Source organism: Lonchura striata, chromosome 20, assembly GCF_050655825.1.
Source record: "Lonchura striata isolate lonStrDom1 chromosome 20, ASM5065582v1, whole genome shotgun sequence".
NCBI lineage: Eukaryota > Metazoa > Chordata > Aves > Passeriformes > Estrildidae > Lonchura > Lonchura striata.
Window position 1 is genome coordinate 6,465,525 of NC_140722.1, and position 135,323 is coordinate 6,600,847.

Consider the following 135,323-nt stretch of genomic DNA (forward strand, 5'->3'; position numbering starts at 1 on the left):
AAGGCAAGGTGACCTGGTTGCAAGGAACAGCACGACAGCCTGGCCTTGCCCGGGCCACTTGGGCCACAGACATGCACAGACACCAACGTGGTGGATGGTCAAATGGCATTTATTACCTTATCTTGTGAGGTTAAATAGTCAAGGGGGACTTTGCTATGTCAAAGGAAGAAGGTAGGGTCTTCCAGGATTAGTATGGAGTGGAAAACTACTGGGTTAGGTGAGGTTTCATGTCTTGAGGATAGTGGATAACATATTACAGGATGAGGGGGAAGGGTCTTACTTTCCGTCACATCCCGAGATCTTCCGTTCGCTTGTCCCTATCTACCACATCTACACGCTCCAGCCTCAACTTTCCATCCTCCACCCTCCATCCTCCACATTCCACCCACCATTCTCCACTCTCCATCCTTCACCCTCACTGCTCCCTCCCCTAAGCCCCCTAGCACCAGGTGGAGCAGCAGAGGAGAGCTCTGCCCCGGCTGTGCAGAGACTTTGCACTGCCCTGCGCCCCACGGAGGGGCCCTGGCCCTCCTCCCCAGGCAGAAGTATTCCATCTCCTCATCCCTCTGTCCCTGTCACCACCACCAACCAACTGAAGCTCAAGCAGAGACAGGCGAGACAGGCTGTGGCTGCAGGGCTGTGCCACGAGGGCAGATCCTGCCCTGCTCAGTGAGTGCTGCTGTGTCCAAAGGTCCCAGCGAGGAGCAGCCAGAGGATCTGGGGGTGACACTCCCAGGCTATTTTATAATGAGGGATCGCAGCTCTTGACGGGCTGCAGGTCAAATTCACAGTTATTAGAACTTAGTAAATGTGGTTTTAACAACCATCTGGTTCTCCTTTTATATGCAATAACCGTCCCATTACATCGAAATAAAATCCACATTTAAGGCTCTTAATTGCACAAATGGCCTTTAGCTTTTTTCCCCCCTCTCATCTCAAAGAAAAAAAGAAAAGGAAATGTCCCATTTCCATCTGTCATAGCAGAAGAATTTGGCTGAGAGTCTCCAGCCGCCTCTTGAGGCTGGGCTGGTGCATGGGGAGTGTTTTAGCCCTGGGAGAAGGCACTGCAGCCAGCTAGGCTCCCCATGGCTCCTGAGGATCCTTCCCTGGGGCAGTGGTGGGGTCAGCCACCCTGAGCCACCCAGAGGGGCCCCAGCATCCCTGGGGATTGTGTGGCCATTTCCTGACATGGACTAGAATAGGGTGAGGTCTAAGACTCACCTGATAGCTTGAATAGAAGAGAAATATTATCTCACAAAAGGTTTTGAGTTCATTTTAGTTTGGTTTTGCTCCAGTTCTGGGCAAATCATCTTCCCCTCAGCCTGGTTTGCCACCAGGAAGGGCAATGGAATGGAAATGCCATCTCTGATGGCCAAAATGTGTCATTTGGTTACTGCAAAATGTGAGGTGACACAAAGCCAGCTCAGTGAAGTGAAAGCATTTCCTCAGACAAAACAGTAAAATCAGGCACACCTATGCAGGACATTTTCTTCCTTCCCCCAGGAATGCTGACAGGATTTTGCACTTCAGAGGAGCTACACCTCCCAAGGGAGACCAGGACAGGAGTAACCCAGAGCAAGGGAGCACCCTCTGCATGGCACATCACAAAGCTGTGAGCATCTCCTGTTGTCTCAGGCATGTTCGGCCTCAAAAATTGGGGGATTTAGGTGAGATTGGTGGTTGAGCACTGTGGAAACCAAACTGTGGGCAGCACATCTTGGCTGAGGTTTAAAAACTACCAGGGAGCCATTACAGAGCTGACATCTCATCATCACTCTGGCACAGAGGGAGAAGCAGGGGCAGAGCAGGCAGGCTGGTTTCTCAGCAGTGGCTTTCCCACATTTATCAGCTCCACGGCTCCTGGCTGTCCTCCAAGAGCCTGTCCATGTGCCACCAAGTGTCCCCAGCTCCAGGGTGAGCAGAGGCAGCAGGGTGGGTGTGCAAGTGGGAGCTGCACCGGCTCCAGGGGATCTTTCCCAGAAAGCAGAAAGAACAAGTTCCCAGTGCCCTCTGCAGGAGGAATCACCACCCTTTTCCCCAAATTTTGGGACCTTCCCGGAGGACAGTGAGCAGCGGGATGGGGTCTGTCACCCATGGCTTGCTATGTCCCCTGTGGGTCCAGGGACAGGGAGGCCCATCTGCCCATCCCCAGGGCTCACAGGGAAAAAGCCATTTAGCACCTTAATTTGTGTATTGCTTCACTGAAGGAACTCCAGGGCACTGAGAGCGTGGTCATGGCCATTCCCAAGAGCCACCTGAAATAATCACTGCTATTTACTCCCACAGGAAATCCAGCTTGGTTAAGTGAGAGGTTTGGGTTGTGCCCAGAAGAGCTGGGGCTAACATTACACTGGGTTTTTTGTCTCTTTTTATTTGGTACTTAAGGAAAAACAAGAGGAAAGAAATGAACAGATGGAAAACAAGATTCAGCACTACATGATCTGTGGGACAGGCTTGTTGTCCCAAGCACAGGCTTGTTCCCCAGTGTGCAGCACCAATTCACACACCAAGGGGAGGTATTTTTGGGTTATTTTTGGGTTATTTTCTTATTTGCACAAAGTAGGGAGCTGGGTGATGATCCACAAAAGGCTGGCTCCCCACTCTTCAAGACTTCATATTATTTATACATTTTGACAAAGCTATTAGCATTCATTGGTTGCAAATATCAGAACTTTTTGTTAATTAGTACTCAGTCCGTTACTTCCTAGTTACATCTCTCAGGTCTCATGCTAATTAGTCCACAGGCAGAGTTCTTCCCTCCATTTGAGCCTGGAGTTTGGAGTAGGCAGCCAATGAGTATCTCCCACTTCCAAAATTACCTTTCCCTCAGTTACTCTTCAGTCCCCTGACTTCACTCCTGGCAGCTCTCAGCAGACAGCCCACTCCTCTTTCCCTTAAAACAAAAGACTGGAACCACAGAATTAGACCAGGACATGGACTGGAATATTGTGAGTTGGAAGGGACCCATCAGGATCAGAGTCCAACTCCTGGCTCTACACAGACACACCAACACCCCCAGCCTTGCCTGGAAGCTCTGCCAGGCTGGGGCTGGGACCATTCCCTGCTCAGCTTGGTGATCACATATCCTCTGAACAGAGAGAGATAGATTTCCCAGATTTTCCTGGGAAGCTGTGAGAAGATCACAGAAAAGAGTGAGAAACAATTCTTATCTCCACTTCTGCACCAGTTGCAGTGCACTTGTGGAATGTGTTATGGAGATTTGTTCACCAGTGGGTGGTGTCTTAATTAGCCAAGGGTGATGGTGTTTGGATTTCAATTAACCAATCTGGTCTGTCTGTAAGGACAATCAGTGTCTCTGTACAGTATAATGTTATAGATGCATATTATATGATTGGCTTTTTGCAAATATTAAAATGAATACTATATGTGTTATGTTGCAAAGTTATGCTGTATTAATCTCTTTTAAATTGTGTGGTTAACCTAGTTTTTAAGCTAAAGCATAATATTAAAATAGAAACGTGATGTAAGATACTTTTTGTAAACTAGCTCAAGAAATGGACAAAATAACCAAGAAATTCTTCACATACTGACACCAAAAATTCCAAGAGAGGAATTACGACCTCCTTATTGGGACTGTTCAGACTTCTTCCAGACTTCTAGGGATCAAGAAATAGATTTAAAAGATAAAGGGGAGGGAAACTAAGCAGAAGACATCCTTTGTTTGAAAGGAATGTTTGCATCATGTATGAGATCTATGAACAGGCAACAGGCTATGGCTTTTAAGGGGTAATCCTTTGTGAGTGAGCCACGCTTCCTTGAGGAAAACCATGTCCGTAATTCTTAACTTTTTATTGTCCTAACTCTGATTGTCCAAATTCTTATTGCTTATTTTTTATGAATTTTTAAAAAAATAACTATTTTATTACTATTAAAATTTAAAATTTTTAAACAAGTGATTGGCATTTTTCAGTATAGTATCGTGTAGTATAGTGTAGTATAGTGTAGTATAGTGATTGATCAGCCTTCTGCAATCATGGGGAAAATGCTAATTATTACGTGGCGGGCACCCCAGCTGGCACGGCACGGCACGGCTGCACAGAGCGTGAAAATACGGGACACGGCACAGCCTGGCATGGCACGGCACAGCCTGGCACGGCTGCACACAGTGTGAGAATACCGGGCATGGCACGGCACAGCCTGGCACGGCTGCACACAGTGTGAGAATACTGGAGCATGGCACAGTCTGGCACGGCTGCACACAGTGTGAGAATACCGGGCATGGCACAGCCCAGCCCGGCACGGCTGCACACAGTGTGAGAATACCGGGCATGGCACGGCACAGCCTGGCACGGCTGCACAGAGTGTGAGAATACCAGGCACGGCATGGCACAGCCCGGCACGGCTGCACAGAGTGTGAGAATACCAGGCACGGCATGGCACAGCCCGGCACGGCTGCACAGAGTGTGAGAATACCAGGCACGGCATGGCACAGCCTGGCACGGCTGCACACAGTGTGAGAATACCAGGCACGGCATGGCACAGCCCGGCACGGCGCGCCAGGACCCGGCACAGCCGCGTCCCCGGGCACTTCCGGGCGCGGCCCCTTTAAGGCGCCCTGGCCAATCAGCGCAGCCCACATCCCCGCCAGGGGCCGCCCCCGGGGCCCGCCGGGAGGCCCGTACCACTTCTGTCATCCGGGGGAGTCATTTCTTCCCGTGGCCTGTTGACCCCGCTGCCGCCGCCGCCGCCCGCCCTCTGCCTCGCCCGCCCGGCTCGCTGCACTCTCTCTCACAGTTTCTCGGTTGTCGTAGCGGGCAGCAGCGGAGCGGAGGGACCCTCGCATGATACACCGTCGCTGTCACCCCCGTGGTGCGGTGGCGCGTTCCGGGCGGGGCGTGGGGCGGAAGCGGCCCGTGGCGCGGCGGGGCGGCAGCAGCATGGCGGCGGCGCCGGGTGAGCGCGGCCGGCGGGGCCGGGCCGGGCTCGGTCCGCGGGGACGGGGGACGCGGGGTAACGCGTTTGTCTCTCCGCAGGCCCGCGGCTGCGTCTGGAGGCGGCGCTCGGCTTCCTGCTTCTCCTCGCCGCTGCCCAGGCCCTTATCCCCAGCCATCGTCTCGCTGGCCGCGACCTGGCGCGGCTGCGGGCGGTGCTGGAGCGGCCCTTCACCGACGTGCGGGCCGCCTACCACTCCATCGTGGGGCTAGGCAGCCTCGGGGTGCGCCTGGCGGACGAAAAGGTGAGCGGGGCAGAGCCCGGCTGTCGCTGCCCGGCGGCGCTTTGCTGTCTGAGGGGCTGCTGCACAGCAGTGAATGACCAATTATTAACAGAATATGAGTTTATTGAGAGAGCTCTGCTTGGACAGGGCCGTGTGGGAAATGTAAAGCGTTTACAAAAGCGTTATATCATTACTAAGTACCGGAGTATCGCTGGTAATTGGCAGGTCTCACGTTATTTAGAGAAATTGCAATTTGTGCAGGCAGTAACGTGGGCCCTGGTTCTCTTAGACTCAGTGCCTGTGAATGGTGGCTTCAGGGCTCGCTCCCCTGCGGCCCTTGGGGATGTTGCTGTGGATATCAATTTGTGAATAAGTTCCCTGCCTGTGGTATATTTGATGCACTGTCCCGTTAAATAGAGTTCCCATTAGTTTGTTTCAGTTCAAACACTGAATTCAGGCAGTACAATTTTTATGTATAATTAATTATATACTTTTAAGGCTGGTGATAACATAATTCTCACTGAGCTGTGTCTCTAAGCATTTCTAGTTTAAATATTGCAGGTTGTGCTTGTAACAGCCTCATCACATAGGCACACCTGCTCATGTACCTGGGGATATTTACCTGTGCTTGTGAACTGTAAATAGACATTTGTTCTTTCCTCATAGATTCATCCAGAGTTCTGAACCCTTTGGTCTTGGTTTCAATTTGAGTGCTGCACATTAACTGTGAGGCTCCTGAAGATGGGGTTCATCTCGGTGCACCCCGTACTGTGGCCATATCTGTGGGCTACCCTGGCAATTGCTGCTTTCCTTTGTGTCATTGTGGCTGGACTTTTTATCAGTTCCTAGTGCTGGGAGTGATGGCACAGCCTTTGCTTCTGCAGGGAAACAGCATTCATTTATTTATCAAAGTTTGTGGTGAGACTTTTTTTCTGCGCAGTGAACCTCTTCACAGGGTGTGGCTATTTAAAAGGTAGAGGCAGTAAAAATAATAGCAAGGTATAACACTTGAACATTTGTTGTGGAATGACCCACCCTCAAATGTTTGTGTGCACTGCTAAGCTCTCCTTAAGGCTGAACAGTCCCAGCTCCCTCAGCCTTCCCTCCTGGGAGGTGCCCCAGTCCCTCATCATCTTCACAGCCCTCCAGCATGTCCTTGTCTGTCTTGGGCTGGGGGCCCAGCACTGAGCACAGCACTCCAGATGTGCCTCAGCAGGGCTGGGTGGAGGGGCAGGATCACATCCCTGACCTGGCAGTGCTCTCCCCAATGCCCCCCAGGCTGCCACTGGCCTGCTTGGCCCCCAGGACACTCTGCTGGCTCATGGGCAGCTTGTTGTGCATCCAGGCTTATCTCCTGGAGGGCTATCCCACTGGTTAAGTGTGATTTCCCCTTGGTGAATCTGTGTTGGCTGCTCCTCATCACCTGCTTTTCCTGCACAGGGTTTGAGATGAGAGCCAGGATGAGCTGCTCCTTTCCAGGGCTGGAGGGAGGCTGACTGGCCTGTGATTCCCAGTATCCTCTTCCTTGCCCTTTGTGAAGACTGAAGTGGCACTGGCTTTGCTCCAGTCCTCAGGCAGCTCCTGTTTCCCATGAGCTTCCAAAGATGATGGAGAATGGCTTAGCAATAATATTTGCCAGCTCCCAGAGCTCCGTCCCATTGAGGCCCATGGATTTGAGGGTGTCAGTATTACATTAAGTGATTAAGTGATCTCTACCCTGATCCTCCTCAGCCAAGAGAAAGTCTGGGAATATTCCTGGATAATGCAATCCTGTCCTGCTTGTAAAGGCCTGTGCTCCAAATACTCAAAGCCCTGTGATTTCTGTATGAGCAGTTAAATTCTTGGTTATTTTCTGGTTAAAATACATCTCAGTGATCCATCAGTTAATACAAATTAACAAGAGTCCCATTGCTTGCCTTTATACTGTACCTGTTTGCCCCACACTTTTCTCTCTGCACTCTTTGAAATTCTAGATTTGTATCCATTAATGATGGTGTGATACACCATCTGGAAAGGAAGCTCACCTACAGAATTTCTGTCCATCTGTTCTGTGTCCTGGAGGATTTGCCCTACTAAATACACCTGTTAGACTTTAATTTTGCTAGGCATTATAATTGTACTCAATTTAGGTTGGAATTATGGTTGCAGTAGAACTTATGTGAATATTCCTTATGTGTTTTAGGAGGAACCACCCTTGTTTCTGTGCAGCACTTGGCAGAGTAGAATCTGGGGGGTATAAAAATGCACAGTGTTCATGGAATTGTCTTAGAGTATCATTTAAATCTCCTCTCAGTGGTTTAAGTTAATTTCTGTTTCTCCACAGGCTGCATGCAAGTTCATCAAATCTCATGTGGACTCCAGCAGTGTTGAATCCCTCTTTTATGCTGCCCAGTCCATGCAGGTCCTGTCAGGCTGTGAGGTGAGTGTGGAGCCCTGAGTTCTGCAGACAGATACTACCTAGGAAATACTTGCCTTGGTGTTTTTCTTGGTTTTATTTTTCTTGGTTTTATTTTTTAGTGGATTGTTCTCTGCTGTGCCTTAGGCAAATAAATGTTTGTGCATGCTCTACACAAGGCAAAGTATAAATATGTTACACAAGCATTTGGTCCAGGGTAATTCTGAGGGGATGTTTTTTAATTAAACACTGATGGGTAAGAAAAAAGGCAGCACATTTTGTTAGAATTCTCAGGACTGTGTCAATTAGAAATTCTTTGTGTGGATGGCAGACTGGGTGTTGGAGCATTGCTGGATACAGATGCAGACCACCCTTGCTGAGCTGGGGTGGGTTATCCAAGCTCTCTTTGTCATCAGTGCCCCTGGCTACTACACAATGAGGTGATGCCACATGAAAAGCAGGAGCAGGTTACCAGGATACATCTGAATGGATTATCCTGACTAATTGATGGTTGACAGCAAAACTTAAGGGTTTAATCAATTAAACTAAAAACTAATGAATGATAAAAGGACTTTTTCCCAGAAGCTTATAGCAGTTCACCAATCTAGCGTTGCTCCAGGAGGGATTCAGTGGTGATTTGAAGGCCACGAGTTTTCAGGTGTGAATCGCTGTGCTCTTCCTTCAGGTCACCATTTCAAATGAGACCAGGGAGCTGCTGCTGGCAGCTGTCAGTGAGGATTCCTCAGTCACCCAGATCTTCCACGCTGTGGGTGCCCTGAGTGGCTTTGGCCTTCCTCTGGCATCCCAGGAAGCCCTGAGTGCTCTCACTGCTCGGCTCAGCAAGGAGGAGAGCGTGCTGGCGTAAGTCTCACACAGGAGGGATTTGTGTGTTTATCTTCCAGGCTACTGAGTCTTGAATTCAAGACTATTTTACTGCTTAATATTTAGAATGTAGATGTAGTAGAGTAGGTGCTGTGTTTTCATTTGGTGTATTTGTCCAGTTCAGGGGATGGGGGAAGGAAATATATAGGGACTTAATTTTGGGGCTATTTTTGTATGATTTTGCAAATTAACTTATATATTCAGTTTGGTTCAAGGATAATGGTCAGTAAAGGGATGGTATCCCAAAAAAAACCTCTTCTTAAAAGGATTGGTAACAGAATTTTTGCTTTATAACCAACCATGATTCTGTGTCATTTATGGTTGCAGCAGACTTAATGCTCTTTCTCAACCCTGTTTGTAGTTTGGGGTGCCTTCACTGTGAGCTGGAAAATACGTGCCAGTAAGCTGAAGGAATCTTAGCATTTATCACCAAAAAAATTTGTTTCACTGTGAAAAGGGAGAATACAATGTCCCTTGAAGGTCAGGGAAGAAAGGGAAACTTTAAAACTTGGTTTGCTGAGTAAAACAGTGGATTCCTGGAAGCCTCAGTAGCAATTCAGGGATCTGTGTTCTGCAGGGATCAGTTTGTTCTCTGCCTTTTGAGTCTATGAGTTCCTTGCAGCGCTGATGCAGCTAAAGTGACATTCTGTAATGAATGCTAAGTTCACACTAAATCACTTCAGCTTCATTCTCTTGAGTGAACTGAAGTCAGGAACAGCTGTTTTTACACTGCATTCAGAATAGAAAACATAGTTGCTTTGATTTAAATGGTGTTTGGCTTTTAAGGAAGGAATAATCACACACTTGTTTGGTTTTGTTTGTTCTTGTTTAAGAACCATCCAGGCTTTGGAGACGGCATCTTACCTGTCCCAGCAGGCAGATCTAAGTAGCATTGTTGAAGAGATTGAGGTAGGAACACACTGTGCTCTCTAATTATTCAGAAATTTGCTAGATTGCTTTAGAACTAAAGGATGTATTAATGTGAAAAACAAAACCAGCATGGCTAATCGTCTGTCTACATGATGTGGCTTGGCTTTCAAGCAGATAATTCCTTGGATTTTATCTGTTCCACAGTGGACTGAAAAATAGACAATCCTGACGTTTACATATTATTAAATTCACTAAAGGCTGGAGGATTTTCTTTCTTTCTGTTTCTGAAAAACTGTTACAAAATATAAAATTGATCCCATACAGATAATTCTTGATTAAAGACCTAACAGCAGAGTTAACTTCTGTGGATCCACTAGAATGCAATTTAAATTTTAATAACTCTTTCTGACAGGATCTTGTCGCTCGCTTGGATGACCTGGGTGGAGTTTACCTACAGTTTGAAGAAGGAATTGAGACTACTGCCCTGTTTGTTGCTGCTGCCTATAAGCTGTCAGACCATGTGGGCACAGAGCCAGCAATAAAGGAGGTCTGTACCTGTCCTTCCCTTCCTTGCACACTCCAGTTCCCAAAAAGGATCTGCTCAGTCCCTGTGGTGCAGTGCCAGAGCCTGGTGTAACTGGGTAGAATTTCTACTGTAAAAAGTATTGAGAACACTCAGTGAAAAGAGACATTGTGGAGGGAATGCTAGGAAACAGAATCTAAGAGGAAATTCCAACTTAAAGATCACAGGCTGTATTTGTTGGTTCTTTTCCCTTTTCAAGTGTACAGAAGGAAATTGCAAGTGAAGCTTAGATTTTCTTTGTTTGTTGAGTCACGGTGTTGCAAAAAATCCTTGTTTCAGAGTTTGTTCTGGTATTTGGCACTTGTAACACTTTCCAGCATGTCAAAGTGTTTTGCAAATGTTATTTATCTGTGAGGAAATGCAGGCACCCCACTTTGGGGTGCCCAAAAGAGAGACAACATTCCCATGTGCCTGCAGGAATCCAGATTAAAAAACTTGTCTAAGATGAAAGACTGCTGGAAGTTCCTGTTGATCTTGGTTAAGCCAGAAATCATTACTATCAGCTATCCATTTGTTTGTGGGTTGTTTTTTTTTTATTTTTCCCCACAAGTTAATGGAGTTAGATGCACTTTGGAGTGAGAATGGCAGCTCCCTAAAGCACAAGCCAAAGTGGCAGGGTTAAGACTGAAGCCAGTGTAAGATATCTGAGTTCAGTCCTGGCTCTTTTCTACATTGCTGCCAAACAGACTAATGCAAAGTAATTTTGATGTCATTTTTGGAGTGGTGATTCTGCCACGTGCAATTCAAACTGTCAGCATCCAAATGATGCTTTAAAAAAAGACCAATTAAGGGAAATTGTTTAGTTTTTTTCATAATTGTGTTGTCAGAAATGCTGCTCTTGGGGCTTGAGGATTTATCTCTGTTGAATGGTGAGAGTGCCTTTGGAATGCCACAAAACTGTCTTTAAAAATTAAGATGTAGTATTTGAAAAAATAACGTCCTGTTCTTTTCCCCCCACAACTTCAATGAGAGTGTCAGCTGCTGATTAGGGTCTGGAGCAGTGCCATGCCCTCCACAGACATGGAAAAACACTGCAGGATTTGCACTGTGCAGGAGTTCTGTAGCATTTGTCTGGATGCTTTCTCTAGTTGTGATACAAGCAGAAGATAATGGTAAAAGCAGAAGAGTGAAGATTTGAGATGCAGTGGATTTTGTTTAGAAATGTTCTTTGCAGGTCACTAAGTTGTATCTTTATTGCTTTATTTGGGACTGTCTTTGATTGTACTCATTAGAATTAAGCCCAAAATCCCTGGCTTGGATCAAAGTACAGATAGCCAATCCCTCTGCTTTCCAGACTATCAGGGAGTGATGGAAGAAGCTGAATAATGATGGCTAATGAATAGTCTGCAGAGAGTGGTGCAGATACCCTAACCCTACTGAGTCAGTCTGCAAAACCAGCTGGGGGGATGCTGTCCCACTCTTGCTTTGAGAGAACAAATTAGTTTTGGCACATCCCAAATCTGGCTCTGTGCTCCTGGTGGTACTGCTTTAAAGCTAATCCTCTTAGCTTGAGGACACTGCTGAGCCTAAGGGGATAAGCCTGCATGGGCCTAGACTGGCTCCTTCCAGAGCCATTGGGATGCTTTGTTCCATGGCCTTCCCAGCCAGGACACCAAGCCTGGTTCTGCTCCATTGTATGAAGACAATTGTGCAGCTCTTGCAGCCAGATTTTCTTTTTGCAGCCACATGCAGTCTGGGTAGTTGAGCTGATGACATCTTTTTACTCTGAAACACATCACTTGCAGAGGTGGATCCATATTCTGCTTTTCCAAGTTTTTGAGACAGTTCCAGCCATTGTGGTTGGAGCCTCCCAGCCAAGAATAAGAATGCTTATGAAATTCCAAAGGTAGATAATTTTGGGTTGCCTCATAATTTTAACTGTTTTTAAAGCCAGTGGAAAATTAAACAGTCTTTTATAAATTATGTTTTCATTAATAACATAATACTGAGCCAGTTTGCAATGTTGTGGGAAACTCCTGGTGCTTACATGTGGTTGGCTTTTCCTCTTTCAGGATCAGGTTATCCAGCTGATGAATGCAATTTTTAGCAAGAAGAACTTTGAGACACTCTCAGAGGCCTTCAGCGTTGCTCGTGCTGCAGGTGCCCTATCCCAGAACAGCTTCCACTTGCCCGTCATCATTGTCCCTGATGGGCCTGCAGCCGTGTCCCATCACCAGCCCCTGCTCAGGGTAAGCCTCAGCCCCAGATCTTGGCTCAGTCTGTGGTGTTGTAGCTCTAGAATGACTGAAAGTGTGAGCTGATGTCTTTCACTTTTACCTCTGTGACTGAGGCTCCAGCAGATCTGGGATTGTAGTGCTTTTGTGAAGTGATTCTTAGGAACCTTGTGTTACCAGGCACTGCCTTGATTTATTTAAAAAATATGGATATTGATCTAGTACCAATATCCAACTGTGACGGACAAAAACTCTCTAACAGTTTAAAGTTATAAAGTGTGTGTTTATTGTGTGTGGGATAGCTCCCAAATACACACCATGCCTTCCAGGTGATTACAGAGTCTTTTTATCCGTACAAGTATTGAATACCCAAAATACAAATACATATTCATCATTTTGGTACATCCCATTCCTTGCTTTGTTTGCTAATCACTCCAAAATCTATTCAGCATGCATAGCTTGTTCCTTGAAATGGGTCGGTGGTCCCTTTCATGGGGAGGGGTCCCAAAATGAGGAAGTCAATTAAGTCTTCCTCGTTCTGACCTTTCTACCTTTTCAATGCAAATCTGACAAATGAACTCTTGGTAGAGCTCCCATTCCTTGTCTTCAGTTGGTTTCAGAACAGAGGAGGCCCACAATTGTCTTACGTTCCTAAAAGCAATTTGTCAGTTTGTGTATTCTTCATTATAAACCCAGCTAACTAAACATTGTGCTGACAAGCAATCAATTATTAGTTAACTATTAACTCCTAACTTCATCAAGGCCTACTCATTTATTTTAATTAACTCTAGTAAGGCTAAAATCTTAGCTCCTCTAAAATCTCTAAATTCCTTAAAATTTATGTTTCAGCCTCAGGCATTGTGTGGAAGTCAGCTCTTCACCTTTCCTGTTGTGCTAGAAAGAACAAGGGAGGCTGGGATGCTGGGGAGGGGAGAGCTCTGGGTGTGTAACACAGAGGGGTACCAAGTTGTCTGTGCTCCTGCATTCTTTCTGAGACAATGAAGAAATGCTCACAGAAATGCTGTTTTTTCTCTCGTAGCTTCAAGTGACCAATGTTATGTCCCAGCTACTGACTCAAGTTTCTGTAAAGCTTGACCAAGCCAAGTCTGTGTCTAGCAAAGCCACTGTCCTTCAACAGCTACCATTTACTCTCTCTGGGTAAGAAAATAAGATTATTTTTAGGTGTTATTTAAGCAATGTTGGACTGAGTTTGCCATAAGTGTTTTTCCACCAAAGAAATGTTTCTGTGATAGAAAATTCAAAATGCTGTGGTTGTATTTTGTTAGTGTAGAGTGACTAATCACATTTGATGGTGATGGTGAATTTCTGTTTTCTTTTGACTGGGAGTGAGAAATTCCAATGTTGTTTTGAATTTGGTCAGCTTTGAAGAATTCTTTTCCTGCTGCACTTAGCAATATTAGTTTTGTGCTGTGTTTGTTTACCTATTTAATGTAGTATATTTGGAGTCTTCTTAACACCTTGGGGTTTTTTGTTACAGAGATTTCTTTGAGTTGAACTTCATGAATGTGAAACCTGCGAGTGGTTATTATGATTTCTCTATCAGTGTAGATGGAGATAAGCGATTTATTGCTAACCAAGTGGAGGTGGGTGTGCTCTTTGATGTATTTTCATTCTGTGCTTATTCACTGAAACAGCTTTTTATTTATACTTACGAAAGATGTTGCCAGTTGTATGGAATTTTTATCACATGCTTTTCTGTAATGCATTGGATTTTGACTCAGGATTATGGCCAATAACCAGATTATTACATGATCAAAAGGGATTTGTGTAAATTTCAAACCTGTCTTATCACTTAGATGCTGATCTGACAGCATGTGAACAGAGGGTAACAGTGGAAGTGTTTATATGGCAGCCCTAAGTCGATATGCAGAAATGATTACCAAGTGTTAGTTCTTCAGAGCATTCCAGAGTTGAGCCCATAAATCTCAAGGCTTGGCTCTCAGTTGTCCGGGGATTGCCTGCTGTGTGGAAGCTGAGCATTTGTTGCTGTCTGTTTGTATAAGCTCTAGAGTCCTAGAAGAGAGTCAGGAGGGTCTTTTGGCATTTCCAAACTGTGTATATGGTGAATATTTTGTAGTGGAGAAGCAGTGACCAAAGCAGATAAAGTCTTCTTTTCATGCACCCTTTTTTTGGTGGCAAAAGTTCTTAAACATCACCTTTCTAAAGAGCAGTTTTATATAAACATTAGGAGTTTTCCTTTCCTCAAGTTTGTAACGGTGAGAGCAATGTGACCTCTCTGACTGTTCATGTAGTCCCCCCAGTGTCAACAGCTGAGAATGCTCTTCTCCAAAGAGGTCCATTGTCAGGGTTAATTTTTGCCCTCTGTCACCTATTTAAGGAAACAATTAGCATTTCAAGTCTTCCAACCTATTTCACTTGGAGTGGAGGAAGACACAGCTGCTGACCTTTACTCTGAGTATCAAATTGGCTCTGTCAGTGGAGCAGTAATGGCTCTCAGGGGTGTCAGAAGGGGCTGGATTGTCCTGCTGAAGCTGGGGCTGGCACAGGGAGGCACCGGCAGGAATGTATTAGCGCCGGCAGCTTTGTGGGAACCGCTGCTAACAAGACACATTGTTACGGGGGAGGACTGCTGGGGAGCTGCTTTTTCCTTACTGCTATTAGCATTAATTGTCCTTAATGCACCATCGTTTTGACAGTAATGAGCTAAACCAGTGGGTTATTACTCAGGCAGAGACTACATTTCCTGGCATTAAAATATTTGAGAGATGTTTGTGTACTGTGCAGTTGGAGGGGCTGTGTGCAGCAGCTCTGAGTTGCCTTCACACAACTTTTTTAATATTTCTTAGTTCATCTTTCTTCATTCCCATCTTGGAACAAATTAAGGCTTTGTAAAGTTAGCCTGAATCATCTGCATGTTAATGGATCCATTTTTTAGGGTAGCCTCTCTCTTAAATTATACTTTTTGTTGTAGAGGAGCTGCCAAGATGATTGTGTTTGAAGTCTGACCTGAATAGTTTGGTTAATGTTTTTGCATGTTTTTCCTACAGGTTCTCTGTGAATTATTTTTCAGGCTGAGGGTGTGGGGCTGGCTCACATGAGCAAACCTGTAATAACAAATTGTAGTATAAGATGAAAAATGTCTTGGCAACAAAACTTCAATTCTCTGGGGGAGCATTTATAAGCTGTGAGAACAAATGTGCTAATTAAAAACTACAGACTGCAGTAACTGCTTATGTTTGAGAGAAGAATTGAAATCAGTCAAACCCACTCGGCTCAGTGCCGGAATGGGCTGTGGTTTGGGGCTGGGGAAAGGGCAGGAAATAATTTCTCTGCTTGGGGCTTATACTGCACTTAGCACAGAGGAGTGTGATAAATGGCAGAGCCTTATTGGCTGCCCTGCACTAAGGGGTAAGTGCTGTGACTGCAGGAAAGCTTGCTGGACAAAGTGCAGGTCTGCAGGAATGCTTTGGCATTTGCCTGCTGGTAATAAAATCAATGGAAACCTGTTGGGCTTTAGGAGCCAACAGAGGCAGAACTGTTGCTGTCCAGAGACCTCTTGTCTCAAATTGCTATCCAGAAAGTAGGACATGTGCACAGGCAGTGTGAAGTTGTATCATATGTGATGTAATCTTTAATAGCTAGCTTCTGCTAGTTCAGAAGGAAAATGAGTTGGATCTGGCTAGTTGGAATGTTTCATTCAAAACAGTTCTCAAGGACAGCTAATTCCAGCATGCCTGAGAAGTTGGTGTCTGCTGGCTGCTTGTGCAGGGATGAAAGGGATGGGTCAGTGACTGGTGCTGGAGCTTTGCCAGAAGGTAAATTGCTGTAGATCCTTCTGTGCAGGTTAGGCTCTGACTTGGGCTTAGTCATAAGAGCCTCTTTGGGGAAGAGGGACTGAAGATCTAAAGCATCTGCAGTGAACTTGGGCATAATTGGTGTATGTAGAGTGCTCTGAAGAATTTTCTATTGTGTTTTGTTGCAGCTGAAAGTAAAAGTTTCCACAGAAGTGGGGATTACTAATGTAGATCTTTCTACCGTGGATAAAGATCAGAGCATTGCACCAAAAACAACCAGGTAAAACGTCATGGGGTATGTGATCCTGGAAGGGCAACTGGCTCTAGACTAGAGCCTTGGCTTCTCTGAGCACCAGGCCTTCTCTTGCAAGATCACCTCAGTTTTGTGTGGTTTTTTCCTCCTAGGGTAGCTTACCCAGCCAAAGCCAAGGGCTCATTCACTGCTGACAGCCATCAGAACTTTGCTTTATCCTTCCAGCTTATAGATGTGAACAGTGGAGCTGAACTCATCCCTCACCAGGTTAGGACCATTTTTGTCACTGCTGTGTTACCAAGATGTTCCATCATGAAGCATCTGACATGACAGTTGCTCTTGAAAAGATGTGATAGGTTTTGAGAAGCCTTATGTTTCTGACATGTACTGTGAAGATCACTGATCTCCCTGGGTGGGAGATTCACTTCATTTGTTTTGTCTGTCTGTTAAATGAAACCTCTCCTGGCTCTGGTATTTTGTCTTATTTAACTCCACAGATTGAGTGCACATAGCCTGCCCTGTAAAAGCACGCTTCTGATTTTTTTTAATGTAGATTGCTGGCTGAAAAGTCCTTGAATGTTATGATCTTCCTTGCAGACTTTTGTTCGACTTCACAACCAAAAGACTGGCCAGGAGGTGGTGTTTGTTGCAGAACCAGACAGCAAGAATGTGTACAAATTTGAACTGGATACCTCTGAAAGAAAAACTGAATTTGACTCTGCCTCTGGGACCTATACTCTTTACCTGATCATTGGAGATGCCACTCTGGAAAATCCAATCCTTTGGAATGTGGTATGTAGGTGGAAGTGGGTGATGTGGTTTTCTTGATACTGACAGTCTAACAGGAGGGCATGGTACAGGCTTGGAAGCAAACAGCTCAAGTGTTTTGTTCTTTTTAATGAACCAGAATCCTTTTGGCCATTTGTGGGCTCTGAGGTTTGCTGTTCTTTGCAAGTTTTAAATAAACATCAAAGCAAGACAGAAATAAACATTAATTTCATCATGTGGTGGTGCAGAAATTTCGGAAGATTTATGGGTTTGATGCAATTTCACAGCAGGCTCTCAGAGTTCTTTCTCTGCTGGAAATAAGTCCAGTTCTTAATGATGGGTTAATGATATTACTGCCCCTGTTTAGGAGAGGTTGCTTCTTAAAAAATATGGTGTCTTTTTCTCAGTTTCCTTTTAAAACTATGTATATTGGAGATTGTCAAATAAGGAAGTAGCACACAGTAATGGAATAGGTTTTATGCTTTTAGATCTAAATGCATGAAGCTGCACAATTTCATTTCAGGCTGATGTTGTGGTCACATTCCCAGAAGAGGATGCACCATCCACAGTCCAGTCCAAGAACCTCTTTGTTCCCAAACCTGAAATCCAGGTACAGTCAAGGTTGTATGTGGAGATGAGGGCTTGGTGTTAATGTGTTCTCATCATCATTTATTTGTAAGTAATGAAATTAAAGGAAGACCAGAGTTACTGCTTAATGGAAAGAAATTTGCTGGAGTTCTCTGTTGTATGAGTAAAGAAACTGTGTGTTCTAGCTGTGAGGGAGCAATTGGTGTCAGTGAAAAGACTCAAACATGACAATTTGGCCAGGTAAGCCACAGAAAGGCCACAGAAAGGTCTCTGTTTCATTCCAGCCATCTGAGCTGATGTCAAGCTAACAAGTGCTTCTGTGAGTGCAAGGAAAAGTTAACTGTGCAAGAAATTAAACATGCAGAGACTGGAATGGACAGTGTGTTAATGAGTCAGCCTTTGCCTTAGAAAGAATGGCTCTCACCCAGAGGAACCTCTGAGAACAGCACGAGGGCAGCCTGGGAGCAGAGGAGCTGCTCTGTTGGAACACTCCTGCTCATGAGTTGGTTTTGTTTGTTTGCAGCACCTCTTCAGGGAACCTGAGAAGAGGCCTCCCACAGTGGTCTCCAACACTTTCACAGCACTGGTTCTCTCCCCACTGCTTTTGCTGCTCATCTTGGTGAGTGAACTGGGTCACAGAAGAACAACACTTCTTCCCATCCAGTCAGAGTCACTTAGGAGGTTGGACAGCTCAACTTCTTGCTAAAACTCTTGGTTAATCATGACTGGCACAGCAGTGCTGGAGTCACAGCTAGCAGCTGTCAGTGCAGAGCACTGGTCTGGTTTGATTTTTTGAGGTTATAGTCCAAGCAGAATAACTGCTGCCAAGTTGAAGTAGGTGGATGAGTTTCTTCAGTGTGCTTCAGCTGGGGATGGTGAATAACAGTGGGTAGATTGTTACAATAACATTAGACTTCCACAGGAAAAAGGCATTTATTCTGCCTCACATGTAGTAAATCCATCACAAAATCTGTGTTACTTAATCCTATCAGATTGAATTCCCATTTATGGACATTTGAGTTGCTGTAGTTGAAGCATCCCTGCTACTCACTGTTTCATCAGGTCAGTGCTTTGAACTTAGTGCAATAAAAATCTCACTGAGACAAGTTAAATTATTCCTTATTTGCAATATGAAACTGATTCCAACAGTAATTTCCCATTAGCCAGTCTCAATGAAAGCTGGCATTCAGGCAATTGTGTCCTCTGGTCTATGGAGTTCACAATATAAAAGTTGATGACACTTTAATGAAAAAACTCATTGTTGCTGCTCCTCTTTTCCACCCTTCATGCCTTTATCTTTTGTAGTCAAAAACTATAAATATTACTGTGAGCAAACATCTTGTATCCATAGCTGTTCTGGGGATGAGCCCAAAATGAGAGCCTTACCTTTTTTTAAAATTTTTTATTTTTAATGGAAATTAATTCAAGTGGGTAGAAATAGCAGTGCCTATTCCTCTCTCATCGGTTTAAGATATTTGAGGAACTGCATTAGGGCAGTCAGAAGTAGCAGGAGATATTTCCACTAAAGGAGCTCAACAATGCTGCCTTTAGCAAAACTACTACTGTCTCCTCTTGCAGTAGTAAACAAGGGCTTCTGTAGAGAATACACTGAAGATCTTGAACAGGCTTGAAAGATGTTAAAGCTTAAAATAAAAGCTTGTGTTTACAAGGCTGTTTAACTCCAATTTTCTTTCTTTTCCTTTTCAGTGGATCAAGATAGGTGCCAACATCTCCAACTTCAGCTTTGCTCCCAGCACCATTGTTTTTCACTTGGGACATGCTGGTAAGTGTCAGAGGCTTTTGTGTGTTTGACCTCCTCACCTGGGAGTTACAGATGAGAGCCTGTGCTTAATGGGCTCGTGGTCTATTAACTCTAATGACATAACAGCATAACACTTGTTCTCTTGTTTCCATCTGCCTTCCTGCTTTTCATGATTGTTAATATGGTGATAAACCTGTTTTGGCCATCAGCTTATAACAGCCATCATTATCCAGGCCCCTCTCTCACTCCATTTATCTGTACTTAATAGAACTTCTTATTTCCAGAGGTCACACTTTATTGCATGTTTATCCTCTGAGAGTGGGGAGGTTCTGTGGGGATTAAGACCTGCAGGACTCTCAACAGTGAAAAGCTGCATTTTTTCTATAAAGCTCTTCCCATAAAATCACTTCTGGTTCTTTGGCTGAACCAAATTTTTTCATCAATTTTATTGTGTCCTTGGTTACACAGTTATTTACTGTCTTGGTATAATTTCAAAAGCATTGCAGGTTGGGAGAACATTGAATTAATTTCCAAATGTCACTATGTTTCTCAGTCCAAGTCAGGTTACTTGGAAACTTTATAAAGCTGTAAGCCCTTACAGTTGTGTGAGGTTAGTATCCCCTATTGAAATCCAGCGTATCCTCCTCTTTTTAATAGCCCTTAATGTCTATAATATGTCCATAATTCTGCCACAGGAGAGTTGGTTGCAAGCTGTCAATGTCACATTTTCACTCCAGAATGGGAACCCAGATGTCTTTGTTCCCTGGCAATAATATGTGGCCTTTAGAGCTGCCATTCAGAGCTTGAGAGATGAGATAGGAACCAAATGCTTAGGCCTGGCAGTAGAGTTGTTCTGAGGATGACAAATGGTTGGTCTTTGAAATGCTATTTCAGCCATGTCTCTTTTTTTCCCCAGCAATGTTGGGACTCATGTATGTCTACTGGACTCAGCTCAACATGTTCCAGACTCTGAAGTACTTGGCCATTTTGGGTGGCATCACATTCCTGGCAGGCAACAGGATGCTGGCTCAGAAAGCTGTGAAGAGGTAAGGAGGGGACAGAACATCATTGGGGAGGAGGTCACAGGGTGCTGCTGTGTGTCAGTGACCACTGCTTTGGGCTCTTGGACCTTGTGGGTGGGGCTGGGCTGCTCAGCCCCACTTCCCTGCCTCTTGAGCTGAGCAGGGCAGCGAGGGGCTGTCCCCAGGGAGCAGCTCCTGCAGAGAGAATTGGCCATGTGGCATGTGCTGAATGAAGCTCAGAATAGTGTCAGATTATGGAAGCCACTGTAAATGTAGGAGAGGCACAACTATTTGGGAGCTCTGCTTGTGATAAAGGTTTTAAGAGGAGGAAGGTAAGGTGGGAGTAAATTACTGCTGTGTTCCTCTAGCTAAGGGGTGATTGTAGGGAAAAGGGAAGCAGCTGCTTATCAGTTGTGCAGCAACAGACAAGAGGCAACTAACACTAGCAAACCCAGAGAAAATTCTGCTAGGTATTAGGGATACAGCATTTCTTTCTGTACTGGGTTGGATTCGTTCTGCACACCTGTGTCTTCTGCCCCTGGCGTGGGCAGCCAGAGTTTGCTGACACAAGCTGCCAGTGCAGTGCCTTGGGTGGGGGTCACACCATTCCCTCTCCTTCACTTCTGCCAGTTTCCATCTGAGACTTAAGCTTTTGTACTAATGTAGCATTTGACTTTGAAGATGATTTACTGACTACTTTGCCATTGCACCTGTGCTTTCCTTACTTTCCCCTTTTTGACCTACTAGATACCTACCTGCGTAGATATCCCTGGGGTCTCACCTTTTTGATTACACTCTATTAAAACCAGGACAAGAGCTGTTAAAAAAAAAAAAAAATAGGAATATAATTTTCAGGAGGGTTGCATTGGTTTTTTTTCTTTAAAACATTTCTACATTTATGGCTATGTCAAGAAGAATGATTAGTATAATTAACCATTTTTGTATGTCCTCCCAGCTTTCTCAGCCTTGCTTCCTCAGGTGTCCAGCACTCTCCCTTGTGGCATTTTATTATGTTAGCATAATTTCCTATGGGAATTTTGTTGCCCCTGGGACTGTTATGTCATTTAATAATGTTTCCTTTTTCATTGAAAGAGTAATGAGACACTGTTATTAAGTGCAGATTGCCTAGGATACAGATTTGGGGGAAAATAATACAATGAAGTAAATTTCTAAGTGTCTTGGCTCAACCAGGGCTTCTGTTAGCACATAAATGCAGGCAGTTGGTTCCTGCTTCAAACCACTGCAGGGGGTGTCCGTGTGCTTTTTCATTGTAAATGACACGACGCTGCAACTACAATGGCAAATTTGAAAGTAAAACTTCTCTCTGAGGCTAAAGTTAAACCCTTTGTACATTACTTTAATGTTCAAAAAGACATCTTCTTGTGAAGGCAATGCCTGCCTGTCTCAGATGCTGAAGTGAGTGCAGTGACAATTAAGCAGATTGCACTTTGAGGCAAAGCTGTGGAGGCCAACAGCAGGCGTGGGAAGGAGAGGGAAGGGGGCTGTCTGTATAAACCATCTTGTTACAGAAGTTACCAGAAGGCCTGGTTTTGCTTTTTTCATTTCTGTCACTGGGTCTGGTTCCTGGAACAGGGCTGCTTTCTTCCTTCCTGTCTTCTCTGAACCTTTCTCCCTCTCTCCTTTTGGCAGGATCGCTGCAGAGCAGAGCAGTAGGTTGGCAAAGTATAGAACGCTGCGGTAAAAGGGGGTTTGCTAGTGACCAGCTCTTCAGGAAGTAAGGGCCTTTTGGATTTTGCCTTTCCCTGGGCATGCTGCCTGTTTCATTTCACCTCATTACTCACTCCTTTGACAAAAAAATCCGTGAGCCGAAGCTGCATCCCCCAGCATTGCTTAGTGGGCTTTAAAATCAGCCCTTAGGTGCCCTGGCTGCAGCTGGGTTGAGCATATTAGCATGACATGTTCTCTGAGGCTAAATTGCATCTGTGTGATTTCCTGAATTATCTGAAGTCTGGTGATATGTGCACATGTAAATATGCTGTTGTGTGGGCATCAAACAGCTCTCAGGTGATGAAACAAAACAATAATATTGCTCCTATAAATAAATTATTAGCAATGTCAGCTGGAGGAGACCATGATGAACACTGGGTGACACTGGGGCTGTTCCCACCCTGCTCCTGGTACTCCCTGTCCCCACCTGCAGTATTCTGACTATGCAGCTGCCAGGCACTGCCTGCTGATTTACATCTTCATTTGGGGTGGTGAGGGCTCTGTGCAGCAGAGCCAGGCCAGCACCACCTCTCTCAGCTGAGAACACGACCCAGTCCCAGGTCACCCTCCCATTAGACTGATGGGATGGCTCAGGCAGCAGCAGCTCCCAGCCCCCTCCATTCCATAGTCATGTGCTGGGTCTCCATTGCCATTTGCCAGGAGAAAGGCCTTTGTTTCCTTTCATTCCAAGAGGTAAGGTCCCAAGTATCCTCTGTGCACTGTGGTGTAGGAGGCAGGACTGCCCAGTTCTGAGCATGGGGGCTTCATTCTTTTTCAGTGCACTGGTTTGTTGTGGGGAAAGGAAGAGTTTGTGGGATGGGTCCTGTGGTGACACAAATCACTGTACAGTGTGCTGCACAGGTACATCCGAGCATCTGCTTCCCCTTACATCCCCAGTCAGTGCTCCAGGCATGTGGGGAGTTAAATGGAGCTCAGTTTTTGTGGTGCAAATCAAAACCAGCCCTGGGAGGTTCTGCCACACAAATGGTGTGCACTATGGTGAGAGCTCCTGTCTGCAGATCAGGGAGCATTCAGGATGGTTGCATGGAAATTCCCTGTGGAAAATTTGATATCATGTCCCTCAGAAGAACACCCTTTTGCTGTCTTTTCTCTTCCTGGAGTTTTTGAGGTAATTGAGCACAGAACAAGTTACAGCAAGTTACTGGGAAGCAACTGGAGGTGGCTGTCACTTGTCCGTTTGACTGCTGTGTTTGCTGTTCAGGCTCCTGGCTTCTCTTTAACATCACTTTGGGCCAGTGGTTTGCAGCTTTTTAGTGGCCTGTTACCAAGTGCCTCATGAGTGTTCTCCACAGGCTGCATGCTCCTGTTCCTCGGGTTGGTATTTTAACTCCTTCATTCCTTATGGGCTGTAAGGAATAACAGAGGATTATGGAATCACAAACTGCTTTGAGTTGGGAGGGATCTTAAGGTCCACTGGTTCCAACCTCCCTGCCATAGGCAGGGACACTGTCCCCCAGACCAGGTTCCTTAGGGCCACATCCACCCTGGCCTTTAACGAATTCCAGAGATGGAGCAACAACAGCTTCTCTGGGCAACCTGTGCCAGTGCCTTACCACATTCTGAATTTAAAATTTCTACCTAACATCTAATCTAAACCTGCCCTCTTTCAGTTTAAAAGCACTGCCCCATCTGCCTGTATAAAACATCCCTCTCCCTCCTTTTCATGAGCCCCCTTCAAGTCCTGTGTGGCCACAATGAGCCCTCCTTGGACCTTCTCCAGGCTGAGCATCCCCAGCTCCCTCAGCTTTGCCTCAGAGCAGAGGGGCTGCAGCTCTCAGAGCGTGTCTGTGGCCCTAAGATCTTGCAAATAACTTAATATCCACAAACCCTAAGTTAGATTTTGCTGCCATATGCAGTCACGAGTATTTTTCCCCATTGCTGAGTTTTCTGATGCCCCAGCTATGTCAGTTAAGGGTGTCATGCCATGTGTGCCTGTGTGGCATCATGGAAGGCAAAAGGACCTCAAAAGGTTGGGTTTGCTATGCTAACCCTGCTTGATCTTCCTGGAGAAATGAAGATCTTTGTGTTAATATGGACCAAGGATTGCCAGCAGATGGATCAACCCTGTGCAAAGGAGAAGTTAAGGTACTTGCAGGCTTTGCCTTCAGCCTGGGTTGTTTTTTGGTTTGTTTTGTTTTTTTGGTTTTTTTTTTTGTACAGTTCTGTAATTTAGTAGACATTCATCCCTTTTGCACCAAAAATTAATCTTCATTTTCTCTGACCATTTCCATGCTCCTTGAATTCCATCCCCCATTCCAGAGCAGTACTGGTGTATCACTCAAATAAGCTGCTTTGGGGAAGTTTGTCCAATGAGCTGCTTTTGAGAGAGAATGAGGGGTCTGGGGACACTTGTACTGTACAAGCAAGTGCTTTGTTGCCTGGAAGAGTTAATTTTATTTTATTTTTCTTTTCAGGACACACTAGTACCAGAAAAATGGAAGAAATGTGGAAAAACAAAGAAAATGCCTTCAGAACAGAAGCAAATAAATAACTGAAAGGCCAGAAGAAGGAAGAGAGAAGATAATTCTTTTTTATATATTAAGTCAAAAGGGTGCCAGTTAAACTTTTTTTTAAAAGTCTTTATTTTCATCATTATGTTCATGCTACTGGAGTGCTTTTCATATGAATCTGGAAAATCTTTTCTTCCCTGGATCCTCTGCCCTTCTCCCAGGACACTTGAATTTCTTTTTGAGACAAAGGAAGAAGAAAATACAAATCTGCTTTTCCCCAGGTGCCCTTTCCTCATCCTAAAGATTTGTGAATAAAGAGGAGGAAAGGATGGTCCTGAGTGTTGCGTTTTGGCTGTCTCAGAGACTGTGATTGGAAGCTGGGTTCACATGAGAATGAAAAGAGCTTTTTCTGGTGGGTAATTTTGTGTGTGAGTCATTGCTGAGTGTGGAGCTTCCTGTTCTTTCATGTCCTTTCCCTGGGGGCTGTGGTTATTGGGGGTGACTTCCCTCCTGCCTGTCCCCTGGGTGAGGCTGTGGCTGCCTTTCTCCATAAAGGCTTGTCTCTCTCTCTCTCTCCAGGCTGTGCCCAGCTGCTCTGGGCCCTTGGGGTCAGGCCTTGTGGGGAGCCAGCCGTGGTGCTGGTGTGCCTGGCTGTGTCTGACCTGGCAGCTTGGGGGCTTCACTTTCTTTCCAGCCTCTGGCAGCAACCTTCTCACTCCAAATACGAGTGTGATGAGGTCGTTGCTTCTGGTCTTCTATGAAACCAAAAGCCAGGTGTCTGCTGCTTGCCATATGGCCATGTTTGAGTTACTCAAACTCTCATTTCCCACCTAATTACTCCCTTCAGGACCACCAAGCAGTGCTGAGGCAGCAGCTTTGGGTGTTATTGAAGGACTCACAGATAGTAATAACCAAAGGCCTTAAATCTCCTCCTGATGAGCAACTTTCACATGAAAAACTTGAACAGTTGCTCCCTCCCCTGCTCCTGTGCATCCTGTGTCAAGGGTAGTTTCTTTAAAGGCCTTTATCAAATGTCTTCTGGAAATCCAGGAAAATTACATCAGCAAGCAAGCATGTGGATAAAGGGTGTGGAACTGAATCCTCCAAAGCATTTCACATGTGTGAGACATGACCCCACTTTATTAAATCCACCTTGTCTCTTCCCCCTGCTGTTGCTCACACTTAGCTCACTGTTCCTGCTCTTTGTAGCTGTTCCTACCTGCTGCTTCAGTGTAAACATTAGGGTGGGCCCACAGAGGTTTAATGAACTTCTTTGACCTTCTCTGCACTGCTTCAAACACCAGATCTCGGGCTGCATTGAAGTCCTCTGGGGCTAAAGGAGTTTTAGGTAAGAAATAACTAAGCTACTATTCATAGTCATTTATCCTGAAATGGTTTTTTAGCATCATATTTTGTTACTGCTCACTTAGAAGCTTTGTTTTGTTACTAATTCTTTCTGCTGATGCTTTGTGGTAGGACAGAACTTTCCCTGTGCCTATGGAGCTGCAGTGTTACCCAAGGAGAACAAGGATGCAAAAGGAAAATCTTGGAGTGTCCCTGTGGTGTATTTTCTCTAAGCTCTGTGTGTTGATATTGATTTTGCTACTTATGCATTAGGAAAGATTGTGTTTAGTATTTTGGTCTTTTAGTCCTCAGATATCTTTATCTGCTTTATTTGTTTTTATATTTAATCTCGCAGAGTTTGAGCATATATTTCTTCATTTTGAAGCAAAATGAACCTCAAAATAAGCCTCTTTTATTCCAAATAGCTACACTCACCCATCCATTTAATCACACAGATTTAATCACCCAAACACTTTTTAAATGTTTTTGAAAGGGCTTTGATTTTTTTTTTTTTTTTTTGCAGTATCCAATCCAGTGATTTGTGCCTTTTATGCCACTTAAGAGTTTAAATTCACTTTGCTACTATGTCTACTTTAGGAATCGTCTTCATTTTTTGTAATTCCTTTCCTTGGAGGGAGTAAGTCCTAATGGCTTTGAGTGTGTTGTTACAGAACAGGTTTACAAACCCATTTTGAACCAGGCTACTCAGGTGTATACTCAGTACTCAGGCTACTTCTTTTGTGTATTTCTGCACTGTGGAGCAGAAAGATGTCTCTGACAGCTGCCTGCCCATGGAAGGGTAGCAGTTTTCCATTATCAGTTATCCATGCTCCTGCTGATTTCACAGCTTCTCTGATCTCCCTCAACATCCTCTCAGAGTTCCCCATCCTGCTGGCTGCTTTGTAATACTTCCCCAGTGCTGGAATTGTAAAATCTGAACAGGGAGGGCTGTAACAGGGATTTGGTGCAAGGATGAAATTATTTCCATGCACACTGGAGCCTCCTGCCCTAAAACATGTCACCTGGCGATGGTAACTGCTCCAGACTAACAAGGGATTGTTGGAGTGCAAGGAGGGAAGACTTCATAGGCTTTAACACACATTTATAGATCATTGTGGTTCCAGCCTGGTGTTATTATTGGTACTGGAGCTGGTGCCTTTGGTAGCCCAGTTTTGAGGCATCCTTGGTGCACTTGACAACTGCCTCTGAGGAGCACCTTCCATTCTGGGCCCAGAATCAAGACATTAAGGTCTCAACAAAAGAGCCATCTTGACCTGCTGTTGGACAGGTTTATTTAGAATGACTCTTATTTCCTGCTGCTGATGGAAGAGCAGACCCCATCCTGGTGCTGTTTACATTTCTGAAGACATAATTATTACACAAACAACAGGGGGACTGGGGTGAGAGGGAGGAAGGAGCTGTATGAGGTCACTGGGATAATAACTTACTCCTTTTAAAACACTCACAGGAACTGCAGCCACGGTGGAGTCCAGAGCCAGGGGCTGGCACTCAACAGGAGCTTGAGTTGAAACAGTGCCAGCCCAGTGTGATGCACAGGGATCTCCTTTAGCTCTGGCAGGGCTGTAACTTCAGCTTGAACTCCTCAAGGCTGAGCAGGCAGTGGAGCTGAGCATTTTAGAGTTCCTTCTGCTGCCAGGGCTCTGTGTCAGAAGCCAGGCAGCAGCAGCCCTGGGCAGTGTTTCCAGTGAATGGGAGACCTGTGGATTCATGTCTCACCTCACCCTGATCCTTGCTGTGTGTGGTTGTGCCATCAGCATCAATTTAGAGAACGCTCTAATCAATTTACTAAGTTGCCTAAAGGTGCCTTTTGGTGGCCTCATATTTATTAATCAGGTCCTCAAACAGAAAGATGACTTGGCAGAAATTTTGCCACACTTTGTGATTTGAAACCTTAATTAGTAGACCGAATATCCCCAGGATTACAAGTGTATCACTTGTTTTTAGTCTCTGTGTAAAGCAGCCTGAGGTTAAACCACAGAAGTGGGTTTTTTCTGGTTTAGTACGGAGCAATATTTCAAGAGGGGAGTTAAATTGTAAAGGCTGGAGTAAATTAAGTAGTGCTTCAGCACTGCATTCCTTTGATCAGATCTGAGGAGTGTATGCATCAGTTTCCAGCTGCTCACATCTGGGATTGTCTTCAGTGCTGTGAAGGGCTCACTGTACAGTTTGGTCCATGAGCTCTGAATTATTCTAGACAGAAAGAGGAGGAAAAGAGAATTACCAGAAAACTTCATAGGCACACACAGAAATTTTTTCATCCTTTGGAGGCTTTTCCTGACTGACCTTATCTGTGGAAAGATAACCAAGTCAAGCATGGCAAGAGAGATGCTGAAATATTATACTCTCCCAGCTGAATTCACAGGTGTGATTTATGTAGAGTTCTGATTTTCCCTCTCTTTCCCAGCCCCTCTTTTGCTCAGTGTGCACACTGATCTCTCCACACCCCTTTGTATTGTGCTGGCAGGGTTGGACAGGCTTAATTTCTGTGGGACAGCTGATCAAGTGGAGGTATTCCCAAGGAGGGAGAGTTTGCTGGCTCTCGTTCCCCCAGGAATGGCAAGATTTGGAGCATAATTCAAGTCCCAGCTGACCATTTTCACGATTGAGGGATACAGAAAACAGTAAAACTCTCTGCTGCCCAATACAGTGAAAATCTGACATGCCCCAGGACCTAGAGACAGGTCCTGCTGCTGGAGAAAGACTGGTTTGCCTTTAGCCTGGCCTAGACCCTCAGGCACTCTATCTCAGATAGCTTTGCAAAGCTGCTTTGGGTTGCTGCAAGCCTGTTCCCAGACACCCACATGCAGCTTCACAGCACTTGCATTCCCCCTGTTCAAACTAGCAGGGTTTTAGGTATCTGACAATATTGATTGGGAGTTTTTTCCCCTCCCTAAAATTGCAGCAAGCACCTTTTCCATGGGCAGCAGTGGGAGCATTACTGAAGGAGAGCCTTCAAGCCTTGAGCAGTGCAGCAGCAGTGAGTTATGCACAGGACTGGGCAGGGAATGGTACTCACCAGAATGTGGGGAGATGGAAAAGGGAGAAGTATTTACATGAGCTTAGCCAGGGTGCTGGGAAAGCCTTCCAGCCCACTGCTGTCGATGTCCTGGGGCCTGTCAAGGAAGAGGGCAGGGATGGCATCATTGGGATCAATGAGAAAGTCTCTTTTCTGCTATATTTTACTGGATTACAGGGCTGAGAAGACAGCAGAGTGGTGTGCTGCTGTGTAGTGCAGGCTGGCTCAGGACAGCACCCTGCTTGTGAGGTCAGCCTTATTCTTTCCCTGAGTGTTCCTGAAATGACAATTCTGTAGGTTCACACCTGGAAGGCAGGCAGCAATAAGGACCTGGGTGTGCTCCTGCAGTGAGCAGAGAATGAATTGATTCCCACCCACCTTTGGTTCTGCAGGATGGCTCCCAGGAAGTCCCTCAGGACCATCTGCTGCTGGTACTGGCTGTCCATCAGGATGCTGTCGGACTGGCGCCTGGTCAGGAACTCCTGCACCCCTTCCCCTGGGCTGCTCTTGCTGCTTCTGTTTGGTGAAGATGAGAAACCTCTTTGATTCTGAGATGCTTTTTTGTCCCTCACTCCAAGATTGGCTCAGGCTGAGCAGCACAGAAAGAGAACCTGCTGGGACTGAGCCTAAGGCCATTCTGCTTAATTTCAGCAAGGAATTGGTCACTGTATTTGCTGCTTTGTTAGAAGATGGACTGGGCTGGCTTGCATCTGACCAGTTGGTCTTGTTTAGGGGCAGTCAGTGATCTAAGTAGCCAAGGGTAATGGAGAGGCTGTTTTCTGTGTTCAAACCAGGCCAGGGATAACAGTTCCCTACCAGTGAAGGATCATTGCAAATATTACCAGCAAATATTATTGCTTGTTGGTATTGCAGCAGAACTCTCAGCTGATCTGATGCTTACAGCCTTGGAGGAAAGCATTAATTAGGCTGCTTAATGCTAACTGTGATTAGGGGTATCCAAGGCTGTAGGGATGCAGGATGTCCTTCTGCCCAGCAGGAGAGATTGCTTCTGTTGCAGTGAAAGGCAGGTACTTCTGCCTGGTATGGAAAACACTGCCCAGGGCAACAGGCAAAACCAGCCCTAGGGCAGCAGGATGCTGGGGCTTACCCGAGCCTCTTGCCAATGATGGTCTGGAGGAATTTTCGGGCAGAAATCTGCCCCAGGAATTTCCTGTAGTTGTCAGTGAATATGGCATCAGCGTGGCGCTGCATCCTGGGGGAAAGGAAGCAGAGTTTGTTTGCTCTCTGAGCTGTCAGTGAGAAAAAACTGAACAGCCCAGGTGCCACAGGGCTGATTCCAGGGCAGGTAACCACAGCAAGCACCTCATAGTGTTGGACTGAATTAGTGCTGGAGGGTAAAAGGATTTGAGGGAGCTCAGTCCGGACATGGAGGCAGCAGGCAAAATAAAATACCTAGGGCAGGGCAGGGCAGGGCAGGGGTATTCCTGTGCTCTGCAGCAGCACCATCAGCACCTGGGAGGGCTGTGTCTGGGACAGGTGACAGGAGCCTCCAGCAGGTCTCTAGCCTGTGGTTAGAGCCAGGCTCCAGAAAATCCACAGGTAAGGGAAGCACAAACCACTGGGCTGGTGCCACTGTTGTGCTTCAGACAGAAATAAGATCCTCTGACTCCAAGCAGAGATGGAAAGGAGAGGCTCTAGCATCCCTGCAGATCCCCAGAGCTCAGTGGAAAATTCTGTTCCCTGCAGGAGCCCTGGGCCTGCCCCATCAGTGTGTCCTTGCTGGTGGGGACAGCAGGACATGGCTCTGGACATGGGTGATGGTTTGGGACTAACTGAGCTGCTCCTGGGCTGGGGGGAGACTGCAACCAGCACATCCTGCAGCGCAGGGCTGGCAGGTGAGGTACAAACCTTTTCTCAGTGGGGTCTGATAAAAAACCCTCTTCCTCCTGCTCCTCTGCCAAGGGGTTTTGGCTCTGCAAGGAGCTGCTGTGCTGCAGCTGGAAGCTCATGGCCTTGCCAGCAACTGGCCCTGGACTGTACCTGCAAGAGAAATCCCAGGCACACTGTGAGGTGTGCTCAGATGCCAGCTGGGGCTCAGTCTTCTCAATCATTATTCCCTACTCTCCTGCTTTTTCTTTCTCCATTTTTCATCCCATCTTAGCAGTAACACAAGTACTGTCTGTCACTCGGCTAGAAACTGCCCTGAAGCTCTTCCAGCAGTGAGAGGATGATTTATAGAGCCACCTCAAACAAACATCCCCCTCACTGAGCTCCCAGCATCCTTGAGCAGAATCCACTGTTTCTGGTGTCTTTGTGCCATGGCTTTGGCACAAGGCTAAAGAATTTTCTATGGGACATTGCAAATCCACATTAGAAAAGCCAATGCTCGATTTTGGGCTTTTCTTGAGTTGTAGAGGTACAAAGCAGTATTGCAGCTTCTAAGACCCAACATGGAAATACTTGAAATCTTAATAGGTATCTGTAGATTTCATGTATGAGAATATCTGCAGCCACATCAGTGTTCAGGCTGGAGGTGCTGCCTGCTCTGGGGAATGCCAGATTTCCCTTTATAGAACCCATTCTATAGCATTCAATTCTAAACCCAACTGTTTGGGCTGAACATCAGGTGCCTGCCTTTGGAAATCACCCCTAGGCCAGCAATGTACCCAAAAACTAAGACAGAGCAGAGAAATAGGTCGAGAAACACATTTAGAGCTCATCTGGCTTTCAGAAGTGCTGGCAACTTTAGCTTGACACCTGCTTATTTTGCACAAGGTCAGAGATGAGGCAGAGTGAGAGTGCATAAAGCACTCAGCACTTACCTGAGAGCTGGGTAGAGAGGGGAGGAGATGGAGCATGAGACTAAATGCAGGAACAGGAGCAGGGTGGCCTTATCCAGCATCTTCCACCCCTTGGAGTCACCTAAAATGCAGAGCAGCCTGAGTCAGGGCACTGAGGGGAGGCCAAGTTCCACCTTTGTGTTCTCAGTCCCTCTGCTCATTCCTCAGCACAAAGGGGCTGGAAATGTCCCTCTGTGGCTGTGGTGCTTCCCAAGGCAGAGATGTCTTGGTGTGGCCCAGTGTCCCCCGTGGAGGGCAGTGGCTGTGTCTGCTCTGGAGGGTTTGATGCTGTGGGAGACCCTCACTGACCTGTCCTGCTGCTGTGGCTGGAGGAGAACTCTCTCTCGGGCTGCTGTGAGCCCCAGGAGCCCTGCACAGGCTGTAAAAGCTCCTGGATGAGGACAGCACTTGGCAGGGATGTGAAAGGAACCTCGCTGCCTGCCCAGAAGCATCTGCAGCCAGCCCTGGGACCTGTTCTGGCCTCCCAGGTGGGCTCCCATGGCTGGACCTGCAGGGCACAGGTGTGTGCCTGGGCTGCCTCACTGGATGGCCAGTGAGGGAGAAACGGGGAAATCCAAATAAAACTCCTGGGCAGAGGGGTAATACTGCACAGAGGCAACCCTGGCAAAGTCATTTATCAAAGGCAGGTGCTGAGCTTGGTTTGCCAAACAAAACACATCCCGTTCCTTCCGTGGGGAGGGGCTGGACTGAAGTGGGTCCCTCGGGAGGGCTGAACTGCTGCTGTGGGGAGCAGCTCCCCACAAGGTGAGCTGGGCTGAGCAGCTCCAGCAGAGTTTGCTGAGAGCTGGGGATGACTCAGGCCAGGGTGGCCCCAGGTCAGCCACCCTCGGGAGCTGCAGAGCCGAGCTGAATACCTCGCTTTTGTCCCTGCAAGCGAGCATCAGTGGGAAGGTATTTCAGTGAATGCTGCTCTTCCTGAGCTTCCATTGAAAGCGACTGATCTTTTGCTCAAAGAAGATTCTTTAAGAATGTGGCTAGGAACCTTTAAAATACCAAGTTTGCGTGTTCTCGATCTTATTATACACAAGAAAAAGCAGAAAGATGTTTGATCTCCCTAAGAGGAGGGAAAAAACACCCTTCCAAATGTATAACGATACATCCTTGTAAAAGGAGCCGTTTCCAGATGGAAAGGGTTTGCTTGGACTTCTGATTGCTCAAGTGAACTTTCAAGCAGTGGGTTTTGCAGATGGGGGGGCAGGGAGGCTCTCTGATGGAAAACATCATCAGTGAGCTCTCTTTTCTGCTTGGACAGAGAGGGGGAGGCTGATGAAGGACCTGAGGTCTTGCAGGGGGGTCTGATGTTGACACCAGGGAAGTTAATAACAGAATTAGCAGCAGTGCAACAAGTGCACGGACAGACATGGAAAAGGCGTCACTCTAAGAAATGAGATTTCTTATCACAAAGTCGTTCTCACCCAGTCTCTCTTTCCAGTTATTTGTGCTCCCAGATGGGACCAGCAGCTCCCCCAGCATTTCCCCTGGGAATAGCCCAGTGGCCCCTGCAAAGCTCCTTGTGCTCATGGGTGGCATCCCCTACCTCCTGCACAATCACTTTGGCCCTCCAAAGAGCCAAGGAATGCTTAAGGGGACTGTGATAGATGTACAGGACTTCTGCTTTTAGAACAACTCCCCTGCTTCCCTTTCCTTTTTGACTTTTTCATTTGAACTTGGTAAAACATGCTGCTCTGTGCCTCTTCCCTAAATATCTTCAAGAAAATCCCAAGTCAGATTTTTCTAGATAGAGGAAATTATCTAAGGCATTTATCAGCGGGTAACAGCAGACTGTGGCGCCAGCATCTATAGAAAGTGCCAACCAGGAGATTTAATCAGCATTAGAGAAGCTTCTATGTGAACTGAGAAGTGCCAATGTAAATGAAAACCTAGCCCAGCATTGTCTGCTTCCTCTTCCTAGGACACAGCCCTAATTATCACTTTCTTTCTGTCTCTGGCTTCTCTTATTTAAATGTTGAGGGTTTTCTCTATAATTGCTTTTTGAACATTTGAGATCCTTTTTTTATTTCTCCACTATTAGTTTATATGAATTTTTTTTTTTTTTTTTTTTTTTTGTTTCTGGCTTTGTCCTTCTTCCCCTATCCTGCTTTGTCTTCTCCCTTAGCTACAGACTGCTCCCAGATTTTTGGGTATGTCTATGTCCCTTTTTCCCTCAAGAATAAATCAGAAATGAAAGTTCTACATCCCTTCCCAGATGTGTCTGCTATTTCAGAAGAGAAGCTGGGAAATTGAAGTGTCACCCTGTGTGCAGGCAGCTTGGCAGCTCTGCAAAACATTGTCACCTTCGAAATTCTCCTGAGGTGAGGGACACCTTCCCTTTCCATTCTGGCAGCATGTGAAAAAATGATTAATAAATAAATTCCCCTTAAGATGAAGAGCTTTTAGCACCATTCCAGCAGATGAAGTGTAATAGCTTTGTTCCATCCTGTGCAGTGGGAACAGCAGCATTGTGACAGTGATGTTGGAGAGCTGGGCAACTGCCTCTGGCCAATTCTGAAACTTCAACCTGAGCAGTCTTCAAAATACCTCTGTGTAGATGAAATGAGGCTTTTCCCATGCCTGCTGTTTTATAAAGCCAAAACTTTCATACCCTGAAATGCCACATTAGAAAAGCAGAAATCCTTTTAAGTGCCTCCCTGTGCCTCGTCGTGGCTGGCTTTGCATTACCTGTACCACAGAGTTGTGGCTCTCCTCACACTTTGGTTTGGCTCAAACACAGTTTCATTGCTGGGTGGGTAAAACACCGTTCATGTGCCAGGGAAAAAGAAACTCACATCGACATAGCAAAAGAGAAGAACTGTGCTACAGCTGGTAATCATCTAACGTGTTTTCTAAAGCTCATTTATAGCATTGGTTTGCATTCATGATGTAGCTCAATTGTTGTTTCATTCGCTAAGTTGGTACAAAAACATATTGGCACAAATCTTGATACGATACAAAGGCACCTGGCAAAGCTCATTCCTGGTGCCAGCTTTGATTGCATTTCATTGCCCCCAACTTCCAGATAGGCATTATTTTGTTAAATGCACAGAGAGGCTCTCACTTACCGTTCCTGGAGAAAACAAGCTCCTCCTAGAGCAGCTCCCACCCAGGTGCTCCTTCCCCTGTTGCAGATCCAAGTTCTGCTCTGGAGCTGCCCCGTGAGCACCCGGTGGGTGCCGGGCAGGGCTGGCAGGGCTGGCAGGGCACTCCGGAGCTCCCGGACTCCTCTGCCTGCCAGGGAGCTGCACCTCCGCTTTTATAGCTCGGCTCCCTCAGGGGTCCCGTGGGCTTCCACGCGTCAGAGAATCAATTATCCTCCTGGATTTCAAAGGCTGCGTTCGCATCCTCTTTCTGTGTGCGCGGAGGGGGCTGTGCTCGTAGCCCGGGGTCATTTGCACGATTTCTCTTTATCCCTCTAAGAATGAAGAGCAAATAACAGCAATAATCTGGCAAAGTGAACGACAAATTCACTTTGCTATGTAAACTTCGCTATCCCCTGCAATTGCATTTTTTCCTTCTTGTCCGCAATGAGAGTGAGATAACCATTAGTACTTTCTCACACCGCCTGAACAGGAGGGTTGATCTTTTTTTGCTATTTTATTTTCTTTTGATTATCAGCCTTTTCCTCCTTCTCCTTTATTACTCATACCTGCATCAGGGGGACAGTTCATGCTTCAGTCCCTCACAAACATCACAGCTTCACACCAAGCCCACAGAGCAGCTGGAGAGCCCTGCTGCATCCATGTGCTCTGGAAAAAGGCAGGGGTGTTCCCTGGGGTGCTGCATCACCGGCAGCTCTGCTCATTCCTGGAACAAGGTTCATGAAAGCCCCGTTAAAACTAATGGAGCTTTCATGCCAAGAAGACCAGGACAGTTCAAAGGAGTTCAAAACAAAGTGCCAGCGGGAGCTCCACCTGCCAGATTTTTCATATTGACTTTACAATGCCCAGAATTGATGGGGATGCAGACTGTCCTGTCTGAGGGCTTGCATGACTCCATGATGGGAAGAAGTTTCAGCAGATGATGTGACTCATGTCTGTCTGCTGCCAAATACCTCCACCTGGCATCACAGTGGCACCCCAGCTGCCGAGAGGGATTGCAGGGAGGATGTGCACCTGGGGTTCCTGTGTGTGCAGGGGGTCAGAACCATCCCATGATGGTCTAACCCTGTTCTTGCCTCTCATTGCTCTTGCAAGCCAGACAGGTGAATCATCTGTGTCATCCACTGGAGATGGGGATTTCTGGGTAGCACAGAGCAAGTTTGTTCTGTGTGCACCTTGTCCTGGTGCACACAGCTGCATGCAGTCTCTGCAATCTGGAAAGGGATTTTTGTTAGCTTTTTTGAATCTTTGTGTTCTCTCGTGTGTGAGGCCAGTTGCACTAATTTTTCAGCATGATTTATTTTTCTTCCACTCTCTTGGTGCTGCACTGGCTGAACAGATGAATCAGATCATGCTGTTAAACCAGTCAAGAGCCAGTGCTATTTCAAGGCATTATCTTAAGCCTGGTCTTGAGCTGATTTTCCATCCAGCTGACCCCTTGCCTTACGCAGAGCTGTATATGATACCAGGTAATATTTCTCTGATCAGGGAGAATCAGTCTATAATTGACTTGTTTATAGCTGCCTGCTGCCCAGCCTGGGTTAGGAGAGCTCTGATCTGTGTTCATATCTCAAGTGAGCTGCTTTCACAGAAGGCTCTGTAAAGCTCCATCATCCCAGGGCTTTCCTTGTGCTGCCTAGGTTGGGTTCTTGCCATGCAAGACCCAAAACAATTGAAGGAGGCAGCAGAAATTTTCTAAAAACCCTCGAGGCTCTGTTGGGTGCATCCAGTTTAGGAGTTCTGCAACAGCATAAATAGAGCAGCATTTCTGTCCCTGGGATTTCCTGCTCCATCTTCAGTGAAAACCTTCCTGTCTTCCCAGGACCCAGACAGGTAATTTTTGGAGCTTCTCCACCAGGCTCTGCAGGCTCTCCCTCTGACTCATGCTGCTGCTTATGCACCAGAAATGTCTGTGATCCCCACTGCTGCCTGGAGGAAGATGCTATGGACTGTGACAGGATCCAGAGCTGTTTGGAGCCACTTCTGCATCCATCCCTGTTGGTGTTGCAGTGTGTGCTGGAGCTGGCAGGGCAGGCTCTGTTCTCATGGTCTTTTTTTCAGCAGGGCTGTCACCCGTGTAGAGCTGGTGCCCCCTGCACATGCCAAAGGGGCTCTGGCTGCAGCTTTGTGCTCCCCACAGCCCCAAAGCTGCCCCCAGGACTATCAAAGTGGCATTCAAAGTCTAAACAAGCTGCCTGTGTGACAGCATTCCTCACAGGAATTTCACTTCAGGGTTAGTATCAATAACAATTTGGCACAACAGATTACAAACTTTTGCAAAATGAACAGCTTTTTCTCTTTAGAGAACCTCTTAGTTTGTCCCTAGAACCCTCCCAGTTTCTCCCCATCTCTCCTCCCTACCACAGCAAGTGCAGTGCCAGCATCCACGGGCTCCCAAACCAGAGGTTTGTAACACTCACAGTCTCCCACAGATCTCCACGTTAGCAGTGAGCATCAAAGCAGCAACCCTCGGAGAGGGAATAATGTACTCTGACTCCATGTTGCAGAAGGCTGAATAAATTGCTTTTATTAAGCTAAATCATATTACATAAATCCTGTACTATCCTAGAACTATAGCATACTAAAAAGATACTCAAGAAAAACCTCTGTCTCCAGAGAGTCACGACACAGCTTTGACCCAACTGGGCAATCAATCCACACAACCATCACCAGTGTCCAATTAACAAATCACTCTTAATCTCCATAACACATTCCACATGTGCCAAACAACAGGAGCAGCCAATAGAGATAAGAATTGTTTTCTTCTTTCTCTGAGCTTTATCACTGCGTCTCACAGATTCTCAGGAAAAATCCTGGGAGAGAGAATCATGGCTCTCTCTGTGCAGAGAATGTGAATATCACAAATGAGCAGTGGGTAACTCTCAGTTTTCCCTCTAAACCCAAGCCTACACCAGTGCAAGCTTGATGGTATCTACAGCCAGGTATGAGCCGCCACTTCAGCATCTGGAACTGCTGGATTTTGGGGTTGCATCCAAGCAGACCCACCCTCCCCACAGCCCCTGGGTGAAGCACGTGCCAGCTACTCTTATTTCAGTGCCAATCCTTCACTGACAAAGGACACAGAGCTCGGATCCTGAAGCAATTTCCCAGTATTGATTTCCTCTCAGCTTTACCTCCCCTGGTCTCCATGCCATGCTTTAAAAAAATCACCCCTGTCCATTCCAGCTGCACAACCTTCAGATAGGCTGGGCAGTGTGGGAAATGGGGTCCAGCCTTGCAGGGCTGAAGCTAATGGCAGTCAGAGCTCACCAAATGGCAAAAAACCATCCTGGCTTCTCAGCTGTCAAAAGCTTTTCTGCACTTCTCCAAAATGTCACACAGGGTGGCTTCTCCACCCTCTACCACTTCCAAGAGAGCCCTGGGGACAGAGCTGTTCCCTCTGGTTTGCTTTTACTTGAGTGAGAGGTGGGGTGGGGACTAACTTGTGGCAAATGCCCTAAAGGTGAATTAAACAGAACTGCCTAAGACTAAAAGTTATGGTTTTTGCCTAGGTTTGCCACCATAGAGGTAGGATGGAACCCATTTTGATTCAAGTGTTTTATCCCAAGTGGCAGAAGTCAGGCGCATTTTAATACATTCATATTCATTGAATTGCAGTGTTCATTACTGCTGTGTTCACAGTAACTTTCATTTCTAAGTTCTTTGTAAAAATCCAGTCATTTCTGTGAAAAGCAAGCAAACTTAAATGAGATGAGAAAGACAAGATTTAGCCTGTGATACCGGTTCCTTCTGAGGAAGAAACAAAAAAAAATCCAAAACTCCAACCCAGTGGGTGTGGTGAGACTTGGCATTAGAAAATTATACAAGACTTGGTTTCTTCTTCTTGGAAGGATAAAGTGTTGGGACTTGGATCTTCAGATCCTCCAGACTCAGCTCTTTGAACATCAATAATTTCTTGAGGAGCATTTTTCCTGGAGGAATTCAAATTTGGTAGGAAGCCGAATACAAACATTTATCAAAATAATCTCAAGGAAGGAGACACTCTGGAGGAGAGCACTGCTTGCACTCTGAGAATGACTCTGAAGCAGGGGATCAGATTAAAAACAGACAAAATAAATCAGAAATTCAGGATGTGTAAGAAGTGCTGTCAGAAGGACTGTCTCGTGGTGTTAAAAGCCTGCTTGAAAAGCCTGCTTAATCTTCAGGCATGAGCTCTCCCTGAGCCTGCACAGCAGCAAATGGCAGCAGCTGGGAGATGTGCAGCTGCCAGGGGGCCCGAAGGGCTCTGCAGGTGGGGATCCATTTATTGAGCCTGTACCTGCCTGGCTCTGCTTATTTCCTAGCAGAGCTTTGGAGAATTTCAGCATCGCCCAAGTGAGCTGCCAGGAGTTTCAGCCAGGCAGCAGCACATTACACTCAGCTGTAAGCTTGAGAGTTACTGATTCCCGAATTTCTGGCTCTCTAAATACCATCCCCTTCCTCCTCCAGCCGTGGCAGACAGAGCTGAGATGCCAGCAGTGGATGCCAGTAATTAAGGAGCTCATCTTTGGTCTTACCACCCTCATTTCAGTTTGGAAAGGAGCCTTGGCTAGAAGGTTACAGCCAGGATCAGTGAACAGGGAGAGGCAGCTTCAATCTTTTGGAAAGCCTAATAAAAAACTGAATAAAACTAACAAAAAACTGAATAAGAGTGAGATGTTACTGGCATCAAGAAGGCAAAATGGAGAGGGAATGAGGAAGGCTCTGTTTCCAGTAAGGGATGAGAAATGAGAGCAGTAATGAGTAATTATTTCCCTGGCTGAATACGAATGCGCAACCTGAGGATGACAAGACATTGGAGCACAAGGATCACACGTACTGTGAGTTGTAATAAAGAGGCCTCACTGCAAAGACAAGTAGGAAATACCACAAGGAACAAATGTAGAAAGGACTAAAAAAAGCCAAAGATTGTTTGGATTTGGAGAAAGACTTCTTGCCCGAGCATTGTCTCTACTTAGAGCAGAGTGCTGACAAAATTGTCATGTCCCCTTGTTTAATAAATTTTAGCTTTGAAATCCACTTGCATCTGGTAGGTATTGGGAAAATTTTCCCCTTTTTTTTTTAATAAATAGCTTCCTTTTTTTGTCATTTCCCAGTCAGTGGGTCAGTGTGATGCTGGTGGAAGGTGGGGAGCCACAGTGGGCTGAGGGCAGCATCTGCTTGTGGCTCCCAGGCTGGGGCACTCCTGCCCTGGAGGGTTTGGTGGCCTTGGGGTGAAATAGAGCGGGAGAGGAGGGACAGAAACTAAACTAAAAACTGCACACTTCACCTGCCTCATTCTGCTTGGAGTGAGTAGTGCCCTTTCTGTTGGGGAGAGAAGAAAATTAATCAAATATACAGTAACAAGGGTCTTTTCCCCTTTGCCTGCAAACTCCATCTGCGAGGACTGTTAATCCATTCTGATAAGGTCCCTCCTGACGTTTTCAATAATTATTTCTTCCTTCTCAGTGTTGGTTTTTTTTTTTTTTTTTTCATTCCAAACATTTAGAGTTGGGGAGGAAAGAAGGTGAAAGAGCAGAATTTACTGCTTTCCTGAGGTCTGGCATTATCCCTTAGTCACTCACTGGGGGCTGGAAAAGTTCCATTTAGGAGTCATTTTCTCTTAGGATTATTATGCCAGAAGAGTTTATGTGTATAAATGTCTCTGGCTTCTGCCACTCATTTAGCAGTGTTCTCCAGTTGTCTGTAATGTCTTCTGCACTAATAAACATGAAGGATTATCTAATCCAATTGCTAAAAATCTTTGAAATTGTTATCATTAATATCCACTTAATTCAAATGCTTGGCAACAGCCTAGAAAATCCTTTTATTCCAAATGCCATACCTTACTTCCTCAGTAGATAAGTGACTGATTAGGTTTTCCCCAAAGTATTTAGGCTCTCTGGTAATAAAGCTCTGCAGGAAAGCCAACCTGGCACTTCTGATAGTTTAGGGTTAGGAAAAGGGCAAAACAAATCAGATTCTTTAAATACCAAAAACGAGCAAAACAGAGCCCAAGGCATTTCCCCCTTTGTAGGTCATCTTATCAAGACATCTCCAGTTCAGAGCTGGAAACTGGACAGGACATTAAAAATGAAGTCTTGTCAAGGGCAAAGTCAGAAGCACATCTTGATTGATGCTGCCAGAGTATGTCAAGGGAGCAGATGAAAACCTTGTGGATAAAGAGAAACCCACCAGGACTGAAAGGCCACATAATTGATGGTGGGATTAAAACCCTCACAGGGATTTAGGGGGTGAGTACATTAAGCCTGAGATGTCAAGGTCTGGGTTGCTTCTGCCATGGGCTCCTGTCCAGGATGAGAGGACCCAGCCTCAAGCTGCACCATAGGAGGTTTAGGTTGGGCATTAGAAGGGATTTCTTCACAGAAAGGGCGATTAGACCTTGAAATGGGCTGCCCAGGGAGGTGGTGGAGACACCGTCCCTGGAGGCATTTGAGGAAGGACTGACATGGTGCTCTGCTTTGGCTGACAGGTGGTGCTGGGTCAGAGGTTGGACTCGGTGACTTCAGGGATCCTTTCCAACCTTGCTGACCCCGGGATTCTGTGACCCACCAGGGCTGGGCACCCAGAGGCTCCCACAGCTGAGCTGGGGCCCGTGGACCATGAGGCTGATCGGCCTCAGGGGGGTTTGGAGGAACACGGGGTGAAGCCCCCAGGCCCCACTGCCCCTGGTGCCCCAGGCCACAGAATGCCCTTAGGCTGCCCTGAGCAACGCAGTGCCCAGGGCTGGGGGTGGCTGCAAAGGGTGGCTGCCAGGGGCTGTTGCTAGGGGCTGTTGATGGGGCTGTTGATGGGGCTGTTGATGGGGCTGTTGATGGGGCTGTTGCCAGGGGCTGATGCTAGGGGCTGTTGATGGGGCTGCTGCTAGGGGCTGTTGATGGGGCTGTTGATGGGGCTGTTGATGGGGCTGTTGCCAGGGGCTGATGCTAGGGGCTGTTGATGGGGCTGTTGTTAGGGGCTGTTGATGGGGCTGTTGCCAGGGGCTGATGCTAGGAGCTGTTGCTAGGTGATGTTACTAGGGTCAATTCCAGAGGCATTTGCAGGGGACAGTTGTTAGAGACTATTCCTATCTGCTGTTGCCAGGGGCACATGCTGGGATGGTTGTTGGGATGGTTGCTAGGGACAGTTGCTGGAGCAGTTGCTAGGGATGCTAGGGGCTGTTACTAGGGATGGTTGCTGGGGCTGTTGCCAAGGACGATTGCTAGGGATGGTTGCTGGGATGATTATCAAGGACGTTTGCTAGGATGGTCGCTGGGAAGGTTGCCTAGTTGGTTGCCACGGTTGGTTGCCAGGGCAGTTGCTAGGATGTTTGCCACGGTCATTTGCTGGGATGGTTGCCAGGGGCAGATACTGGGATGGTTGCTGGGATGGTTGCCAGGGGCAGATACTGGGATGGTTGCTGGGATGGTTGCCAGGGGCAGATACTGGGATGGTTGCTGGGATGGTTGCCGGGGCAGTTGCTGGGATGGTTGCCCAGTCGGTTGCTAGGGATGGTTGCTGGGGCGGTTGCTAGGGATGGTTGTTGGGATGGCTGCTAGGGATTGTTGCTGGGATGGTTGCCGGGGCAGTTGCTAGGATGGTTGCCATGGTCTCTTGTTGGGATGGCTGGTGGGATGGTTGCCAGGAGCAGATGCCGGGATGGTTGCCCAGCCGGTTCCTAGGGATGGTTGCTGGGATGATTGCCGGGGCAGTGCTGGATGGTTGCCGGGGCAGATGCTGGATGGTTGCCCAGCCGGTTGCTAGGGATGGTTGCTGGGATGGTTGCTGGGGCTGTTGCCAAGGATGGTTTCTGGGATGATTGCCGGGATGGTTGCCGGGGCAGTGCTGGCCGGTTGCCCAGCCGGTTGCCCGCTGGGCTGTCCCGGCCGGCTGCCGGCAGCGGGCGGCGGCCGGCCCGGCCCGGAAGCGCTCCCGGCGGGCGGGACCCGTTCCGGGGCGGCGCGGGCGGGAGCGGAGCGGAGCGGGCGGTGAGCGGGGCCGGGCCGGGCTCTGCGGGCCAGGGGCAGCGGGGCCTGCAGCATCACCCGGGAGGCGACTGCAGAGCCGGGGGGCTCGCTGGTCCTGCCGAGGCCGGGCGGCACCGCGGGGGCGGGCCCGGGAGGGATGGGGGGAGGAGGGATGCAGGGATGCAGGGATGGAGGGATGCAGGGATGGAGGGATGCAGGGATGCAGGGATGGAGGATGCCGTGTCCCCGCCCTGGGCTGCACGGTGCTCCTGCCGCAGCCCGGGCACGGCTGCCAGCCCCCGGGCCCTTGTCCCTCCGCTGGGCTCCTCGGCCGTGCATTCAGCGCTGTGGATAGGAACAGCCGGCACAAATTGCCCACGCTCCCTCCCGACACCTGCTGAGCCAGTTAAAAATTCCGACTTGAGTTTTTTTTTTGCCTCGTCCTTTGACGGAATTCTTTCATTGTACTTTATTTCCACCCCAAGGAGAAGCTAATATATATTACTTGAGCTGTTCCCGTGGCTTTGTCCTCTGCCAGTTATTTATGCAGTGCCAGGTGTTGAGGATATCAGCTGGGAAGCACAGTGCAGCAAGAGGAGCAAGGAGAAAGGCTGGAGTGTCTCCTGGCTGGTGCACGGCCCTGACCCTGGAAATATGTTGGTTATTTACCACAGGGGTGGTCCTGAGCCATGGGGAGCAGCCACATCCTCTTTGGGGCTGTCACTGGGCAGAGCAGGAGCTGCAGCCCCGAGGAGCCCCTGGCTGGTTCTGGGGAGAGGAAGGCTCTTCCCACTCCTCCAGCTCATTCACTGGGTATCAGAGATCATCAATAAACTGCAGGGGGCAAGGGCAGCTTCCTCTCAGCATCTCACGTAGGAATATTGATCATTAAATGCAAGTTAAGAAGAACTGCTCTAAGTGTGGCCATGGTGAGGTGGTCTGAGGAGAATGGCAGTTGACAGCCTGTGGAAAAGAAGAGATGTTATCTGAGGAATAAGTGGTGAAACTGAATTTCTTGGGAACAGGGAGGAAGGCTCCACCATCCAGGGAGCTGTTGGTTTAGGTGCAAGGCAGAGGCTTTGGGCATTGTGTGAACCACTGGAGATTTTTAAAACTGAGGAATTTTGCACCGAGCTGGGCTCCAGTGATGGCAGGAAAATCAATGGTGTGAGCGTGGGCTGCCTGAGCAAGCAAGGACACTGCTGCAATTAGTTGGAGCACAATGCCAGGTTTCTTCTGACCATGTTTCATGGGAATACTGCTTCAGATGGTGGTGGCAGCTGCTGCCAGCCTGCAAGAAAATTCTTGGTGTTAGTCATGACACCTGGATTTGTTAGAGAACTACTGATGCCCTCAGGGGAGGTGAGCTAGAAAAGGGGAAAGGAGGGGGAGAGTTGTAGAAGATGAGGACATAGACTATTTTTTGTTTTCATTGTATCTGTTTCCTTTTCCTGTTTATCTCTGTGTTGTGTTTCAGGTGTGTGAATCAGGATTATCAGCAGGAGTTTGTCCTGAGAAAACTCCAGGTGAGGAATGAAGGAACTTCCCTTCCTGCTGTGTTTGAGGACGGGGCAGGCAGCAATAATGTTTCCCAGAGATATCCAGATGAGATAAATGCAACTCAGAGGTGATTCTGTTTCTTGCTTAGGAAATGCTGCCTTAATGGGTTGGGAGAGGTGATTTAAAAGGCAAAAGCAATTGGGATGAGGCACATGCGTGCAGGCTTTGTTCAGAGCACTGAGCAGCCTTTGGGACTGGCTGAGCCTGGCTGGGTCAGTGTGTGTCCTGGCTTCATGTACAAGTCCCACACAGCCCTTGCTGACTGAGCTTGAATCAGAATTTGAAACAATTTCTTTCACTGAAGTACAGACCTGGACAGGACCTCGAGAGGTCACCTGTTCTTATCTCCTGGTTCAAAGGCAGAATTCTATATACCCACATCCATCCCAGGCCAGTGCTGATCTGATCTGCTCTTTTGAATCACCAGTAGCAGGGATTCCACAGTCTCTTTTCCAGTGGCTGGCAGTCTGTGCAGTTGGAAGTGTTTTTCTGTCTTAAAATTCAAAATAACATTCTGTATTTCAGCTGAATGAAAACCAAATAATTATTTTTTGTAATTCATATACCTCTCCCTTTAGTGTGTCATGAAGTGATAGTTGCCTCTTCTGCAATGGCATTGAGTTGATTCTCAAATTTATCAACTATAACTTCTCTGGAATTGCATGCCACGTTCACCATCCTTCTGGACTGGGCCACATCTGCAGATTGTAACAATCTCCTCCCAGCCTGAGAAATGCAGAGATAGCTCCTGCTTTGGGGATCATTCCTAGGAGGCAAACTCAGCCTACAAACTCAGTCACACCCGAGGTTTAGTGGTACAGAGAATTCTAACTATCAGTGAGCAGTGCTGATCCAGGGAATCAGCACTGGGATCATCCAGGTCAGGAAAACCGAGTGGGGCACTAATCACAGCTGAGTGTGATGGCATCTCAGACTAATTGGATTTCCCTCTGGGGACTTCTTGAGGCATACTCTAGCAATTCTGGCAGAAGAGCTCTCCCTTGTTGTAAAAAGCCATTTCTCATTCATAGAGCAAATTGACAACTCCATTAGCAAAAGATAAAGGGAGGAAGGAAGGATGGTCTCATGGCTGAGAAGCTTGGGACCCAGGACATCAATATTTAACTCTGCCACAAACTACCTGTGAGACTGTTCTTTAAGTTATATGGGGTTTAGTGTAACCAGCTACTAAAGCCACACTTAAATTTATACACATAACTCGTTCCTCTGCCTTCAGCAGTCTGCTTCTGTGTGGTTTAAGTAGTTGGGTTTGTACAGCATCTAAAACAACAAGGCTGTGACCACATGGACAATATAAGTAAAAATAAGTAGTAATCACCTTGCATGTGTGATCAAGTTCAGGAAGAAACATATTCTTGCTTATTAAGCTTTTCCCTTATTGTTTCATGAACATGGTTCATATTTTGTTCATCTGCTCTTCACCCACAAATGGCCTAATACCAGCAGTTGAGGGCTGTTTTTGTAGGTAGGTGACAAAAGACAAACACACAAATTAAACACAACTTTCCTTTTCCTTTTTAGTATTGTTCAAGTAGATCAAGAGTATCTTCAAAACTCCATGAAGGAGTCTATCATTTGTGGATAACAAAGTGAATGCCAGAAAGGATGATGCAAAAAATTGCTCTGTATTTTCCCCCTTGCAGTAACCAGTTTTCTTGAGAGCAGTAGAGGAGAAGGGTGCACTGACAATGGCTGCAGAGTTGGATTTCTCCCCACCTGAGATCCCTGAGCCCACGTTCATGGAGAATGTGCTACGCTATGGACTCTTCTTTGGAGCCATTTTCCAGCTGATCTGTGTGCTTGCCATCATCCTGCCCGTGTCCAAGTCCCACAAGACAGTAAGTAGTGCTCTTTGATATTGATACAAATGGCCAGAGTCAGAGAAACAGGAGGGGAGGGAATGTTGAGTAGCTAATGGAGGCACAACTGCCCCTGGGATTGGTGACAGTTTCACTGTTCGTTCTCCTTCCTTCCCTCTGGCTTTCCTACCTCCAGCTTCTGTCTTGTGATTTATCAGCAGATAGGAAAGTCAGGAACAAACATCTGAGCCAGGATCTCTCTTAATATCAGTGAAAAAAGCAACCTGAAGCACTGACAAGGTGCTAAATGCATGTGCAGTTCCTGGCTGCAAGAGAAGGCTTTGTGCCAGCTCATATTGTCATCCTGCTGCTGATTTGCTTCATTAATTGCCAGGCAGGACATACCCTTTGCAGGACCTGCCTTCAGGAGATTACTCTGGGCTTGAGTTTGTGTGTAATTTTTGGAACCAAGATGCAGGTGGAATTTCTAGTATATCCTAAAGGTGAGGAAAGCAGTTTTCAGGACTGCTTTCCCATTCAGTGCCCAAGGGTCCTTTGATGGAGTTGGCACAGCAGTTGAAAGGGAAAGGCTGAGGTGAGGTGTTTCTCTAGACTGAGGGATGTCCTGCATCTGCCTGGCTTTTTTCATTAAAGAGAAAAATGGCTTTGGTGCTGGGGACAGGTATTTCAGTGCTGCAAGGTGATCAGCCTACAAGTTTGGTGCTTTGATACAGATGTTGATGGTATATTATCAGTAACAACTCAGCATGGAGAGTTCTGTTTTCAGACTATTTATTTCTATGTTTGCTCCCTCCTGTGCTGAAGAAGCCTGGAAATTTTCAACCTCTTGGAGGGAAGGGAATGCCTCAGGATGAGGCACAGAGTGAAGGATAGAGTTCATGACTCAGTTTTTCCACCTTTAACTGCTGGTATGATGTGATGCTGTCCTGCCATGGGTCATGCTCCCTCCTGCTTGTCCTGTCACATGAGCTGCAGCTCTCAGCAGGGAGATAAACAGGCAGTTGCTGGACACCATGCAGTGCCATTGCAGGTCTTAGAATCTTAGAATCATTCAGGCTGGAAAAGACTTCCAAGATCATTGAATCCAACCTTTGCACTGTTACTCTGCCATCACCAGTGCCTGTCTGTCAGAGTCCATCATTTCCCCAGCAAATTTTTGAGAAATATCAGGTAACCTCATTCTTGAAAGCTGAAAAGAGTGAGAGCCTTGGTCTGGAGTGGGAAACTGGAGACCAGCCCCCAGTTAAAATCATATGACTCAAGGACCTTTTACTATTCACTTTTGTAGTATGCCTTGACGTTTGCATACTCTAGTTTTTATTTTCTCCATATATAAACTGTCCTCTTGATGTGCTGTCCATATGACTTGTTTACAAGACCATAAACACCACAGGCTACCCCTCCAGATCCTTAGACTGATGCTTGAATCTGAGTAGGGTATTGGGTAACTTTGCTGTCCGGAGCCTCAAACTTTGAAGTCTGCCTTGGTTTGGACATTAGAAGGCAGCAGTGTTCACGTTATGGCAGCAGCATTCTGCATCCCTGAGTAATAACCAGCTCCCTGTGCACTGAGCACAGCCTGTGGAAAGCCAGCCAAGTCTCCTTCCTTGGAAAGCCACACAGATGTGAGATGTAACAGCCCAGTAACTTGAGAGACTTTGAAGCAAGCTCTTTGATTAAAAGGACACTGTCAGATGCTGCCTCCCCCTCCATTATCTGGAGTTCTGGCTTGGAAGCTTGGAACTCGCACGTCTCGCTCAGCCATTTTTTGTGTATCCTTTTCCAGTTGGCACACTCAGGCTGAGAGAACCCAAGATGCTAAAGCAATATTTATACTCAAATGCATTTAATGAAAGGAGGCAATCTGCATGTGTGTGCTTTCTCAGAGGAGACTGGCGCTGTTCCCTTGTGTTTTCACAAGATAACTAGATTTTATTTCCCATGGCTGCAATATTATCTCTCATCTTCTCTGCAGGAAACAAGCATCACATCTCAGTATTTTGTTAGTCCAGATGAAGAAAGCTTTGCCTGCAATTCCCTCCTCGGATTTTAGAACCTCTGAACTTTATATTCTTACTGCTACTTTGGGGAATATTTTTTTGTCTTGCACATGATAGTGATTAATGTTTGGCAGAAGTGCCTGCTGACTATTCCCATGCATCCTGATGATTATATGTTATCTTTTCCTAATTCAAATAGTTTTCATTTAGTGTTGATTTTCTTCTTGCCTTCAAAGTTTTCCTTCTCCAAAGCCTGTTTCAGATATTTAAGCTTTTCATGGCATCTCTGGTAACAAGCTGTTTCTGTGCAGAAACTCACACTCATCAAAAAGCACATGCAGAAGGAACAGAGATGATGCTGCTGAAGTCTCATTAAATGTGGCCTCAGTTTGACATCAATGTGTTCCAACAGAGATACCCAGCACTTGTTTCCTCTGGTTTATACTTGAATCCCCAAAGCAACCTGTTAGCAAATGGTAAAAAAATAGTTACTGACTGTTTCTTAATTGATTCTTGTAGGACTCGGACAGTTTTGAGCCTAAGAATTCAGAGACGGTGAAGAAGCCAAAGGCAGCTGCTCCACAGATAAGCAAGAAACCTAAGAAGGAAACCAAAAAGAAACGATAGAGATGTGACTGCTGAGCCCCCAAAGACCAAATAACCACCTATAATCCTGCTTCCTCAGAGACAACATCAAAGCAACTAACTCTGTTAATGGTTTTCTGGCATTGCTATCTTTTACTTTTCAGGGGCAAGAGAAAAGAAACTTAGAAGAGTGGAAAGGTTGGGGTTTTGGCCATAGATTTCTTACAAGCAAAGAGAACTTCATATATCCAAGACTTCATTTAACTTGATTAATGTGTCAGTCACCATTAAAGTGACTTCTTCCAGTTCTGTGGGTGGAGAGGGCTGTTGGCCTGGCTCCTCTGTGCTGGCTGGGATTTCTAATGAAGTCCCTGTGGAAAGTGGAGCATGAGTTTGCTACTTTGGATACCGGTTTGTGTTGTGTTTTTTGAAGGCAGAGGGATCAAATGGATCAAGAATGCCACACTACACAGCTTTGTATTCATCTCTGTTGTCATCTAGTCTGAAATACATAGCTGCATTTTATGGCTTAATCATAATGCCTTTGTCATATTCTTTAATTCTTTAGGTAATAACTCACCAGATTCCAGACTAGTGGAGATGAAAGCTTTCATTTCCCCAGCGTCACTGCCTCTTGTTCCCCACCCATGCACTCTTCCTCTCTGTTCCCACCTTTGAAAGCAGGTACATTTGAGGGAACTGAGGCTGTGGTGGGGATTGCAGTGACTACAAGAATTAGGAAATAATTTGACTCTGGAAGGTGCAGAATTTAATGCCTGTGCTATGGGAGTTGTTCTTGGAAGCTTGGGAAGACCAGGCACTGCGTGCTGGAGAAGAGCTGCTGAGGTGGGAGTCTGGGGATGGTGTCCTGCCTCACTGTGCCATGGATAAATCCTGCTGCCAGCTGCCTGAGCTCTGACCAAGGGCCCTCTTTCAGCACAGCTGGGGATCATTGCACTTGCAAATCCCTCCCAGCCTTCCTGCCACAGTCTGCTCCATCTCCTCTGGCCGAGTTCTTCCTGAGGGTGAATATGTTCTCAGCCTGAGGAGATGTGGTATTTTAAGATGCAAGGGGTGACAGGCCAGCTGTGTACCCTGACTGTATGGCAGGAGACACTCTGTGTTCCTTTAGGCCCAGGGACAATCCAGGATTGGATTTAAATATGGCTAGACAGGACTGGAGGAGATAGGTGGTGACGTAGCCACGGAGTCTCTGTCGAGCAGCTCGAGCTTCCTGCTGCCAGCTCACATCTTGGTTTGTTTGATCAGGAGTGAGTCAAGGGGAGGAGAACCTGCTCTCTGAGGCGCACCCAGGGTTCAGAGCAGCTTTGAAGGAGGGGTTCTCCCTGGCAGGGCTGCAAGTCTGTGATCCTCTTTGCATACACAGACTCCAACCTCGAGTCACAAATGCCTGGTGAGCCCAGGTGTGTGTTCTTTACAGCAGGTGAACAGCACATTTACAGAAACCATCAGTGCTGGGAGCAGCCACGTCCTCTGCTCACTCTTGCTGTTGTGAGGGTGACAGATGGATCCCAATACCAGTGTGACTCTGACTTCCCTGCTCCAGGCTCTCTGATGCCCTTAGCCAGAATGCTGGCATCAAGTTGCACTTCTTAAAATCCAGTTTGGAGTTCTGCTTTAAATTCTGCTTTTAATTTTTTTTTGAGCTACATGAAGGCAGTACCAGGAGGACAGAACAAAGCATAGGAGACACAAGCACTCTAAAGTTGCTTAAGTTCTCAGTACAAAGAAATATTACAAAAAGTTCCCATGCAAATAACAAAGAACAGTGTTGTGCCATGAGTTTCCATGATGGATCTGTGCTCTGTCTCTGATCTGCAGGGCAAAGAAAAGCCCTCAGTAGGTACTGCAGATCACTCTTTCCACTTTAATACATGAGAATGGATTTATGCAAATTCTAGCTTTCTGCAGGCTACCTAAAGCAAGGGGTTAATGCTTTACACATTATCCAAAATGCAGAGTCAGTTCTGCAGCTCAGAACCAGTTAGCAGTGGGCACTGTGTGGCTGGTACCTGAAATAGCAGCTACTACATCAATGTCCACATCCAGCTATTTGCAGGGTGTCTCACTCATAGCTCAGTAGAAATCATGGATGTTTGGGTTTGGTTTTGTTGAGGGGAAGAGGGATGAAGATAAATTCTCCAGTTCGTTCTTAACAACTTTATACCTATTTGAATGCTCTTGTTTGCTGAACTTAGAGTACGTAGAGATTACCAATAACCGATGTATTTTAGTTTGTCCTGAAATGTGTAATAAATGCCATCAGAATCTTTGTTATAAAAGATACCTGTGTTTAAAGTTGTGCTGCTTGTTCCCTCACATTCACTGTGAAAGCTGCCAGAACTCCCAGACTATAGGAATATAAGAACATAAATAACCTATTCATTGAAATTATCCATTAAGGGAAATCCTTTCAGATCCTTTAATCTGTGAGAAATTGGTTAGTTAATACTGTCAGGCATGTGTGCATCTGTATCTGTGTTTGACTTGGGAGTAGCAAACTATCTCCTAACTAAATCAATTTGCCCCCCATGAGGGTAACCCCAATAAAGGCATCATTTGTTAACAGTGCAGGCAGGGGATTAGATGGGAATTCAGGCTGGTGAAAGGGATTTACTTTTCAGGAGCCCAGGTTTGCATGGCTGGAGCATGGGGCTCTCTGGTGGCTCTTCTTGGCTGCAGTGAGACCAGTGTGGTAGTCAAGCTCTGGCAAGTGTGTGTTGGTTCTTGGTAGCCAAGCTGTGGCAAGTGTCTGCTGGTTCTCTCACCAGAAAACCAAAACAGAGAAGGACTAGTGTGGTGACTCCTTTCGTTCCCAAGCACTTTTCTCCAGGCTGTTTTGTAATTAACATCCCAAAGGGAGCTGAGGACCTCATTAAGTCAATTTTATTGAAGGGGAGGTTTTCAAAGGTTGTCTCCAGGTATCTGCCAGTAGACAGCACCTGTGCAGCCACACCTTGCTCTGCCAGCCAAAGCCAGGAGCTGGCTGAGGGCTGGATTTCCTCTGCTGGTGTGTGTCACCGAGTTCCTGTCCCTCAGCAGGACATGCCTCAGCTCTGAAGAAGCATGGCTGGGACTTGGGAGTTCTCTCCCCTGTTTCTGATCACAGTCAAGCAGCTCTGCCTCTCTGGCCGTGCTCATCTCCAGAGCTGTGGCCACGGCTGTCCCCTGGAGCTGTCCCATGCTCACAATGCATCCTTGTGCTCCCCCAGTGCCAGCAGCACAATCCCTTGAGACAGGCGGATAAGTAGCTCGTGACTGGAGTTCCAGTTCACATAGTTCAATTAAATCCCTGTTAATCTTGTTCAGACCTAATTTACTTTCATTCTCATACACAGGCCTCTCTCAGCAGAGGGATTCTGCTGAGGTTCCCTGCTGACAGGACTGCAGAGCCCCAGGCCCATCAGACACTGATGTTTGCAGAGTAGCCCCTTGTCGAGTCAATAAACTCAGATTATTTCCCAGCCTGTCATGAAGAATGAAAATACTCCTTCAGTGCCTGGGTTTAGGGAGGGTAAGGCTGTCTGGCAATGGTGGAGATGATAAGGAAGCTGTGGGAAGGGAGGACCTGCTCAGTATTTGCCACGGCACTGCTCAACCATTCCCCTGTGTGTGTTAATTTTTGGACAGCTGGGAGCTGGGGTGCTGGACTTCTCTCCTGAGAGCATCTCTTCCACACTGATACTTCTTTCAGGCAGAAGTTGTGTTGTTCACAGCCTGTGGCCTGCAGGGATTGAGATGACTATATTGATTTAGTTGTTTGTTTATTAATCTCATGAGGCATCAGAGACTGACTGCAGTGAGAAGATGAGATGAGGCATGGAGAGTGCTGGAGTACAGAGCATTGCTGTGTGTTTGATGATTAGCTCGATTGCTGGCCTTGGCACTGGGAAGGGATCTGACCCTCCTGTTCCTCATGCAGCCATGAGGGATGATTTGTTTGGGAAGCATTCCCTTTCTCCCTGGCCACACATGTGGGCAGTAATCAGTGTTTGCATTGCTCCTCCAGCTGACAGTCGCTGCAGGTCCAAGGTCCAGCTCTTCTCTGGCAGCTTGTGGCTCTTGAGTGGTGGTTTGTGAGGGTGTTTTCTGCTTTTTGCTACCCAGGCCACTGTGCAGTAGCTGCTCCAAGTGTCTCTTGCTTGGAGCTGGCAATTGCAGGGCAATGAAATTGGCTTCCTGCCTCTCCCTTGAAATTCAGCTGATTTTCCTATTTTGTGATTCTTCTTCCCAATTTGTGGCTTTTCTGTCACCATGGATCACTGCTCTTGTTGCAGCCTTTAGACTCATGTCCACTGCAGTAGTTCAGTCCTTGCAGACACATTTTACCTGCCAGTGACAGTGGGCATGACCTGCTGTTATCAAGGACTGATACAAAGAAGGAACAGGTGCAAGAGCACCCAGGATGAAGAAAGGTGGCCCTTTGTAAATTTTGGTAATGACTTTTTCAGCAAGCAGATGTAACAGCCAGGGAGAGAATTTTCCCTGCCTTAGGAGCCCCAGGTATGCGTGGACAGCTGTGCCAAGCACATCATCCCTGAAAGCCATGAGGAGCCAAACCCATCACACACCACACTTCTGAGCTCGTGATGAGTGGGTGCTGTGGTGCTGCCTGTGCCCCACACCACCCCTCAGATCCTGCTCCTCACCAGCACATGCAACATTTGTCTTGTGCAATCCCAAACCTCTTGCAGTGCCCACTTCCCTCCTCGCAGCTTCCCTGGTTTCATTTGCTGCCTGGAGGCCCCAGCGTGGCTTTGATGCTCCTTGCACTCTGCTTGCCTTCCCTGGCAGAACACAGTCCAGGTGAGGACTCGGCGATGCAGAGCAGGGCCTTGGAGCACAGAGGCTGATGGGCTCCCCCATGGTTTCAGTCCAGCCTTTCTGGCTGGTGGGTACAAGGTAAACCTGCTTTGGGTCACATCTGCTCTGCTTTTTTAAAACATCTGGTTAATGTCTCTTGTTGTGTGAAAGGAGCTCAACTCCCCAATGGGGGAGCTGTGGCTGCAAGGGTTGAAGGGCTCTCACTTCTCCCTATCTCCAGCTCCAGGCAAGGAGCTGTGTCTTCAGCATCATGCTCTGCTGGAAGTCCTGTTTGCACAGCATTCCTTCTGTGTGAAACCTGCACTCGGGACAGCTCCATGCTTCTTGCCAGAGGCTGTCCCAGCCCCTGAGCTGCCAGCCCTGTGTCAAGTTCAGCCAGTCCCAGTGCATGGACTGGGGCCATGGAAGGCATCAGCAATGGTCTGAGACATTTCCTATCTTGCCCAAGCTACAACCCAGGTGTCCCTGGCTCCAAGGCTTGTTCCTGCTGCTTCCCATTGGCTGCTGCTTGTGCAAAAGCCATCCCAAGCTTATAAATTCACCTTGCCATGAGCCAAAGTCCAGAGTACAACAGACACCATCGAGCTCTGCAGGCAAAGCCTCTCTTGCAGCTCCAGGAATCAGCTCCAGACGTTTCCTGCTGTTATTTGTGCCTCAGCTCTGGCTGCACGGGCAGGATCCATGCTGGGGCTGTGCTGCTGGTGGGGAGCTTGTGGGGTGGCATCCCTCTGGCTCCCTGAGGGCAGCTCTTGCCCAACACTGCAGCTGCAGGGCTGTGTGCAGGAGAGGGTCCTCATGGCTGTGGTTCCACAGAGCAGCTGCTTGTGATGCTGTGGTGGCTCCTTTGGTGAAGCAGATATCCCCCAGTGTCAGGCCTGGGCAGGAGGAGCATATTTTGAGAAAAGCTGCAAGCAGTTCTCATCCCTACCTCCCCCCTCACTTAACTTGTTTTAAACTGAGCTGGGATCCAAACATCACATGGTTTTGAGTTTTTCAGATTCAGACTGTGGCCTCCTTTGCCCATCCCTCGCTCCAAGGACCAAGACTGGATGATTAAGGGGAAACACCCTGGTGTCTGCTCCTGCTCTGCCTGCTCAGGCTGCAGGCAGGCCAGCAAGCAGCCGGGTGCTGGCAGGGAGGGAACATCCCAGCCCTGGGGCAGGGTCTCCTGGAGGTGGCTACCAGAGCTCTGCACCAACCAGCTGTCCCCTATTGCTCTGCTACCAAATCAAGCCAGAAGCAGGGCAATAAATCTCGTCTGCATGAGCTTCCCTGAGTTTTTCTGAATTGCCCTTGTCTATGGATACTAGACTGGCCAAAAAGCAGAATTTCCATGCTGGGAGATGCCAACATCTTGTGTGTGGCTTTCATGCTGAGCTGAGGCAAGAAGCAAAACGAGTCAGATTTTTGCCCAAACGAGCTTTTCCAAGATACTTAATTCAGATTGTACCAAAACATATTTTATCAGTCATAAACCTGACAGGAAATGTTGTGCCTTTATTGACCATGCAGATAATTTCAGCCCACAGCTGTTGAACTCAGTGCCTCCTTATTAAATATTTGCATGTCACCGAGTCAGTGGTTTCCCCTGCAGCCCTTTCCCCCAGGGAATTTTGCAATGACACTTCCTGACAGGAGCTAAGGGCCCCTTTTGCATAGCAGATTGTCACCACGATGGGGGACACAACAGGTCCTGAGTCCTCCTGGTAATTTCTTCTCAGATAAACCTTTTTCCTATAACCTGCAAGATGCTGCTCGGCTCCTGCAGCTCTGATGCTCAGTGTGGGAGAGAATGGCCAAAATGAGCATTTCTAGCATGAAATATTGCCAAATGGCTCGTGCTGCAGGGTTATTCTGGTCAATCCCCCTTGCTAAATCAGCTCCTGAGCTTGAAACTGCAGCTTCCCTAACAGGGCTGATGGTGCTGATCATTTCCCATCTCACACTCACTATTTGCAGGGCTGTAAAGCTCAATGATCATAAAATCTCAGGGCAAGAGCCACGGCTGCCTCTCTCTCAGGCCAGCATCTCAAATACAACCATTACATTACTAATAGTAATAATTCCTGCAACTGTATTTGCAATTTGCAGTGAACAAAGTGCAGCCTCAGGAACAGAATCCAATAGACAAAACTTATTCACGCGTGCCAAGGGGATGCTTAAAAATAAAGCTGGCTGGAGATGAATAGATGTTTTGTTGTAAATCTGCAGTTACGTTAGGGAGCTCAGGGCTCAGATCAAATACTGGACACAACGAGCACCCTCTTACCTCACAGGAGGATTTTAGGAGCCCTGTGGAGCAGTTTGATCTGCACACCTGGAAGGGAAGGAGCCACGTACTTACTTACTTACTCATGAGCATGACAGCATCTGCCCACAGTAACTCTCATTCTTCTTGTTGCTGATGAAACTCGTGTAAAGGTCAGCAAGAAAACACAGAAATACCTGAGCATGTCTTAATTTCTTTTTCAAGTATCATTTCAAGACGTCCTGTAATAATCGAGCCACTGGAAATACTTGGTGCTACTTTTTGTTCAGATTGAAAGTACCTGGTTTTCAGTTTCTATAACCCGCTTCCTCTCTCTGGGGTGGGTTTTATCAGCGCTATTTAAAAGTGAAGAATCATATCAAGAAAATAAGTTTCGGACAAGAGACTGAAATCCCTGATTGGGTGAAAAAAGCATCAATTTTCATTAGACTGCTTAAAGATAAGTATTTGGAGAGAGGCAGGAGGCAAAGAGAAGTGGGTGGCCAGGGGATATCAGGCTCCAGACCTCATGTCCGAGCCAGGAGTGTCCTGAGGTGAGCTGTGTTGCTTAAATGGTCTTAAATCACACTATCACCAGCAATTCGTGTTTAATGTCAGCCTTGTGAGGGCACATTCCAGCATTTGAGACCAAAAGATAAGAGTCTGGGTTTAGACAGTGTCTGTTTGTAATTTTAGATTTGCACATTGGCATCATCTTAGAGGAAGAAGAAGAGGTTGTGTCGTGGACTTGGTCTGGCTGTTGAAAGGCACAGCGCTGTGGGTGTTTGCCTTCCAGCCATGGGCCGGCACCGCCAGAGATGGGAACTCCGATTGGGAGGACAGCCTGGAGAAAAGAAGTTGATTGCAAAAGAGAAAAACAAAATACAAATATTTATAAGTCACAATTGCATCTTAGATTTGGGTCTGGATCCAGCAGAGGCTGAGTCATCCTCACCGGCTCGCCCGGGGCTGGAGCACCCGCGGGGTGCTCTCCCCTCCGGCAGAGCTCCGGGCTGGAGTGGGTGCTCCTGCCGTGGGGAGGGACAGGGGAGTGTCCCCGTGTCCCTGTGCGGCGCAGCAGGGTGAAGGTGACCCCTTCTTTCCCCCACGTTACAAGCAGAGCAGTTCCCTGACTGCCCCACAGCACGGGGTGAATCCATCGCAGAGCGGATGAGGAATCCTCCCCTCCACAGCTGAACAGCAGAGGGGCTGGGCTGAGAATTAACACCCCCGAGCCCCGGAACCAAGCGGGCTGCGGTGGGATGCTCCGGCACGGAGCAGGCAGGGCTGCCACCCCCCCGGAGCACACACGCCACGGGTGTCCGGGGAGCCCGGGCGGCCTCGCCCAGCCCTGGGACGGAGCCGAGAGGGAAAGCGGCTCCTGCCCGGCTGGAGGGACCTTATCGGCGCCAGCTCCTCCCAGGGAAGGGCCCCTCGCAATGCGCTGGCCACGGGTGATGGATCGGCGCGTGCATGACTCCTTGTTCCTGGTGACTCATGGATTCGCTGGCCTTCGCCAGTGTCATGGGAAATATTTTTTTAATAACTCAAAAGGCGGAGGGGGAGTGGGAAACAGAAATTTAAAAAAAAAAAAACATCACCACCATAGTTCTTTAAAAGTTTTTAACTTCCCAATTTGTTTCTGAAATGTCGGATCTTCCTCAGAGGAAGGAGGGTTTTCAGAAAACCCCCGCGGAGTGGCTGCAGGGTTGGTCGGAGGGGTGGGCAAGGATGGCAGAGGTGGTGCTGGCTGTGGAAATACAAGGGTCGCTGCAGCCGGCCAGCAGCCGAGCGTGCCGCATAAAAGACCTAAATGTATGTGGGTTTAAGGAGTGGACTGCTTCACCCCCTTTCTTCCTGGAGGGTAACGTGACAGGGAACACTTCAATGGATCGCCGGTGGCTGAGGTGGGAGGGCTGCCAGCGCCGCTGAGCTGGTCGGGCAGCCCCGACGGGCTGGGTGCAGGCATCGGGGCACCCGGCTGAGCCCTGAGCCCGTGTGTGCACCCCGGTGCCAGGGCAAAGCTGGACATTTCCCACCTCCTGCTGCTGAGGAGCAAGGGGAACGACGGGTGGAACTGTTCCCGCGTGCCCACCTGCCTGAGTGGAACTCGGGGACACACACACCTGAGGGGGTGATGCTGCCAGCTGGGGAGTGCCCTCCCCAGGAACACCCGCAGCTCCGTTCTGCCTTGTTTTGGATCCGGCACCGGCTTCAGGGGCGACCGGGGCTGGGAGATGTTAACCCCTAAACCCATGGACGCCCCAGCGGAGCACAGACACCGCTGCGTGCCCGTGCTGCCTCCAAAGGGCCCCACAAAGTTCCCCGGGTTCCCAGGGAGGCCCAGGACGTGGTTTATCTTTGCCCGCTTTTCCATCTGAAGTTTTGCCTCCTTCCGACTTCAGAGAAGGGGGAACGTGGGTTGCAGCCCTCTGGGAAGCCGAGGTGTCCCTCCTGGGGATGGGGAGGAACACAACCTGACAAAACAGCATTTCCCCTGCAATTCGCCGTGTGTTAGAGCTGTTGAATAAAGCGAACCGCAACCCAGCCAGGAGGTTTCAGCCTCCTGAAAATCACTTTTGTGTTACCAGCTCCTGCTTCCAGGTAACACGCCGAGCCAGCCCGCCGGGACGAGCAGCGCTGGGCTCGGGTGGGAGCACCCCCAGCCCCTCACCCGCGGGGGGACGCGCCCTGAGGACCGCGGCCGCCGCTCCCACGCGTGTCCCCGGCGCAGCCAGGCGGTTCCCCCGCCGCGGGCCGGGACGCGCCGGCAGCGCCGGCGGCGGGGGCGGCCCCTGGCCCGTGCGCGCCCCGCGGAGCCCGGCTGCCCGGAGCCTTCTCCCTGGAAAAAAAAAAAGCCACGGAGGGAGGGGAGGGGCTGCTGCTGCCTTTCCCCCCATCCTCCGTTTCCGGTTTGCTGCCATATTACTCTTTTATTTTTTTTAATTTTTTTTTATTTTCCCCTCCCCGTGGTGCTCCCCCCCGCCCCGCAGACGGGGTGAGCGGGGGCGGGCGAGGCACCAGCGCGCCGGGGCCGCGGCGCTGCGCGATGCTGCTGCCGGCGGCGCAGCGCTGAGCCCGGCCCGGCGCGGGGCGGCGCGGGCACCGAGCGCGGCGGCGGCGGCGGCGGCGGCGGCGGGGGGCGGCGGCCGCGCCCCCGGCGCGGAGACAAAGCCGGGGCCGAGCGCTGGAGGCGAGCGGCGGGGCGGCCCCGTCCGCGGCCAGGCGGAGGTGAGCGGCGGCGGGGCTGCCCCGCTCGGGGGCAGGCGGCGGGGTCCGGCGGGGGCTGCCCGGGTCCGGCCGTGGATCCGGCGGGGGATGCCCAGGGTCTGCCCGTGGATGTCCGCAGTGGGGAGCGGCGGGGCGGCGGGGCGATGCCCGCAATGGGATGCCCGCAGAGCAGTCCGGCGGGTCGGCGGGGAATTGCCCGCGGTGGCGCGGTTGTGGGTCCGATCGGGGATGCTGGCACTTCGGCAAGGAGGCGGTGGGTCCAGCCGAGCCTGCCCAGGCTGCCGTGGGGCAGCTGTGGGTCCGGCAGCGTGGGATACGCTGCCTGCGGATCCCCGCAAGGATGCTGGCGGTCTGGCGCCGGGTGTCAGTGGGGCGGCTGTGGGTCCAGCGGGATGCACATGATGTGGTGGGTCAGCCGTGGGTCCGGCTGGGGGTGGCACTGCCTGGCGGGGCAGAGCTGGGGGCGCGGGGGTCCGGCGGGGCGGCCCCGCCTGCCTGCAACTCCCCTTTGTTGTGCTCGGGGGCTGTGGGGGACCCCCGGGAGCGCAGGGCGGGGACAGCCGGGCTGTATGTAGGCCAGGACATGAAATATTCATCGCCCCCCTGCTTTGATGTCTCGTGATCCGCTTCCCTTGTTGTGTTTGTTCACCGGTGATTCTGGGGCCAGTGTCCAGCCCTGGTGGACCTGGCAAGTCGTGCCCCTCCTGTGCCCCTCGCTGTGCCCCTCGCTGTGCCCCTCCTGTGCCCGCCTGGCTCAGTTGCTGGGGGGCTGCAGAGCTCTGGTTTCTCCGATTTAAGACTTCATCCAGTCGGGAAGTTCCTCGTTGCAGCCTGGGCAATCCGGCCCCCATGCGTGGCTGCAAGTGGTGGCAGTGGTGTGTTCCCACTGTCACAGCCCCCAGTGCCATGGAAGAGCACCGTGGGCTTTGCCCTGAGCCACACTGGGGTCAGGATGAGGTTTTATCCTGCTCACTGCCCAGAGAGGCTGTGCTGCATCCTGGGGCCACTTGGGATGGACACAGGAGGCAACCTGCAGGGATGGAACTGCTGCACAGGGCTATGTGCACGGGGACAGGTGTGGTAGGGGGCTGGCATCTTGTGGCACTGATCCTGGCATGGTCCTCTCTGGTGTCGGGCATCATGTCAGGGAGCAGTGCAGTCTCGTGTGAGACCTGCTGGACTGAGTGGGGATCTGCTCCACCTCCCTGTGCCCTGCACAGTGCACTCTCCTCTGGCATTTCCTCACCCCAGTGGCTGCTGTGGTGTGCCAGGGCTCAGCCCTGGACTTGGTGCCAGGAGGTGACTGTGGTCCTGGTCCCAGTCCCAGAGATGTTGAGCAGCAGTAAAGGTTGTAGGTGGCAGGGAGCAGGTTGTGCTTCCCTGTGTGTGCCATGGCCCATCCTCTGGCTCCCCAGAAGTGATGCAATGGAAGGGACATGATGTGACATGCAGCCAGGTGTCCCACAAGACAGGGGCATTAGGAGCTGGGGGCAGTGGAGGGTGCAGAGCACAGGGTTCCCTGAGGTGAGCTCCTGCCTGTGCAGCACAGAACATATCCAGCAGTGCTCTATGAAACTGCATGAAGGCAGTAACAAAAGACTTGATTTTTCTTTCTCCTGCCCATCTGGTGCTCCCAGAGGAGGAGGTGCTGGGGGTCTTTGTTGCTCTCCTCTCAGCCAAGGAGATACCCACTGCCAGCATGACCAGTGCAAGAACCGAGTCGTGACGAACCTTCCCAAGATCCAGCCATTAGTGATGGGAATCCTTTTGTCCCTGCTAGACTTGGAGATGCCCCTCAGAATCCAGTGGCTCAATGTGAGCCCAGGTCCCCCGTGCAGCAAGTGTTGGTCAGACAGTCACAGGGCTGCCCAGGAAGGTGTGAGGAAGGGGATATGGAGGATGACATCAGCAATATTGCACTTTAAAGAAATATCCTTTCTGTTATTTTTACTGTTGGGCTGCTCTAGACACCTTTGCCATAGAGCTTACCTGTGCTAAGCCATCAGCTTCAGCTGGCTCCAGATCCACCCAGAGCAAAACCGTGGCACTCGGTGTCTGAGCCGAGGCTTGTGTGCTGTGTCTCTGTAATCATTAGCCAGTTAATGCTGATATATCACGAAGGAACACCTTTGCTTAGGAGACGAGGGTCAATTCTCACTTCCAAGCTTTGACCTGGGAGCAGCAGGGCAGGGGCTCCTCTAAACACCTCCTGGCTTCACCAAAACAGCCCAAGACAGGATTATTTATGGGCTACACAGCAGCAGCAGCAAAGGGAAGTCCAATGTTCCCTGTCTCGATCGTTAGTGGCCTTGCAGTGCTCCCTGTGTGATGGAGATGCCCTAATGATAGCTCTGCCCTTTAATGACTTTGTGCCAGAGTGATGGAAAATCAGGGAGGTTCCGAGGGGAGGCAGAAAGGGCCATCCCAGCCCCTGGCTGGGGAGCAGGGGATGAGACGAGGAGAACGCTGCGGTGACCAACCAGTGTGGTGGCTCTGCTGCAAAGACAAGAGGGTCCTCTTCTGTCTTGGTGGCATGGAGGGGACATCAGCTATCCTGAGACAAGGTTGGCCTTTAGCAGCACGGGCAGGTCCTGCAAAGCAGCATCATTTCACTGGACTCACTGAGGCAAGCAGGGGATGGACCATGGGACTCTCACGTCTTCAAAATCCCATCTGTCTCTCCCTGTTACTGGTGTGGGATCCTGCCCGGCCTTTGAAGTCATCACAGAGCTAAACTCTTATCTAATGAGACCTGAAGGACTTGGTCTCCAGCCTCTCATTTAAACAACCAGCAAACGCCTGTAAGATCTTGAAAGAGAAGAGGTAGGAGCAAGCAAACAGCTTGCACCTCCTCCCAGCATGTCTAAGCAGGGCATCCCTGGGACAAAGCACTGGACTCCTGGCACGGCTGTGAGAAATTGGAAAGCCTATCTGAAGTGCTATTGTTTCCTGTGCTGTCTATTTTGCAGCTCGGTTTCCAACTTGTTTCTTTATCTCTTGGAACACTTTCCCATCTGAGCTCACTTCCGCAGTGCTCCACGTCTCGCCCCGAAGCCCGCCCGGAGATGTGTCCAGCAGGCATCGCATCGGAAACGGCCTTGTCAGGCAGCAGCACACCCCTGCACCTCCCTGCACAGGGCAGCCCCCAAATCCCATGCCTGGAGAGCAGCTCGGACCTCTGGATGGAAATAACCACCCGGGCATAGCTGTTCCTGGGACAGGAGCGCAGTGGGTTGTCACTGTTTCCAGTCCAAGCTCCTCTTCCCGACTGCCTGTAGCTGTGGGTGGTGCAGTCCAGCTCCCCAGGGCTCGTGTCTTGCTGAAGTTTCCACCCATCAGCAAAAAACACGCCGTGTGTCACGGGGCTGTTTTAAAGCCTTTGGTTCCTCTTCGCTTAAATGGGCAGCAAATTGGGAGATAGTCCAGTACATCACAGAATCGTGGGATGGTTTGGGTTGTAAGGGATCTTAAAGCTCATCTAGTTCCAGTTCTCCCGATCATCTAGTTCCAGACTTGCCCAGAGTGTGCTTAGGAGGTCCCCAGCTCAGGTTGGCACAGTGACCTTGGCACTGGCTGTGTTGGGAACCGGTGCTGTGCACATGGCTCTGCACACGCGCTTTGCAAAGAAAACCCTGAAACAGATTTCAGGAACAAATGTGGTTTGAACCCGGGCCAGGAAGCAGGACCTGCAAATCTGTGTGTTGCGCTGACTTCCCTGCAGGCGATGGATCTGCTGGCTGCTCTCACTGGGAGCAGGGAGGCGTTTGCTAGGGCTGGGGGCTGGCCAGGCTGCCGGGGGCATCGGCTGCTGGGCAGGGCAGGACGGGTCGTTGGTTTTAACTCAGCCCTTAAACAGATCTGCCCAACTCTACGTGGTCTCAGTGGAGATGCAGCATCTGAAATATCCATAGGCTGGCACGTGGGATCAGTGGGCTTGTCTGGAGAAATGTGGAGAGTAGAGCTGCCTGGGTGTTTAAAGTAAAAAAATAAGAAATGGGGTCCATGCATAGCAAGTCTGCTCTCACCTCACAGCTGTGGGGCCCATGCAGGAGGGCACTGGGATGGCTTTGGGGTCTGCAGCCCAGGGGGACATGTGTGCAGGGACATGTGTGACTTGGGCTGTGCTGTGGTTCTTTCACTGTGCTGCAAGACTCAGAGGCTGGCCCTGAGTTTCCCAGCCCATGCTTGACCTGTTGTGGTCTCACTCTTGTGACTGTGAGGTTTCAGCTGGCCCTGAGCCCCCTGTGCTGAGGATGGATGGATGGATGGATGGATGGATGGATGGATGGATGGATGGAAACCTGACTGCATGCTGTGCAATAGCTTCCACCCAGTGCAGCTGCTCCTATCCTTCCTGACTGGACTTGGCAACCTTGGTCACCAAAAACCTGGGCAATGTGGATAAAAGCCATTGCTGCATTGCTCCCTCCACCATGGGAGAGGTTAACAAGCCCAGCCTGTCCTGAGCAATGTGTTCTCCTCCCATGCCAAGCACCACTTTGGGGGCAGCATGAGAGGGTCAGGTCAGTGCTAAATTGATCCTAAAAATATCTCACCTTGGGACACCCTTTTGCAGTAATTTGGGGTTGGAGGCGCAGCGCTGTGTCTGGGTTTCACTTCTCCACTTTGCTTTCCCACTGCATTCCTCAGTTTCCCCCAGGAGCACCTGAGGAGAAGCTGTCATTGGGATTGGTGAGGTTTTACACAGCGTGTGCCTCAGTTTCCCCTTCTTCCAGCCCTAGCTGCACTGCCCTACTCCATGCACACACGATGGGTAAAGCCTCCCCTTAGGCAGGGCAAATAGAGTCTGATCTCCATGAAGCACAAGCACCTTCCTCATCCTCAGCTGCAGCCAGTGCCAGCAGCAGCGGGGTCAGGCAGTGCTCTCCCTGGGCTTCTGAAGTTCCTGGGTTGAAGCATGTGCTTGCTGACTTATGCAGAAAACACTACACAAAAAGGCTCTTGGAGACACTCCCTGCTCAGACGGGCCCTTTCCTTCCCCTGCCCATGGGGCAAGTGCTGGTGGGGCCCTGCTGTGCTGGGAAAGGGATTGGGAATCCTTGGAACAGTGGGAGGGAGCTTCCAGTGAGCAGCCTGCTGCGTCAGGCAGGGAGGGTGACACGGGAGCAGGAAGGGTGCAGATGGAGCTGCAAAAGTCACTGTGACCAGGAGGAGTTCCATGCTCCAAGGCCATGAGCAGTTGAGCTGGGAAGGGTGTGGGCTGGGAAGGCTCAGGCTGCTGGGACCAGTGCAAGGTGGGCTGGGCAAGGAGGGCAGCTGACTGCACACCTGGCTGCCTGCACAGGTGTGGGTGTGCATGGGGGTGTGCACGGGTGTGTGCACACTCACCTGAGCCCTCTGGGTGATCTGGGGATGGGCACAGCTCTCATGCTCCCATGTGTGGTCCAGGAGGGCTGTGCTGGAGGCACCGTGAGCCACAGGTGATGGGAAGCAGAGGAGACGCCCTGCATCCCTTTGTCCCTGCATCCCTTTGTCCCTGCATCCCTTCATCCTGTCCCTGCAGGGCTGGAGAGATGCCTTGGGAGGGTGCAAGGTCCACATGTCACTGGCCACACCCTCCTTGCCCATAGTCCATCTTTGCTCCCCACCACAGCTGCAGTGAGCAGTGCCAGAGGTGTGCAGAGCCCAGCTCTGCTCCAGGAGCGACAGGGATAAAAGACACCAGCTCAGCATTTTTCTTTGTTTTTCATCTGCTCAGGTTGTTGATAGTGAGCACCATCAGGGGCTGCACCTCCCAGCCGGATCCTCTCTGGTGTGAGCATCCCACTCACCCGGGGAGCAGCTGGCAATCCAACACAGTGTTTTGGGCTTGGAAAAGCTTCCTGGGGCTGGCTGATCTCTGTCTGCCCCTCAGGACCCTCCCTGGCTGCTTCCTCTGACACATCCTGAGCGATGCTTTGTTTTGGTGGTGCAGATGGGAGTGGCTGTGGGGACCAGCATCTCTCAGGGCTCTGTTGCCAGTGATGTCCTCAGTGTTCCAAGGCCAGAGCCACAGTCCCTGCTGTGCTCACTCGTGTGGGACCTGCTCCCAGTCCCATCCATGCCCACGGAGGTGAAAGAAGGAGCTGAGTGTGCATTGCTGGAGGCTGACCCTGACCATCCAGCCACACATAGTGTGTGTATATGAGGGCTGGTGGCCCCATGGTTCCCCAGAGTGGGAGGCTTGTGCTGGGCATAAGCCCCAAAGTCCCAGAGCAACACAGGAAAATGATCAGCATAAATTTGCTCTGTGGGATTCTGCTTATTTATTTGAAAATATTCGGGGGTCTGCAAAGTGGGAAGTGCTTGAAATCCGTGACAGAAGAGCCTTGGCCTCTGCTTGGCTTGTCCTTCATCCCCTCCCATTGCAGTGAACCCCAGCATGTGTCCTGCCAAGTCCCTGTGGCTCCAGCTGGGAGAGGGGCAATTCTCAGCTCCATGGTTTGTGTCAAGGGTGCCCATACCCACATACCCTCCCTGCGTTTTCCCTTTTTTCCCCCATCAGTGTTTCAGTTCCTGTTCTGTGGGAGGTTTCCTGCCATGGGGGTCCTACAGGACCCCTCAGCAGGGCTGATGGGGCTGTGGCTCTGGTCCTGGAGGGCCAATGGAGCCCTTGGAGCTCCTTGCCTGGCTGGACTGGATGGGCTGGTTTCTCTGAAAGTGGAAATGTTTTAGCAGTGACGCCAGCGTGGCCAGGGGTGGTTGTAACTTGCTCAGATGTGGAGCTTTTCTGCCTCCTGCGTTCCTTGCCCCCTTCCTCCCCCTGCCCTGGAGATTTGCCGCCTGCCTGCACTGCTGTCTCGTCCGGGTCAGGATGGGTGTGTCAGCCCTGCAGCCATGGCAGCCGCAGGTGGCACCACTGTTTTGTCCGGATCTGAGACACCTGTGAGTCACAGCAGCCTCCTGCTGCCACCTGCCCCTTCCCCAGGAACCAGGCAGGGCATGGAGTGGGCTGGGTGCTGCCACAGCTGTCCCCCCAGAGCACCCAGGCTTGATGTTCACTTCCAGAAAGCAGAAGGAAACCACATTTCCTGGAGCCTGAGGCTGCCTGTGCTGGGAGAGGTGCTGCAGAAATGGGGAAGAGAAATCAGCCCTTCTCCTCCAAGGGCCAGCTTGGGTCACCAGGTCTCCATCACCCCCTCCAGTGGGGCCAGTCCCTTGTCCTGGTTCTTCGCCTGGAGGAGGATGGGAAGAGCAGGGCTGTGATGGGCCACTGGAAACTAGAGAATTAAGTGGCTGGCAGTGGGAGCTCAGAGGTGCCAGCATGGCCAGGGGCCAATGTTAAAAGAGTACATTTTGAGGAGTGCAGAGCCACAGGGCTGTTCTGGGGAAGCATTGTCCCATGGCTCCAGGCAGTCCTGGTGGCCAAGAGCTCCAGCTCCTAGTGCCATTCCAGTTCGACATCAGAGTTTCCCTGCCCAGCATTGTCTCTTCCCAGCCCCACGGGCACTCCTGCCCTTGGAAGCATTTTCTTTCAGTTTTCTTCTCCTGGACTTGGCAGGAGGAGAGCGGTGTCCTCATCACCTGCCTGGGAGAAGCCAGCTCAGGTTAATGCAGGCCAAGGGCTTTGTGTGCCTTGGAAAGCATTTGCTGGAGCTGGTTGGGCAATTCCTGGCTTTGGCTGGTGTCCTGATGGGAATGCTGGAAGTGCAGGCTTACATCAGGCTGGGAGGTACTGGGAGGCATCCCTGCTCTGACCTGGAGCACTGTCAGGCTGCACAACACCCAGCCAGCTTTGAGCATCTCCTGCTGGGGATCCCACCACCCCTCTGGTCCCTGTTCCTGTGCTGGACCACTTCAGGGTGAGAAAGCTTTGTTTTCTCTTCCGTGATTGTTGGATGCCCTTACAGTGCAGAAAGGATGCACCCACATGCTGACAAGATCCAAAACGTGGTCCTGTCAGTCCCCAGGCCTGCTGCAATGCAGTGACAGGGATGTGACAAGGTGTGGCAATGGCCACCTCCCCTTTTCACATCTCTGAGTGCAGAAAAGGCTTAAAACTGAGTGCTCAGCTCAGCACCAGCAAGCACAATGTGCAGCACTTTCCACTTCCTGCATCCAGCTGCTTGCACTGTTTCAGGGAGATAAGGCTTGTGGCTTTCTCCTGCCAGCCTTATGCAGGATGGTGCTTGGGGGTGCCCAGTGTCAGGATGCCCCTGTCCTTGCCTGGTTTTGGGGTGCTGTGGGGGTAGGGGGGGCACAGCCTGCAGCTCTCTGTGGTCACTGATGTTGGCAGAGCCACTGCCCATCGCCCCAGCAAGCCAAAATCTGCCTGTGGAGGGGCTGACCCTGTGATGGGTGGGAGAGCTCAAGCTCCCTACATGCTCCCAGTGTGCATGCTTGGAGTTTCCCAGTTTCTTGGCCACATGAACATCCAGAATGCACTTTTGTGCTTCTCAGGGAATGTTTTGGTGTTTTAAACTCCCTGTTTTGACATGTCTTTTCGGAGGCGTTTTGCATCACTCCTAACTGTGACTCTCCCCCATGCTTAGGGGGAGTGAATTTGGATGCTTGATCTAATTATCCTTTCCCCTTTCATGATGCACTGGCCTCTGCTGTCTTGGGCTGTGGAGCTTTAATTAAGATGGTCTTAATTTTAAAGGGAGTTGAGAGGGTCAGAGAGGAGGAGTTGGGACTTATATCTGTGGGGAGTGTGTAGCTGGGCCCCCACACAGCAGCTGCACTTCCCTACTCCAGCCATTCTTTCATCTGGAAGAGCTCTCCATCAGCTGGGGGGAGCCAGGGGAAGGCTGGACTGCTTGGCTCAGATGCCTTCAACACACTGAGTGAAGCAGAGATCAGGACTGGGGACACCGCCTGTGGCTCCTCCTGGTTGGAGCTGAGAGATGAAGTGAGCATCCCTGCATTGTTCCTCCTGTTTCAGGAATCAGTGCAGGTGAGAAATGAGTGTCCTTGTGGAGGAGAAGGGCTGCAGGTACAAGCCAGACGTGTCCTCACTGCGTCATCCGGGCAGGGACAGGGTCTGCAGCATCACACCCCACCTGTGGGGCTGGGGCAGCAGCTCCCCCTTTTCACAGCTCCTGGGACTCACCGCAGTGAGGCTGGTCCCAGCCTGGCAGAGACGAGCCTGTGTTCCCTGTCCTGCACTGAGCAAAGCCTGGTGGCATGGGCAGGGGACAGGAATTGTCACTGGCTGGACACAGTGGCTGTGCATGGGTGGCAGAGGCATGGTGGGCTGAGCCGGGGCAGCGAGGCTGTCCCCACAGCACCGGGGCTGTGCTGCTCTCGCTGGTCCCCAGCTGTGATGCTTGCCGTGGGAAAGGGCAAAACCGGGAGCATCCTCTGGGACAGAGGGGGAAGCTGTTCTGCGAGCATATCCGGGGCTGTGTGTCCTACTAAAATGTGGGGAGGGAGCAGAGGGCAGAGCAGGGAAGGGGACAGGGTGCCACCTTAAGATGATTAAAAGACCACCTCGCTGTGGCTGTGGCAGCAATGACCAGGCTGGGATTTCACCCACAGCACTGACCCCCACGCTGGCAGGGGCAGCCCCAGCAGGGGACAGGGGGATGACAAAGTGCCCTTTGACTGCTCCAGCCCGAGACCTCTGGTTTAATGGCCCCCCTTGCGGGCAGCTTCCATTGATCCCGCACGGATCTGCCCCGGCTGGCCCTGGCCAGGGGAGGGGCTGGTGCTGTGCCAAGGGGATGGAGAGGCTGGCTGTGTTTGGGACCGCTGCTCTGTGCCTCTCCCCGTCCCCGGCTGCCATGGGCTCGGTGCCGCCGGGCTGCTTTGTCTCGCCCGCTTCATTTTTCAGTCTGCTGCGAGACAGTCGCCGTGATTAATCTCAGCGGGGCTGTGCGAGCGGAGGGCACGGCTCAGCTCGTCTCCCTCCATCGCTGGGTGGGTGCTGGTGCTCCCAGCCCCTCGCTGCCTCTCCCAGCACCCCCATCCTGCTGCCGGCAGTGCTGCTCAGCACCCCCGGCTCTGGAGCAGCTCCAAGGACAGTGCCTTTACTGCCAGAGGTGTTTCCCTCCCCAAAGCTCGGTGTCTGGTGTTGGGCCCCGGCTTGTCGCGGCATTTCCCAAGGTTTCTGCCTCTGCCGTGTTTTGTCTGCTCCCAGTCAGTGTCTTTTGTTGGTGTCTTTGCAAAGCGATAAAATCGCTTCCCCTCCGCTGCCAGCCCGCCCGTACCACGCCATTGTATCCTTGAGCGATCCGGGCAAAGAGCAGCGGAGCGGGGCTCGCCGGGCAGCTGCCGCTTCCCTTTCCAGGGCATCTCTCCTCGGGGAGGTAGGGCAGAGGATGGAGCCTTTTCCTGCCACCCATCTTGCCAGTTAATTTTTGGGGGGAGGCAGCTTGGAGCATGGGTGTTGGAGGCACGGGCAGTCCAGGTGGCATTTCCAGCGCCGGCAGGGGAGGACGGGGATGCCGCTGCCTGGCGTTCCGTGATCTGATCCGAGCTGAGGTGTGCAGCCGAGTGTGCTTCATTTTTAATTGCTTTTGGAGAGGGTAGGACTGGGTTGGCCTCTCCTTGCTGCGGCCTCTGCCCCGGGCCAAGTTGCATGGCTGAGTTCAGCCCTGGCACCCTCCCTTGTGTCTAGGGAGGAATGGAGGCTGGGAAGACCCCAAAAGCAGAGCCAGCAGCTCACGGAGATGGGTGGGGATGGCAGTGCTGGCCATTGTCTGAGCCTGGCTATGGCCATGCCAGCGATGTGCTGCTGAGGATGGCAGCCCCACTGCCAAGCGCGCAGCAGGAATGTGCCAGGTTGTGCCAGATGTGCCAGGGAGTGCCAGGCTGCTGCCACAGCAGCCACCTGCAGCCACCAAACAGTCAAATCAGTGTGAGGTTGCTGGTGCATCCATCCACCCAGGGACCTGCCCTTCCCCAGCAGCGGACCTGGCACCCCGCTGCTCAGGCACATGGCTGACCCCAGGCTGAGGCATATTTGGATTTTCCTCATGACATTTTTGGCTCTTTTTGGTCTAATCATTGTTGTGGGCCATGTCACAGCATGCCTGGGTGGCAGGGACACAGGCACCACGTGTGTACCCAACACAGCTTTATTTGTATGTGCTGCAGCCTGGAGTTGGGGCTGCAGCTTCCCCCCTGCATCCTGCTGTGCAATCATTACCAGCCAGTATTTGTCAAGTACAAATTACAAACCATTCAACATCTTAAAGGGCTGTCAGTCATCTCCCACTCATTATCCTAATCAAATGCACTAAAAATAGTGACAAAACTTATTAGTAGGGGGAAGGGGAGGCCATGAAAACAAACCTGTGGTGGGGGCACGGCCCCTGCATGCTGACACTGGTATATTCCCCTTATATGAGGTGTGAAACCCAGGATGTTGCCCTTGGATGAGGTGTGAAACCTGGGCTCCAGCTGGGACAGGAGCATGGTGGGATACTGCTTGGGGCCTTGAAGTAGGGTCTGAATCCCATCTGTTCAGGAGCAAAAGCCCCTCGGGGGTGGCTGAAGCCTCTCCCCAGCGCTGGGTGAGCAGGGCAGGTTGGAGGGATAATTTACATTCTGTAGAAGAAGAGGGAGCAGTTCCTGTAGGAGCTGGGGCTGGGAAAGGGTGGCAAAGCCAGGTGAGGGGCTGGCCTGGCTTTGTGAGCCCATGTCCTGCTCTGCTTTCCACCTGAAGCTCTGCCTCAAGCTGCTGCTGCTGCTCACTAGGGTCCCCCCATCACTCACACTTGTGACAGAAAACCGTCCTTTTTGAAAAAATGTAGCTAAAATATGCTTTTCTGGGTGAGTCAGGGCTTGAGCAGCACAGGCTGCTCCCGTGCCTCGTGCTCGGTTTGTGCCGTAGCTTTGTCTCTGCTCCTGGAGCAGGTGACTCCTCCCGGGGGACGAGGTCTCTGCTTGGTGGCCGACCATGCCTGCCGCAGGTCGTGGCTGTGCGGAGATGGAGCAACAGGGCTGGAAATGCTGGTGTGTCTGGAGGAGCTGGCTTTGCTTTTCCCCTGAAAAATCCCTTGCTGGGCTGGGGGTGCCGTGCTCCCCTTCCACTCTGGGACGTGGCTTGGGGCGGCTGCAGCCGCCTGCTCTCCCATCGCCAGTGGGGTGGTGAAGTGGGGCAGGGAATCGTCCCCTCTTCACACAGCCGGGATCAGGGCGAGCGGCTGCGAGCTGCCGGGGGGATGGCGAGGAGGAGGAGGATGAAGGCAGCCCTGGGCACTGAGCCGTGCCGTGGGGGGAGGGTGTCGGAGCTGACGCTCCCTCTCCTCTCAGGCTGCAGCGGGAGCTGAGCCGAGTCCGCCGGCAGCCCCTCCGCACCCCGCGGCGAGGCTGTAGCCGAAGGCAGCGGTAAGAATGGCCATGGGCAGCGGGGAGTGGCTGCTCTGCCTTCCGGGGGGCTGCCAGCCGCGGCCGGGCTGGCCCCGAGCATCCCGGCGCGGCTGCGGCTGCGGGAGGCGCAGCCCTGCGAGGCATCGCACCTCGGCCCGGGGCTGCTTCGAGCCGTGCCCTGGCACTGCCCCCGGAGCGGAAGGCAGGAGTTCCTGCAGGCTGCGACGTGCCCGGGGTGCTAATCCCCGCCGCAGGAAAGCTGCCTGCCCGCCCAGCACAGGGAGCCCCAGCCCTCTGCACAAGCCTTGCGAGGGCGAGAGGGGCAGCCCTGCTGCAAGGCAAGGCACGCCGAGCCTCCCATGCCGGCATTGTCAGCTGTGAAAAGCACGGCAGCAGGGCAGAATCCCACCGGGCATCAGCCAGGCTGCCCTGGCTGGATGCTGGTGGTGCTGAGCATCTCCGCAGCCTGCTGCATGTGGAAATGCTGTATTTATTAGACATAAATTTATTAGACATATACACGGCATAGCTCCTGGCAGTGGGTATTTTTTGCAGTCTGGCTGCTGTCCCACAGCTCCCAGTGATGTTGCTGGGGTGTGCTGGGAGCCACCACACTTCCTCCTCTGTCCTCTGACTCCAGGGGGAAGGGTTCATTGGCGACTGTGCCAGAGGCAGGGGGGTCTCTCCCTGGTGCCTCCCGAGGACCTGAGTGCACAGCACATTCCTGCTGTCATTAATCACTCCTTTGCCAGGCTCTTGCACAACCCTGCTTTCTCCCAGGGGAGTCTGCACCCTTTCCTTTCCAGCTGCCAAGGGGATGTGGGAGCTGCAAGGGTTTTCTCAGGCCCCTCTCCTCCCTGGGGACAGGTGGAGAGCCACAGGGCTAAAGCCACATGGTCGTGTTGGCTGAGTTACCTGGGACTCTGATGGGGATGGTGTGAGGCTGCCAGTGCCCCTGGGCACAGTTTGAGGCTGCCAGCCTGCATTTTGCACTGGCCAGATTTCAGGCAGTTCGTGTAGGCATTCAGATGCAGCAGGAGAGCTGGGAGTGGGGCTCTGTAGCCCCTTCCCCAGAGAGCTGTGGGCTCCTGCCTCCTCCTCCTCCTCCTTTGTCTTTGGCTCCTACAGCCAAGCCCTGACAGCTGGATTGGGCCCTGTCAGAGCATCGTGTCCTGGTGACCAGCACATCCAGTAAAGCCCTTGCTGGGGAGGGTCAGCACCCCAGGGCAGGGTGGGAGCTCTCCCTGCCCAAACTGCTGCACGAGGAGGGATGAACTCACAGTTCATGGTGTTCCTGGCCAGGACATGCCTGGAAGTTGCACATCCTGTGCCCACAGGCTCTCAGGTGTGAAGGTGAGGACCCCCCTGTTTTAGGGAATTGCCTGGGGGATCCCCTGTCCCCTCTCTGTGCTCTGCTTCTGGCTAATCTCTGGCATATTGACTATTTTATACTTTGATTTCCTCAGCACACTGATAAATAATTTTCTGACCCAAGCCCAGAAAATGTGCTTGGGGGACACTTGTGTCCCCAGAGTGCTGCTAAATCCACCACCCTGGCTGGGGTGTTTTCCTGCCTGGGGAAGTACTGCTTCCAGGGGAAACTCTGAGCAGCTCTACTCTTGCTCATGGTCCCATGGGGAGTCACAAGCCACACGGTCACAGCCCTGCCATGCTCCCACTTTTCTCCCTGCACTGCCACTGGAGTGCTGCAGCCCCGGGCAGAGGTGAGCAAGGGGCTGGCTGGGGACAGGGAGGTGGGGGCTCCTTGTCATCACTCCTCAGGTCTAGCTCTCCCCTGCTGCAACAAACTTTTAAAGTGCATTTATTTATGGGACAGACTCCTTCCCCTTGGCTGCAGGAATCTGCCTCTGGATTGCCAGAAGTGGCCATTTGCAAGTCCAAAGCTTTTATTTGACCCTTATTTGGTTTGAGACCCCCCAAAGCCTGGCACGGATATGGGTGGACTAAGTAATGTGGCAGATAGAGGCATGGTACCTCCTCATCACCTGCATTCCACAGGAGGAAGGACAGCTCTGCTGCCCACTGGAGTGGCTGCTGGAGTCATACCCAGCACAAAAAAAAAAAAAATCAGTTTATTACATTTCCTAAACCGTGGCAGGATCTGAGCCTGCCGGCATGGGTCACACAAGGACACTGCTGGTGCTCTGTGCAGTGTGGGAGCTGGAAAGCAGTAGATGGAAATTGTGTCTTTTGGGAAATAAGCCCTGATCGTCAGTCAAAGCCCTTGCTGTGGGAGGGGAGCTGGGGGGGGACAGGGAGCAGTTTGTGCCTGGCACCCCTAAGCTTCCCCAGAGCAAGAGCCAAGGGCTTTGCCCCAGTGACACTGGGGCTGTGCAGGCTGCTGGGGCTGCCCATGGCTCTGGGGGGCTCGGCCCGAGCTTCTCTCCAAAGCTGGGCTAGAAAAACCCTCAGCTGGATGGGGCTGAGCCCTCCCAAAGCCTCACGGATGCTGCATCCAGGTCTGCACCCTGTGGGCAGCAGCTGCCTGCTCTGCTGCTTCCCTGCTTGTTTTCTTATCAGAGATACTCTCCTCCCTGTTGTCTCCACCTCCCTTTTCCCTCCTGCCATGCGTGATCTTGCCTAAATATTTCCTTCCATAGCTTCAGGACACTGCTGAGTATCCTGCCATCTTTGGAGATTGCAAATAATTCCCTGCCTTCATTTATGTCATTACCTTGAAGGTATTTATAGAGCGTGGTCTTGAGTGGAAAGGAAGGCTATATATAAACTATTTGACTATATATAAAGGCGAGATCCCTTGGTCCTCAGCTGCAAACTGCCTGAAACTGCTCCTGATTTAAACTTTCATCCTGTTGGCTGCATGTTTTGGACTTCAAAGGTCCATCTTCAGTACTTAAATCCCCATCCTGGTAGAAACGCATGTGTAAGAGGAAACACGTGGGGACTGAGCTGTGGCAGGTGCCTGGCCCCAGAGCTGCCACAGTCTCAGCATGTCCAGGTTCCATGCTCAGCATCTTTGCTCTGCACTCCCACGGCTCAGAGTGCTTCCCTCTGCTCCCAAAGCGTGTCCTGGCAGTTTCACTGGCTGCTGTGGCTGCACAGGAGGTGTCTCCATGTTAATGAGGGGCAATGATATCCCAGGGCAAGGGCAGGATGGCCAGACTGCCCAGCAGCTGCTGCTTGAACAGATTCCAGGGGTTGTTTCGTTTCCTGGTGGGCAGGCATCTGTCACTCGAGCCCTGGGAAACAACGTCTTATTATAAACAATAATAATTACAATAATAATAATAATAATAATAATAATAATAATAATAATAATAAAAGAAGCCCTCTGTGTGTCCTCCAGCCCGGGACCATGGGGAGCAGCAAGAGCAAGCCCAAAGACCCCAGCCAGCGCCGGCGCAGCCTGGAGCCCGCTGAGAACGCCCACCATGGGGGTTACCCAGCCTCGCAGACTCCCAGCAAGGCAGCTGCCCCCGACGCCCACCGCACCCCCAGCCGCTCCTTCGGGCCCATGGCTGCTGAGTCCAAGCTCTTCGGGGGCTTCAACACCTCGGACACGGTCACCTCGCCGCAGCGTGCCGGGGCGCTGGCCGGTCCGTGGGGCTGCGGCTCGGCGGGGTGGGGAGGGTCTCGGGTGCTCTGGTGGGTTTGTGTCCGGCTGCTTGGCGTCTCGGGTTTTTGAGGGACTCTGGGCTTGGGGGAGAAGTAGATCTGTGTTACCAGGATGGTGGGAGGGCAGTGTCCCTGTGGCTGTGCCCCTCCTGAGCGCTCTTTGTCGCAGGGGGAGTCACCACCTTCGTAGCCCTCTACGACTACGAGTCCCGCACCGAAACGGACTTGTCCTTCAAGAAAGGAGAGCGCCTGCAGATCGTCAACAACACGTGAGTGTCCCTGCTGTCACCTCTGTCCCTCCTGTGGGGCCCCCAGCCCAGCCTGGCAGGAGCAGCTGTCCCAGGGATGGGTGCTCAGAGGGATGTGCCAAAATGCACACAGACACAGTGACTTGTCCAAGGACACTGACACTGAAAGCAGTCGTTTGCCTGCTTCCTCATCCTCCTGACCCTGCTGCTGGTCAGAGCCACATCCCCACCAGTCCCATCTCCATCCGTGCTCAGCTCCCTCTTGTTAGCCTGGACACATCCCTCAGCTTCATGGGTGCTTTTCCCTGTGCTTGTATGCTGTCTGTGGTCTCAGCTTCTCTCTTGACTCTTCTTTCTCTCCCTCCATGCTCTCGTTCAGGAGAAAAGTGGATGTCAGGTCTGTATTGCACATTCTTATTGTTATTATAAATAACTTCCATGATGAAAGCCTATCTGCTGCCCACTTGAGGGCAGGTTGGATGGAGCAGGGCTGGGAGGAGATGGTCTCCAGATGGTTTTGTGGTTGGTTGCATTTGTCCTCTTTAAATGACCAGAACAGAGCAGGGAGTCCCTTTTCATGCTGGGGAAATGTTCCATCCAGAGCTGTGTCTGCACCTGGGGGCTCTGAACCCATCCCCTTTCCTTGTCCATGTGTGGCTCCCCTCTGCACTCTTCTTTCCAGTTGGCTCTTCCCTCCCCCCTGCCCTTTGCATTTTTCTTTTGCATTTTTTAATTTTACTTTTATATTTCATGAGTAGCTCTGGCGATTCAAGTATTTCCGCAGGGCTGTGACCCCCTGGTTGGCTCCCCATCCTGGTCACCATAGCACATCCATCCCGTGCAGGGCAGCATGGCCAGCTGGAAGATGCTCCTAAAAATGGTCCTGTATTAACCCCATGTGTGGTCTGTCCTGACAGGGGCACACACAGTCCAGAGCCCTGCTGGCAGAGCCAATGTCCCCAGTGTCCCCAGCTATGGAGCTCCCACAGGGTCCTGGGGGTCTGCAGCTCCTACTCCCCTTTCACTGCTGCCTTCCAACCTGGGCACCCAAAACAGCAAAATCAAAGGCTGGAAAGACAAGGGAACATCCCAAGAGTGAGATTTTTCCTGCAGTGCAGGGCAGTGTGGCACAAACATGTTTTCAATCTGATCCTTGTTCTCATTGTTCCAGTGCTGTTTATTAATGGTGGTTTGTTTCATTTATGAAGTCTGGCATGTGCAGCGTTTCAACGTTGCAGGAAAAGCCTGATTTGGGAGTTGTGGTGCTTCTTACTTTCAGTCTCAGCAATGTGTGAGCTCCATGCTTGAGTTCTGCTGTCTGGATGTTGCAAAGTGAGCTCTGCCTGTGGGGGTCCAGATCAGGTCCATATTATGAGGGGGTTTTTCTTTTCACCTTTTATCAATTCTGGGGTTTCCACACACTTTTTCCCCCCTCTACCACTATTTGCCAAAGGCTCAGTCAGAGGGAAGGCTCTGTCTGTGATGGGCTCTGCAGCATCCTGGGGAGCAAAAGGGCTTTTTATGGTGATGCAGTCCTTTGGTGGAGGGTGCAGGATGTAGCTGCTAACCTTCCCAGTGCCTGTGTGGGTGAAATGTCCACAGGGAGAGAGGTGGTGGAGGAAGTTGGGCAGTCTGTGCAGTGCTCAGGGGTGAATCACTCTTCTCCATGACCTCCCGGAGATGCTCACACAGTCTGGGAACAGCTCGGGCTGCTGCACTTCGGGGACAGCAACAGAGAGATTGTGATGTCTCCTTCCTCTGGACTCCCTGGCAGGACTGTCAGTGCCCTGGAGCTGCAGGGAGGGGACTTGGGTTCAGTCCAGGAAGGGCTGGCAGGTGCTGGGCACAGCAGGAGCCCATGGCCAGGGTGGCTTTGCAGGGTGGCAGCAGGTTTTGGCTGGGGTTGCTCAGGATGAGATGAAAAACCTCTACAATGCTCATGTCCCTGCTCTGGGTCATCCTCCCAATCCACCCAGTGCAGAAGAACTCTTGTGCTACCATTTCCAGTGGGAAGAAGTCTCCTCCCAGCCAGCAGGCAGCCAGCTGGGATGTGGTGGGATATTTTGGGTAAGATTATGCAGGGAATTGTTGAAATGCTTTGTTTTGCTGCTGCTGATTATTATTATTTTTTTCTCCACTGAGACATTTTTGGAATAGTTTGTTTTGCTGAATTCCCAGCTTGTAGACTTGCAGCCCAAGCTGGAATAAAGCCACAAGTCAAAAGCTGGGCATTTTTCAAGCAGATGTTTACTATGGTCCTGTGGGAAAGAAGCCCAACCAGCCTCCTGTCCCCTTCAGAGCCACCTCAGTAAAGGTGACCGGGGTAATAGCCCTGGCTGAGGAGCACAACCTGCCTGCCACGAGATGTGCTGGGGCTGGAAGAAACTAAAATGTCATCCAGGGCTGCTGTGAGGCTGTTCCAGGGGCAGAGCTCAGCTCTATTAATAGGAAAAGATGCCTGGAAGGTCCCCTCCATCTCCACCAAGTGACACCATCACAGGGAGCTGGGGGCCATGTCTGGGTTATCCCAGTGCTTTGAAGCATCACTGGTTTAACTGGGAAAAGCACGAGTCACAAGCAGCTGGTGAGTCTGAAGCAAGGATGGAGGTTTACACATCTGCAGGGTCAGGGATGGGTCTGGATGTGGTCTGGAGATCCTTGTAGTGGTGACTGAGGTTATTGGTGTTTTTCTGTAGCTTGTTTGTGGAGGTTGTCCTGCCAAGTTCTTGTATCCTTACGGGGCTGTTCCCACGAATCTGCCCTTTTCCCGTAGCCTCGTCTCCCTTGTGGTCAGGATGAATTCAGTGGCTGTCTTTGATGGGCAAGAAGATGCAGGTGGTGGGAGGAAAAGCCCTGCTGTCCACAGGAAGGGGAAGCCACCTCCTGCCGTCCTCTTGTTCTTCTCTATTTGTTGTCCTTTGCAGCCCCATCCGGAGCAGGAGCGTTGGGAAGGAGGGCAGTTCCTGGGGACTGCCTGGGGCCCCTGTGCCCGGGCCAGGAGGGCTGGATGCTGGCTCAGCCACAGGTTTTTAGGGACAAGGAGCCTCCCTGGTGGCTGTGCAGGCACAGCCCTCGCTGGGGCAGCAGGAGGCTCAGGGGCAGGCTGGAGCCTTGCAGGGGCTGGGAATGGGACACCCGGGCTGGACAGGTCCTGCTGCATCCAGGCTGGACACCCCGGATGGGCAGGGCTCAGCCCCTGCCCAAACCTCAGCCCCGTCCTGCTCTTTCCTGCAGCCTGTGTTTAACTAACTCCCTTGGGTTTTCGTGGTTCCTTTTTCAATTGCTGCCATCGTTCTGTCGCGTTTCCTGTCCCTCCCCTTGCCTGCTGCTCCCTGCTGCCAGGACCCCCAATGCCCCCCAGCCTCCAGCCAGATACCCTTCCCATTCAGGTGGCTCTAAAGGTATTTTGGCTCGCTGTCTGCCCTGCCTGATTCAGGTTTAAAGCATTCCATATGTGGATGGATGGCTCCAGGAGTGGAAGCTCACCCAAACAGAGCCACAGGCGGGGCTGGCAGCAGGAGCTCTCCTGGCTGGGCTCTGGCTGTGGGGCTGGGGGCTGTGGGGCTGCACCTTTTCCCAGTGGGGCTCTGTGCTGGCTCATCCTCCCCTGGTGCCTGTGGGTGGGTGAGGGGCTGGCCGGGGGGCTCCTGGCTTCACACTGAGTGTGTTTTGGTTCTCTTGCAGGGAAGGTGACTGGTGGCTGGCTCATTCCCTCACTACAGGACAGACGGGCTACATCCCCAGTAACTATGTCGCGCCCTCAGACTCCATCCAGGCTGAAGAGTAATTGCCATCTTTTAGACAGTTTATAGACAAGCGATAGCAAACACACCCTGAGCACTCCCCCTCCACCCCTGCCCCAGTCCTGGGAGAAGCCTCCAAGCCCTCTGGGATTTTCTTTTTCGTTAGCTTTCCCCTGTGAATGTGCAAACCAGCCTTTCTTTAAGGCGTAAGTGCAGTGCTGCAGCGTGCTTGCGTGGTGGAGGGGTGAGTGGTGGCATAGCAGGGCTGTGGATGCTTTTGCTCTGGTTTTTATGGAGAGCCTGGAGAAGAGAAGGCTCCAGGGAGATCTCATTGCAGCCTTCCAGAACTTAAAGGGAATTCTAAAAAAGAGAGAGATGTTTTATACAGGCAGAGAGGCCTGGGAAAGGACAAGGGGGAATGTTTTTCAACTAAAAGAGAGATTTAGATTAGATGTTAGGAAAAAATTCTTTACCCAATGGATGATGAGACCCTGGCACAGGTTGCCCACTGTGGTTGCCCCATCCCTGGTAGTGTTCAAGGCCAATTTGGAGGGGCTTTGAGTAACCTGGTCTAGTTGAAGGTGTGGCAGGAAGGTTCCAACCCCTCTGGAGGCAATGCCCAGCCCAGGCTGTATGGGGACGTGGCACACACCGAGGTGCCCGAGCCCAGACACAGCCCCTGGTCTCCCAAACCTGCAGTGGGTGGGCCAGGCCTGAGCCCCCTGCTTGGGCAGGCAGTGGGGGAGTAGTGCCAGGGGCTGAGCCACTGCCTTTGTCCTGCAGGTGGTATTTTGGGAAGATCACTCGCCGGGAGTCCGAGCGGCTGCTGCTCAACCCCGAAAACCCCCGAGGGACCTTCCTGGTCCGGGAGAGCGAGACCACGAAAGGTGAGCAGGGCTGGTGGGGGTGCTGGCTGGGAGGAGACCCTCCCTGGGGGTGTGGGGGTACCCTGAGTCCCCTCAGTGTCTCCTGCTGGTCTCCAGGCAGCCGGTGCTGACGTGGCCATCACATCAGCAGTGACGTGCTGTGCCAAAGGCACTGTTACACCACTGAGCTTGTGGGCTGCAGGGATGTGGCCACTTCTCTCCCACCACTGCCCACCCAGTGAGCACCCTTCTCAGAGGTGCTTCAGCTCATGGCAGGGTGGAAGCCAGGTGTCTCACCAACTCTGGCAAGACCACCAGGCAGGATGGTCTCTTTTCCCATTTGGTTTTTTTTTGTTGTTGTTGTTGGTGGTGGTTTATCTGGGTGGGTTTTTGTACACCCCCAGCTAGATGTTTTTTTTGGTTTTCCCCTGGTCCCTGTCTAGTGACAAAATCTTGAACACATGCTTCCTGGGCAGCCAGGCCGAGGGAATGAGGAACTTTAGTCCTTTCAAGTCTGATACTTCTTAAAGTGAGAGTTGTGATCTTTGAGGTTTGACTGCCTGAGGATGTTTCTTACCTGCTTTCGTTTGGCTCCAAGTGTACCCTTGGGAAAAGCTCCTTGATGTTCCTTTCTGGTTTTATGCCTTGAACTTATCACTATTTGTTTTATTCCGATGGAAGCAGCTTCTTCAAGCAGCAGCATAAGTCTTGCCCTCTGCTGTCTGTGGCCCTGGCCACACCACATTGTTCTCATGTGGGCAGAGCAGAGCCAGGCTCCTGCAGCGATGCCTGTGGTCAGACTTGTGCAGGAGGAAACTGGGCCCACCTGCCCCTGAGCTCCTCTCTGAGACACTGAGGAGTTGTTGGCCAGCAGCTCCCGCCAGCCTGGCTCCTCTCCCCATGTTAGCACATCCATAGGATGGCTGCTGGCAGAGCTGCTGTGCAAGCAGAGGGCAGCTGGAGGCTGTGATGGTGTGGCATGGCTGTAGCTGGGGGATGTGTGCCATTCCTCCCCGCCACCTGGCGCCAGCTGGTGCAGCCAGGAGCTGCTGCTGCCCATCCTGTGCTTTTGGGTGAAGGCAGCACCTCCATGCCCAATCCTGCCTCCATGCCCACCCTCAGTGGGACCCCATGGGGAGCACCCATCCAAGGCCCATCTGCAGCCCCTCTGTCCTGTGCTCAGGTGCCTACTGCCTGTCCGTGTCCGACTTCGACAACGCCAAGGGGCTCAACGTGAAGCACTACAAGATCCGCAAGCTGGACAGTGGCGGCTTCTACATCACCTCCCGCACCCAGTTCAACAGCCTGCAGCAGCTGGTGGCCTACTACTCCAGTGGGTAGCCATGTGGGTCCCCTTGGGGTCTGGGTGGCACCCTGGGTGCTGTCCCTGCCCTCGCTGCAGGGCGGCTGCTGCACTGGGGGACACCAAAGCAGCTGTGGGGACTGTGGTGAAAAGCTGGGGCTCAGGGCAGAGGTGAGGGTTTGGGTATGGGTCCCCAGGGTGTTTACAGGAAGGATCTGGGGTAAAGACATCACATGCCTAAGTACCCATGTGTCACCCTGCTGTTGTCCCTTGCCGTGCCAGAACATGCTGACGGCCTGTGCCACCGTCTCACCAACATCTGCCCCACATCCAAGCCCCAGACCCAAGGCCTTGCCAAGGATGCCTGGGAAATCCCCCGGGAATCGCTGCGGCTGGAGGTCAAGCTGGGACAGGGCTGCTTCGGAGAGGTGTGGATGGGTAAGGACCATTCCCACCCTGCTGTCCCCTCTGTGTCACCACCTGCATCCTGTCCCCCACCACTGGCAGAAGTCTGGAGCCAGTGGTGGGGTGGGGGAGCAGGGGAGGGACACAGCCCCCTGCCCCATACGTGTGTCCTGAGCAGCGTGTCCTGTGCCACAGGGACCTGGAATGGCACCACCCGGGTGGCCATCAAGACACTGAAGCCTGGCACCATGTCCCCAGAGGCCTTCCTGCAGGAAGCCCAGGTCATGAAGAAGCTCCGACACGAGAAGCTGGTGCAGCTCTACGCTGTGGTGTCAGAGGAGCCCATTTACATTGTCACTGAGTACATGAGCAAGGGTGAGCACGGGAGGGACACTGAGGTGGCAGCTGACGGGCCCTGCTCCTCCATATTGCTCTCACCATGGTCTTCCTCACAGGGAGCCTCCTGGACTTCCTGAAGGGTGAGATGGGCAAGTACCTGCGGCTGCCCCAGCTCGTGGATATGGCTGCTCAGGTGGGTTTGCACACCCCTGGCCTCCCTCATTCCTTGTGGGGGCACTGGCTGCCTGAGCCCCTCGCTGGGCTGTGGTGGCTGTCACTGCTCAGGCAGTGGGGTGCTCTGCAGCCTCGCTTGGGTGGGTGCCACTGCTGGGGCTCAGCCCAGAGCGGGGTTGCTCTCTGGGACCATCATTTTGCCCGTTCCTGTTGCTGCCAACTCTCCCTGGCCAGCAAACCCAAGTCTGCATGGCATTTCTTGAGCAGCTGGTGTTTCCCACACCTCAGCTGGCTCCCACTGCAGGCCTGTTCCCTTTAGTAGCGCCAGGCTCTCCCTGGGGACCCTCGTGTCATCCTGTCAGCCACAGTGCCCCACGTGCTGGTCCCCACAGATCGCATCCGGCATGGCCTATGTGGAGAGGATGAACTATGTCCACCGGGACCTACGGGCAGCCAACATCCTGGTGGGGGAGAACCTGGTGTGCAAAGTGGCTGATTTTGGCTTGGCACGGCTCATCGAGGACAACGAGTACACGGCTCGGCAAGGTGCGTGCCCAGGGCTGCTGGCACCGGAGCAGTGGCCGCTGGTCCCTCGGTGTGCTGTCCCTGGAGCCAGCACGTGGCTCTGGCTGCACGGGAGCCCTGGAGGCACCCCCTCACCCTGACTCTCCACCCAGGTGCAAAGTTCCCCATCAAGTGGACGGCCCCCGAAGCAGCTCTGTACGGCAGGTTTACCATCAAGTCAGACGTCTGGTCCTTCGGCATCCTCTTGACTGAGCTGACCACCAAGGGCAGAGTGCCATACCCAGGTGAGGGCTGGCACTTGCTGGCAGAGGCCCTGTCCCCATGGTGGTGCCCAACTCCAGCTGTCCATGCCCAGTGCTTGCCCCTGAGCTGCCTCTTCCCAGGTTGGATCCTGCCCTACTGGGGTGAGCAGATACTGGCCAGGATGCAGCAACTCAGTTGCCCTGTCCCTCTCTAGTCCCTGAGCAAGGTGACAGGGACAAGTGCTGCTAGGCCAGGGGTCCCTCTCTCCCTGGGCCACTGGGATCGCCCCTAAGGCGGGTCCTGGCACAACACCTTGGTGTCCCCTCTGGGACAGGCACGGTGCAGGACTGGCTCTGATCAATGCCATGTCATGCAGGGATGGTGAACCGGGAGGTGCTGGACCAGGTGGAGCGGGGATACCGCATGCCCTGCCCGCCCGAGTGCCCCGAGTCCCTGCACGACCTCATGTGCCAGTGCTGGCGGAAGGACCCGGAGGAGAGACCCACCTTCGAGTACCTGCAGGCTTTCCTGGAGGACTACTTCACCTCGACAGAGCCCCAGTACCAGCCTGGAGAGAACCTATAGACGGGGGCTCCTCCTGGCACCAGGGACACTGCTGTCCTCACCACGGGGTGCCCAGGGTTGGCCTCCCCACCGAGGGGCTGTGTTTGTGGAGCAGCCCTGCAGCAGGACAGGGCACTATCTCCAGGTGCAGCCAGGGGAGCCCCTGGGTTGGCCCATCGCTCATTAAGACTTCTGGCCCGTGTTTAACGAAGCAGCGCTGGCGAGAGGAGCCTGTGGGCACCACCAGAGCCAGCTCAGGAGGGCAAGCAGAGCATCTCCTGCCAAGAGACTTGGGTTTTGGGAGACTTTTCCCCCCACAGCTCTGGGGTGAGCCAGGAGGATTTGAGGGACAACATTGCCCCACCTCAGACACACGGTCCCAGTCTCCTGCAACCCCTTTCTAAATCAGCACAAATTTCCCTTCCCCTTCACCCTCCCCACCATCTTCCTCTTGGCTCCAGCTCTCACGAGGGTGCTGGTAGAGATGTTTTGCCACAGGGATGTCACAATTCCAGGCTGGCTTGAACGAGGTGATGTTCCAGGGTGGTGGTGGTGGCATGGGATGACAGCAGAACTCTGGTGGTCCCTCTGGCTTCACCATGACCTTAACGGCTGGTGGGTTCTGGGACTCTGAAATGTGACAGCTCCAGGCTCTGGTGACCAACACTGTCCCATCGGAGCACCCAAGCACACAATCAAATCTTCCAGCTATGTCTGTTCCTCCAAGGGACACATCTTGCCTCTCTGGGGAGCAGGACTGGGGATACCAGCAGAGCCCTCACCCTGCTGTGCTTTGTCCCACCATATGCTCCAGGTCTTCCAGCCAGACCCTTGGGAAGTACCTCCCAGCTACCCTCCCCAGCTCTGCCACCAGCTTTCCCAGCAGAGTCCCCTGGGCTGGCCCTGCCACCAAATCCAGGTCCACTGTGGTGCTTGGGTGCATGGCCCATGTAGTGTTCTGGGGGTGGGAATGTTTTGGAGGAAGTACTCGACTTTCACAGATGGTTTTGTCCACCTGGTATGTTTTTAGATGCCTTCCCTCTACCTGTTGTGTCTCAGCTTCCAGGCAGCAGTCCCCATGGAGCATCCCCAGCCACATCCCCCCTCTGGAAGTGCTGTGCCACATTTGCATCCTCATCTCCCCTCTGCTCTCTCCCAAAGGCCTCAGCCATGTCTCAGCTGTGGGTGGCTATTCCTGCCCAGCTTTATCCCACACACATCCCGTGGGGCTGATCCCAACGCTCATCCCCTGCCCTCTCCCACCCAGCACCTGCTTGTACATAACCCTTGAGTGGTCTCTGCACCATCCCACACCTTGACTCCATTGCATGTGTCAGTTTTCCCTCTCCTGTGGCTGCTGGAAACTCTTCACCATGGTGGTTCACAAAGCTTCACTCCTTCACCTCCTGGGTCTCAGAGACCCTTGCTCTGTGGGATCTGATACTCCCAGAGACCCGGGGGCTCTTTGGATGCTCTCCTGGAGCAGAGAGGGTTGGGGGCTTTGGGGATGCTGTGGGGCAGGGGGTGCTGGAGGGAAGGACTTGGAGTTGGGAGCCAGTGGTTGTGTCCTCCTCTCGGTCCTCAGGCTTTCTGTGCCTCCCTATCACCTTTAGGATGGTGTTTGCCTCTGGCACAGCCTCCTTGCAGGCAGCAGACCCAACCCACCCCTCACCAGCCCCTGCCATGGTGCCAGTGTCCTACAAATGCTGGGTGGGAGCCAGGCATGGGCAGGAGGTGGCCAAAACCCCTGCCCCAGATCTCCACCAGAGCAGGATCCAGGCAAGCCACTGCCTCTCACTCACTCACTCACTCACTCCCACAGTGCCCTGGTGTGGTTTGACCCAGCCACTTATTTATAAACCAAGTACATGGTTGGTTGTTTGGTGGCTCCTTTTTTAATAGTAAAACTTTTAAAATCAGTTTGAACAGGCTCTTCAGCAGTATGGAGAGAACATACTAGCTTGAAGAGCAGCAGCTGGTTTAATGGAATTTTTAAAAAATTATTTTGGGAGTTGGAGCCTTTTCTCCCCCCCTTCCTTTCCTAGCAGGTTTGCTGTGTTGGCATTTCTGCATTTGGGCAGGGACTCCCCAAACCTCAGTGTTCTGGGTCTTCCCATGTTTGCAGCCTTTTGGGATGGGCAGCTGCCACAGATACCCTGTCCCATGGTAGCTATTCCAAGGGATGGCTTGTGCCATAGCTCTGCCTGAATTATACAAATCCCTATCCCTGGAAGAAACCTTTTACAGCTGTAACATGTGGAAGCCAGATTTGGTCTGGGAGCTGGGAAGAGAGAAGGCAAGCACACGTGATAAGGTCTGGCCTTTGGTTGTCTGGCACATGCAGGGCCTTGGGTGCAGCAGGACAGGAAGGCGAGTGCAGCCTCTGGCTCTTTCCAGAAGGCAGCAGCTGCAAGGAGCACCCCGGGATGGATGAACTCCCTAAGGCTTTCAGCAAGACCTGGTGAAGGAGATGTGCTGGGGACACTTTAGGGCAGAGGGCAATAAGGCAATCCCAGAGAAGCCCTGCTCCAGGGGGCTGAGTGTCCACATGTCCGTGTGTCCATCTGTGTTTCTGTGCAGCGCTTGTGGTGGGACCTGGCGTCACTGGACTGGCCACCACAGCCAGCATGGCCTGGAGGCCTGGGAATGCAGAGCTTCCCCTCCATCATTGTCTGCCAATTTACTTTTTAAGCCAATAAACTCCAGAGGGGATCCCCACCTAAGGATGCTCTTTGGCTTCCTGGGGTCCATAAAGCCCTACAAGTCATTCTCCTCTGCTGTTACCATTTTTTACACAGTCTTTTGTAAGATCTCCAACTGACTATGCAGAGAACGTGTGGATCTGTGTCTCTCTCCCCAGCTTCCCTCACTTCCTCTCACCTTTTTCGGGGTCTAAGTAAAATATTTAGCTTTTTTTTTTTTTTTAAGATAATAATACAACTTTGGAAAAACCTGAAAAGGTCCAGCTTTTTGGGTGGTGGGGGGGTGGAGATGCTTTGAAACTCTAACGTTGATGTAAATACTTTGCTATTTGATAATTAAATACAAACAGACCTCACAAAACAGAAGTGTAGCTTGTGTGTGAGAGGACTTGTTAGCTCCTTCCCTGCTAGAGGAGCTGATGCTGCCTGGAGCATGTGCAGTACCCATGTGAAGCTCCTGGTGCTTCAGACACTTTTTTTGGAAGATAATTCTGGGATCTGGTGGGGCTTCTGTGTCGCTAGAGCCATTCCCCAGACAGGCTTATGTTTTAGCACAGGATCAGGGCCATGTCTGGCATCTCTGGCAGTCCTGGAGGAAAAGCAAGTGACACAATCTTTGCAGTCAGGCCTGAGGGGTGTTCTGTGTGCCCCCAGCCTGGCACACTGCCATTGTGTGGCCCAAAGCAAGCACAGGGCAGGGCAGGGGTGGTGCTTGTGCTGCCAGAACCCAGGGCATGGGGCACAGTGTCCCTGAGTGAAGCCACCCAGGCTGGGCTGGGGGGGACAGGACAGGGGCAGCCTCCCTGCAGCAGAATCTGCTTTATCAGCAACTCTAAGAAACAAGCCTGCTGTGTTAAGGTAATTAGTGGGTGCTGAATGGGATCCCTCACTTGGTGATTAAGTAATTGACATACAGCACAGTGCAGGGCATAGAGGGTTGTCTAAATTCAGAATGGATGCTGCTGCTGCTCCTTCCCACTACCATCATCACCACAGCCTGGCGTGGCTTTAGTGCCCCAAACCCCCCAGTCTGGCTGCTCTCTCTTCCTCAGATTGGTGACTCAGTCTTATCACCTTAAAAGTTTAATGCTTTAATTTTTGTTTGGCTTTAAAACAATTAAGCAAATGAGGGATCATCTCATGTGTGCAGGTCCTTTGGTCTCCGTGCAATGCGGCCGTGGCGCCTCCAGCCCTCAGATCTGCTTTGGTGTTGCTGTTTGAGAATGGGATGGCCATGGGGGGTGAAATGGATGAGGAGATGGGTGCTGGGGGAGGCCAGGGTGCTGCTGTCCAGCCTGACCCTCGGGAGGTGCAAGGGAACTGAGGTGGTTTGTGTGCAGGGGATGAGGGGACTGGATTCAGGACTTCCAAGCCCTGCCTATGGCACTGTTTGCTTCCTCCTCTCTCCGTCTTGTCCTCAGCCTCAGAGGCAGCTGAAGCATCCTAAGAGGCTATTGGGATGGGGCTGTGGCTGCCCCTGAGCAGCTCTAGTGAGGAGGCAGGGATCCTGTGCTGTGCAGTTTGTGTTGGCAATGGCCTCTAAAATGGTGAGGAAGAGTTGTTGTTTGACTTGAGCATCCCCTTCACTTACCCAAAGCTCAGTGGTAGCTGAGCTCCCCAGGAACGTGGACTCCTGGCTCCCACAGGATAAATGCTTTTGAGTACACAGGGTCAGCCCTGAACTGCAAATCCCGAGTTGTGCTGGGGGTCTGGAGTTTCTCCCACAGCCTAAATGCAGCAGATCTCCTGGGGCAGGAGCAGGGTGCTGTATGTTAAAGGGCTGGCTCACAGCAGGACTGTCCCTCTGTGTCAGGCTCTCAGGTATTTCTGGCACTGCCATCAGAGCTCCCACAGTGCCTGTTACTCACTGGTAACAAGGGGTGGACAGGAGGCTGCCAGCATGTGTTCCCTCAGAGGACACAGCCTGTTGTCACTTGGATCTCATCCCCTCCAGCAGCAGGTCTGGGTGGCACCTGAGCCATCTGTCCTCCCTTGCCCTACTACCAGAGGATTTGCCTTTGCTGGAAGAGTAGCAAAACCCTGTTGCCAAGGGGTAATCTTCAGGCTCTGGGGGGAGGGCTGAAGTCCTTACCTGACTGTGGCTTACCTCCCACGGCTGGGAAACCATCTGGTGTCAGAGAAAAGCTGCAGGGCAGGGCTACCTGTGACCCCCAATGACGTTTGTGATCTGCCTGGCTCAGGAGATTGGCTGGACCAGCCTGGGGGACAGGATGAGGAGACAAGGCTGGGGCTATTGTCAGTGGGACTGTTCCTCCAGACTTGGCTGCCTCCCTGAGCCCACTGGTGGGTGTTTCCAGCCCAAATGACTCCTCCATGGGATCAATCTCTTTCCTCCGTCTGCTGCTGTTTGTAAGGCCACATTGTGGGCTTGTCTCAGGGTGAGCAGGAAGAGAATCCAGGCAGGAGGCACTAATCACCCAGCAAGATCCCTGGATGAGAGGCAGATGCTGGAAGAGCAGGCTGATTCCTACCTGCACCCTGAGCAGTGCTGGGGAGCTCAACTGCCAAGTATCAGGTCCTAAGATGATGGACTATCATGGATATCAGCCAGATCTAAAGCTTCAAAAAAATAGCAAGCCTTGTGGTATTCCAGCTGCTCATCCTGGGGATGCTCCCTCTCCCCAGGAAGGGTTGAGAAGGAGTATGAAAAACCGCTGGACCCTAAAGCTGTACTGAGGAGTCCAAGGACTGCCTGAGCCAAGCTGCATCTCTGTTTCTAAGGATTGGAACCTGGGCTTATTTTTTTTTTTTTTCCTTTATTGACCCTGCTGTGTCACTGTTCTGTTATGTGACCTAGAAAAGAAAATTATCTCCCCCTCATACAGAAAGACAAAGGAACAGCTTAAGGCTCCAGCTCCTTGTATCCAGGGAGCATCAGGCAGATGGACACTGCAATTCAGCAAGGTGATGACACTCACTCAGTGCCAAAGTGTCAAGCAACACTGTCCAGGCTCAGTGGGGCTGGGCACAGCAGTGGCTGTGCTCTAAATCCCACTGCTCTGAGCCACTGGTGCAGCTGCCCACCTGTGTGTTCCCCACACAGAGACTCCATGGTGCCCCCAGGATACCCAGGGACAGAGCCACCCCACTGCTTTCCTGGCAGGGAAGGGCAGAACATCTCTGTGAGCATTTCTCCACATGGCTGGCAACCGTGGCTGAGCACTCTGGCCATGTCTGTCCAGGCTCAGCCCCATCTGTGGTGCACAGGCAGGGAAGCTGTGATGCTGCTTTGCAGAAGCCATCGGGTTTGACCTGTTCTGCAGTCACAGGCTGGTTTTTCACAGTCTCTTTATGGAGAAGGATGAACCAGGCATTAGCATGGGATGTGAGACTTGGTTGGGTTCCTCCTTCTGCCCGAGGCTTTTTGTCTGACCATGACAAAGTTGCTTTACTTTTCTATCTTTACAATGAAGATGGTATCTCAGGGCCCTAAGGAGGGTAAGAGTGTCCTGGAGAGTGCTGTGTGCACATCAAAGAGTGCTCCGTCTCTGCAGCAGGGGTTGGAGGCTTCTTACACATTGAAAGCTGTCCTGCAGCCTCCCTCTTTTGAAGTGCTTTTTCTGAGCTGGGTTTCATACAAGGCAAGAGCCCGCAGCTGTACCTTGTCTTGAACCCTACATACAAAGCCCACATACAAAGGGCTTGTTCTCATCCAAAGCATAGTCTGGCTTTGTGGCTAGCACTTTATTTAAATTGCTGTAAAGTGCAACTTGGCTAGTGAGCAACAGAAGTGTTGTCTTGACAGAACAGAGTGCATTAACTTAAGTACATTAAAACTTAGAAGTTGCTCAGAGCACAGCTGTGCCATGGGTGCCCTCCCCTCTCCTTTCCATTTGTTATTTATGCCTGAGTGGATGTGACAGCTACTGGGACTTCCCTCAGCCTGACAGGTGACAGAGCTGTCACATCTATTTTTGATGTGGCACATGTTTTTTTTTTTAATCATGTAAACAATAATATGCCCTGAACTCTTTCCAGCTTGGACCTGGTCTTCAGAGCAAGGGATAAAGCCAATTTCAGCTCCAGCAATATAGCTCCCACAATCTTTTAACACTCTCAGGTGCTTCTGGGCACTGTTGGATCCCACAGTCTGTCTCTTCCCGTTCTACACAGGGGCATGGCCAAGGCTGGGCAAGGGCTCACACCAGCGTGTGTGCCCTCCTGGATGGCTGGTGGCAGCTGGGCTGCCCTGAGCAGAGGGACAGGCTGGGGTGATGTGGTGTCATGGGATGGGCTTACACCACGTGGGCACCCAGCAGACACTTTTACTGTGGGCGTTGGGGATTAGCAGCTTCCAGGACACAGCTCAGGGGTTTAATTTCTTAAGCAGCAAGAAAAAGGGGAATCTGTCACATAAGTGCAGACACACACGACACAGGAGGCGCTTCTGGTTGTGATGAGGCTGTTTAGGAATTGCCAGTCTGGCTCCCAGTCAACTCTTGGTGAGCCTAAACAGTCAGGAAGAGTCAGTACTGGGAGCTACAGGGCAGACAGGCTCTGCCTCTTGCTGGAGACTGCTGGGGGTTGCTGTGCTGGGAACAGAACAATGCAGGGACACGTGATTGCTGGGCTAAGGCATCCACAATGAGCAGCCAATGCATCATGCTGGGCAGGAGGCCATAGACCAAAGTTTATAAAGCTTTATTAAACGTTTTGAACAGCTGTGCAATGAACAAACAATACTCTGGAAGTTTCACAACCTCATAGCTTGAACTGCCTCAGGACAGCAACAGCCACTTCTGCTGCTCTCCACCAGAAGACTGAAGGAAAGACAAACAGATGGCAAAGGGGAGGGAAATCTTCAAAGTTTAGAGGTAAGTGTTTTGTGTCAACCTCTAAGGTTTCTCACAAACCAACCTCTGCCCCAGGGCTGTAGGCCTGATCCACCAGCACCGTGGATTCTTGACATCCTTCTGCCAGGAAGCTGGAGACACCAGGCATCAGCCTCTGCCCTTTTCTAGTCAGTAGAACCAGCACTTCTGTCACCTCTGGCCCGAAACCATTATCTCTGAAAATGGCTGAAGCATTTACTGCTTCAAGCCATACCTCCACCTCATGGATCCTCTCCTGCCCTGCCCACACCCAGCCTTTCAGGCTAGCATGAGTTTTGTAGGGTAAAGTTCACAGTGACTTCCAAAATCTTGTGTCTTGCAGCATGCTGGTTCCTTCTCCCAACAGTCAATACCTTGGTAAACCTGGGACATGTAGTAGGAGGGGAAGAGAGTCTCTACTGCCTGTCAGGCTTTATAAAAGCAGCAGCATAACTGAGGCTTTCAGGCTGGGATCTTGGAGCAAAGAGTTCAGAAAGCACTTCGGCAGTGCACACATCTCTTTGGCAGGCTGAGCAGGAGGAGATGACTCAACTGCCTCTGGCTCCAGCAGCTTTTGGCCAAGTCCATTTGTGAGCTGTTGCACTCGCCCTTGACAGCAAGGTGGGAAGGCTGGCTCCCCACAGAGAGAGACTGAGAGAATCTTGTAGCTGTTCAAGCAGGATCAGTGGGCCAAGAGCCCTGAGTTAGACCACCATGGCTTAATGCAGACAAGTGACACAACTCCAGCACTTCCAGCTGGGCAGGGGCCAGCAGCTCAGGCTTCCAGCAGTTCTCAGTTTAGAGGGCTGGTGTCTGTTCCCGGTGATACGGGAAAGAAAAAAAAAAAAGATTTCTGCTTCTAAAAAAGCAGGTGGTGCTGCCAGAGTTCACACAGTAAACAAGTTGAATTTCACAGGCAGAGTGGGAAGAATTTACCACTCCAGTCCACGCACAGTTACAAGAAATAGGTTGTCCTTACACCAGTCCCACACCCAACACCCCCCTCCTTCCCAGCCCCACCCCTTTTTTAAAAAGCAAGAGCCCTCAGAAGACTGGAAGATTATGATTTTCTAGGTGCCCACTATGTTGGGATCATGAGCTGATTCTGGCAGCTGGGATCCTGTGCAGTGATACAAGAAGCAGTTCCCCCAGCAGCTGTAGCAGATGAGGAATAGAGCTGCCAGGAAGACCAAGGCACAAATTGTGCAAGGTTTCCGTTCCAGGAGAAAACTGAGCAGGTAGAATCCCATGAACATTGAGTGACTGAACCACAATGCTGGGTTGAGGGGCTTGGGTATGAGCAGGACAGGTAGCAACCACTGAAGGCAGTACATCGTGGCTGGCTGGGGCCTCGTTGGCAGTAGCAGTCAGATGTGCTCCAGAACAGGCTCCAGCAACTCCTCCGGAGGGCAGGCTGCTCTGTAGGGAGGAGGAAATGTCAGACTCTCAGAGAAATGCAGGGGAAAAATCAACTGACATTTTTCTAAAGCTCCATTCATTCCCAAGCATCATATGCTGGTGGTTGAACTCCCAGTACTAAATTCTAGTGTGTCTTGGAGCTGGTGGAAAGCTTCCTGCTTTCCTCAGCTGGGGACAAGATCAGCTAAAGCTGGTACAGAAGTGTATCCTGTCCTCTGTTCCTCAGGCTTTTATCCAGGCTAACAAGTGAGACCCTTTTAGCACAGTGCAGGAACAGAAAGAGAGAGGTGGAAATGGGAAACAAGCTGCCACAGCCTTCCCTGCACACATTGATCCATGACAGTCCAACGGCTTGAGAGATGATATAAAGAAATACAATTGAAGGGTAATCATTATTTGGTGCTACAGAGAAGTGCTAAGGAAGCATTAATATAAGGAATTGTTCTGCACACAAACAATAAAGTCTTCCAGCAGGACAGCACCAGAGCAGCTACACATCAAGCTACCCAGGAAAGCCCTAGCAGCATCCAGGCTGCAAAACAAAGGGATGGACAGTCCCAGCTTAAAGATTTATAATCCTTGCCAAACAGCTAAAGTCAGATAAAATAAAGTATGTGAATAGATCAAACCGGGGGGACAGGCTCAAAATGGCAATTTCCGTAAGTGCTGTAAACACAGGATTTCCTCACTTGGATTATTATAAAACCCTCTGGAAACTGAGCTTTAAGGGCTTTCCTAGGCAGAGATGGCAGCTCACTACAAGTCCAGAAAAGCTGCTCCTACCTTAGCAATGACATTAAGTGTGTGCTTTTGTTTTTTCCTTTAAAGCACTACAAACCCCTTCAAGAATTTCAAATGGCTTTAAAAGCAATAAATGCCTCACCCCCAAGAAGAGTCTGGTGGGGACAGCCCCTTGCAGAAAGCCTTGTATCTGCAATTACTCAATGGAGCAGTGCTCCCTCAGAAGGATGAAGGGCTCAGCCGAGCTTGTTAGGATTACAGCTGGGGGGTGGGAAGGTTAGTAGGATGAAGGAGTGAGAATGTAAACAAACAGCACATTCCACTGGCTCCTGTTGGCAGGAGAAGGGATTTCCTGGCAAAGGGAGGGAGAATGAGGGATTGCAGAGAAAAGCCAAGAGAAAACCACACGAGGTTCTCTTCCAAAACAGCACTGAGGTCAGACTTGTCTCACAGGTAGTAATGGGCTCTGCTGTCAGCAGCAGGAAATGCTGCCATCCTGAGCAGCATGATCTATTTTACTTTAATGTTAGCAGGACAAAGCAGGCAAACATCCCCACCAGCACAAATATTATGTGGGGAAAGTACATTGTGCTGGTGCTCCTGCAAGGGAGTGTTTTCCAGCAGAGAGAGCAGCTGGAGTTCAATTAGTAAAACTAAGCTACAGCTCCATAGCCAAAGAGTAAGGAAAAAGTTATTTTATGCTGCAATACAGATAAAGCCAAGTCACAGAAATAAAGCTCCCAACGTTAGTCCTGTTTTAGGCAGGTCACTCACATCTTTAAGGGCAAGTCTAGTCCCAAGCCTTTCTCCCCCCCATCTGTAAACTGGAATTAGCTATTACTCATTTCATAGCAAAACATGCTGTCTCCTTGCCTTTGTGAATTGCTCAGATGTCTCTGGAGTAAACAATACCACAGAAGTACTAGAGAACGTTTTTTCCAACAGGAAGAATGGAGAGAAAAAGACCTAACAACAAATATTTGAACAGGAAGGTAATTAAACCCCATCACCCAACTTTTCAGTTCAGATTGCATTGAATGCAGCAAAGTTTCACTAAATCAATGATCTGCAGCTCCCTTAATCCCCCTGAAATGTTCCCTTCTTGAAGTTTCCTGCAATTTTTTTTCTCACAAGTGCTCCAAACACCGAGCATTGAAAATCATTCCCTAAACAACATGTTATGTTTTTGCTAGATCCAGCCCTAAGTTGCATCAGCTTGACTTCTGTGGCAATTTGTGTCACCTGTTCTTGAGACTTTAAAGTGCCTACTTTGCTTCGGATTTCTGTCTCTAGGGTAAAGAAATGGGTAAAGAATGTGTCTGTTAAGTAGCACAAGGCTGAAACAAAGAACTAGAATTTTTCAGAACTAATGTCACAAATCTCTCAACTCTAATAGAGTCATGTGTCACTATTAAGCCTTTAACCCCAAACTTTACAACTGACCACAGTTAGAAAATAATTATAATTTGTGTTTTAGCTATACTTTGTATTTCATAGTCTGGCCTTCTCGCTCCTACAATGCTCTTGAGAATAACAGTCTAAATACTGAGTTGATTTTAAGTGTCTAAGCTTTACTTGTGCAGTTCCTACAAACACAAAGCCATCTCACAACAAGTTACTAATTTTTAAATATTACTATTTCCTGCAAGAACCAGTTGCTTGTAGCAATCAATACAACCACTGCAGAATAAAGAACCATTTAATAGTAGTTATTTTTACTACGAAGTTTCAATGCCAATGCACTTCAACCTGCAAACCTCTTGGATTTCTGCCAAATGCAGCCATTCAAACAGCTGCTCTTTGTTTCTGTAAGTCAGTTTGCTTTTGTTCTCACATCTCCCTTCACTACCAACCAGTTAAAGGCTGAGGACCCTTTGCTATATCCCACAGCTGATCGTAGACCAAGTACTTACTCCTGGAGGCTGCTACAGCTCTGTCTCCCTCAAGAGACTTTCCACCAGTAAGATACGTGCTCCTCGCTGGAGACTCTCTGTACAGCTGGCACTGAGACCGAGTTCTCTTTACACTCTATTGATCCAAGAGAAACAGCACCTCCTGCTATCAGCTCTTTACTGAGCAGGGAACATTCTCCTTCATGCCCAGGACAGGCAGATCCTTCTGAAAGTCACAACAATATTTGGTTTTGCCTGGTTTCTCAAGCAAGGTGAAATCTACAAATTAAAGATTCCTACCTTGTTGTCTTTGTCCCCTCCTCACAATCCAAGCCAAACATTACCATATTACCACAGAGCAAATAACAACCTGTCACCCAACATGACTGGTTTCACAACTGCATCCTGTTTTCCCTCAACCAGTTGCTCTTGTTCTCCCCTGCCTGACTCTTGCCTCAGCCAGCCCAGTGTCCCGCTATCCCCAAACCTGCTCCTCATGTCACCTGATTTGGTGGCCACTCATGTTTACCTGACAGCTCCTTCCCACCTCCTCCTTTCACCCCTCCACAGCTCTTGGAGCCACTTGAACTCATTTCAGACTGCTCAGCAGCAGAGCTGGTGATGCTCCCTCTGTGGCCCAGTCTGATCTCCACGTGCTGCCAGAGCCTCCTCCTGCCAGATCCTGCAGGCAGAGGAGCAGCCAGGGGAGGTTCCCTGCACACCTCCTTAATGAGCAAGCACTAATACTTTTCCACATGCTTATTAGTTGGCTTCCATTGCATTCCCAGCCCTCCCTGCTGTCATCTTCTCTCCCAAAAACTTTCAGGTCCTACTGGTGTATGTTTGTGCGGAGGATTTTGGAATTCCAGTGCAAAGGCAGCAGCAGACCTTTCCCAAGCAGAAACAAAACTTCAATTATGACAGGTGTAGCATGAGTAGCACAGTGCACTGCTTTGCAATGGATCAGTCATGTTTTGGAATAAATCCATCTGAGGAGCTAGCAAGCTGTTCCTTCATATTCCACAAACTAAGCAATTAACACACTGAGATGTGTTCCTACACCATAGGTTTGACACCTCAGTATGTCAATACCAAGTCTGTATCTTTCTCAAGAACGTTTGAATTCTTTAACAGTACATTTACCCTGGAAGGGGAGAATAATCAGCCAGATTTTCCTAAGCACTTCAAGGGTAAGCTTGTTCAGACCTTACAAAGGCAGCCTTTAAGCCAGTGCTGTCCACAAAGAACTCCCCCAGCAGATGCTACAGAAAGACTTTCCCAGGCTGAGAGCTGAAAGGTCTGCAATAAAACACTGAGTAACCTTTTTATTGGGGTGTGCTGGAATCATCCTCCCCCCTTCCCAAAAGCTGAAGTCTCTGCTTGTGATGAAAAGCCACACTGGTTAGATAAAAGTCTCTCAAGTTATCCAGTGCACATAAACTGAAGAGGAAGCCTCAGGGATGTGTTTTTTACCTACAGTGTTCACCTGTCTGCTTAAAATTGTTTTAATCAAAAACCCTGCCACAAATATTAACTGATGGATGTGAGCAGTGCTTCACACTGCCAGTGCGTGTTCAAAACCAACTCAAATATCACATAGTACCCAAAACAGCTGCTGAAAAATACACATCTAAAGCACTGGGACAAAAAGAGAGGTGAAGAACTATCAAGTGACAAGTTTGAAGAGTTCAGCTAAGAAAAGTAACAGCAGACCAGTTTCCCAGATGCCAACCCTCTGTCGTAAACCCAAGAACCATAACTGCTCAAATTTTAAGACCTATTTGCAGCAGGGATTAACTTCTCTAGGGTTTTTTTTAGCCTTGCCACTATTATTTCAATTTTTTAAAAAGCTTTATCTGCTGGTATGACTCAGCTGGAAAGAGTGAGTCTATACTTTTTGGCAAAGGCCTTACCCTAGTCTTGGATCATGCCTTGGACACTTGATGCAGACTCAGAAATAGTGCAATGTAATCACAACAGTTCCCAAAAAGGCAACAAATCCTTTCCTAACCAAGACTTTGGGTTAGTGCTCTGATTTCTCAAGACAGACACAAGCCAAAGCAACTCACTTGGTGAAAAGTGGAGGCTCTCTGTTGAGCCACTCTTTTCACCACTTCCAGAGACATGTCCACTCCATTTGGACTGCAATGCCCTCACAGCACCAGAGCGAATCCTTCTCCACCCATGAGCAGGAAGGCAGAGGAGAGATCCAAACCAAAACTAATTGTTTTTCTCAGAGAGTTTGGAATGGGCCTTGAAATCATCAGGAATCAGAGGAGCAGAAGCTTAAGTCAGCCAGCTCTGTGATGGGAAGAGATGTCAGCAGTCACAGATGTCATCTGAAGTACTGCTACTTTCATTTGTACAAATTCATTGATTTTCAGAGGTCCTCATTCCCACCTTCTACTTTTAACTGCCAAAGATCACAACTTCCAAGCCCATTCCAAGATCCCTAAGAAAAGTAGTTTTAATTTGGACCTCTTCTCCACCTTTTGTGCCTTCAGCAGGCTTCAGACGTCCAAATACAGCCTGATAAGGGTGAGTTTTCTGCATCTCAGATCAGGAAAGGCAAAAATGCTGTTTGAGCAGCTGTGAGGAGTCATGACCTACAGTTTGGAAAGACAAAGGTGACTGCACCACGACAGTATGACAATACTTGCAAGGTCCATTGAAACGTTTCAGTACCAGGGAAGTGTGGGAGAGTTCAGCATGAGCATGTTGTGGACTGCGTTTAAGAGCTTGTTTTTTCTCTTCTCTTGCACTTGCGTGTTTGGGATATCATGAGCAATGTCTGTATGACAGAACAGCTTGTAAACTCAGTTTGTAGCTGGCTCAAAGCACGTATGGGTGCTCGGGGAGGGTGCCTGGATAGTTTATGAATACAGCTGCAGAGCGCTGTATTCATAAACCATCACAGAATACCCCGGGCTGGAGGGGACCCACAAGGCCCACCCCAGCCCGGCTGTGGGGACAAAAGCTTGCCAGAGCATTGTGCTGCCCTGGGGAGGACCTGGCGAAGGTTTCCTTGCAGAAGGCGCTAAGGAGAGCTACGGGAGCAGCAGGCAGGGAGGGCAGGGCACGCACAGCGCTGTTATTTCCATGCTGGCCCGAGCTCAGGGTCGGTTGGAGCCTTTTCCACCGCGGCGCACGCAGGGCCAGGAGCGCGGGGTTCCTCGGAGCAGCGAACCCTTCCCCCGTTTCCCCCGGTTCCCCCGGTTCCCCCTCGGGCCCCGCAGCGTTCCCCGCTCCGCCGGCCGGGCCGCTCCCGGCCCGTACTCACCGCCGCCTCACGCCGCCATCCCGGGGCCGCCCGGCGGAAGGAGGGAGAGGCGTGGGGGAGCCGGGGAGGCCGCGCTGTCCCGCTGTCCCGCTGTCCCGCTGTCCCGGAGCGCTGCCGGCCGCGCTGCTGCGGCTCCGCCGGCGGGCGCGGGCAGCGGCCGCTCCTCGGGCGGGTCCGGCAGCGCCGCGCGGCCGCGGGAGCGCCGCGCCTGCTGCGCCTGCGCCGACCGAGCCGCGCCTGCGCGCGGGGCCGGGCTCGGCCGCGGCTCGTGAGGGGTTCTCGTGTGGGTGGGGTCGTGTAACGGGGCACGCTCGGTGTGCTCAGCCTGGAGCAGAGGAGGATAAGGGGGAGGCCTCACCTCCGAGCGCTTGGCTCTCATGACCAGTGACAGCTCCTGAAGAAATGGTATAAAGCTGAGACAGGGCAGGTTTAGGCTGGATATAAGAAAAGGATTTTCACCCAGAGGGTGGTCGGGCACTGGAACAGGCTCCCCAGGGCAGTGGTCACAGCGCTGAGCCTGTCTGAGCGGTTTGGACACCGCTCTGAGGCACAGGTGGGACTCCTGGGGTGTCCTGTGCAGGGCCAGGAGCTGGACTTGAGGATCCTCGTGGGTCCCTTCCAGCCCAGCATATTCTGTGGTTATTATTAAATGCTGTTTGCACGCCCCATTGCACGCCGTGCTGTGCTGCCTCAGAGGCACGGAGCACTGCAGGCCATCGCTCACCCCTGCTCCGCTGGGTCCCCTCGAGCACGGCGCTCTGGATCGTGTCCAGGGGCACGGGAATATCTCAGTGGCAGCCTGTTCCACTCACCCATGCAGTAAAGTTCTTCATGTGCAGGTGGAACTGTTACCTCATCCCACTGTTCAGCACCACGGGGGAGAGCCTGGCTCCATCCTCGGAACACCCTCCCTGCCTGCTCACAGGCATTGATAAGCTCTCCTCTCAGGCGTCTCTCCTCCAGCCTAAACAACTCCAGCTCCCTCAGCTCCTCCTTGTAAGAGAGAAGTCATCTTCACAGTTCGCCCCTGGACTCACCTTGGGGAGCTCCATGTCTCTCCTGCACTGAGCAACCCAAGGGAGGCCAAGGGAAGGAAGAAAAGTAGTCCAGGAAAAACAAAAACCCCAAAGACCAAGATATGGCATTTTCACAACCATTTAAAACCCACCCAGCCACAGTTGCAGGACCACCCGCATTTCCCACAGTTTTCCACATGGCAGGCCTGTGCATTTTTGATAATTACAATAAGACTTGCTCTCCCAATGACCCAACAAGCGTGTATCCAGCCCAGGATAGTTTCCCTCTTCTCTGCCATTATTCTGGGCTGACCTCTTTATGGGGTGTTTAAAATTCCTGGTTTATGGCACTGCATAGGAGTGGCCCTAAAGCCTTTGGCTGGTGCCAGCTCTGATGGCTCATAGTAAAAATAACTACTAGATGCCAGCTGATGATCGCCATGGCACTCAGGGGACTTTCAGGATCCTACCCAACACCAGCAGCAAGCAAGCTTCACCAGGGAACTGGGCTGCTCTGAGCTGCTCCAGCACATGCTGCTGATTGCAGTCTGCAGGATTGATGATGGATCGAGCCTGACACAACTTGAGGTCTCCAAATCCTTTTGCAAACTGCAATGTGAACCCTCATGCCTAAGACTGCTGTGGGAACTGCCTGCTTGCTTGGGTTTTGGTTGTAGTTCCAGCTTTCTATAAAGAAATTCCATTTTGCACTTGAAGCCTGGCTGGCAGGGCTGGGAGCTCCCAGCCCCATAGCACCTTTTTCAGCGGGCAGGAAGAGAGAAGGATCATCCAAAATTTGTATTTCAGCAGGCTCTGCAGGCTGCATGGAGCCATCCAGTGAAGTGGATCTGTAAGGAGCTGCAGAGTAAAAAGCATCTCTGGCATGGAAGGGAAAGGTAATCCCAGGCTAGTGGGAACAGGTTGTTCTGTGCAGGACAGGAGGCCACGGGGTTTTTAGGGCCTTTCTGTTCAAGCAGAAGCTTTTAAAGGACCTCTGGCTGTGCTCTGCTTTGGTTCTGGGGAGTATTTCTTCCAGTGATTTCCCTGTCCTTTGTTTAGCTAGCTGTAAGCAGTGTCTGTTGCAATCACAAAAGCCACAGCTGAGATGGAAAGGGCGTACCCCTGAAAGCAGCACTGTCAGAGGCCACGCAGCACCACCACTGACCTCCCGCTGCTGTGTGTGAACCACAAGGTGGTAATTTGTATTTTGAGAAAATAACTGAGGAGCACAGTGGTGCCAGTGCGTTCCTGCATTCCCAGCCCAGGGCTGGCTGCAGCTCAGCACTTGGGGTCTGCTGAGCCAAGGCTCCCCAAAGCTCCAGGGACACTGTGGGTGCAGAGGAGAATCTTGTGCTGTGGCAGAGGGGTGAGCAGGTGGAGAGTTTCAAAATCCTCCAAATAGAAGCTGTGAGCAAGAGAAGCTTTTGCCTTTGAAATAAATAAACCCTTGCTGTTGGTGAGGGAGCAGGCATTGACCGTGCCCAACAATTAATTTGCAAACTGGCTTCAATGTGGCCAAGTGTGACAGGACACATATGTGAAACATGGCAACTGTGAAAGGTGAGATGGTAGAGCAGATGAATCCCTCTCTTTTCTGCAGATCAAACCCCCTTACCTGGTCCTGCCTGCATCAAATCCCAGCTGATCCAGGCAGTATGCTACAGATGTGGCAGCTCAGTCTTAGAGGGTCAACTCTGCCCATGAGCTGAGAAAGCAAAACCAATCAGGAGCAGCACAAATGTACAAAACACTCCAGTTTACTTCCAGCACCATTCCCAGCATGTCAGTTAAACCTCTCCCAAACAGAAGTCTTTTACTTTTCCCAGTCCCACAGCAGTGCAGTTCAGTAGTCAATGGGCTTAGAGCCATTTCCCATCTTAGCAATGGAAGTGATCTCTCAGCCTATTGGATCCCAAAGAGAGTTCCCAGCAGCAAAACAGAACAAGCTGCTTCCAGCAAGACAAGAGGCAGCAGTGCTCTGCTGTGTGTCTCCCCACAGAGCCCAGCAGGCAGTGCTGGCTGCCCTGGCTCCTCTCAGAGTGGGGGTACCCCCCTGAATTTTCGGATGAGATTGGCCAGCCGCTTGGCCAGCCTGCCCCGGCTGGGCTCCTCTACGTGGAACGTTCTGGTCAGCAGGTTGTAGAAGGAGCCGTAGCACACGGCCACCACAGTGCAGGTGAGGCAGATGACATTGTAGGGCATGCTGAAGTCTGGTGTTGGCAGGTTTACCAGCAGCGGCTCCGTGTACAGGCGCACAAAATAGCTGGAGCCATCGGAGGAAGGAAACCTGGAGAGTGGAAGAAGGAAAGGCGGGGTCAGCCTGCACAGGACCAGTGCTTTCTGCTCACCAGAGAGGATGAGAGCAGCCCCAGCCCACAGATTGTGGCACAGCCCCACTTCCCAGCACCAGCACACTCACAGCGAGGCGAAGAGAGGGCTCTGCTCCACATCCATGTCCTTCATTGCAGTGACACTGGGCACCAGGGCACTGAGCACAGATGAACTAAAAGCACAAAGAACACCCCAGTGTCAGTCCTGACAGCAAAGACATCTCCAGAGACCTGGGCAGTAAGTCTTACGCAAAGCCCAGAAAGAGATGAGGAGCTGAGGAATGTCATTACCCGACATAAAAGCCATGATTGGGGTCAGGTGGGTACTCTGTCCACTTCAGTAAGGCCCTCTCAAACTGGATTGTGATCTTGGTGACGGAGTTGGCTGGCAGCTGGATCAGCATTTCCAAGAGGTGAGGCCGTCTCCGGTCCTGGGCTGGCTGGTAGTGGATGTAACCTAACCCCAAAGAGATTTCAGCAATGGTACCAGGGGAACCATGTCCAATCTCACATTGCCTGGACATCTCCCATGAGGTGGGTGCTCCTGCTTCCACTGCCCTGAGAGAGGTTTTCTGGGCAAGTGAAGATGTACCCATAGTAAAAAGCACGTGTTAAAGCTAAATTTAGTTGGTCTTCAAAGCTACTGACCCATGACAGTCAGGTATTCATAAGGAAAGGTATAAATGCAAAATAAAACCCAATCATCAGTTAGCTTCCTGTGCTACAAAAATTAATTCATGTTCGTTTAAACCTTATTGGATTATGAAATACCATCCATGTGCCTCTTATAAATAAAACAGACTTAATGGTCTCATCTGCTGTGAGCACTGAACTTGGGGCTAGGAAAACATCTTAAAATGTTTCGTTTGACAATCCAGTTTCCCAGTGATCACTGGGGCCTGAGGGAGGGACTAAACCATCTTTGGAATGAGCTGCTCATGCCAAGGGAATTGGGTGGCATGTCCTGCTTGGAGAATTCACTTACTCGGCTTGTTTTCCTTCCCTTTGGTGATGATAGTCAGGGTGTGCACGTAGAGCCGCAGGTACCAGGGCACAGTCTCCAGCAGGATGACGGGGAAGGCTCGGTAGGGGTGGGTGTTATAGATGAGGGTGCAGATCTCCCCGGTCTGCAGCCCATACCCCCCCACGTAACGCTGAGCATGGAGTGTGGGAATGGGCATTTCCGCTGTGGAAGAGGAAGGACAGGAGTGGGGTGATTTTCAGCCCTGGAGCCCTGGCCAGTGGTGCAGATGAAGTTCTGCTCACTCACAGCTGTCTTGAGGCCGCTTCCACTTCAGCTGCACATTGAGGCTGCGAGATGTGTTGAAGAGCGAGGGGCTCAGCAGGTCATAGACAGCATAGGTTTTCTTTTCTCCTTGGACAATAGCTTCATGTACTGATGTTGGAGGTGGGGACACTTCCAGTAGCTCCTTTTCCTTAGGAAAGCAAACGGACTGTGACCTTGAAGAAACTAGCAGCACTGGGCAGAGTCCCTCCAGGTAGCCCTGAGCTTTGCCACCCATCAGCCAGATCCGTGCTCTTGCTAATACCACCAGGCTCATCCCCTCAGCCCTGCTCAGAACAAGGAAATCACCTCCCTTCATTAGCCCCTGAGAGGCCAGCCCATGCAGAGGTTGGAGGAGAGGATGTTTCAGAGCCACATGAAGTGGCTGACCTGAGGGAGCAGAGCATCCTTTCTGGCCCATGAGCTTACCTTGTTCTTAGGGGAAATGTCAACGTAGACTTTGCTCTGTGATGCCAGAGGACACGTGTCAGTCAGTGTGCGAGAGAACATCTTAAAGAGGGACCAGTCTGTGGAAAGCAAGGTCAGGTAGCAGGTCAAGTGCTGCAGGCTGGGACCACTCGAGCACAGCCACCATGTCTTACCTTTCTTTCCTTGGCCACTGGAAAAGAAGTCAAAGACCACAGTGAGGGTCTGTCTGAGCTCCCAGGATACAGCCAGACAGGAGGCATCCTGGACAAGAGACAAGCAGCTCTGATCACACCTTCTGGAGGGGGAGGACATCAGGATGGAGCTGGAACTCCACCAGGACTGCAAGATTTCCCTTGGGGTTACCAGAGAAGCAGGATGATAGCTGTGTTAGACACAGTGAACCCATCACAGGGTAGCTGGGCAAACCAGTGTGACACCTTGCAATGTGACAAGTGGGGTTTGAATTTTCTCTTGGGGTGTTCAGGGAGGGAGCTGAGCCCAGCACTTACCCTGCAGATGGGGCGGATGTGCACTGCCTGGGAGTGGTAGCTGCTGTGGAACAAGCGCTCAGCCTTCAGCAGCACAGCGAGCCCAGCCTGCAGGGAGCAAAGGAGGAACTCAGCTCCTGCCCTGTCCTCTGCTCCCACCGAGAGAAAGGCCCTGAGGGACCTTCCCAGTGCATACTCCCAGATTGCTGCTGGGAGCCCAGGTCCATCCAGAGTGGCCCATTTAGGCAGCAGGACTTATCTTTACCTTTGAGCCACATGGCAGCAGCTTCTTCCAAGGGGTGAGGTTCTCTGTGCAGACGACTTCCCGGGGCAGGACAGCGTAACGCAGGAGATGGTGATCCGTCCCTGGGCAGGGAGAGGGAGCTCAGCAGGCTGGGATTGCTACAGGCATCAGCACAGCAGCAGATCTGTTCCACCCCCAGTGTGTACCCCACATCCCACCACCCTCTCAGTATGCCTGAAATGCCATGAGCTCCACCAGAAGTAAATCCCACTCTGTTTGGAGTGATTGGAAAGAATGGGTAAGGATATATCCTAGCAGATCTTTTTTAATGAGTGCCTTAAATCCTGTAGTCCTCACTGTTTCATAAAACACTTTTCATAGAGACAGATAAGGGCCTGGGAGCACCTGCCATGTACTCCTTGTGGGTTCTTCTGTTTAAATCCAAGCCTTGTTTGTAGGGAGAGGAAATCCTTCCAGGGAGAGGTTAACAGATGCTGTTGTACACACCCAGACCCAGAGTTGTTGCAGGACCTGCACCTGGAATGCTGGCAGTGGCACAGGGCAGAACTGAAGTGAGAGGGCAAAGCCAGGCTCACCATTGGCTAAACCCAGGGGTTTGAAGGATGCTGTTGGAATCACTGTGTTGGTCGAGTCAATGAAGTTGAGAGAAGCACAGAATATTCCCGAAAGGATGTTACTCAGTTCTTTCCAGGCTTTGTCAACACTGTGTGAGAACAGACACCAGAGATTACTCAGCAGCTCAAATCCTTGAAACAACAAATGTTAAGTCAGTAACATTCAGAAAATACAGCAGGGTGACCACACTGGATTACCGAAGCTGCATGGAGCAGAGAGACTGCTGGGCTGGCACTCCCCAGCCCTCTTGGTATTTTATTCTGACACATGAAATTTAAGGGACACACAGCAGGGACTCACAGGTGTCACACAGCCAAGGGACATGATGGTGGGCACAGCTGGCATGTGAGGAAAGAGGCCAGGGGAACAGGGAGCATGCAGGAGGTGATGTGTGTGAATGGGGAAGGGGCTGTGAGACCCAAAGCAATGCCTTGGTGCAGCTCCAAAGGCTGACTGGACCAGCCGACAAGGAATGGGACACTTGCAGGGAGGAGAGAGCGCTGTGAGTCCCCTCAGGGCTGCTACAGCTTGAACAGGGGTGGTGTGCTAAGGGAGACGGTGACAAGTATTGGGTGAGAGTCCAAGGAAGTGAGTCATGGATGAGAGGTCAAGATACAGCCCCACTGTATTAGTGCAGCAAAGGGTCCTGCAATCCCCTCTGAACCCTCATCCCCCATGCTGTTTTCTCACGATGACACGCACACCCACTGCTTGGTTAGATCAGTGTTATTTCTCTCTGTGCCACCATTAAGTGCTTGTCATCACAGAGCCCACAGGGGAATTACTTGGGCCTCTAGTGAACAAGGATTTGCCCTCAGCACCACATCCTATCCTGTGAACGGATGGGGTATGTTCTGTGGGCTTTTTAGAGCTACTTCTGGGCTCTTTTTTCCAGCAGACATTTTCAAGCCAGGAGGCTCACTCACACACCGTGGCTGCCTCAGGAGAGGCGAGCAACAGCTCCAGTGGCCACAAAGGGGACCCAGAGGGACAGATCCACGGCTGGGGTACCTACTCGGTGACCGTGGGCTGGAACCAGACCCAGAGCTCAGCGCCAGCGGGTGCCTGGAGGGGCGGCTGCCCCCAGTAGCGGGTGCGCCAGAAGCCCTGGGTGAGCGCGAGGTGGAGCTCCCGCACGCCCAGCGCTGCCACCAGCCGCCCCAGCGCCTTCGGGAAGAGCCTGTAGTGAGAGACTGCGGGCAGCGTTAGCCCCTGCCGGCCTCATCCCCCGATCGCCTCCCCGGACATCACACCCGGCACTGCTCCTGCCTGCGCCATCGCGCACAGCCCGCGCAGCGCACCCGCACCCGTCACCTCACCGCCTCTGACGTCATCGCACCCGTGACGTCACCGCTCGAGTCAAGCCATCACGTCGCGTGGTCCCTCCGCGATAGCCCCGCCCCTGCGCACCGCCCCAGCCAATAGCGGCGCGGTCCGCCCCCGGGCCGACCAATAGCGGCGCGGTCCGCCCAGGCCGGGCCCGCCCTACCTGCGCCCCGCTGCAGGTCCGCGTCCCAGCGCGTGCGGAACTGGAAGGTGGCGGCCACATCGCCGGTGGGCAGCGGGCTCAGCAGCAGCTCCTCCCGCAGCGCGTCCCGCCGCTCCCGCCCCGCGTCCGCCCGCCCGGGCCCTGCCGCCGCCGCCAGCAGCAGCAGCAGCACCGCCGCCGCCATCCCGCCCCGCCCCGCGCCGCTTCCGCTTCCGCCCGCGCCGGCAATGGCGCCGCTTCCGGGGGCGCCGTGGAGGCGCTGTGCGCGCCCGGGCCGCGGGGCTGACCCGAGCTGGCCCGGGAGCTGCTGAACGGAGCGAGCCGGGAGCCCCGCGGGGAGAGGAGCCGGCCCGGCTGTGCCTGCGCCGGCCCCAGCCCGGGAGCGAGCGGCAGCGCTGTCACAGACCCGCAGGACAGCCTGCGTCGGGAGGGACCCGCAGGGACGATCGCGGCCAGCCCTGGTGGCGTGAGAGGCGCTTGGACGCTCTCCGAGGGCTCCCTCTGCCACTCTGAAATTGGTGCTGCAGGGGAGGCAGCTTGGGTGGTGCCCTGCGGGCCTGGCTGTGCCCAGGACGCTGCGAGGACTGCGCCTATCCCCAGGTGGCTTCACTGCTCCGCTCTGCCTCGGCTCCTCTCCGGAGGGCAGCGCCTGTGTCCGGTGCAGAGCCACCCGGGAGCTCCCACACCGCCAGCCCGGGGCCGCCCCGGCGGGAGGGAGCGGCAGCCGCAGCAAGGCAGCGCCGGCGGTGACGGTCCGATGGAGCCCACAGCATCTCCTGTTCTCCCGGTGATGGTTTGCTCCAGTAGGAAATAAGCATAGAAATTATAGCAGCGTGTGGTTGCCCCTTACCAGCTGCTATACCTTGTTAATTACCCACTTAACTTCCTCAGATCTAAGGTCCTCATGCAACGTTAACTTACAACTGACAATGTGATTCAGTATTTGTGAAGAATAAGGAGTTACTTTATATATCTTTTTACTCCTCTTGCTAATTAGTGACATCACGTAAAACCAGCAAGTCAGCGTGCCCAGAAAAAAAAAAAAAAGGTCATATTTACATAATATTGTTGGTTTTGTTGATTTTTTTTATACTGGGCAGCTCCTTGCAACAGGATACTAGTAGGTAATAAAGGTTTAGATGCATTTTGGAAGTGATGAGCCAAATTAAAGGTAAAAACATCCATCCAGAGCTGTTAAGTACCCTGTACCTAGGTAGGGAGGTCACTGTCCTACAAGCTGAAAAGTCATGAAGCTTGGCCCTTTTTTCTTGATCAATTTCCCAGCTTAAGGCAGCACATGCAACACATTTATGCTGCACTCAGATATGGAGCACTCCAGCTGGTCCCACACAGTGTTGGTTGACACAGGAGCAGTGCAGTAATGTCTCAACACCCCCTGAGAAGCAGCCAGGATAAGGAGCATTCCCTGGCTTCTGTTCCTTATCTCCCAGACTCCTTTCCCCGTGGTGGCCACGGCTGTGCTGATGCAGGGGTAGGGACAGCACTTTCCTGGCCTCTGGCCACTGATGGTGGCAAGGGGCCTCTGGCCAGCTGTGTGCCCAGTTCCTCTTGGCCTGGCCTGCAGGGGCTGTAAAGTGGCCTCATGGTGAGGAGTGCAGCACTGGGGGAGCAGCTGCTGCTGTTCTCTGCTCGTTTGTGAGGGAAGTCCCCACTGTGCTCATGGGGAGCACCCCAGCCCTGCTCAGGCCAGCTGTGTCTGTGCTGGCTCTCTCTGCAGAGCCCGAGTCGCTCCCCATCGTGCCCTGCTGTACCAACAGCCCTTCTCTGCCATGGTCTGTGCTGTCTGTTCCTGCCCTGGGCACGGGAGCCATCCCTGGGCTGTGCAACAGGAGGCACAGTGAGCACACTGGCTTTGCACTGCTCTCCATCCTGCAATCCCCTCTGAACCCTCATCCCCCGTGCTGCTTCCCCCAGTGACACACACACCCACTGCTTGGTTAGATCAGTGTTATTTCTCTCTGTGCCATCGTCGAGTGCTTGTCTGGACAGAACTTTTGTCAGTAGGGCAGGGGGAACTGGGTTCTAAGGGATGGCTTTCTGGAGGTGGTGGGGCTGTGGGATGCTTAGCATGTTGAGGGGTGGGGGGGGTTGGAGCAGGGAGTGTTAGCAGCAAAGCCTGAAGAGTTAATTTTGGGAGCTTACAACACCCCTTTCCTTCTCCTTCAGCTGCCAGGAGAACACGTGGAGGGAGAGGAGGGGAAAACCATCTCTCCCCTCTGGCAGGGCAGCAGTCCAGGATGGGGTTTGCTGGGCACCAGCAGCTTTCCTTCTGGGCTGGTGAGTCCGTACAGAGGAGGCTGGGAGCAGGGCAGAGCTGCCTGCTAGCTTCTCACCACCTGCTCTTTGGGACTGTCCTCCTGCAGGTCCTCCTCATCCGACTGCACCACGGGGGTCTCGGCCCCCTCCTCGCTGGTGTCCAGGCTGTTCAAATCCGTGGAGGCAGAGGACGTGGAGGAAATGCGAGACTTGCTCTCAGCTGCGTTGGGCACTTGCAGGGTGATCTCCTCTGGACACTGGCTGGCATCTGCCCCTGGAGCAGAGAGCAATATGAGAACGAAAAAGGCTCTTGGAGGTTTATTGCTGCCTAAGCTTCCTGGATAGCCCCTCCAAGACTCACTCTTCAGTGGGCTGTGCACTCCTGACTGCTCCCCATGTGGCTGCTGCAGTCATTCCCACCTCACACCCCCAGCTTGGCTCAGGGCAGTTGCTGCACATTCCTTCCCTGTTTTTGGCAGTGGATTCTCTTCCATCTTGCCTGAAACATGGCTCAGAGCCATGCTGTGTGAGGCTGTTGGCTGCAGCAGGCGAGGAGACATTTGGTTTGACCTCACTACAGTGTGTGAGTGGGGAGGAATGTGCTGGCACCCCTTGCTTTCCCTGCAGACCCCAGCCCAGCTCCCTGGGGTCTGGCTAGGAGGTGGAGAGGTTCTGCAGCCTTCCTGCTCAGCACAATGAGCTCTGCAGCGTGGAGGGGACCTTGGGAGTTGTGACAAGGCCCTGGGTGCTCCAGAGAAGCTTCAGAACAAGGGAATTGGACTCACAGTCTTTGGAAAGTGCCTGGGCTCTTCTGTCTTCTGCAGCACAAGGAATTTACAGGGGTCTGTATGTCTGGGCTGTGGAGGTGGTTACTGATGTGGAACAGCCCAGTATGAGGGTTGTTCACACACCCAGCACCAATGTCTGCCTTTGGGTGGATCTGCCCACAGGGTGGCTGGGGCTGAGGAATGACTCAGTGTGGGCACTGCGGGCAGGAAGGGCTTCCAACCTGGCCCACAAAGGGCTTGGGACTGCACATACCTGGCAGAGACCCAGCAATGCTGCTCTCCTCTGTCCCACAGCCCAGAAACACATCCACAGTGTCTTGGTCTGACAAGTCCAGCACATCCATCTGCTCCAGCATGTCCACGTTCACCTCCATGGAGGAAATGCTGCCTAAAGGGGCTGCAGAGACAGAGACCAGTGAAAAGGTGAGTGATAGTTCCAGGAAAAGGGCACCATCAGCTCTGTGCAGGCAGGACCCTGAGGTGGGAGGCCAGCCTTGCCACAAGGAACTGAATTCTACTTGCTGATAAGAGGTCCCAGAAAAATCATGTTTCCTTGAAAAATCCCTCTGGAAGCCCCTGCTGTGTCACTGCAGTCCTTGTCCCTGCTCCAAAATGCAGCCAGACTCTACAGGGCACCAGCCTGGGTACCCATGTGCCTTCGGTGAAGGGGTGTGAGTAATCCATGGCACAGCCACACACAGCCACTGTGGTCCCGTCTTGGCTCAGGACATGCATGTCCTGTTTAGATGGGGGTGTCCCTCCGATCTCCAACCCTGTGTCACTGTCCTCTGGAACACCCCCTTTACACTGGGGGTGTCCCTCCAATCTCCAACCCTGTGTCACTGTCCCCTGAAACACCCGCTTTACACTGGGGATGTCCCACCAATCTCCAACCCTGTGTCACTGTCCCCTGAAACACCCGCTTTACACTGGGGATGTCCCACCAATCTCCAACCCTGTGTCACTGTCCCCTGGAACACCCCCAGCCCCATGCTGGTGCCCACAGCACGTACGTCTCCGGTGCTCGATCTGCAGGTGAGACATTGGGAAGAAGAAATCCACATCATGCTGGAAAACCTCCTCAAAGAACTTCTGCCGGTCCCGCAGCTTCAGCTGCTGCTGCTGCATTTGCTCTGCATCCAGGTTGCGCTGGGCCTGCTCCATGTCAGCTGGGGAGAAAAGGTGAGGAGAGTTGAAGCAGGCAGGGCTGTCTGAGCCCTTCTGCCTGCCCCAGCTCACACTGCATGGCTGTACTGCATGGTTGGTGGTTCCCTTCTGCTCTGCTTTACCAGCACACATTGGTTTAGTCACTGTGGATAGATGTTGCACACCAGAAGAGCAGCGTCACCAGCACTTGCTGTGCTGGAGCCTCAGATCCCTCCCCTGAGGTGCAGGGCAGCCAGGAATGGAGAGCTCATCCACTGCGCTCACAACTGCTGAAGGGAATTATCAAGGGGGAAGGGGAGCTGGTGTGAGATCAGCCGTGGTTTGCACACTTCCAAGTTTCAGTTTCCCTGCTACCAAACAGAGGGTGTTTGTGAATGCTAACGAGCAGGGGAACTCCCAGGGTCAAGAGCTGGCCTTAGTGCTCCAGGCTTTCTGGGCTGAAGGATGTATAAGGAATGAAAGGAACTGGCAACCCTGTCACCCCTACGCATGCACAGCCTGCCTGTGCACACCCCCGCCACCACCGTCACTATAAATGCAGCCGCACCCACGCTCCAGGCTCCTGCTCACATCCCCACTCACAGCCAGCTTGGCTTCTGCCTGCACAAACATTTTCATTCCTGTAATTCCTCAAGCAGTTCACTGCCGGTGCTTGTGTCCCCAGCTCACGGGAGGGAGTGATGGGAGCCCTTGGGCTGTTGTTGAAGGAGCTTGTTGCTGCATCCCCGGTCTTGGTTAACTTCCTTTTGCGCTGGGTACCCAAAATAGCAAGGACTTAAGTGGCACAGAGAGGCTGTGGCTGGTGGCCCCAGCTGTTCCCAGGCTGGTGCTTGACCTCAGCCATTCCACATTTCCTTTCTGCTGCACTTGGCCCAACCAGCACAAGGAAAATGTGATTATTGGAGCAGGCAGTGTAATAACCAAGGAAACCAAACAAACATCCTGTGCTCTGCCTGAGCACGACCCAAACCCTCTGCTCCTCCAGGCTGGGGAGGAGGGAACAGAGGGAGCAGCATCCCCACCCTGTCTGGCAGGAATAGGGGCAAGGACAGCAGGGGAGCTGGCTGCCAGCAGCATGGAGCAGCACAGGAACCATGTAGGACAAAGGTGCTGAGCCTGGTGAGATGTCATGGAGATCAGTGTCACATCTTCCTGAGAGCTCTTCCAGGGCTTCTCTGCATCCTGTTTCTGGGACATCCTTCAGTGAAACCCCATCATCTGCAGGTGCCTGCCCCGGCAGGCTGGGCTGTGCTGGAAGCACCATGTGGGGATGCACCGTGACTCAGGGCGACTCACCATGCACTCTCCAGAAGAGGCTCTGGTCCTCTTCTGGCTGCTCAGCGTCTTCCTGCAATGCCTGGGGCAGCAATCCAGGCTGCCTGAAGGGCTCTTTGCCTTGGTGTGTCTGACCAAAGCACCGGTGCCTGCTCTGGTGCCGAGGCTCAGTGCAGGGCCCAGGATGGTGGTGCCAGTGAACCTTTCCTCCTGGGAAAGCCAACTCACCAGGCTGCTGGGCTACAGCAAAAACCTCTGGCCTCCCTGTGCTATCTGCAGAATGAAGCCAGGGACAAGGAGGGGGTGATCAAGGTACCGATTATGGAGCTGTCTTCCTTCAGCAGCTGGCTGTCCCAGGCAGAGCTGTGCTCCCCAGCCCAGCTGTGCTGAATCCATGGCAAAGTGCCGCAGTTCACCTCACCGAGGAGAGCCCATCGGGCTCCAGCTGTAGGGAGGCTGGGCTCAGGGCAGAGGCTGTGCTGGCTCTGGGATTCAGGGTGACAGACCAGCTCTCCACGGGATGTCCTGCCAAAGGGATCTCGGTGTGGAGGTAAGGAGCAGTGTCCATATCCCTCTACAGTGCAAATACAAAGTGAACCAGAACGCTCTTGGTTTCTGTTCTGAGTGCCATGAATATGGCTGATCTGGGTGTTAATTCTCTCCCCAGCATGTGACCGATACTTGGAGTAAGTAAGTGTGCTTGGGGAGAGTGATGACGGCTGCTGGTGGCAGCATTCCTGTGGGCGCCAGGGTTTCTCTTGAGGGAGAAATTAGCAGGACCTGTTTATGAACTTGTTTTCGAGCGCTGGGCACGAGCACTGAGATCCCATTATGTAAGGAACGCCGGCAGCGGGAGTCAGCAGCTGGGGCTGCGCTTGGCCCTGCCTGACCCGTGACCGCGGTGAGAGTCGGGGATGGAGCCTTCCCCCTCGCACGGCTCTTCCGGGCCCAGGGCGAGCCAACAGCCCTGCCAGTGTGGCTGCCCTCGGCAGCCTCGCCGGGGACATAAAGGAGCGCGGCGTTCCCTGCCGCGGCCCTTCCCGTGTGACGGCCGGTCACACTGCGTGGCTGTCAGCCGCGGGATTGTCTCATCCCGCTGGCATGTTCCCACCGCGGGACACGTTAGCACACACAATGCGGCCCCTGTGCACCGTGGGGGATCTGTCGGTACCTGCTGGTGGCCTGGCTTTTATTACTATTGTCATGGTTATTACTACAGCCCGCTCAGCCGAGGGTCGGAGGCTGATCAGCATTCCGAGCCAGGCTCTGCCCCGCTGGCTGAACCGCCCAGCGCGGCTGCGGCGGCTCCGAGCGCCCCGCTGCCTTCCGATCCTTCCGGCTCTCACGGCTTCTTCGCCAGCGCTGCTTGGACAGGAGCTGGGGCCAAACACTGCTGCAGAGTTTGGGCGGGCAGGACAGGGCAGGATTCCCCGCAGGAAGGGCAGGCAGGGATTTCCTTCTCACCTGCTGCTAGGCAGATGGCCGCAGGGTGGCTGTGGGCAAGGACGATGGCCTCAGTGGTCCCTCTGCCCTGCCAGGGCACACCAAGGAGCCACTACTCCTCGCGTTGTGTGGGCTTGTGGCCACGCTGTGGTGGGGAAAGGCGTGGGAGGCTTGGGAGGCAAAGCTCTGTCAGCTCTCCCATCCACACCTTCGCCAAAGCAGGCTCGGGAGAGGAGCAGCTCCTGGAATGCACTTTGGATGGGGCAGGGGCCGGACGGGGCTGGAGGATGCTGGGAGCACCAGCTCAGGGTGTACCTTTGCACTCATGGCCGTTGGGATCCTGGCACACCCACTCTGTGCCGGTAAATAGGAGGGGTGTGTTTGGGTTGGGAGAAGGATTGTTAGTGAAAGCACAACGCCAAGAAAGAATGCGAATGGCCTTTTCTTGAGGCCACAGCTCTGCAATATCTTGCAGAGATTTCGAGGGATTTGAAGAAGGTCCTGAAAAATAACATGGGCTGTAGAAAGGAGCCGCAGGTGCTGGCAAGGTGAGCAGAGTTTAAGTGGGAGGTTGCTCCAAGCAAGGGTCAGTTCTCTGATTAATGAAAGGGCTGAAGTAAGCTGGCTTTTGCCCTTCTCCCTGAGCCTTCCTGGAGCCCAAACCCCTGATTCTGTTCCTCCAGAGAAGTCCAGTATGCCCCACTGCCCCCAGCTTGCCAGAATGCACCTTCCCCACCCCCCAAGTTTGTAAGGAGATAGGTGGGGGACAGTGCAGCTCCTCAACTGCCTCGGCATCTTCTGTGAGGCTGTGCACAGTGGCAAGCCCTTCCCTGTCACCCTGCCTCAGCACAACCCCTGCAGAACAAAGATAACTCCCAAGGGCTTTCAGCTCCCTCAGCCTTGGGAGAGGTGGCTGGAGAGGAGAGCTGGGAAAGCCCAGACAATCACGCAGGGTCAGGCCATGCAGAGATGGGATGCTCAGACGCCGGCTGCCTGAGTGTTAATGCCCTGCACAGTTCTCCATCGGCACGTCTGACCTCGTGTTGCAGCAGCACAGCAAAAAATAACCGTAGTCCTGATGAGAGGAAATGCACCGGCCGAGTGCGAGGGAGGCAGTGGTTTTGGCAGGGCTGCTTGCTGGGAAAAGCAGGAGGGGGTGGGGGGAATGGGGGAATGGAGAGAGGACACGACACCTCGTAACCCCTGTGTGTGCCGTGGTTTCATCGCCCGCACTCCTCCGAGCGATCTCCAAATCCCCTGCGTCTCAGCACTAAAAATATCCTTCCCTGCCGCCCGGAGCTCTTCCCCGGCAGAGGCTGTGTCATAAGACCCTGCTATTTGCGGGGCCCTGCTTCCTTTCACGCGAGGAGAAGCATGAGAAGGGAGCAGCGCGGTGCCCGAGGCACGGCAGGCGCGACCCGGGCACGGTGCCTGGCAGGCTGCCCCTCTGCAAGCCCCGCTCCCCCGGCTGCCGCTCGCTCCGCCGCTCGCCACGGAGTTTGCTCTGCCCAGCATCCTCAGCCCTGCGGGTACGGGGGGATCCGCTCTTTCCGGGAGCCGCAGGGCTCTGAGGGCTGCCGGTGCCGCTCCAAAGCAAGCCCGTGACCCAACAGGTTTCCGAGCTCTGCCACTTCCCAAGCAGGTGTCCCTCAAATCCCCCCGCTCCCCGAGCATCCCCGTCCCGGGCACGGAGCTCCCCGCGCAGCCCCTGCCCTAAAGCAGCGGGGCCGGCAGCAGGGGGGACGGCCGGGACCGGAGGCTCGCGGGGCGGCGAGCGGGGCACAGCCGCTTTGCCAGGGGCATCAGGTGGGCGCTGCGGGGAGGATGGACGGGATGTGGCATCCGAGCCCTGCCCGCCCGCCCGGCGCGGTGCCCCTCTCCCATCCCGCCGAGCCCACCGCGCGGTCGGCGCTTACCGGGCAGCCGCCGGCTGCGGCTCTGCGCGCCGGGCCCCGACATGCGGCTGCTGCGAGCGGGCCGGGCCGGGCCGGGCCGGGGGACGGGGATGAGTGCGGCCCCCCCGCCGCCGCCGCTCTCCCAGCCGCGCTGCGGGGCGGCGCTCGGCGCGGGGCGGGGCGGGACCGGCGCGCCCATCACCGCGGCACCGCGGCCGCGCCTCCCGCCTGCCGCCCGCCGGGGTCCCGCACCGCCGCTCCGGGGCCGCCGGGAGTCCTGCGGCGGGGATGGGGTCTGCCGTGCGCAGGCAGAGTCAGAAGGTCCCCGGGAAGGGTCGCCAGCCCCCTTGGAGAGCAGGGTCCCCGTGCGCCCTACCCGGTCCTCTCCGGTGCTCACGGAGTGCCCCCGTGCAGGGTCCCTGGCCCCGAAGAAGGGTCCCTGCAGAGGGTCCCTCCCCAGCACAGCCGCCCCAGCAGAGATCAGCGCAGTGGTGGGCTGCAGGTGCCCTGCTCCGGCAGGAGCTGTGCCCCGCGTGGCAGGAGGTGGGCAGGGGGAGGCGGGAGAGGCAGGGGCTCTGCCTGGCCAGCGAGAACAGTTACCATTCATGCTTGCTTTTTCTTTGCTTATCTTCTCAAAATGCCCAGTTCACGCATTCCCACGGGAGAGAGGACAGCATGATGTACTGATAGGCCCTCCCCATCTCACTCCTGGCCTCGTGAGACCCTTATCCCCGGCAGACCCCACTCTGGGGTGCTTTCTCCCACGTTCAGCCTTGCACATCAGGGCTGCTCCTTGGCAGGGCCAAGGACTTGGCCGCCGCCTCCTTCCTGTGTCTCAGCAGGGTGAGTCAGTGCCTCGCCGTGCCCAGAGCCAGCTCTGCCCGGAGCCTGGTCAGTGCCAAGCCGGAATGGGGGACATCCACTGTGCCCTTTGCTGTGACTGGAAGGGAGTTTCCAGTGTCTGTGGTGTGTCCCGCCTGTCCCGTTCTCAGTGTGTTCCCCTCTCTGACTACATAACAAAAGATAACTGGGTATTGTTTGTGTCCCAGCTCTATTTTGGCTACTGTTGCTCTGCTGTCCCCCCTATGTCTCCTGGGACCTCTTGTTGCTGAAAACCGTCTTTGTGCTGGGTACCCGGAGCCTGCACCCTGGTGGTTTTGAATTTTTTTCCACGTAAATGTTTCTCCCTATCCATATGCACTCCTAGTCTTTCCTGCCTGATGTTTGCACGTGGTGTGGGATGCCAGCACTGCAGTTTGGGGGGACCAAGCTGGTGTAGCACGAATGGGGGGGTTATGGTCTCTGAGCATCTGCATGACCAAATCTCTGCTGGGTACCTGCCGGCACTGGCTTGTTCACAGCTCCGTGTGGCCTCGGGGCAGCATCAGCCTGTCGGCACCGTCCCTGCTGCCCCCCTGCCCTGCCCTGCCCTGGCCGGCCCTGCCAGCAGAGGGGCGAGGAGGCAGGGCCGGGGAATTAGCTCAGGTCTCTGCTATGTGACACGTCTGTGTCTCTTGGCACCAGGCGCTGCTGCGAGGCGTGGAGGCTGTTTGTGTGCACACGAGTTTCCGGAGCACCCCGAGGTCCCCAGAGCTCACTGCATCCCGAATCCCGCTGCGGGGACGGCGCATGTGGGTGCTGCCCGTGCAGAGTGACACGTTCCCAGATCCCTCGCTGTCGTGGCCCCTTCATCCTGCCTTGCCGGGAGGGCGTTGGAAAAGCACTGATATCATCGGCACAGAGCCTGACTCATCCTGGCTCTTCAGCACAAGCCGTGCCGCTCAGCGGGGCACACATTTTATTCCAATTAAACCATTGCAGGCAAGCCAGCTCTACATAATGATTTTTTTTTTTTTTTTTTTTTACTCGTAGCAAAGCGTGCCTGCCCCGGGCCAAAAGGTGAGAGGGGACAGAAGTGATGCTGGAGTCAGTGGAGAATCTCCACCTCTGGTACGGAGCCCTAAGAATAAGTCTTGCCAGAAACCTGCAGGGTCTGTCTCGGCTGCCACAGCATCCCTGCCTCCCCTGTGCCTCCAGTGCAGGCTCACAGCGCTGTCTTGTGTCAAGAGCCCTCCCCTTATCCAGGTCACAAGCCCAGGTTGGAATGTCACCTCTTCACGACACGCAGTCCAGCTCCTGCCAAAAGACCCCAGGGGAGGGCAGCATCAAAGTGCCCCTGTCACTGTGAGAAAATGTAAGGTGACTTGTTCCTCCTGCCCTTCCTGCTCAGGTTTTTCCCCTTTATTAGAGGTTTGGGAGGTGAGTCAGGGAGCTGCGGGGTGAGGATGGAGCTGCGGAGGAATCGGCAGCTAAGGAAAAGGCAAACCAGTTCCAGGCGCAGGTGAATCACTTGCTGGTGAAAATACATCTTATTCTCTGGGAGGCATGCGTGGATGGGCTGGGAGTGAGCTGCAGCTTGACTCCATCAGAAAATTGTGGAGTCAAGGAAAAAAAAAAAACAAGGCAAGGCAAGGCTGCTTTTCCAGTAAATGAGGCGATACATTGCAAGGGAGCAGCCTGCAGCCGGCAAAGCTCCAGCAGCCCGTGGTCCTGTGGCTCCCTTAAAAGGGGCGATTTTAGCCTGGGACAGCGGGGAGACAGAAAAACCATAAACACCCTCAGAGGAATGTGGCTGCCGAGAAACGAGAATCTCCGCAGGCGAGGCGAGGTGGGGGGAGCCTGGATGGGGTTTGCACCACCTCTCCATGCTTGGAGTCAGCCGGTTCCTTGGCCATGCCCTGTCCCGAGGGAAAACCCCCTGTCCCAGTGCTGACAGTCCCTGTGTGGTGCTGGGAGAGGCTTCTGCCAAGCCCCAGGGGTGTTATGTCCCCATGTCCTCAGGCCCCATGCCATACAGACATTCCTGATTGCCAGCTGCTGGCACGAGAGTAGGTAGGGCTGGGAGGTGCTGTGCAGGCAGCAGGACACCAGCTTCGGCCACAGAAGGAGCAGGCACGGCTGATAGAGGGTGCCTGTCCCAGAGGAATTTCCTCTTCATCATATCCCACTTGTTTATGGGCAGCTGAGTTATTCTCCACAGACTTTGCTCTTAGTTCCGTGGAGCAACCCTGTGTGTCCTGGGGCATTGTGCAGGTTCTTGGGAAGAGCCCTTGGGGCTGGCTTGACCCTGCAGGTAGCTGTGGGCATGTGGTGATACCTCTGGGCCAGGCTCTCCCCTGCCTGTCCAGACTGGTAGCAAATGTGCCTGACTGAGATGACCATGCTGCTTGCTTTTCTTCCAGGACTGATGAAGCTGCAGCATGTGGCACTTGTCTGTAAATAAATGCTGTAGTTTGTTGTTTTTGTTGATCTTTCATAAAGAAATAGTATTTGGTTTTCACACCCCAGCTCTTTTTGCATTAGATTTGGGTACATGCAGTGTTTACAGAGTTGTGGTTTCCAATTGCTCCGGGTTCCTGGGGCTGGAGGTGTCTGGCTGTGGTGGCACAGCTGCCCCGGGGGTGAGGGTACCTGTGCACAGAGCAGTCCCACTTATGAGGGTCCTGGTACTAGTCATGTTCATGAGCTGGTGCAAAGCAGTGTCTCCAAGAACAAAGCTATCCCCAGCAAAGAGAGGGGGCTGACATGACCAGCCTCCACAGCAATGCCACCAAAGCAGGCAGGAAACTTTCTGTTCCACTTCTTGCTGGAGCCAAAGGGATTCCTGGAGCAAGAGCTGGGATCAAGCCACAGACATGCAAAATCCCAAATAATGCCACAAAGGCCATGCAGCCTTGGGAATTACTGAGCCAGGGTCTGGGCAGAAGGTTTTGGAGCTGTAGGCTCTGATGTTTAGTCTTTTGACCTTTCAAACGCTCTGGGTTTTGCTTCCCACCCTTCATTGTGTTCTCCTGTGCTGTTCAAGAGACTCAAGCCAAGCAAAGAGTTCCTTGCCCTGTCCGGAATCCTGCTGCTGGCAGCGGGCACTGTCCCATGTCCCCGACTCTTGCCTCACCTTGAGTGGGCAGCAGCGGCTGTGGTGGGCAGGGGGTGGGGGCCTTTAGGGTGAGGGTGCTGCTAGCGGGGCGCCGTGGGCGCTGGTTCCTGGAGGTGGATGCAGAGTGTGGGCAGCGGTGGATGCTGGCAGAGCCCCGGCGAGATGCGATGCGGGGAGGTGCGGGGCTGCGGGATCGCGGGGCCGCGGGGCGAGGGGCCGGGGGTGTCCCTGGACGCTCGATGGCCTCGGCCCAGCCCCCTCCTTAATTAGCCGCGGCCGAAGCCGCTCATTAGCGGCGACTGGGGACGGGTGCCCTCCCCGCGGAGGCGGGAGGGAGGGGAGCGCCGCCGGCCCCGGAGGTGCGGGCACCGGCACCGGCACCGGCAGCGGAGCGGGGCTGGAGCCCGAGCCCGGCGGAGGGATGGGACAGCGGCGGGGCCCGGCCGTGCTGCTCCTCGCTCTGGGTGAGGGGATGCCCGGGCGGGGGGACCGGGCGGTGTCCGGGGTGTCCGCGGGGAGGGGGCGATGCGATGATGTGTCCCCTTCTTCCCTCCCTCTCTGCCTTCGTCCGGGCGGGGTCCGCGCGGCTCCCCCCGGCGGCTCCCGCTGCCGGGGCCGCTGTCCGCCCCCGCCGCCGCTGTCCCCCGCCCCGGGCCGGGGGTGCCGGTGTGGGGGTGGCAGCCCGGGCTGACTGGGCTCGGCTCGCCCCGTGTCCACCCCGACAACGCCGGGCAGAGCCGGGGGCAGCGGGGGCTCGAGGCTGTCCTGCGTGGAAGGGGCCGCTCGCCCAGCCGGGGCACCCGGGGAGGGGTCCCCAGAGGTGCCGGTGCTCACTCCGCTCCCCCGGTGCTGGCAGGGCACCTGGCCGGGCTGCTGGCAGCGGGACCCGCTTGCGCCGACGCTTACCGCGGCCTCTCGGACTGCGTCCTCAAGCTGGGGGACAGCATGGCCACGTACGAGGAGGAGGAGGGCATCGAGCTGCAGGGGCTGCACCGAGTCTGCAGGTGAGTACGGTGCGTGGCCAGCCTGGCTTTTGGCAGTCCTGCCCTCCTGAGTCCCGGCGTGCCTGCACACACACATGTGCTCCACATCTCACTCCGGTTTCAGACTGACACAGCGAGCTTCTTTTCTCTGTCTGTCCACCCATCCATCTCCTACTTGTCTCCCATCGGAGTTTGTATCCCTGGTCTTTGGCAGCAGCTCTAGCCCCCAGCACTGATCCCATCAGCCCCGGCATGGCTGCAGCCAGGAGGAGCGGGGCTGGAGGGACCCTAATCGCTCTGCATTCCAGGAAAATCTCCCCTGGACCCCGCTGCTCTGCCCCAGCGCCCAGGAGCAGCCTGCACTGGGCACCACATGCGGCCCAAAACAAGCCTTCTCCCTCCCTGTCTAGACCCTTCATCCTTCAGGCTTGGATTTGTCCCAGTCCTGGTTTGCCCAAGTTTGTAAAAGTGTCCTGAAATGATGATACTGGGAGGATGTTAACTTTAAAAGAACTGAAGAAAAACTGGGCAATGAGGGGTTGTGTTGGGCAGATTTGGGGAAAGGTCTGCTTAAAATGCAGACGAGGTGAAGCAGCAAGGTGGACGTAAAATGTTTGCAGAGATAAATGGAGGCAGCTTTGCATCTCCAGAGTAAGTTGTGGGGAGTAAGTTTTAAGTTCCTTGTAACAGGAGTAACAAGGAAATGCAGATAGAAATGAAAGGAAAACTCCCGTGCCTGGGGGAGGTGGAAACGAGGCAGAGCAAAGTGGAGGGCTGAGTGCCCGGGGGTGATGCTTTCTGAACTGCTGGAAACCACCCTGCAGGCTGTGACCTGCTCTGTATTCCCCCTTCTCCAGGAGACAGCCTGGATCAATATAACCAGCCTCTATGAGGCCTGCCTATGGGTGGGTTGAAATGGGAATTGCTCTGGTCTGGAGAATTGATCCTTTTTGGTTTGTTTGGTTTTTTTTTTAAAGGAGGCTTCTGGGTATTAGAAAACACCCTAGCAGTCAGCTCAGCCCATGGTGCTGCTGGCTGCTGGAGAAGAGATTCCTTTGCTGAAGCTCATGTGAAACATGTGAGCTGAGTTTTCCCTGCAGGTCAGAGGCACAGACCATCACCAAAGAGGTCCTGGGATCTTCCCTGACAGGAATCTGATGATGTCCCAGCTTCCTGCCAGGAAGTATTTCTGAATTATTTGCCTTTGATGCTCAGCTTTATCCACTGCTGCTTGCATTTCTGGAGCTGGTCCCCTCTCCAGGAGGGTGGGAGGGATGGACAGGGAAGCAGAAGTTGCTGTGGGGGGCTGATGGTGTCCCAGCTCAGTGTGCAGAGCTACCCCAGAGCCGGCCAGCAAGGTGCTTGCCAGCAGCCTGCCTGCCTGAGCAGATGGGGGCTGTGAAGGGTGAAACACTGGGAATTGCCCTCCCAGCTGAAAGCAGATCCAGGCTGGAGCTGCCATTCTCCTTCACCTTCCCGAGCTTGTCTTGCCTGAAGACATGGGTCAGGTTTAACTCTTACCTGTCAGAGCTGCTTGCTGCTGCTGCAGATGGGGAGCGAGCGCCGGAGGTTGCCAGGGTTGGCACCAGCTTTTCTCATTATCTGGGGACGTTTATTCTGCCACAGTGACTCAGTTTAATGAACTCCCTCACAGCTGGCGTTCTGACGTAAGCCCCGGGTCTAAGCAAGCAGAGTGCTCAGGTTTGCCTGTCTGCACAACGTGTCATCTCCAGCACAGTGCACTCAGCACCGTGCTGTCCTTTTCAGGTGCACAGTGTCCCCTCTCAGCCAGCTGGACTGTATCCCCTTCCTGACGGGTAACATGTGTGCCTGTGTGTTGGCAGACACAGTGAAGGTGTCAGAGCAATTGCTCCTGTCCTCTAGACTCCTGTCTTCCAGCTTGCAGGGAGCTGGGCATGGTGCCCAGCCCCAGCCCATGTGGGACAGAACAGCAGAGCAGCTCCTGCTTTATTCCTGCAGGACCACAGGTTAGCTTTGTCTGTTTTGTCTTTTCCCTCTGGTAGTCTCCAAAAGCCTCTTTCCACTGAACAGCTTCTACTTGTGAAAGTAATACCCAGCAGATAAATGGAGATTATTCTAATGAGAACACAGTGAATAACTCCTCCTGCCCCTGCCCGTACCTCAGGAAAAGCTGAGACAGCCTGTGGGAGCTCTTGTCCTTCTCCGTGCTTTGTGCTCCCATTTGCCCTTGACTCTGCTTGGAGAAAGTGATGAATGAGATGTGCTGGGCCTTTGTTTGCAGCCTGTGTGAGATACTCAGGGAAACATTTGTTGATGGAAAATAATGGATTTTATTGACTTCCAGAGAAAAGCGGGGAGGGGAGAAAAAAGGAATAAATAATTTCAGTGTTTTGAGATTTGGAGTTTTAGCCAAGACGCTCTGGCAGATGATGGAGGGGATGAATAGTCTGGGAAACTTGCACAAAACACAAGGGTTGCTGCTGCTCAGAGGGCAGGCTCAGGGCAGCAAGGCTCTGCCTGGCATCCTGCACTCTGGGAGTGCAAAGAGGCTGACAGTGTGGTGTCTCCCTGGCTGCAGGTACTGGGATGAATTCCACACTTGTACCCTGACAGTGCTCTGGGAATGCCAGAAGGAAGCAGCAGCTGTCTGGGAGATGCTGAGAAGGGAGTCCCAAAAAAACAAATTTCAAGGCAGCTTGTTCCACCTCTGCAGCCCCAGCATGGCCCAAAGCTCTGCCTGGACCCGCGTTCCCAACATTTCCATCCTCAGCATGCCCCTCATCGTCACTTGGCTGAACTTATAAACTGCAGCTCTGTGAGTATCCCAACAAAAGTGGTGGCAATGTGTGGTGTGGCACCTTTCAGATCTATTTTCCAAACCTTTGAGGAATACACTGCGTGGAGCTCAGAAACTCCTGGCTCCATCCTGCGCCTGTGAGACATGGAAAAGCTTGGCAGCATCTCCAGGGTGTTGAAATTTCTCTGTAATTTGGAATAACTCCTCTCCCACTTCTGCCTCAAGGCACGGGCACAGATCTGGCTGTCAGGAGATTTGGGAACTTGTAAATACACGGCACAGGACTTGGGGAGAAATGATAAATTCTGGAAAAAGGATGAATGCTGGATACTTCTGCACTCTTCTGTGGCAACTGAAAGGAAATCTGTTTATTTTGCCGACTCTTTCCACCAGATAAACTCTCCAGGGTTTTGATTTGGGCACTCAAAAAATGGGTATTTTCCCCACTGCTCCATGAGGTACAGGGGATGGTGTCTGTCCTGTACTGGCCTTCCTTCTTTGAGGACAAGGTAAAACCCCTGCTGAACAATAATCACAGTTGCATGACTTCTCTTGCACACATCTGAATTCCTGAGTAACTTCTGTGTTATGTGTAAATCCCTTTTCTGTGGACAGAGGTGAAAAATACTTGGGGGGAGTATCAAGCTAGGAGGACAAAAGGGATTTATAGCAACTCTTCTGCTTTAAAGCTTTCCCCAAGGTACCTGTAAGCAGCTGTGGGTAGAAGTGTGTAATTCCAGAGTATTAAAGTTTGTTGTAGAGCCAACAGCGTGGCAGAAGTTATTTTCCTGGCTCTTGCTCGGCATCACAGTCTCCTCTTGTCTCCTTTGTGGCTCAGAGTGCTGTCAGTTTTGCAGCTTCAGCACAAGCATGGAAGTATGTGGAACAAAGGGGTGTTTGCAAGTGATTTCTGAGCATGTTGGAGAAACACAACATTATTGGTTAGCCCAAGGCAGTCTGTGCTTTAAGGATGCTGATGGATCTCTGTGTCCTGCCTGGATGCACGGGGCCATGGGGTGTGTGCTCAGTATGAGCAGGGAAACAGGGCTAATCCACAGATCCTACCAGATGCATTCCAGGCAGTGGGCAAGCTTCTAGAGCAAAGGATCTTTTTCCTAACAGTGGTGTTGGGTCATGCTGCTTTCCTCTGGCATTCACGTGTTCTTCCTCTTACCTTCACTATCCCTCACCCCTCTGCTCCTGCAGCAGCAGCAGGAGATAATGAAGAAATTGGGGCAAATTCCAAGAAATAAGCCAGGGCAGAGCAGCTGGTGTTCAGATAGCACCTCAGTGCACGAGTTGTTGCTTATGTATTCAGTACTCAGCATCTGGGGCACAAAGCCTTAGGGCGAGCAGTGGAGAAAGGGTAAATCAGAGCATGGTAAAACCTGGAGTGAACCACTCGGATGCTTCATTTCTTTCTTTGTACTCCATGCCAACAGCACTGTTTGCTGTTTGATCCTGTTCCCCCTTCCCCTGTTAACTTTAGTGACTGGGGGAAGCTGAAGCAGGGGAGAATCATGTACAACCACGACTGGAATATTTTGGCTCCAAATCCTGTACCTGTTCTTTGTTTAGAACAACAGTTTAATGCCGTTAAGAAAGGACAAGTAAGCACAGCCCCCTAAAATCCCACAAGCCTTGCCTTCTCTTTGACTTTGGCAATTCCTCTCTTAAAATTTTCTACATTGAAACAGCTTTGGGAAAAGGAAAGGTAAAAGAATCAGATTGGCAAGAAATCTTTTTGCAAAACCATGGACGCAAATGGCTGACTGCCACTGCCACTGTCTCTGAGAAGAACAGGTCTTGGGACATATCTTCCCTGGAAGCAAATCCCTCAGCTATTGCACACAAAAGATTCATTGATAAACAAAGACCATCTGCCACTGTTCTGGTATGGAGCAGCAGAATTTTTTTTTTGTAAGCCAAAGGTGCTTCTAAATCTGACTGAAAGCATGTGAGAGAAAACTAGGTCTCACAGTATGAGAGTGATGAGTTTCCTCAATCAGTATTTCATTTTTAGCAGAACTTCCTCTATGACTAGGACAATTAAAGTAGAAGTCCTTAAAAAAAAAAAAAAAGCAATACACAGATTCATTTTTCCTAGGCAGTCAGCAGCCTTTCAGAAAGATTTCTCATCCTGCAGCATACTTCATGCTGATGCAGTGCAGCTCCTGGGATGTCCTGCAGGCTCAGTGTTAAAGCCCCATTTGTCAAGGGTTCTTCTCATGGCCTTGCTGTGAGTTTCTCCAGATACTGTCTGGAGAAGCTGTCTCCAGATTTCCAGATTTACAGCATATCTCATGTTCTCAAAAAGAAATAGGTTAAAGATTCTTTAGTCCAAAGTCTTCACCTCTGTTCTTGCAGGGGAACAAAGGTGGCAGCTCTGTTAATAGAGACCCACAGCAACTCTGGAAACAGCTGGAAGAACGTGGCTTTGTCTCCTTGCTCTCAATTTCACTGTAATTAATCTTCAGTTCCCATTTGACTCAAGAACAGCCCTGAACACAGGAGTGCACACAAGGCTTTGGTGTGGTATTAAGCCTTGAAGTGAACCTGCAAGCTTTCCCTGTCCCTGCAGGACTGGGATGTTCTTTCTCAAGAATAGCACCAAGAAGCAGCAGAGGACAAAATGACCCCGAAGGAGTCTTAAAACATGACTAACAGCACGCCAGTACTTGTCACCCCGAGGCAGCACTGCCCTCTGCTCCACGCCCTGAACCCAAGCACAGCACTCTCCCTGCTCCTTTCTGAGGGAGATACTGGCACCTACTGGAGACCAGATTACATCCAGGCTGAGGTGACTGGGATAAAGGCAAGTATTCTTGTACGTGAAAAACGAGCAGATTTTGAGAAGGGATGGATTGTCTTGCTGCAGGGGCAGCCCTAGGAAGTGACCTCGGGGTGGCCTTCCAGGCTGGCTCCTGTCCAGAGAAACACTTGTGTAAACTCTTCCCTTTGAAAGGCTGCTGCTGTTTGAAGCTCTGCTTACAGGGGCTTTGGTCAGGATGGGCTCCTGGTGAAATCCCCCAATATAAAAAGTGCTGGTTACATTTGTTTAGACAGAAATCCTCCTCTGGAGACCTGCTGAGAATGTAAAGCAGCAGGATGTCATCCTGCCCCCATTTACAGTGCCTGAGTGTGAGAGCAGGGATTGAAATACAGCTCAGCTGCCTAGTAACAGAACTCAAAAGAGCAGCTTCAGAGTTTATCAGTCTCACATCATCACACCACTTCTCAACAAACTGAATTAGCAAACTATTTATGCAAATTAAAACTTACAAATATTAACATACAAAGGAAGCTACTGCAGCAAGATGCTGCACAGGAGAAAAATCTGACTCTAGACCAGGCTTTGTCCTCGTTTGGGGCTGCACAACATGGCCATCCCTCTGTGGAAACCAGGCTGGATGTGTGGCTGCTTGCTTGGATCTGGAGGAATCACCCAACTCCAGACCCTCAGCAGTAAAGGGATGTCCCTGCCTGGTGAAGTTTATTTGAAGGACCTCTAAATATTCAAGAAATAACAACAGTCTCTTACTTCACATCACCTCTACCAGGCAAGACCTGTTGCAGGACTGCTGAAGCCTGATGGGAAAGCTCATCCAAGGGGGAAGAGCATCATGGCTCCAGGACACTTTTGCAGGTTTCCCCAGGGCAGCTCCAGGCTCAGGCTGGACATGTGGAGATCCGAGATCCTGAACTGCTGACACTCCCTCTGAAGTGGGGTTATGCCAGCTGACTTCCCAAGACAGCACTCAATGATGCCTTCCTTTCAGAGCAGAGGTATGAAATGTTTATTGTAGGAAATTTTATGTGCCCCAGATAGCGGGCACCTTACAGCCAAGTGTTCTCTGGCTGCATCCTTCTGTTGCCATGATACAACACTCGTGGTATTTCTTGAAGTGCTCAGCTTCCCAGGAGAGCCGTAACACTCACAGCAACATTATATTTTTATTATTACAAAAGATTTCTTCAGCAAACTGCTGTCTGTCACCTCTATGTATCAAACATGGAAACAGCAAACAAACCCATCTAACATTGCAGGTTATTATTTAGTGTCTCAGCTGGTGATTCAGGTAAGTAAAACTATTGTCTTTCTCCCCATCCATTCATTTCCTTGACTCTTTCCCAAGCAAAGCCCAAAGAAGTCACAGATTGGAAGCAGCAGCTCCCAGCCCCACTGCTCACTGTGCCAGCTCCAGCAAGAAGAGCTAACCATCATGTTACCCATTCAGGGTACTCCCACATCCTTAAATTCCAAATGCTCCTCACACACCGAGTTTTGCTACCTGGCTTTTAACAGTCTCATGAGCGAAGAGTTTTAGGGCACACTCTCCATACAGTCATATTAATACTTTGTGTTAACAAAATAAACATCTGCTCCTCCCCCGCTGTCAGCCGATGCCAGAGGAGATGCTCACACTCATGCAGTCACTGAGGTCCAAAAAACCAAAAAAAATCATAAAGTCTAAACAGACCTGCTGTGCTTCTTCAGGGATGATTCTGAGGCATCGGATGCATTGTGCTGGGAACAATGACAAACGCAGCGTGGTGTTGCCAGAGGCAGGCAGTCTATACGTTGGATTTGGGGGCGGAGTTGAGGGGGATCTCCCGGAGCTCGATCCTCATGCACAGGTACTCCCCGATGGCCGCCATCAGCGCCGTGCACACGATGTGCACCAGCCACCACGTCAGCGTCGAGGGGAAGCGCGAGTTGTAGATCCAGCAGCCCAGGAGGTGGAAGAAGTGAACGGTGACGGTGAAATCCAGGCACTGCTTCCCTCGGCGGATGAAGTACAGCAAGCCCAGAGCACTGCAGAGTGAAGGCAACAGATTAATGAACTCCACCAGACCTATGGGAAAGGTGCTGCAGCAAGAGCTATCAGCAGTTGTCAGTGCTCATTATGTAGTGGGTTTAAAACTACTTCAAACATTTTAAGAATAGGTTGTTTCTGACCTCTCTCCTGGCTGCTGCAGCAAGACTTACAGGCTTACAGCTTTTCAATTACATGGTGGCAGGAAAATGAGATTTTAGTGCAGAAAATAGTTTATAAATTCCTGCCTATCTCCTCTAGTAATCTCTGTGCAGTGGCAAAATACATTAGTGTTTATAGATCAGTGTTTGCTGAGATCCATTAATTCTAAATTTTAGTAAAATCTCCCACAAAAGCAAGTCTCATTCCCAGCAGGGAAACTGAGGCAGTGAAGTGAAATGACTTTTCCAGGTTCTAGAAAGCCAAGTCAGCAGCTCCCAACTGCACTTGGCAAACATGCTTAAGAAGGCACAGGGATTTTGGGAGGTGTTTGGAGAGAGGCAGTACACCACACTGAATTCTTTTACAGCTTAATGGTACAAAAGGACAAGATGCAGGTGCTCCAGCTAGCTGCAGACTTACCAGGTGAGTGCATTGAGGATGAAAGCCATCATGGAGAGCCTCCCCGGCGGGGTTGAGAAGCCTAAAATCTACATGGGACTATTAGTAGGAACCCGCGGCACAAATCGCAGCCCGAGGGGCACAGCCCTGCATGGATCAGGATCTACAGGAGCAGCTGGACATGTCTGTCTGTCTGTCTGGGGGCACCTACGGGAAAGGTCTGGTTCTGTGCTGAGGGGAACCACTAAACTGGGGGTGGAGGCCGTGTGTCCATACTGGGGTTATTTCTAGGGGGTAGGGGAGCTCTTTATACCGGCAGTACCTGTACAGGGTGTCTCTATAAGGGGGTATCACCTACAGAGCGAGGTGCTCTCTCTCCACAGGGGCACCACCTGTACAGGGTGTCTGTCTCTATATGGGGGCTACCACCCGCCATACACCGCAGTGCTGTCTGTACCCCGGGGTACACCTATTCAGAGGGACGGCTTTACCTGCATACTGGTAAAGCCGGACACTAGACAGCAGGTCTGTGTGCTGGGGGCTGCTACCCGGGCAGCACACCGGGTGCTGCCTGGCGGGGCTGTCCCCGGCCCCGGCAATGCCCACACGGCAGCGGCTCTGTCTGCCCAGCGAGCCCCCCGCGCCAGGGCCTGTGCCCACGGCGCCGTCCCGGGGCGCGCCCTCACCTCGTCGCTGAACACCTGTTGGAGGGAGGGCCCGGTGCTGCCCAGGGTGCCGAGGAGGGCGAGCCAGAGCCCGAGGGAGCTGTAGTATCCCGCCTGCAGCAGCACCATCTGCGCCACGATCAGCGCGGGGTCCCACACGAAGCTGCGGAACTGCGCCGCCATCGCCCGCCCGCCGCCAGCGACGGAAGCGCCCCGAGCCGCGCCACAGCGCCCCCTGGCGCGGCGGAGGACCCGCTGCCGCCCCGAGCCGCGCCCGCGGCCCGGCCCCGCTCGCTCCGATCCCGATCCCGATCCCGATCCCGATCCCGATCACGATCCCGATCCCAATCCTGATCCCGATCCCGATCCCGATCCCGATCCCGATCCCGATCCCGATCCCAATCCTGATCCCGATCCCGATCCCGATCCCGATCCCGATCCCAATCCTGATCCCGATCCCGATCCCGATCCCGATCCCGATCCCGATCCCGATCCCGGCCCCGCTTGCTCCGATCCCAATCCCGATCCCGATCCCGATCCCGATCCCGATCCCGATCCCGATCCCGGCCCCGCTTGCTCCGATCCTGATCCCGATCCCGATCCCGATCCCGATCCCGATCCCGGCCCCGCTCGCTCCGATCCCGATCCCGATCCCGATCCCGATCCCGATCCCGATCCCGGCCCCGCTCGCTCCGATCCCGATCCCGATCCCGATCCCGGCCCCGCTCGCTCCGATCCCGATCCCGATCCCGATCCCGATCCCGGCCCCGCTTGCTCCGATCCCGATCACGATCCCGATCCTGATCCCAGCCCCGCTCGCTCCGATCCCGATCCCGACCTTATCCCGGCCCCGCTCGCTCCGATCCTGATCCCGATCCCGATCCCGATCCCGATCCCGATCCCGATCCCAGCCCCGCTCGCTCCGATCCCGATCTTATCCCGGCCCCGCTCGCTCCGATCCCGATCCCGATCCCGATCCCGATCCCGGCCCCGCTTGCTCCGATCCCGATCCCGATCCCGATCCTGATCCCAGCCCCGCTCGCTCCGATCCTGATCCCGATCCCGATCCTGATCCCGGCACCGCTCGCTCCGATCCCGATCCCGATCCCGATCCCGATCTTATCCTGGCCCCTCTCGCTCCGATCCCGATCCCGATCCTGGCCCCGCTTGGTCCGATCCTGATCCCGATCCCGGCTCCGCTCGATCCCGATCCCGATCTTATCCCGGCCCCGCTCGCTCCGATCCTGATCCTGATCCCGATCCCGGCTCCGCTTGATCCTGATCCCGATCCCGGCCCCGCTCGATCTGATCCCGATCCCGATCTGGATCCTGATCCCAATCCCGGCCCCGTTCGATCCCGATCCCGGCCCCACTTGGTCCGATCCCGATCCCGATCCCGATCCCGGCCCCTCTTGCTCCGATCCCAATCCTGATCCCTTTCCCGGCTCTGCTCGATCCCGATCCCGATCCCGGCCCTGCTCGCTCCGATCCTGATCCCGATCCTGGCCCTGCTCGATCCGATCCCGATTCTGATCCCAGCCCCGCTCGATCCGATCCCGATTCTGATCCTGATCCCGATCCCAATCCCAGCCCCGCTCGATCCGATCCCGAACCCGATCCCGACACCGCTCGATCCGATCCCAATCCTGATCCCGATCCCGACCCTGCTCGATCCTGATCTCGACCCCAACCTCTCTGGTGTCCCCAACCCCACTCAGTCCCGATCTCGATCCCGATCCCTATCCCTATCCCAACCCTGCTCGATCCCGACCCCGGCGCTGTCCCCGACTCGCAGTGCGACCCCGGCCCGGCCGCGCTCCGTGCCCGTGTCCAGCCCCAGCTCCCTCCCGTGCCTGCCAAGGGCGCCCCCGCCCCGTCCTGCCCTGCCTCGGGTCCTTCAGGAACTTCCACAAAAGTCATTACAAAGAAGCAGAGTCCCTCGTGCTCCCCCGTAGCCCTGCTGCCATCAGCTCTTGGCTGCGGGGGCTCGGTTTGGTGGCCTCGGTGAGCCGCGGTGTTTGCTCGGCTGCAGGTATGAGAATTGTCACTGTGTGAACAGTGAAATTCCCAGGGCTGTGTGGGGCAGCAGAGGATTTTGGAGATAAGGCTTCCCCAGCTGCTGTCCCTGCCCATCTGCACTGGTGTCAGTGTGTTCAGTAACTTGGCTGAGCAGCCCTTGCTAAAGACACAAATACCAACCATACAAGAAATTATTGTCCCCGGGTATTTCCTTTCATTTCCAGGCCAGTTCCTGTAGGGGCTGAGGCTCCTGGCAGCTGCTGCCCAGCTGTGTTCATTTTAGATTTAGGCCATCGGGTACCAGGATGTTGTTCTGAGTCCTGGTGTGCCCTGGCAGCACCTTTCCTTTACAGGGCTGGGTTGACTTCTTTTGGGAGGTTTCTTCTGATTTGTGCTGATTTCTTCATGAAATGGCCAGGTGCCAGACACCCCCATGCTCCACTGTACTCTTTCTATGAGCAGCTCCTGGCTGCTGGGGCTTGTTGTGAGCTGTCCTGCTTGCTTGGCTTCAGGTATAAGAATTGTCACTGACTTAATAGCGAAATCCCCAAGGCTGTGTCGACAACGGAGCATTTTGGAGATAAAATCTTTGCTGGAAAAAGAAGAGGAGGCACCCCCGGGCTGTTTCGGTCGATGGGGAGTTGCCACAAGAGTCGATTTCACCTGGAAAAGAAGAGAAGACATAAAGAGGGGAATCCAGGTTCTGAGGGAGGTGGTAGGCTCACATTAGCCGTGGGTGTGGAATATGGTGGCTATGGGAACACAGATTATGATCTCTGACAGGCTCTCGTGACGTTTTTTCCATGCCTCTTATGGGAAGTTCCCTATGCAGCTCTGCTGTATGTTTTCCTTTCCTCATTCTGTGAATTTCTGTGCTGAGCCAGGTTTGACACATTTTGTTCCCTCTTCCCGGAGCATCTCCTAGGAAAGACTGTGCAAGGCAGAAGCACATGTCTGGTGGACATGGGCCACTATTGCTGGGTTTTCACTTAGGCCTTTGGAGAATTTATCTTTGCAGGAGCTCCAGCCTTAGCCAGTGCAGAAATGAACAGGGGGAAATCCCAGCTTTGTCGGGGCTGTCTGCTGCCAGCACATCGCTGAGCATAAATTGTGACACTCAACACTTCCTCTCTTAATTTTTAGTAGAAATTGGTTTCCTTTCCTGAAATCTGCCATGATTGGCTTTCAGAGATAGGCAAGCCATGGCTTAGATATTAATTCTCACTTACCTCTTTCTTGTATAGTTCCTCATAGGACTAACTTTGCCAAAAAAAATTTGTCAGTTTAGACAAAGCTAACTAAAACTTCAAGCTAGTGTAAGGTAAGACTGTTGGTATCATTGCTGGGTATCTTTCCCCAGACAAATATCTGACTTATCCAAAAGTCCATGGTATACACGATACAAGCAGGTGTTTTGGGAGGTGTTGAATTGTGTTGGAATTTGAGGCTCCTCCCTGCTCGGTTGCTGCCCTTGTGACTGCAGGTATGGGATGGCCAGAGCAGCAGCTGGGCCTGAGGTGGGGTTTGGGGGTCCCTCCTGCCCTGGACAGGCAGAGTACCCACATGGACACGGGGAAGTGCTGTGCTGCAAAGACATTTTGCTGTGGTTCAGCTGCAGCCCAGTTTGTGAACTTGTTTCCTGTCTGACTTTGTGACAGCATTTTTCATGGTCGTGTTTGTTCGTTCCTGCTCCTGATTTGGCTCTCTCTCCTCTCCAGGCTGCTCCAGCATAGGGGAGGGAAGCATGTGTCCTTCTCCTGGAAAAGAAGGTGTTCTCCCTATGGGCTGCCTTGTCCCCCCACTCCTGCTCTGTGGAATAAGGTTTAAAGTGGACCTGGAAAACACACAGTATTGGAGAATGAAACAGCTTTCTTAATTTCTCTTTTCTTCCCCTTTAGTTAAAAAAAAAAAAAAAAGTTGGAGACAGCTGTGAAGGAAATGTGTTAAAGAGGAAAAGGATGTTGAAACACAGAGACCATGATTTCTAGGGTGCCACAGTGGGTGCTGCTCGCCTGACTTCTGGTTAGAACGTCCTTTTCAACCAATGCCTGTTGTGTGTGTGCCACCTGTGTGTTGTGAAGAGCAGCAGGTGGAAGAAGCAGGCGATACGCCCAGGACACAGCTGATGACTTGAGGGCGTACCCAGATCACATGAAACTATTGTGGTCACTTCTTTATCAGGAGTGTAGAAAAAGAATACCCTATTTAGCCACAGATTCTTTACATAAAAAATAGCTAGGAGCGTACTGTTTTCCTCCCCAGGAATCACTGCCTAAAACAGGAAGCTGTTTATTTAGGTGGTCTGTATTTTACCAGCTGGTGTACAAAGGGTGGTGCTGTCTGAATGACCTTTGCTGGAGTTCATTTCCCTCTTGACTGGAAGGTAGGAGTTGTGCTAAGGTCACCTTTGCTAGAGGGACAGCAAGGCTAAGAGCACACATTTCCAGAATAATTCAACATTAAGTGGCTCAAACCATGGGATGAGAGTTTTCATTCACTCCTCTTCCTCCACCCACGTGGTGTGCAGCTGTGTTTTTCCAAAGAGTTCTGTGTACTGAATGGATTTTGGAAGTTGGGATTTTTTAAAACTCTACTTAAGGTTTCCTTTTGCTTGATAATCCTGCTCTAACCTATTTTTTAAAAACTTGCTGTAGGAACTGGGCTGAGCTTGACTAGAGAATCACTTTTCCTGATTAGTGCAACAGAATTTATGATCAAGTTGTTTAAAGGGCCTTGTGTGTGGTCTTCTCAAGACTATCTAGACATTTCTTGATGTGCCATGTAAAAGTGAGATTCCCTTCACACTCCAAATGTGTTGTATTTGGACACTCCATTCCACTTCCAGCATGTTTGTGTTGTGTTGGTAACTGACAGCAGTTTATTTTGATTTTCAACATGAGGGTTAGGTAATCCTTCACTGTTAAGCACTAGGTTAGGAACAATGGTGGCCAGCCTGTGTTATTTCTCTGCCAGCTGTAATTTTTATATGGAGAATGCAACTGGCACACCTTGAATGTGAGAATTCATTGCCCAGAACAAATGTGTTTCTCAACATTAATTTTATTTTGCTTCTGCCTCTCTCCTTTGTGGTGAAGTTTCAGGAAAGCACATCTCAGTGGTGCATTTTTGCTCTCCGGGCCCATTTGTCTTGTTGCTCTAAGTGTCATATACCCACAGATTTTCTGCATTATTCCAGAGAGTAGAATGTCAGAGGAGAATGTCTTGAAAGGAAACGCTTGAATGGTAAAATGAAGGCAGCTTTGAGACCATGAGTTTAGAATCATATTATGATTTTTATGACTGCATTTCCTCTTATTCTCTTGAGATACAGTCACAGAATGTTTCTGTGTGTGTGAGGAAGTGAGGTGGATGTACACAATGCACTTTAAAGTTACAGGAACTTGTTCTCAAGGTTGAAAAGTACATTAGGGTTTAGTTTAATTTTCTCTTCTGTTTCCAGAAGCCCAAGATCAGTTTGCCTGAAGGATTGTGCATGCAGGTGTGAGATGGATGGACAACGTCTGTGGTCCCTGGGCCAGATTGACTCCTCTCCATCCTATCACAGCAGAACTTCCCTGTGAGGGAAAACACTGTCCTGTGCAATGCAAGGTGATTTTTTTGGTGGAAAGGGTATGTGTTGAGGGATATGATTACCAGGAACTCAGCATATTGTGCTTGTTTGGAGAGGAAGTTAACAGGTGAGAGAGCAGTACTTTGTAGCCACAATACAGAAAGCTGGTTTTGAAAGGATCTTTGTGGTGGCTGCTTTACCTGGAAGGACATGTAGAGAGGTCACGGCCACATGCACACAAATACCAGTGGCATTTAGAGGGTTTTTAGGGGCATGGAGTACTTCTGGCCACCTTGTGCTGCTGAGGCTGTGTCCTGTCTGACAGATGCCATGGTATGGACCTCTCTACACATTTGACCCAATCTGTGTGCTCTTGTTCCTCACCATCTACTGCTCCCCATCTCTGCTGAGTGTCCAGAGCTGGAGATTTATGGAAGCTGGGCTCCCTGGCTGCACCAGCAGTGATTTTTATCAGTTCCTCTGTGTGACGAAGTAAGGGTAATAAGGAAGGGTAGTAACCCAGCTCACAGCACAAATCCCTCCCTCATGGCCTTGGATGCTGAGGTGAGCTAAAGGGTTAGTGACACATGTCCCGAGCAGAGCAGGTCAGCAAACTCCCCCACAGCCTGTTCCAGGTTGGTTCCTACCATAGCCCACATGTGTGCTGCCTTCAGATCTGAAGTATTTTTTTAAGCCCTGAGCAGTGCTCCTTGTCACTTCAAATTATGCCAACAGGCTCCGCAGCCAGCTCAGCACGGATCCCTCCTGCCTGTGGACATGTGCCTAGGCACAGTCCTAGCAAACATTGAGGACACGTCTAGATCTCACTTCACACCCTCTGCAGCTGTTTATTCCCAAAGGAACAGGCAGTTGGGAAAGCTGCTTCACCTTCGGGATCTTTTTGGTTGGAGGTGGGACAGGGGGAAGGCTACAAGTTCTCTCCGGTAACTTTGTAGTGCTGGAGGAGGCTGAGAACCAGACCGAGAGGAGCTGGCATTCATTCCTGGCAGGTGGGATCATGGCACATATGCTTTGCTATGCATTGCTTCCCTGCTAAGAAAATATTTTTTTGTCTACAAACTAGAACCCAAGTGCA

At 51.8% G+C, this 135,323-nt stretch overlaps 9 protein-coding genes across 17 annotated transcripts; 4 read left to right on the forward strand and 5 right to left on the reverse strand.

The window, feature by feature from the left end:
• The first annotated feature begins 4,876 nt into the window (after positions 1-4,876).
• On the forward strand, positions 4,877-24,777 carry RPN2 (ribophorin II). 2 transcript variants are annotated; one of them, XM_021527854.4, is made up of 18 exons: positions 4,877-4,914; positions 4,995-5,197; positions 7,500-7,595; positions 8,257-8,432; positions 9,287-9,362; positions 9,736-9,870; positions 11,919-12,095; positions 13,120-13,238; positions 13,579-13,684; positions 16,045-16,136; positions 16,262-16,376; positions 16,707-16,901; positions 17,401-17,487; positions 17,989-18,084; positions 19,173-19,248; positions 20,144-20,273; positions 21,900-21,984; positions 24,413-24,777. In XM_021527854.4, the coding sequence occupies exons 1-17, from the start codon at positions 4,899-4,901 to the stop codon at positions 21,949-21,951; spliced, it is 1,947 nt and encodes a 648-aa protein (XP_021383529.2). In that variant the 5' UTR covers positions 4,877-4,898; the 3' UTR covers positions 21,952-21,984; positions 24,413-24,777. The 2 variants fall into 2 exon arrangements, with proteins under 2 accessions (XP_021383529.2, XP_021383530.2); XM_021527855.4 differs by lacking the exon at positions 21,900-21,984.
• A 2,290-nt stretch (positions 24,778-27,067) lies between these two features.
• GHRH (growth hormone releasing hormone) lies at positions 27,068-34,930 on the reverse strand. Its single transcript, XM_021527901.3, has 7 exons — positions 34,711-34,930; positions 31,613-31,712; positions 30,699-30,830; positions 29,938-30,042; positions 29,208-29,345; positions 28,830-28,926; positions 27,068-28,003 (listed from the first exon to the last, which is right to left on the reverse strand). The coding sequence occupies exons 2-6, from the start codon at positions 31,690-31,692 to the stop codon at positions 28,863-28,865; spliced, it is 519 nt and encodes a 172-aa protein (XP_021383576.1). The 5' UTR covers positions 31,693-31,712; positions 34,711-34,930; the 3' UTR covers positions 27,068-28,003; positions 28,830-28,862.
• A 7,743-nt stretch (positions 34,931-42,673) lies between these two features.
• On the forward strand, positions 42,674-50,983 carry MANBAL (mannosidase beta like). Of its 3 annotated transcripts, none has more exons than XM_085558010.1 (4): positions 42,674-42,804; positions 44,170-44,218; positions 45,917-46,111; positions 48,613-50,983. In XM_085558010.1, exons 3-4 carry the CDS (start codon positions 45,962-45,964, stop codon positions 48,718-48,720), a joined length of 258 nt encoding a protein of 85 aa, XP_085414136.1. In that variant the 5' UTR covers positions 42,674-42,804; positions 44,170-44,218; positions 45,917-45,961; the 3' UTR covers positions 48,721-50,983. The 3 variants fall into 3 exon arrangements, with proteins under 3 accessions (XP_085414136.1, XP_021383531.1, XP_085414135.1); XM_021527856.3 differs by having other exon boundaries at positions 42,674-42,713; XM_085558009.1 differs by lacking the exon at positions 42,674-42,804 and adding an exon at positions 43,964-44,054.
• Positions 50,984-58,857: 7,874 nt separating this feature from the next.
• Positions 58,858-86,030, forward strand: SRC (SRC proto-oncogene, non-receptor tyrosine kinase). 3 transcript variants are annotated; one of them, XM_021527858.3, is made up of 13 exons: positions 58,858-59,002; positions 74,589-74,838; positions 75,027-75,126; positions 75,485-75,502; positions 78,790-78,888; positions 79,632-79,735; positions 80,898-81,047; positions 81,300-81,455; positions 81,618-81,797; positions 81,878-81,954; positions 82,328-82,481; positions 82,613-82,744; positions 83,080-86,030. In XM_021527858.3, exons 2-13 carry the CDS (start codon positions 74,598-74,600, stop codon positions 83,286-83,288), a joined length of 1,620 nt encoding a protein of 539 aa, XP_021383533.2. In that variant the 5' UTR covers positions 58,858-59,002; positions 74,589-74,597; the 3' UTR covers positions 83,289-86,030. The 3 variants fall into 3 exon arrangements, with proteins under 3 accessions (XP_021383533.2, XP_085414141.1, XP_085414142.1); XM_085558016.1 differs by lacking the exon at positions 58,858-59,002 and adding an exon at positions 69,234-69,252; XM_085558015.1 differs by lacking the exon at positions 75,485-75,502 and having other exon boundaries at positions 58,879-59,002.
• A 4,585-nt stretch (positions 86,031-90,615) lies between these two features.
• Positions 90,616-98,303, reverse strand: BLCAP (BLCAP apoptosis inducing factor). Its single transcript, XM_021527859.3, has 2 exons — positions 98,134-98,303; positions 90,616-92,220 (listed from the first exon to the last, which is right to left on the reverse strand). The coding sequence occupies exon 2, from the start codon at positions 92,133-92,135 to the stop codon at positions 91,872-91,874; it is 264 nt and encodes an 87-aa protein (XP_021383534.1). The 5' UTR covers positions 92,136-92,220; positions 98,134-98,303; the 3' UTR covers positions 90,616-91,871.
• A 2,585-nt stretch (positions 98,304-100,888) lies between these two features.
• PIGT (phosphatidylinositol glycan anchor biosynthesis class T) lies at positions 100,889-107,010 on the reverse strand. The gene is made up of 12 exons (XM_021527902.3): positions 106,051-107,010; positions 105,577-105,754; positions 104,522-104,649; positions 103,947-104,047; positions 103,703-103,789; positions 103,367-103,454; positions 103,194-103,291; positions 102,750-102,915; positions 102,465-102,665; positions 101,771-101,936; positions 101,569-101,652; positions 100,889-101,436 (listed from the first exon to the last, which is right to left on the reverse strand). The coding sequence occupies exons 1-12, from the start codon at positions 106,232-106,234 to the stop codon at positions 101,184-101,186; spliced, it is 1,734 nt and encodes a 577-aa protein (XP_021383577.1). The 5' UTR covers positions 106,235-107,010; the 3' UTR covers positions 100,889-101,183.
• A 994-nt stretch (positions 107,011-108,004) lies between these two features.
• Positions 108,005-115,520, reverse strand: DBNDD2 (dysbindin domain containing 2). Of its 2 annotated transcripts, none has more exons than XM_077787026.2 (4): positions 115,496-115,520; positions 110,129-110,284; positions 109,369-109,512; positions 108,005-108,601 (listed from the first exon to the last, which is right to left on the reverse strand). In XM_077787026.2, exons 1-4 carry the CDS (start codon positions 115,500-115,502, stop codon positions 108,393-108,395), a joined length of 516 nt encoding a protein of 171 aa, XP_077643152.2. In that variant the 5' UTR covers positions 115,503-115,520; the 3' UTR covers positions 108,005-108,392. The 2 variants fall into 2 exon arrangements, with proteins under 2 accessions (XP_077643152.2, XP_021383579.3); XM_021527904.3 differs by lacking the exon at positions 115,496-115,520 and adding an exon at positions 114,917-115,050.
• Positions 115,521-119,132: 3,612 nt separating this feature from the next.
• LOC110469308 (neuritin) lies at positions 119,133-123,360 on the forward strand. 2 transcript variants are annotated; one of them, XM_085558019.1, is made up of 4 exons: positions 119,133-119,296; positions 119,689-119,836; positions 121,583-121,803; positions 122,376-122,497. In XM_085558019.1, the coding sequence occupies exons 1-4, from the start codon at positions 119,254-119,256 to the stop codon at positions 122,405-122,407; spliced, it is 444 nt and encodes a 147-aa protein (XP_085414145.1). In that variant the 5' UTR covers positions 119,133-119,253; the 3' UTR covers positions 122,408-122,497. The 2 variants fall into 2 exon arrangements, with proteins under 2 accessions (XP_085414145.1, XP_021383580.1); XM_021527905.3 differs by lacking the exon at positions 121,583-121,803 and having other exon boundaries at positions 119,153-119,296; positions 122,376-123,360.
• Positions 123,361-126,367: 3,007 nt separating this feature from the next.
• On the reverse strand, positions 126,368-128,835 carry SYS1 (SYS1 golgi trafficking protein). Of its 2 annotated transcripts, XM_021527907.3 has the most exons (3): positions 128,659-128,835; positions 127,994-128,061; positions 126,368-127,410 (listed from the first exon to the last, which is right to left on the reverse strand). In XM_021527907.3, exons 1-3 carry the CDS (start codon positions 128,818-128,820, stop codon positions 127,170-127,172), a joined length of 471 nt encoding a protein of 156 aa, XP_021383582.2. In that variant the 5' UTR covers positions 128,821-128,835; the 3' UTR covers positions 126,368-127,169. The 2 variants fall into 2 exon arrangements, with proteins under 2 accessions (XP_021383582.2, XP_085414144.1); XM_085558018.1 differs by lacking the exon at positions 127,994-128,061.
• Positions 128,836-135,323: the final 6,488 nt, after the last annotated feature.

Coding starts and splice junctions, on each gene's coding strand:
- MANBAL (XM_085558010.1), top strand. CDS start 45,962: ATGGCTGCAGAGTTGGATTTCTCCCCACCTGAGATCCCTGAGCCCACG. Junction 46,112..48,612: donor TGTCCAAGTCCCACAAGACA/GTAAGTAGTGCT, acceptor TGATTCTTGTAG/GACTCGGACAGTTTTGAGCC.
- SRC (XM_021527858.3), top strand. CDS start 74,598: ATGGGGAGCAGCAAGAGCAAGCCCAAAGACCCCAGCCAGCGCCGGCGC. Junction 81,048..81,299: donor GCTGGTGGCCTACTACTCCA/GTGGGTAGCCAT, acceptor TTGCCGTGCCAG/AACATGCTGACGGCCTGTGC. Junction 82,745..83,079: donor GGGCAGAGTGCCATACCCAG/GTGAGGGCTGGC, acceptor CATGTCATGCAG/GGATGGTGAACCGGGAGGTG.
- LOC110469308 (XM_085558019.1), top strand. CDS start 119,254: ATGGGACAGCGGCGGGGCCCGGCCGTGCTGCTCCTCGCTCTGG. Junction 119,297..119,688: donor CGTGCTGCTCCTCGCTCTGG/GTGAGGGGATGC, acceptor CGGTGCTGGCAG/GGCACCTGGCCGGGCTGCTG. Junction 119,837..121,582: donor GGGCTGCACCGAGTCTGCAG/GTGAGTACGGTG, acceptor TGTCCTTTTCAG/GTGCACAGTGTCCCCTCTCA.
- GHRH (XM_021527901.3), bottom strand. CDS start 31,692: ATGCTGGATAAGGCCACCCTGCTCCTGTTCCTGCATTTAGTCTCATGC. Junction 29,346..29,937: donor ATCATTGGCAAGAGGCTCGG/GTAAGCCCCAGC, acceptor TTCACCAAACAG/AAGCAGCAAGAGCAGCCCAG. Junction 28,927..29,207: donor GCCATCCTGCAGAACCAAAG/GTGGGTGGGAAT, acceptor CTTCCTTGACAG/GCCCCAGGACATCGACAGCA.
- DBNDD2 (XM_021527904.3), bottom strand. CDS start 114,959: ATGTCGGGGCCCGGCGCGCAGAGCCGCAGCCGGCGGCTGCCCG. Junction 110,285..114,916: donor CCGCAGCCGGCGGCTGCCCG/GTAAGCGCCGAC, acceptor TTTTCTCCCCAG/CTGACATGGAGCAGGCCCAG. Junction 109,513..110,128: donor GCAGATCGAGCACCGGAGAC/GTACGTGCTGTG, acceptor CTGTCTCTGCAG/CCCCTTTAGGCAGCATTTCC.
- BLCAP (XM_021527859.3), bottom strand. CDS start 92,135: ATGTACTGCCTTCAGTGGTTGCTACCTGTCCTGCTCATACCCAAGCCC.
- RPN2 (XM_021527854.4), top strand. Junction 12,096..13,119: donor ATCACCAGCCCCTGCTCAGG/GTAAGCCTCAGC, acceptor TTTCTCTCGTAG/CTTCAAGTGACCAATGTTAT. Junction 16,137..16,261: donor ATTGCACCAAAAACAACCAG/GTAAAACGTCAT, acceptor TTTTCCTCCTAG/GGTAGCTTACCCAGCCAAAG.
- SYS1 (XM_085558018.1), bottom strand. CDS start 128,820: ATGGCGGCGCAGTTCCGCAGCTTCGTGTGGGACCCCGCGCTGATCGTG. Junction 127,411..128,658: donor AACAGGTGTTCAGCGACGAG/GTGAGGGCGCGC, acceptor TTCACTCTGCAG/TGCTCTGGGCTTGCTGTACT.
- PIGT (XM_021527902.3), bottom strand. CDS start 106,234: ATGGCGGCGGCGGTGCTGCTGCTGCTGCTGGCGGCGGCGGCAGGGCCC. Junction 104,650..105,576: donor TTCCAGCCCACGGTCACCGA/GTAGGTACCCCA, acceptor GTTCTCACACAG/TGTTGACAAAGCCTGGAAAG. Junction 103,790..103,946: donor TGCTGCCATGTGGCTCAAAG/GTAAAGATAAGT, acceptor TGCTCCCTGCAG/GCTGGGCTCGCTGTGCTGCT.